Below are 126,867 nucleotides of genomic sequence, written 5' to 3' on the forward strand. Positions count from 1 at the left end.
TCAACTCTTATCTTGTTATAAAATATTTAGATGGTTTCTAAATGTATGGAAATCCACAAAACCAAAATATAATTATATGAAACTGCAACCTAAATTGTGTTTATTAAAAGCACCAAGAAGGTGTTCACTTTTTACACAGAAATATCCAGTGGAAGAATCAATTATGCCATAGTTCTTTTGTCTAATTTTTAAAATTTGCTTCTTCCATGTTCAAATATCAGTTGTCTGAGTCTAGCAGTCTCCATTTTGTCTTTTCTATATATTTTTATTTTATGGGTGATCAAGAACATTTATGAAACATACAAAATGCTTTCTATGGTATATTATTAGCTTCTAATGATATTATAGATTTTTGAATGACTTGGAAAGAGGAAAGAATGGAGTCAGAGATACCAGTTAGCAACTGCCACAATCCAGGCAAGATGGTATGAAAGTAGTTAAAATCGTATCTCTGATGGAAGAAATCAGTCTCTACAAATAAGACCAATATCCTCTCCTGCAAAAGGAAGGCTCTTGAACTTGCAAAGAATTGTTTCAATTATTTTGGCTTTTTTATCTTTTACTTTCTTCTTGTCCACATTACAGAGGATTCTATTAATGAATAAGCATCTCTTTTAAAGAGTGAAAATAGAAATGCACAGAAATTTTTTTAAAAAATGAAATGTACCTCTATAGTACATAAAAACTACTTCTGTAATTGATCCGCAAATTTTCCTTTCAAGTAATTTTTGTTCCCACTCTCTCTAGCAAGAACATGTCCAAGAACATTTATTGACATTAGGGAATTTCTACCTCAATAAGCTTTGATGCATAATAGAATTTCGTTTGTCCCATCTTACAGAGAAAGTTGGAATTGAGAGAAATAGTGGTGATCTTCCATTTTGTCCCTTGCATTATAGAAAGAGATTATATAAAAGGTTGACTCATCTGTTCTTGATTTTAACCACTAGTGCCTTTATTACAGATATCAAATTTCAGATAGTTAAATAAGGAGAAAGTGACTTATATGTATGCATTCCAAATATGTGCTATACAAAATACAAACCATGTAAAAATTTAATGTATGTGTTTATATATATGCTCGATTGTGTGAAGTCTTGAATGTCACACTTTAGGAAATTGAACTTTTCATTTTGAACATCTACAATGCCTGCTTACATGTCATTTCTAAAATGTGCCTGAGTGAGTGGTCCTACTACATTTCTAAATAGGCTTAAAAATTGCTATCTTACAGGGCAGAATGAAGTGAGATAATTCAGACAAAGTGTTTGATTTTGCACCTCGCACTTAATAAGCATTCAGTAAATTTTAAATATGCATATACTGTTTAAATATAGTTTGCATTATCACAAATTGATCATATACTTTATTATAAGCATGCATGTTGGTAATACAAGTTTTTGGATACATATAAATACATACATATGCACATATATATACTTTTAGCTTTTTTCTCTTAACAATGACAGCTTCACTAGGCAGATAGTCCTAGAGCCACCTTTGATGAAATTAGCTTGGGTTTGCATTTTGTTTTGGTTATTTCTACTCTCAGAAGCTACTGTAAATCAGAAATTAGATGCCAGCCATGAAGTTCTGACTTCACCTGAGTTGAGATTCAAGCTTGGTTTCTATATCTTGCTTTTCCTCCTTTACTTACTCATGTCCCTACACATCATTTAATAATGATTTACTGGATCTCAGTTTTGTGCCAGCCATTATCACCTGCTTTCATGAATCTTGCAGTCTGTAGAGGAACACACATAGAAGCAAACAATTGCAATAAAACAGTGTAAACGTGGGCAACACATGGGCCTTTTACAGTGAGGAGGTATCTACTCTTTCAGATGGACACCTGGTTTATTATTGTGGACATGTTTGCCTATAGTTAAGGTAAATAGAGAAGAATAGAAGCTAAAAAGAACAAACATCAAGGAGCATTCCATTCTACATTTTATCTATCTCCTTGTCTTCATCTACCACCTACGTGCTGCTAAAGACGTTCAAATGATTATCAGTAATTGCTAACACCTTTTCTTATCCCAGAATCCTATTTCCATCTGATATTTGGCAATCTGTAGGTAGATGCTTCATTGGTATCTAAAATTCTTTCTGCTTATGATGAATTTATTGTGTCCTTCCATATAACAAAAAGTGTTTTTCTTCCATATGTTCAATGCCTATTCAATATATGAGCTCCTGAAAAATTCCTCCAACTGGAGTCTAGGAATCTCGTTCAATGTTTAGTGCCTGCACCATGTGGATGACTGGTCATCAAATCTTCCTTATCCTCTGCCAATTTTCTTTTTCATTCTCCTGGGTAAACACATGCAAACACACCCCTTGTGCCCCAAATTAGTAGGATAAGAAAGCAATTTTCAAGTTGCTAGGCAGCGGCAGATGAAGAGAAAGCTCAGAAAATTAAGTCAGTGACTTGGTTGTCAAGTACCATCACTCTGTTGTCTCTTTTTCTGTGCTTGTAAATGTTTTTCTATTTAACATGGAATTAGAGTTTTAAATTCTATTGATCTGTAAACCTTAAAAACAGCCCCATACACATCTCTGCATCAATATTCTTATCTGCATTTGTTTTTCTCTTACATCACTAGTATCTTATTCTTCCAAGGGGAGTTCCAACTATGAATTGGCATCATTTTCAAAGATCCAACTGCTTAGGCTAGGGAAGGGACATTAATTAGTACTGCAGCTCAGACTTAGGGAGAAATACACTGCTTGTTGATGTTATCATTGAAAAGAAATGATTCACATCCCAGCCAACATAACAATGAAATATATCACAAATTTGGCCCTGGTCATAATTTGTTTCTGAGTATTCTGGAAATTTCTTTTTCATCCATACTCTTTAAAGAATCATTTGTTTATTCATAAATATAAATGCAAAAACGATCTGGAGCATAGTAGTAGTGTTACAGTAATTAGCACATCCTATTTCCTCTCAATCTGTAGATACAGATATAGCAGTAAATGCTTAAACCCCTAAACCTGGGGAAATGTTCCTAAGTCCCTAAATTAAATATATTGGAAAGAGAAATATGAAAATTTCTTTTTTTCCTTCTTTTTTATTTTATGTTTTCAAATAGTTTAATCTCCTGACAAATATGTGGGTGAGGGTGATAGTAACATTAATATTATAAGCTAAAAAGAGCAGTTCAAATACATCTTTACAATGTGGGTTTTAAATGGTATAGAGCCATAGCTACAGAGGAAAAGGCTGCAAGGAGGGGGAGGAATTTAAAAAAAAAGAAGACAGTTGTTCCTTGAATAGGTAGTAAAAAGAAAAAGTTAAATTTGTCTTGAAGATGTCTTAAGTAAGAGGGTTATTAGTTTCTGAGTTCCCAAGTGACTATTTTTTTTTCCCTTCTCTTTTGGCATGTATTAAAATGTCTGATGTACCTTAATATTTCACATCTTTTTCTGCCTGCATATCCTGATCTGGCGTGGTAACCTAGCATTGTTAGCAAGCAGTGGGTCATTGCAACATGCACATTTATTGGTCCTCAGGTAAAATTAGATTTTCTGAGCAAAAAGATTTTGTGCAGCTGTTACAGGACTGGGGCCTTCTGGGAAACTGAGGACACGCAAAAACTCCATCTTCAAACCCCAATTCTTACAATCAAGTCAGAAAGATTTCAGACATGTCACACAGAGGGCATGAGTTTACTGAAGTGTTAAGGGAAAGCAGACACTCTCTAAAAACAAAGCAAGGAACCGGGAGATGGGCAAGCGAGAAATGTAAGATGGAGATCAGGCAGAGATACATGGGAGAGCTTATTTGTCAGAGGTGACCAATAAAGGAACATCTCTCCAGAGACAGAGAGAGGCAAAAGGGACTTGGGGTAAGGGACTTTTATGGACAATCTCAGAGATAAGAGCTGGGTGGGTCCTAATTCCTGTGGTTAAAGGAGGAGTTGGTATGAGGAAGTGGTGGTATGCCCTTGGGCCAGAAAGTGAATTTTTTCTTAAAATGGCAGCTATCACTTAAGATGGCCATCCAGATGCTAAGCAAGGACCTGACATTCTCACGGGAGAGAATGGGTGGTCTGAGAGAGCAGGGGGACAAGGTGCATTTCCTGCACTCAGTTTTATTGGGGATCCCAGAGAAGTTTCCAGAGAGTGTCACCCCGGTCCACCTTTTGACTTTTGACTGACAGCAGCATGACATCAGACTTTCAAGTCCCCAGTGCCTTGACAACTCTAGGTCACCTTGACCCATGGAATCAGTTCTGATTGGGTTCATAAGCATAAATTCTTACAGATTTTATGGTTAGGAGGAATTATCCTTTTCTCCCTGAGTTTTGAGATCTGGTCTAGGAAAAGGGTCACAAAAGTCTCCCCTTTCAGGATAACTAGGTTGTTCCTCTTGTTATTTTGGGTCTGCATTTCTCCTGCAGATAAGGAATAGTTTCTGAAGAATGTGACATATCCTCTCTACTTAAGCCAGGCAGAGCTACAGGTAAATTGCTTATTGGAAGAGAAAGCATGTGAAAGGGTCAGCATAGTCGGCCCATTTTATAAAATTATTCCCTTAACTTCATGTTCCCACTATTCACATCTGTCTGTCCCCTACCACAGCCACCCCCCAAAAAATCATTTCTCAGAGTTTCAAGGGAAAATACTGACAAAGGGCCTTACTACATCCCTTTTCAATATATTATCATATCTTTTAAATGAGAACAGGCAAAAATTGCACCAAGGGAAAGTCTCCTTATTCACATTCACTTGTTGATGTGAGCAGGAATCATCTGTTTGAAAGGATGCCTGTGCACATCCTCACAACAAGCGGAGGATCATTGTTTGCAGCAGCTTATAACTTACAGTGAGGTGTTTTAGATAAATATGAATGCTAGTCATTATGTGGCATTTAGTCTGCTTTCTGTAAACCAGATGAACGAGGGATTATTTGGATAGCATAATAGTTTTTAACATGGATGTAGAAGGACAGTTTATTATCTGTTCTCTCCTTCTTCCTAAGAGGTATGTGTTTCACTTTGAAGTATACTCTCATAAAAAGCTTGCAAGTCACAGTGCACCTTGTAGTTTCCTTGAAATGAAGTCCAAACTGTAGTCTGTTCCTCTTTGCCAATTTATCTGGAATCTACAGAAACATGGGCATACATGGGATCCTAAATTCCAATAGGTTCGGCCCCACTGGAAGAATGCAATGCTTTAAATGTGAAATTTATGTAGTAGATGTCCTAGCCTTTCTGATAATGCTTGGTTGAGAGTGGCTAAGAGGACTGCATTTAGAAGAGACCATTGAGGGAGACAAGAAAAAAATGAACAATGAGAGAGACAAGAGTTAATGGAAAGAGAAAGTGCTTCTGGCTGGAGGAGGAAGACTCTGGAGTCAGTCCTGGATTTGAATCCTCCCACTTATTAGCCACTGCTTTTCTCTGCAATCAAAACATGCAGATTGGAGCTGGGGGTGTAGTTCAGTGGCAGAGTGCTTGCCTAGCAGGTGTGAGGAGCTGGGTTCAACCCTCAGCACCACATATAAATAAACAAAGGTATTGTGTTCATCTACAACTAAAAATATTTTTTTAAAAATAAAAATAAACATTACAGATTGCTACCTGGATGACTCTGCTTAACATATGACTCATCTTGCTCCTTCCTTACTTGGCAGGCAGCGGATCTGCCTTCAATGGTGGACCTTTCCCCCTTCCTAACAAATCGTTTAAATTTTTCAACAAAATAAAAATCCACCGTCTATTGTTGTATTTCAGGTTTCTTATTTTTTCAAATAACCTTATTTAGAAATCTGTGATATACTCTGGTGCTCCCCACCCCCACCCCCACCCTTTTCCCAGTGTTCTTGTTCTCTTTCCTTCTCTTTTTAGTACCCATTGTCTCTAAAGTTTACATAACCACAACCCCAGCTCTCAACAAGGAATAATTGACTCAAGAACGCAGGGGAGTGATCCTGCATTTAAATGAGAAGACTTTGCTGCCCTTCTTTCCTCCTCCTCTCTCCTCTCCTTCCAGAAAACAAACAAAACTGTGCTTCAGCTCTATGACCTTTTGAAATAATATTTTGGGGGGAAGAGTGTCGGTGGTAAACTGACTGACCTATTTCTAACTTCGGGAAGAAGCTGTGTTTAAAGGAGAGAGAACAGAGAGGCAGGTAGGCTGAGGACTGCCGCCGTCGTAATCATCGCCTTCGAGGGAACATCATCTACTTATGTAGAATGGGAAGTATAAATATAGGATGACTTTAACACACCCCTGATCACCCAGGGGGAGCAGGGGAGGCAGGTAAAGATTATTTAATTAATTTGAAAACGGATTCCCACCATAACTTTTATGCACCATGCCTGCTGATTGTAGCTTCCAGGTTCCGTTCATTTGCGTGGTATCCTCCACCTAGCCTTGTTTTCAGAAGGATCACTCTTCTTAAGAGTGGACTACTTTATCAGTGCTCTATGTTCCAAAATTTATATTATGTGATGGTGCCCTATGCATAATGACAGAGAATAACAGCCTTTAGGTCTCACCTTTCAGGACAGGGAGACTGGAATTTAATTAATGAATTCTGTAAGATCCATTAGCACCCTGAGATAAAAGACTATAACCTTGGAGAACTGTCATTTCCCTAGTTCTTAAATCAATTCCTGTAGAGCCAACAGGCATTTCAATAACTATTGAAATGCAAAATGTGCAGCATGTGTACATACATATGTACATATATGAAATAAACAGCATTTTAATCCTGAAAGTTCCATTTCAGGGTAAAAATGCTGTTTATTTCATGTATGAAAGTTACCCCTACATGTTACCTATTTTAAATCGGAGGCTCAGAAGGAATTTCACAAGATCACAGTGCATATTAGGACCACAATCTAGAAGAAACCTGGTATCTGTTAGCCTCTGTGCTTTGCATGATATAGAAGATAATCTTGGTGTAGATATTCTATATATAAGTGCAATCTGACCAAGCCCTGAAAGAGAGATGGTTTGTGATTGGCCTCAACCCACTTTTAAATATAAACAGGGTTATTACTGCTGTATAAAATGTCATGAATAACTTTTCATACCATTGGATATAGGAGATGATATGGATTTGAAGCCAGCTCTATGTTAGGGAAATATTACTGGCAACAACCCATGTCATTTGCCCAGGCAGCAACCACCTGTAATTGAATGTAATATTGTGGTGGTGTTGAAAAGGCGTTGTTGAAAATTGCTTGTAGGAAGTACATGGAGGCCAGAAGATTGAATTTATTGGCTTGAAACTGATCTAGTCTGAAATTGTTACTATTAGGATAGGTTAGTAGTCTGAGTCATAATAGAATGAGCTCTAGATTTTGAATGCGATAACTTGGGATAGAATATCCAAACCAGCATTCTCTTTATTAACTGCATGGCTTCGGGCAAATAACAGAACTTCTCTGTGTCTATATGTGTGCTTTTGTAAAACTAAACTAGATTTTTCAGATCATGTACATTTAGTGAGAATTAAAATGAGACAATTTAGGGTAAGTTGAATTGAATAGTGCTTATGACATGACTCTAGTAAATTGTTAATTTTCTGGGTCTTTCAGTCTTCATCTAAATCTAAAGAAAGTGTCAGTAAGGATTAGGAAGTATGTTTGTGGTTTGTTACATAGACACAATCCTCCAGAAGGGTTTTATGCTACCAATTAGGATGTCTATATCCTCTAGTAATCATGGAACTTCTCTAAGATTTTATGATCTTACTGCTAGATGTTTCCATCCATTACCTCCTCACGTTTGATTGGCTAAATAAAACCTTTTAAACACATGAGACAGGAAGGGAACAATAGACCTCATTGTGTTAAAACTTCATTTTTATGGTAAAATCCTTCTTCCTAAGCTTACTTTGTTGTAGTAAAGTATAAAATTTTACTTTGGCACTAGAATCAGCTTAATCAATTAATTCCAAAGTTTCCAAGAAGTCATACTAAACACTATTCTTTTCCCTCCCAGTGGAGACCACACGCACTCATGACAGGGTTTTAACTATTCAAATAGCTCCTGTTTGCTTCTCTAGAAATAATGAATTTAGGCCCTTGATTCAGGTAACCCAGCTGTCTGGATAATTCATGCTTTTATGCAGGCAGCTTGTAGGGATTCTTTTCCACAATAGTTTTATTAGTCTCTCCACATTTTACAATTACTTGTTCTGAGTCAATAATAGTGGCCTATATAGCAGGTTCTTATAGTTGTTGTATTGACTGTATGATTTTAAGAGCACAGTTTTGACCTCCATCTGTCTAATATTGTCTTGGTGGGATTCTGCCTAAGAGCACAGTGGAGATAATAAACAAATTGACATTTGGGAACATTCCAACTTTTTAAAGCTATAAGAGTAATATCAGTAGATGAATGAATATCAGAAGTCATATTAAGTTATTGATGATTTCCATTCATAATAATTCCTTAATTTTTTTAGTGCTAACATTTTGGTACTAAATGATAAAGAGGCACAAAATGAATTAATGATAGAGACAAAAAAATAAATTAAAACAGACTCTCTCTTTCTATGAAACAGCTTTAAGTATTTGGGGGGGCACAGAACCTGGAGAGGTAATTGTGTTATAATGTGGTGGGTATAATGCAAATCATGGTAGAACTAATTGCTTTGCTAAATTCTCTTAACTGAACTTGGGGAGGAATTGTGTGTTTAAATGTTTCCCCAAGGAGCTGATGCTCAAGGTAAGACTTAAAGGAACAGGAATTAGCCAGGAAAGAAAGATTCAAGGAATATGAGTTGTTAACTTATGTTCCATAGAGTTTTTGTCTTTTATTCCAGCATTGGAAGGCCATAAAACATTACACTTTCTGGTGGCCTTTTAAATAACAACTGAGAGAGGGCAACAGAAAACAAAGCAGGTTATAGCATTAGAATCAGGAACTCAGACACTGAGGGCTACCTGCCAATATAGAAGGAAAAAAAGTATTTTGGAGTGAAAATAATTGCAATATAGCTATCCTTTATGAAATCCATACTCTGTGCAAGCTAGGAATTTTACATATTATTTGCATATGAAGCACCTCTCCCAAAACTTGTGTGTTGAAATCAAGGTCCCTAGTGCAGCAAGGTTCAAAGGTAGGACATTAGGGAAATGATTGGTGAGAGTTGTAACCTTACCAATGAATTAATCAATTTGATGGACTGATAATTTGAGAGGACTACTGGGTGGTAATTGTAGTCTGGTGGGGAGTGTTGGGCCATATCTGTGTACCTCCCCCCACCCCCACACCCCTTCCTGATGTCTTAAACAGAATAGCTTTCCTCTCTCATGCTCTTCCACTGTGGTATCTGGTCTCACCTCAGAAATGGAGTCAGCTGACCATGTACTGAGACTTCTAAAACATGAGCCCAAAATAAACTTTTCTTTTCAAAGTTTGTCAGGTACTTTGGTCATAGTCACACAAAGCTAACACATATAGCATTTCTTATTTAACCCCTGCAACAAAATTATGAGTTCAGAATTATGCCAGTTTTAGAAATGAATCAATCAATAAAAGCTTACAGGAAATTGCATATACACAGTTTTGAGTTGAGGGGTTGAGACTAAGAATCTGGTTTATTTTAGTCGAAATATCATCATCTTTGGGCTATATTGTCCTTTTTTATGTTCAGTTGCATTTGTCATCATGCATTTATTATGGGCACCATAAGTTATTTAAGGCATAAATTAAAGAAAGCTGGAAAAGTAGACAAATAATGAAAGAATTGGACTTTGGGACATATACAGACAGAGTAAAGTTTATTGAATAAAGTCCACCTTGTAGAGATGTATTTAAACATACATGGCAAAAGACATGAATGCTAAATGTAACTTAAATTATAAATAACCAGATCATTATGTAATAAGGATTTTAATGATTTTAAAGGTTTGACAGCCTCTATAGAATAAAAAGCTATTGCATTTTCAAAGCTATCTTGTGGGAAATACTCAAAACTTAATCACTTGAGGATGTAAAGTTAAATTAGATAGAACATGTCTCTGATATCTGAAATGGTTTCTCTGCCTAAATTGTATGCACAAACACACGTATCATTCAAAGGCTTAATTTTTACAAAATACATATTTCAATGCATTTAAATAATGATTTTTAATCTAAGAAGGAAAGCACTTAGAAGAGGATATCTTTTAGAAATTAATTTTCAGGTAGAAGCTAAACTATTATAAAATATGTTTTAGAAACTGAAGACTCCTTAGAGTGAATTGGGAAACATGTAATCATTTTAAAATAATTAGTTTTCTAAAGGAAAACATGAATGGATGGTCTTGGAAAGGAGGCAAAGAATTAATTTCCCAGAAGGCCCTGTAGGTAAAATTATGGTTGGCACATCTTGTTCTGCAGATACATCCCTTATTGGTATCTTGACTGTTCTCTTGGGTGACATTTTGAATTAGCATGTGCTAATGATTGTCCAATATCACAATCAAGAAAATCACCTTTATGGGCTGAGTTTGTGGCTCAAGTGCTAGAGTGCTCACCAAGCATGTGTGGGACACTGGGTTAGCTCCTCAGCACGACATAAGGACAAAATAAAGATATTGTGTCCATGTAAAACTAAAATAATATTTTTTTAAACAAAAGGTTGATAATTAGTTAAAAAAAAAAAAAAAAAGTAAGTCATCTTTCAGATATTTCACTCTGGATGAGCCCAGTCTTGATTTCCCTTCTCGACTAAGTCTGAAAGGAAATAGCCAAAGTAGTTACCCGAACTTGGTAGGTAGAAGTTTCAGGTTTCACAATATAAGTATATCCTGCCCAATCCCCCTGGATGCTTCTTATTCAGCAGTGAAAAGAAAATCATGTTATAGAAAGGGAACATCCAGCTTGCCTGACATTTTTGGGTACTTTGCTCTGGATCCCTGGGTTATACTAATATTCATTTTCTCCTGCCTAATGCATATTTAAGTCTGGCATCTTTTCTCCTTTTGGTTTTTAATGGTTTCTTTCCATTTCCTATTCCTTCTCCTCAACTAGCCCAGGCCTCATACCTTCTCTGATAACATGAAAAAACATGATACTGTTTTTGCCATGTGAACAGATACCCACAGATTCACCCATACTGAGGGTTGGACTTATTATCCTTTCATTCAGTCTTTTTTTTTTTCCCTTGGGTGGTAGTGGGGTTCATGGATTGAACTCAGGAGCACTCAGCCACTGAGCCACATCCCAAAGCCCTATTTTGTATTTTATTTAGAGACAGCATCTCACTGAGTTGCTAAGTGCTTTGCTCAGTTGCTGAGTTGCTGAAGTTGGCTTTGAATTCAGGATCCTCCTGCCTCAGCCTCCCAAGCAGCTGGGATTACAAGACTGTGCCACCACCATGCCCAGCCCATTGTGTCTTTACAGTGGAAAGACAGTCTGTGTTTCTAACTTTTTCTTGTATTTGTTTTTAACTTTTTTCCAGTACTATGGATCAAACTCCAGTCCTCTTACAGACCAAACAAATGCTTTACCAGCCCTTTCCATCTTATTTTGAGACAGCGAGACACCGTCTCACTAAGTTGCCCAGACTGACCTCAAATTTGTGATCCTCCTGCTTCAGTCTCCCAAGTAGCTAGAATTTACAGGCACACATATCTGTGGCCTGGAGATTTTCCGTTATATCCTAAATATGCCTTTCCTCCAGTCAGACTGGTAACTATTCATTGTCCCTAAACACCAGCTTATGCTCCATTATTTTTCAGCTGTCACTCAAATGGTTTTCTCTGGTCTGTTCACATTTATCAATGTATTGAAACTCCACCACCACTTTCTAACAACAGACCTTGATCTTTCGTACTAAGTGAACCCTTTCCCTGCTTTAAGCCTGCATGTCATTTACCTTGTTTTCTTCCCTATGGACACATCCTAATTCACTGTGAGCAATCACTGGGTTACCTCTAATTTCCAGCACAAATTTCAGCATAGGAGGTGATGGATGAATGTGTATTGAATGTACAGGAATTATTTCTTTGAAACACATAGCTTTATTCAAGTGAAAATTGAATTCTGAAGCAATCAAAATGTCCACAGGTAGTAGAAAGGGATAAATGTGTTATATACATCCATATATATATATATATATATATATATATATATATATTTTTTTTTTTTTTTTTGCTTTAGTCATTAAAATTAAGTTTACAAAAAAAATTTAATGCCCTGGGAACATGATTAAAGTACATTCTTGATATACCCAAGAAATTCTTTCTGTTTCCTTCAGAGGTCCCAGAATTTTTAATAATGGTATGATAATAATTGTTGAATCTTACTTGGTGGATATTTATAATGTGCCAGGGTATCTTCAGTTATTTTGCACCTTATTTAATATAGAAAAAATAAATGGAGGCTCAAAACAGCTAAATGGTTTTCCCCAAGATCAAGTACTTTAAGTGAAATAATGAAATATTATGATTATGGACACTGAAATTGGAACACCTGAAATCAAATCATTGTTCCATCCCTCATTTTATTACTTTTCCTCAATTTATGATTTATTATTATGTAAGGGAAATAATATAGTTGTGAACATCCAATAAGTAACATCAGAATGTAGAAAGCTCAAGTTAAAATCAGCTATTTGTAAATCCATAAGCTAGTATCATACTTGGTTAAGTAAACATCTGTGGACTAAGTGAGAAATGGAAGTAGTATTGGAACCCAAATCTGGATGGTGTTCTTCACTGGGCTTTCCCATCCTCTTCTTATTGACATCCCTACTATTCTGGTGAGTTACTACATACACAGCAAAGACTATAGAACAAGAATCTGAAACTGCTGTCCAAATTAAGGTCAATCTAATAGATTTGTTCATCAGCTTAAACTATGTTCATCCTGCATGATTCAGATTTGTCTCTTAGAAAAATACAAATTGTTATATGTCAGGCACATTTAGAAAAAAGTATAAGCAGTTTAATATGTGAATTCTAAGGACTACTATAGTGCTAAGGGGAGAAAGCTGCAAGTATATTGTATACACAGGATTCTAAGTGTGTGCTTGAAGAACAGTTGTGTTGATCTCACAGCCTAGAGTAGAGCAATGGTCACCAGAGGCTAGCAGGGGTAGCATGGATAGAAAGGTGGGATGATGTGCACCAAAATGCAGTTAGGAGGAGTTGTAGTGATGGATTTATTATATATATTCCAAAATAGATAGAAAAGAAAAATCTAGAGGTTTCCTCACACATTGAAATGATACATGTTTGGGGAGCTAAAATGGTAATTATACTGATTTGATCATCATTGTATTGTTCATGTATACAATGTATACACATATAGAATTACCATACTGTGCTACATAACTATGTACAGCTAGTATGTGTCAATGAAAAATAAAAATATTTTAAAATTCAAAAATAGAGAAAGGTTGACTGAAAAGAACTAGGAAATATACCAAAGTGTTAAGAGAGATTGTATTTTGATAATAAAATTATGTATAATCTCCTTTTGAAACATTTTAAGTATTTCTGTGCACTTTTAATTATTCTAATTTCTGTTATCTTTATATTAAGAAAAATATGATTAAAAATGTCAGGTCTTTAAACCTAAAGAACTGAATTCATTAGCTGTGGATCTAGAACTTCTAAAGCTAAGATTCATCTTGAAAGCTGTTGCTTTGAATCTTTAATACATATCAAATTATCTTCTACAGTATTAACAGTGATGAATTCCTACCCCAGGAGCACTTTGTGTTCCTTGCAAGGTCATCCAAGAAAGGTAGCGATCACACACAGTAGCCATGCATTCATTCTAATTAATACAATTAGGAACAAAATGATCTTCACAAGATAAATGCATATCTGAGTTTGGAAGATCAAATAGACTGAGTGATGCCCTCTCTCCAGCAGTAATCTTTTAGGTATCTACAATAGCATGGATACAAAAAGCCTGTTGAATTCTAAAACTTTTGTGAGGGTTACAATTTTTGGCAGGCTCCGGGACTGCAGGCTTTCTACCATAAAACTCAACACATTTCAGCGATTCTCACTCCAGCTCAGAAGATAAATGATTATAGGAAGCCATAGTCTTAAAAGATTCACCATTCAGAGGTATTTGGACAATTAAAAGCAACAGACCAGTGGCTCTGGTGAATGCAGCTGAGGGTAATTTGGCATGTTGAAATTCCCTGGATGGAAGAGTGATGCAACTGTTCTTTCCTCTCTCTTTCTTTCTTTCTCCCTTACTTCAGTTCTTTTTTTCTTTTTAAAGGAATAACGAATGGTTCTGTTTTAGTCCGTTTGCTAATTTGATGGATATTTAACTGAGTATTTCCTGTGGGCCACGGAGTCTTATAAATACTAGGGACACAGCAAGAATCGACATAGACAAAACTCCCTTTTCAGAGTTTATAATGTAGAGTGAACCTGGATGGATTAGTGGGAAAAATATATGAAAGAAAACAATTATACAAAGTAGATATGTGTCAAGAGCAGCAGTATCCCATAAAAGTTCCATCACTGACAAAGGTTGTATATCTGTGCTCTACAATAGGGTAGCCCTTGGCTCCAGAGGTCTACTGAATATTTGCAATAAGTTAACTTTGACTAAATAACAAAGTTTTAAACTTTCATGTTAACTCATTTAAATAACCACATGGGTCTAGTGCCTACCTTATTGGAGAATATACTTCTGTATAAATACGTAGATACATAGTTGAGAATATAGACATGTATTTGAGGGGATGGATTATATAATTACATATATAATATATTTATAGCTACATATTTATATAGATATATGTTTATGCAGATCTATATAAATATGTAGATAAAAGAAAAGACATGTATTTGGAGCTATTTGAGAGGAGAGATTATAGTTAAGGACTGGTCAAAAAGGGATCTTGAGGAGATATAAATATGAAAAATAGGTTAAAAAAAGGTCTGAGAATGTAACTCAGTGGTTGAACGATTGCTTAGCCTATCGTATGTTAGGACCTAGGTTCAATTTCCAGTACTGGAGATGGCAGGTGGGAGACAGACAAAAGAACAAGCACTATAGATACCTAGAAGAAAACTGTCCTGGACAAAAAGACTGTAGTATAGAGAACATGAAGGGTGCCACACGGCTTGAAAGAGGTGATGTGGAGACCCGTATGGATGCAGTGGAGTGAGTGGGTACTTGGGCACAAGAAAGGATGAGACGAGAAGGACCATGCCCGTGATGAAGGAGCGGGATGCTACCCTAGGTTTGTTGGTTATGTGTATTCTCAATCTCAAACTTTATAATTCAGAATTTACAAGAAACTCTTAGTTCCTCTAAAGCTCTTTCCTGATGTGGATGGTACTATAATATTTTATCATATAATATTTTAACTTCCAATTATGAAGTTTATAGTTTTAAATGTTCTCTAATACTCTAAGCACCTCCTGGGCTTGCAGTCTTCCACCCTAGTGTGTGACATTACAGATCCATCCCTCTCTAGGCCTCTGCTTGCCTCTCACATTTGTTCTTTTCCTTTCTTGAGTTTGAGCTCACTTTCAACATTAAATGTAGAGTAAATGTGATATGGAAGAAAACATGCCAATTTCCATAGGCAGATAATTATGTAAAAGGAATGAGAATTACAAGTCATAGTGCAGAAGAAGTTCTGAAAGCAAAACATGTTAGAATAAAAACTAATAGTCGTATAAAACTGCACAGAATATTAAGGAAATTTCAATTATTCATGTTTCTCTTGAATTTTAATCTCACTGAAATATGCTTGACACATTTTAAAACTTCTTAGCTCATATTTCTATTTAGTCTCCATAAAATAGATTTTTTTTTTTTGTCTTTGATTTTGGCTTTATCTATGACCTCATTTTTAAAAGAATCTGATGGCTTTGTAAGCATAATTACAATGCCCTCTTTCCAAAGTTTATTTTTAATCAAGAAAATGTTTAAACAGGGCCCTATTCTTCTTGAGTTAAACTCCAATATTTTGGAATTGCTATCTTTTTAATTTACTTTCTTCATGTTATTTATTTAGTTAGCAAGTTAGGTCACTTGTGAATATATAAAGAGAAATAGGAAAAAAGAAGAAAAGCACTAACATTTAAGGGCCCACACGTACAAAAGTCTGTAAAAAAAGTAATTTTTGTCTGCATTTTTTTTTAGTGAAAAAAGTAGTTAAGAATGACTATTACTATTACTTTATATGTATATAGCAAGCATCATAAGCATTACCTCTTCATTTATGAACCAGACTTACAAGGTAACAAGTGATACTTTTTATTTTCAAGAGGAAGGAAATTAACAAGATGCAGAAATTTGCCAAAACACCCACATATAACTAGTACATAATACAATCAGAATTTAATCAAAAGTCTTTTTAACTTTAAAAATCAATGTTTTTTCCTGTTACATTTTCTTTCTTAATCATAATTTACTAATATCTGAAAAATAATATATTTACCTCCTGGCTTTGCCATTTGTTAGCTGTGTTTATTATTTCTAACTAAAGTAATGATCTTGCTGAACCTTTGTTTCCATTTCCAAAGTATGGTATTATTAATTATGTTATACTATTTTAAAATATTATCTAGAAAATGGAGGCAAATATCATGATGCTATAAATTAATTGTCTGATGTGAGATAATTCTTGTAAAAACATACAGATAATGCTTTAAATGATTAGTATTTAATAAATGTTAGATGTTATTAACCAAGTTTCTGCATATGTACATACAATAATGAAATAAATTTGTTAATTCCATGTGGCTTAATGGCCCAGATCTTTTAAACCTCATGCTTCTTCAGTCTTTGCAACCACACACTACTTAATTTTGATCTTCCATAATTTACAGATTATGTGCAACCAGATACCGTTATTAATGAGCTTAAAGGAAAATTGATTAACATCCTAATGACTTCCTTTCCCAGGACTGAAAATGATCCTGGATTTCCTCGGATGCTCTGTGTTTGCTGCTCTCTGTCTGTAATCAGTGTTTTCAGAAAGATTGACTTTGGCATTTTGTTCTCTACTCCTGCACTGACCATACCCTGCAGAATTTGATGACTTTCCATTGCTCTTGTGACTTGTTAGCAAACCCTGTTCCATTGTGGTACAGAGTATTGACAGGCATGTTCATGATACTCTTGGTGTTCCCTTTCACTTTTTGTTTACTAACTGGCAACATTCACAGAAAGGTTTTATGCTTGTTCTTCCTATTTCTGGGATTCCCCTGGCTACTTCTCTTGGAATGCTGTGTTCTGTCTGGACCATTTGTCCTCCCCTTTTGGTCTCATGAAAACCTTATTTTTCTCCTAGAAGAAGTTGTCCAATGGGACAAAATTTAAACTCTAGAAGGTATCACCTTGTGATACCACCAGTAATCAGTGATGAGTTCTGCTTCCTCACATGTTGAAGAAAAACGTTAGAGAGCATGCCAAGGTAAGCATATAACACAGAGTTTATTTAGAAAGGGTTAATATAGACTTCTCCTGGAAAGAAGTTGGCCATAGCTGATATCCTGGTATCCTAAGAAGTGATGGTGTTCTGCCTCTTTTATACATTCTAGATTTTTTTTGTTCTCCTGCTCTCTTCCCTCTTATCTCTCTTCTTGCTGCCTAAGTGACTAGGCCCAGGAGATGCTCAGGTTGAATGGCAAAAAGTTGAGAAGCAGATAGGCTGGAGGGGCCAACTGGAGGTGGAGTGATCTGGGCAGGAAGGGGGCCCAGGGTGCATTAATTAACAACTTTTACAACTCCTTGAATGGAGGGACAATCCCTGGGACAGGTTACCTTAGCAACAAGTTGGAGCAGGCGCAGATTATCTTGATAAGGGTGGAGGAAGGGCTCTGAAGACACTAACATTTCAGTTCCTCAGGGTGGTCTCCAGCTTCCAAATAGGCCCCATTTCTTCCATCTGAAAGGATTGCCTATTTACACTGACTGCCTGTCTTTAACTCTGGCCTCACTTGTGCCACCTCCTAGGTCAAAGCCTCTTTCACAACATTCAGCAACAATCAAGAAGAAGCTAACTTGGGTGCATTTTTGCTTGAGTCCATGGGGGATTTTTACAAGAATAACCTGACTCTTTTTCCATTCCCCATCACAAGTGATAAAATAATAAGATTAGTTTTGAGTATGCAACTATTAGCAGCAACTAGGAATGTCACAGTACAGCTGAAGTTCTAAACATAGCAGAATCCTACAGCTTTAACAATTACATATTCTTCAAATAAACAAATAGGACTGGGGATGTAGCTCCCAGGTAGTGCGCTTGCCTATCATGCATGAGGCCCTGGGTTTGATCACCAACAGAAAAAAAAAAAAAAACAAGCAAGAAAAGACATGCAGGATAAAAGGAAAGCAAATCAGGACTATGTTTGTTAAAGCTTTGCCAAAAATAGTAGATAATGAGAATGGCACCCAAGATAGTGTACACAAAGAATTTCCCTTCTTATTTTTCTTATTTGTTCCACTTGTTCCCAAGAAAACCAGATTAATGTCATTACCAGCTCTGAATGAAGAAGGCTATGTTTCTCAACTTGCAGACCTTTTCTCTCTCAGTTTTCTTGAATACTTTGCAAATTTCCCTCTGGGCTCTTTGGCCTTTGGGCCTGCCAAAGGGGTGCCTGTTCTGTGAGCTCTTTTTAGACTTTTTGCCTTCCTAGCAATTCTTAATCTTGCCTTTGTTTCTTCTTTGAGCCAGTACTGAGCTTGAGCCTTTCCCAGACTGTCTTTGTGTTTGCACTCCTTGGGGAAATTTCCATGGGCCCATTATTATTTATGCAGTCAAGGCCAGGGGCATGTCTTTTATTTATTTCTTGGACCCAGCAGGGGCTTCCTGCCTGTTTTTGTATGTCACTTTCTGAGTTAATTGGACTAATCAATCTAATGAATTTTTCTGAAGTGGTTCAACTATTGTAGCTCCAAGAGCTATCAGGACAACAGTCATTGAAGCTAATTGGTGGCACCCCCAAGGGTTGAATTTAGTTTGCTTAGGCATGTCTTGAGAGGCCATTTCATGTACTAGGAAGAATTCCTACTAATCTGAAACTCATTAGATTTTGGGGCACATATTTTTTTTTTAAAAATGATAAAATACTGGACGTGAAAGTGCTTAGTTTAGATAGATGGATGCACAAGCAAATTTTGAAGGTGTGGGGTGGAGTGCATTAAATAGCTTCCAGAGACCTTGTTGTGTGCCTTACCTTTGCCACTTACTATCTCAGCACTGCTCAGCAGCTCTGAACTCCACCTTTCTCATCTGTAATGTGCAGATAATACTTTTGTTGCAGACAGAGTGAAGAATTTTAATTAGAGATGGATTGTGAAAGTGTGATTTTTAAAAATAGTTACTCAGATTTGGGGTACTACTAGTAGAATTGGACTAGAAGAGCAGAAAAAAAATAGTACTAGCATCAAATACTAGTTTTAGGGGGTAGCAATTTAAATATTTGGTACTCAGTGGCCCATCTATGCTATTGGTTAATATTAATTATGCAGATGATAGCAAGAACCACAAATTATCTCTATTGCAAGCTGTACCAGCATAACTCCAGGGGGTACCAGTAGCAACTTAAAGATGAAATGTAAGCTCACTAAGCCTCAATTATTTTTTCATTCAATTTTTAGGCATATTTGAATTGCAATGACTAGGCATGTCTTAGAAATAAGAGAACAAAGGAAACCTTGGAGTGTATTAGTCTGCCTGGGCTGCCAAAACAAAATACCACAGACCAGGTGGAACAATGAATATACCATCAGTAGGAAGGAAACCTAATCTCTTAATGGTTCAACTTCACTCTTGCTTGACATAAGATATACTTATGCTCATAGCTTTCTGAGAAGAGAAATTATCTGATTATTTAATGGTTTTATGAAATGAAGAAGATCTTGGTGATCAGGGTGTGCCCCTTTGTTTTGCCTACTAGGAAAGGGAAGCCACCATAGTTTGAGGGAACCTACATAAGATAATTCATCTACTAAACAGCAGAACCAAGATTCTTGGCCTTCTGACATCAGTATGAAATTCTTTAGACTACAGACTACATCAATATTTCTCAAATACTCATCTACCCTAACAAACAAAACTAATGATTTCCATGGGTGCCAGCAATGCCTAGTGCTATTACCAAAAATAGCCAAAATGTTATTCTGCTTGCTCTTACTCAATAAAGAAGATCAAAATGCAAGTGACTCTCACAAATTATAAGAGATATGTTTTAGAACTTGCTCTCACTATAAGTGCATTGTTTCCTAACTTTGTTATTCTAGTTATTGTTATAACAAATTACTTGAGACTTTCCTCAATATATCAATCCACTATCATTTAGTGATATGGGTACAAAATCGTTGTGCTAAGCTGTGTTTAGCCTTTGAGTTTTGTCATACCTACAACCTTTCTCCCAGCACAGGACAAGAAAGCACTTCCGAGTGAAGCTAGCCTCATGGTTCCAAGATGCTTGACCTATACTTTGAGATTTAAATCCCAAGCTTTCTAGCCTGGGCATTGTTCTCTAGTTAGCTGCAGCATCTCCAAGTCAGCCATTTCAAAAGGACTTTGTAGTGATTTCTCCCCAAATTATTGTTTCTTCACTGTCATCTTGCAGTGGTCACAATGCATGATGGATGGTTAGCACTTGGAGTCTAGAGCATTCCCTGCTTGGAGTCTAGTCCTGGCTCCACTGTGTACTAGACATGGTACCTGGAGTAAGTTACTTAGCATTTCTTCACTTTTGTTTCTGCATCAGAAAAATGAAGAAAATAGTATCCTCCTCATACAATGGCTATGACAGTGATTTTATGTGATTCAATATAAGTAAAGGTCTTTGTAGAATGCCATGTGAAGTGACCACCTGTTACAGGTGTTGGCTATGTACCATTCTCTTTTCCCTGGGAGCAAAGCTCAAATATGGTTGTTTGTATAAACTGGAAGAGATACCAATTCATGTATTATTCCCAAATATTCAGCTTACTGTAGATTCACAGATTTTTTTTTTAAACTTTCTTACACGTCTCTTATTTTCCTTGTGTTTGCCTTTGTCTTTGAATAAGTTGTGTGTTTTTACAAACTACTAAAAGTTTCTAATCTGAGCATGTAATTACCCTGAGTGCTTTGCTTTTAAATCCACAACAGTGAGCATTTAGTTTGTTTTCAGAGCTATCGTGCTTAATTAATATTTATGCAAGACTTAGGGGAATCATGAAAATTAGCAGATGTCCTTACCTAAAGCAGGTGGTGCATATATCAACAATGGCAATAAAGGCAACAAAGCCACAGTAGTACTTCTTTAGATCTCAGACTTACTCCTGAGTCTGATAAACATGGTTTTCACTTTACTCCCCAATGTGAAAAACACCTTTTCAGACAAACAGACATGACTATAAGAATATTTTAAGATATTCACATGCAATATGAATTTTATTTTGATGCAAAATATAGAAAACTGAACAGTGTCATCAGCACACAAGGGTTATGCTGTCCCACAGGAAAGTCTGGAAATAGTACAGAGCAGACATGATGGTCACACAAAATTACCAGGCTTCTTTTATGATGTTTCTTCTCCAACATTCTAGCATAAAGCTTTCAGCCTCAAAATCAAACAGGATCCACGGTGGCTGCTGAAGTTCCAGCTATCATGGACACATTCCAGGAAACAAAGGAAACCTAGAGAAAAGACATTATGAACTCTTCTCTAATCTATGTTTTACTTTTTGGAAGCTTCATTCTTGGAATTCCCCCAAGACACTTTGGCTTATGTCTCATGCAGTCATAGCAGTCATAAAACAACACCCAGGTATAAAAGATTCTTGGAAATATAGTATTTAATTTGGGGCTCATTCTAGGCCCCAAACTAAATTAAACTTTTTAATTAAGAAAGGGAAAATGGCCATTGGGTGGACAACCATCAAATTTAAAATCGACTTTTTAAAAATGTGGAATTTCATTCATATTCCTTAATAATTAAATTTTTATTTATACTTCCTATGAAGTACTTTTTTTCATATCCTGTTTATAATTAGTGATTTTTGTTAGTTTGCATCTTATTCAGGTTTATTGATACATTGATATATAGCATTGGCATTTAAAAATATTGGAGAAATCTTCCCATAAAAGCACATGTCAAAGAGAGCAGTTTATTCTTCCATTCATCTAACAAAAATTTACTATGGACCTTCTCTGTGGCTGGGTACCAATTCTTGTGCTGAGAATAAGAATGAACAACACAAAGGATATATTAGTATAGGGCTTACCTATTTGATAGGAAGATAAAATCATCTGTAAGTGAGGATGTGGTAAATAAATCATAATGAGGGGCTAGAGAATATAGGTTGACAGGAACACTATTTTTATCAAGGTGATCAAGGTAGGCTTTTCAGTAGGGAATGGCCATGCAAATGTCCTCAGGGGAATGTCCTGGAAGGGGCTGGTTCTTGCATTGCTTGGGAAGAGCCAGGTGGTCCAGGAAGCTGAAGTTCAAGGGTGGAAAGTGAGAGTTGCAGGACATGAATTCAACCAGCCTAGGAATCTGAGCCAAGTAGACAACAGTAGAGATGATTTCAGCCCTTTGAAAAATACAACTCAGATACTACAAACACTAAAGAGAAATATAAAGTGAAGATGGCCATTTTGATGTTTTACTGTTTCTTTTTCTCTTCTTCACTACACCAATGGTTTAATGATAGACTGCTTTGCACGTGATACTTCATTAGGTCCAGAAGAGAAAACATGAATAAGGAATGTTCTCTGAGATCCACATTTTTACTCTCTAGAGACTTTAGATCAACACAGAAAGCTAATGCCCTAAACTTTATATATGCAGGTGACTTCAATTTAGGTTTTCTCTTCTGCTTAATAGAATCTTTATATAAAAAGTAAAACCTAGAAAACTATAGCTTGACTCTTAAATTCATTCATCTAATATCCCTCCTGTATTCCTGAGTCTGTTAACACAGCCTCCTATAGAGTGTGAGTGTATATAACTTCGAACATTGCTGCCTCTGACTACCATGCCCTTCCTCCCTTCTTAGGCAAACTCCTGTTATTCCTTCATGGTATTTTCTTTAAAATGATTTCCCCTAGCTCTTTCTCACAGAGTTAATTACTTCTGTCTGTGTTCAGCTCAGTACTTCTGTTATATCAGGCATCATAGAGTGTAATATGATGATTTTATGCATACATTTTTTTTTATTTCCCACAAGAATCAAAGTTCCTTAGTAGTAGAATGCAAAGCTTATCTGCTATTGAAACTCCGATACCTAGCAAAGGGCCTAGCACATAGTCAATGCTTGAAAATATTTTCTGTGAGATGAAAAAATGCTCCATTAAAGATGAGGCTAATGTTCACAGCATGGAGTAAATAGAAAATTCACAAATTGTGTTTTGATTATGTAATCTCTTCTTTCCAAAGATCATTATTTGAAGGGAAGCTTTTAGCCTTTATCACAAGTTATTACTGAGTAAAATGTATGTGCTTTCATATTTCAACAAAGTCTTCTACATGGTTTACTATTTATGTTCTTTAAAGCATCTCATGGAAAACCTCATACTCCTGCATATTTCTTTAATTGAAATCAATTAAATTTAATTCATTTTATGATGGATAGTGGGCATAGCTGTCATGAAGCAGCTATTTTGGGGGAAGCATAAAACCTAGGACAACCTTATGTTTGTCAATATGTAAATTTATTATTAAACCCCAGCCTCTTCACTAATTGTGAATTCCTTAGAGAATATAACTTGTCATCTTCACATCTCCTGTGCAGATTGCTGGGGTACAGATTCACAATCCCTCATCTAAAACCCTCAGGGTAGTGTTTTGCAGACAAATGTGTAACAACTGTCTCTCAGAAACATACACACCCACACAAAAAAGCCCTGATTCTACTGTTTGACTATCTCTTTCCTTAGCCAGTGCTAAGATGCCAAATTGGAGTCACTTCACTGAAGTTGGGAAGAGAAATGTAAAATTGGCAAATACATAGGCTGACCCTGATACACCATGCATAGGAATCTCAATGAATTTTAGACCTCAAAAGAATTCTGATTTTAAGAAGCTAGCATGTCCATGAAGTATGCATTATGTAACCTTCAGAGGTATCTGGGGCAATGCTTGCAATAAAATGCATTAATATTTCTGAAGCAAAATGAATGAATGTTTACACTAGGAAGAATACATAAGCAACAATCAGGAAAATACAGCTTTTAGTTTTCAGGGCTTTTTCTTCTTTTGTTGCAATTTAGAATTGGATATAAAGTATTAGGATTCTACTTCAACATTAAAAAAAAAATTAAAACTTCAGTGGAAAAAACATATTCATGATCTATAGCACACCCAACCAGCCTATTGATTCTAGGCCTGTTTATTGTCTTTGAGCTATTTCACAAGTCTGTAAACTGAAGATAACTGATGGGTATGCAAATTAAGTCTTGTTCAGTAGAATTTCAGATGACTTTTCTCTTCCTGCCTTCAATTGCGGTTTAGCTCAGCATTTCTTTATTCCATGCAATTTTATTGCATTTGACTTTTCCATTGAACTTATAAAAATCTTATAAAATTATATTCATTCCCTAATATAAGAAGAGTGAAATAAATTCTTAAACACTTGTTAATTTTTCTATGTTCATTGGCTCAGGACAGAGTTCAGGTATGTTCTGGTTAGTTTCTGAGGGTAGAACATAGATGAATATAGAACTATAAAAGCTTAGATTTTCCTGAGTCCGTCTACGAGTGTTGTTAAATTTGGAGAACCAGCTGCTAGTGGTATGAAAATTGAATCCCTTCAACTGGAAGTATTCATGGAGGCTCAGAGTTTCTGATTGCTATTTGTAGAGGATGTTATCTAACTGAATGAAATGCTTTTAAAGTTTAACTTAAGCTGGGCACAATGGTACATGCCCATAATGCCAGCAGTTTGGGAAGCTGAGGCAGGAGGTTCTCAAGTTCAAAGCCAGCCTCAGCAACTTAGTGGGGCCCAAAAGGCTGTGGATGTGGCTCATGATTAAGTAATCTTGGGTTTAATTCCTAGTACCAATAAATAAATAAAGGCCAAATTTAATCCTTTTTTTTTTTTTTTTGGTTTTAACTTTCCATTTGAGTGTCAATCCACTGTCATTGAAACATTTAATGAATCATTAATAACCTAGGATGACCAGGAGCTTGGTTGAATCTATGGCTACACAATTAGCCGATAAAGTCAGACCTTATTTATATCCAGTGTGACTAATAGATTCTTATAATTCTTTAATTTTTTTTTTCTCTTAGGAGACTAGTAAGGATGTTTTAATTATTAGAATGTAACTCTCACAAATATCTTGAGTCTCTTATCTTTTGAAAACATAGTATCTGGCTTTATGCATGATGGTGCCACATTCACAATTTCCCACAACCTGGTAATCAGCTCTAGCTGTGTTCCTTCATCCAAACACCTCATTTCTGTCATCAAATAAATTCTCATTTCAAGAATATCAAGGGAGAAGAAAAGAAGCCATTTTCACTACACTGCCAATTTTGTACAATATTTTAAGATTGATCAGGGCTTGGAGAATGAGTTCATGCACATTGGCTTTTTTTTTTTTTTTTTTTTTTTTTTTTGAGATGAAAAGATTTAGGGTCTTAGAGACTGAATTTTTTAGTGTATGGAGTACTACCATGTTACTTTCAAGCAAGGATTCTGACTAGGGTTTTGTCTATTTATTTGCTTGTAAGTGAGTATGAGCAGTGTCCCCTTTACTTCAGATTTATGTCTCTTTTCCAAACCTACAAGGAAGAACTGACTCTTCCCACAGCCAAATGGAGTGCACACATAGGTTTAATTAGTTCTGAAATGAATGAGAACTAGTGAAATACTAATTTGACTCCCATTCCCAGATACACATATACATATTGTGCAGGCACATACTAAGGTTTAACAGTAGCATGTTTGAGGCTTCTTCTAGTCTGTACCTCCAAATAACTAGAATTGAAACGTGGCCCAATAAATTGGAACTATGGGACTTCAGGCCTAATCATATACCCAGAGTCATCCTAATCAGATTTGCTGTCAATATTTAGAAGAGATGACCTCTTAGCTTGAGCACTGAGAAATCACTTAAACTTTTTGAAAAGTGGCAAAAATTTTTAATACCATTCTCTGTCTTATATAACTATTAGGATAATCTACCTAATTTATCTTCTCAATTATTATACCTTAAATATATTTATTGATATATACTATGGTTTATTAAAATAATAGCCAAGTACTATATTGGTAATTATAGGATAAGAAGATAAATAATTTTGTGTATGTACAGCTCTAAGCCTAAAATAGAAGGTACTATCACTACATAATACAATAAAATTATTTGGAAACATATCCTAAAGGATGCTAATAAACTTCTATGTGATTGTGGAAATGAAACATATAATTTTCAATATAAGGTTATATAGGAAGGAGAAGTAGAGAATATGGATGTATAAACTTTAGAGAGGAAAAGGCCCTTGATGATATTGGGATTTTCTCCTTCCTTCAGGAATATACCAAGTGTGTGCCTCAGAGTCAACTCCTAACATCCTTGTATCTTATATTATTTTCTAGGGTGAAAAACCAACTTAATCAAATGAAGGAGTTTGGTTAACTGCTTGACTCACTAGGTACTCCTTAATTTTAAACCATGCCCAGATAGAATAGGACACTGGGTAGGTAAGTTTTAATAGGGGGTGAAGATGTAGAGGAATACCCAGAATAGGGAAACAGCTATCCCCTAAAATGAGGAAGCTGGACCTAGTGAAGGAGGAACTGTAAATATAATGACTATGTGTCTCAACAGAATAACACAAGGACAAACTTCATGAACTTCATAGGTATTTCAAAGTCTTGATTGTAGTCCGGCCATTATTCTTCTCGTCCCCCAGATGAATGTATGACATTTTTTCTTGATGGGCCTTAGGAGATGAAGTTACCAAAGAGTCTTGGTATCCTTCCCTTGGGTGCTCAAACCTCAAATACTTGCTTTTATTTGAGGGGTTAAGAAAATAGCACAGAAAGATGAATACATTTATGATTTATTCGATGACTCTTGAACTGTGTGTGGTAATTTGATTTATTATATCATACCATTTTGATTTTTTTGAGGTAGAAGAAAACACTTTCATTGTCTCTGCTAGACCTGGAGAAGTACATATCCAGGCATTCCCCTAGGAGGTCCTTTCAGGGAGACAATCCAGGCCCTGGGAGGGCTTATCCTGAAGAGAAACTTTCTTTATGTATTTAAAGGAAATGTAAAATTGACTTATTCTACTTTTTTTTTTTTTTTTTTTGGTACTGTAGGTGAAACCCAGAGCCACAAGCATGCTAGGACCTGAGCCACATCCCCAGCCCTATGTGTATTATACATAATAGACCCCTAGGGCAATACCAGGGTTGCTGGGTAGAATTCCCAGCAAAATGTATTTTGGCCCCATTAAAAGGACAATTAATTGTCTAGGGTCAGAGATGATTAAGGAAGAAATGGAAATTCAAGGAGGTGTTGGGATGCTTGTTCATCATCAGAAAGTTCTGAGCATTGGTAAGATCAATATATCAGAGCAAGGCAGCTTTAGGCAAAGTTATTTCAATAGTAGACTGACTACAATAGCTACAACTAAATCTAAACTCCACTTTTCTGAAGAACAGAAGAAAGGGGTTTTCTAAGGGCTGTGGTGAGCTCATGAAAAATTTTAAGAGGTAGTCATAGGCCATCTATCTTTGTTAGTTGTCTTTATCCAAAGGAAAAAAAAAAAAAAAAAAAAACTTCTCCTATCTTTAAGACATGTAGCTCTGTAACTTAGAGAAGGACACCCATAGGAATTTTATCCCCCACCCTCTCACAGACACTGGGCAAGAGTGTTGTTATTTTTTTTGTGATTATATTTCAAATAAATGGTTCCTAGATTCCTAAGAAAGCCTATAAAACTGGCAAGAGGCTTTTAAAAAGTTTTATACATCGAAATGTTACCAGTGATTGTATTACATTCTCCACTCTTACATTCTCACAAGAGAAGATTTCAAGCAAGACATGAGATATAGTAAAAGTGTAGCAAAATTTATTAGAGGAGAAAGAAGGGTTGGGGAAAACACTCTCAAGGAAGACAGGGTGTTGTCTTGGAGAGGAGATCAACTACTCACTTCTTTGTGTACTTAATTTTATAGGGTAGGGGGGAATGTTTCTAGATCCTTCCACCCAGATACTACTTCTGAACTTTTGACTGACAGTAGGATTGCCTCAAAGTCCTAAATCCTTAATGTCCATGTTTTTACCCTTAAGTATCTAAGTGAAATCTGCAGAGGGCAGAAAATTTGTAATTACAATGAAATCATTTTAAGGACCCACAGAGAACTTTTGATCATCCTGATCTGCAACTGCCAATTTTATCAGGAATTGTTTTTATAGACCTTGATACTGTTGAGCGCTCCAACCTTTGGTCAGGGCAATCTGTCCTCCTGTTATTGAAAGAGGAATCTTGGGCAAATAATTCTTACTCCTGAAAATAATATGCTGTTCGTTACAGGCTGTTATCTTAAGCCAGAGCAAGACCAGAAGGACTTTGTGTAAGTTGATTTAAAAAAATATATATATATCAATGGCACATAGACCAGTCTGCAGAATCAATTCCTCAATTTCCGTGTTTCCACCACTCATATGGACTTATTCCGTATCCAAAGGAGAAGATGAGGGATTTGTAATTACACATTTTATAAAGCAAATTATCTAAGGAAAGCAAAATTAGAGACCTAGACTCAGGAATCCTGCCTAAAGTTTAGTCAAGTTGAAGGAAAGGGTAAGACTGGCATAATCAAACACATAATAGGAGTGTTGTTGCTGGAAGTCAATGTAGAATGAGTAATTAGAATTAATTATACTAGTATCTGGTCAAATCTGAGATTTCCTTGGCCCTCACATTAGCTAAAAAAAGATAACAAAGGATTTTAAATTTAAAAAATCAGGATGGGAGGGCTGATTCACCAGGAATTCCATTTATTTAGTTGACATTCAATCTGTACTTCCATATGAAATTTAGGGAAACATCTACATTTTTAGTGAGGGAGGTAGGTTTTATTGGTCTAAATCTAGCACCAGAATAGAGCCCTCTCTCCAAGTGAGATGCTGTTTTACAATAATTCATTTCCCTTCCTTATGGCTTCTAAATGACTTTTCTTTTTCTTTTTTTTTTTTAAGAGAGAGAGAAAGAAGAGAGAGAGAATTTTTTTTTATTTATTTTTCAGTTTTCAGTGGACACAACATCTTTATTTTATTTTTATGTGGTGCTGAAGATAGAACCCAGCGCCCTGCGCATGCCAGGCGAGCACGTTACCACTTGAGCCACATCCCCAGCCCTAAATGAATTTTCTTTAAGAACCCAGTCATTTTTTTTTCTGTTTGAGGATTTCAGGGAATGAAAATTTCATCTCTTTGCACTTCTATTCATTAATATTACATAGAAATATTTGGTGGTGTCTCTGATGAAAAAATTACTACATTCTACATTTTGTGGCAAATTATGTCACTCACTGAAACCCAGGCATTATGGAGAGCTAATTCAATTCAGTAAACTTGCCCTCTTTTTTGTTTTCTTTTGCATTTGAATGGAAAAAAGAAAGTGGAAAGAAAAATAATATACTATCATTTAAGGGTCTTGGATGGAACTGGACAATATCATGTCAAGTGAAACAACCCTGACTCAGAAAGTCATGTGCCAAAAGTCTTTTCTCATATGTGGTAGCTGTAGAGAAGTTAGGACACCCCTCCCCCCAAAAAACGAAGAGGATCCTTTGAAAGTAGAAGGGAAAAACAGTAACATGGAGAAGGGGATTGTGGGGGAAGGAGGAAGGATGGGAAAATGAAGGAGATACAGGATGAAAATGACTAAATTATGCAGTGGGCATATATGAATATGTCACAATGAATTCCATTTTTATGTATATTTATAATGCACCAATTTAAATAAAACCCAATAATGTAATAGAAGGAAGTACAATAAAGTAGTGAAAGAAGTTTGGGGGAAGGAAAGGGGGAAGGGAAAGAGGAAGTATTAGGAATTGAAATGGAGCAAATCATATTATACACATATATGAATATGCCAAAATGAACTCTGCTATTATGTCTAACTGTAATGCATTAACTAAAACAGTTTATCAAGGCTGGATGATAAGTGGTGTTGAACATATCAATAGAGCATTCTGCTTTTACAAGGCTTTTCAGATTTTATTTGGAACTTTTGTTTTTATTTTACAGTGTGGTTCTTCGTTGCATATTAATATCAATGGAGTTGCCAGCCCTAAACCTGAAGCATTTTTATATCATTTTTGACTGAAACTGAAGAATGGGTAAACTCCAGACCTTTAAGGGAGTCACAAATAACAATACTCAGTGGCAGAGTGACGATTCGAATTTGCCAATAGAGTCTGTATAAGGCTTGCTAATTTAGAGGGGCAATTTCAAATCTTATAGTAGTTGGGATTTCCCTGGGGAGTTCACTTTAGCACAGCAAGAAAATCAGTAGTTAAATGATATTATTAATTTTAGAACAATTTGCAAGGAAAGATGAAAAAGTAAATAGATGATTTCATAACCACTACTCAGTGCAAATCATTCTGGACCCATTTGTCGTTGTAGAAGAGGCTACTGGACCATCTTCTCTGTTTTGTCCTGTAAGCTGCTAGGCCCTGGGAAATGTCCCTGAAGAAAGACACTGCATTTGCCTAATAGTTTCCTCAATAAATGGTCAGGCTTTAATTACTAGTCTTAGTAATTCCCTCTCTCCGTAAAGCCTTCAGGAACAGATTCTTGCATGCTGGTTTCAGATTGCTCCTCTACTGGTCTCATAATTAAAACTGATAACTCATCATCACATGGTAACTGGGGACATTTGTAAAATCCGGTCATCCTTACAGAGTTAGAAATGGTCCCTTCCCTGTTGAAGAAATTAGGGCCGTGAAGAGATTTAGAATTTGGGGCCTCTCATTTCTTTCTAGCCCAACTAGTCCTCTCCCTGCCTGGCTTTGCCCTGGACCAATACCATTTCTTTGTGATTGAGTGATTTTCTCAAGGTTAGGGGATAAGTCACTGATGTGTGAGCGGGAACACACATGTTAATCAGCGATTCTTTACGAAATACTGCCTTCTTAGGAGAGCCTCCCTCTGGCCAGTCTACTGCCCCTTTTATTATTATCAAACAAATATCCTCAGAGAAAGGCTGTTCAGGTACTCTTCTGAATAATTCTTCCCTTTGCATTGTTCTCCTTAATGCTTCCAACCACTCTGATTATCACATAAGATACACGGGAGAAAGAAAGGGCCAGGGGTATTCAACACCAGGCCCCAACTGCACACCTCATAAGTGTAGGAACTGAGATTTGAATACAGATCTTTGTGATTCTTACATTTGCCTCTTTAGCCAAAATCATGCGAACTTGGCCTCATTCTTATTCTCATCTGAACAGCTGACCTAACTAAAGGCAAGGGATGATTCAGACTGGTATGCTTTTCGCGCCATGTAAGGCTTCCTTTGCTGCCTGGTAATTCTCCCTCTTTTCTACCCCACACCAGAATGGATTTGTCTCTATTTCTCATTATTAGTCCTTAAAGCAATTATTGATCAGAATGGACATCTCAGTGCTCTTGGGAGGTCTTTGGGTCATTTTCATATCTGCATGCCACTTCCATGGGATCTGGCCTTCACTGCCCCTTGACAAGAAAGTTCATGGTGCATAGGTGAAGTTGATGAATTAAAGGGGTTCACTCCCACTACTGAGGGGAAAATCAGAAATATTTCTTTGCTTGGGAAGATAAAAGTTGAAAGTCTTCATTTATTCAAAGTAGGTGGAAATATTTGTTTATGATATCCAGTAACAACCATGCAGATCCTTCTCTCTCTTTCTCTCACTCTCTCTCTTTTTTAATATAAAAAGTTGCTTTTTGGGGGCTGGGGATGTGGCTCAAGAGGTAGCGTGCTCACCTGGCATGCGCAGGGTGCTGGGTTCGATTCTCAGCACCACATAAAAATAAAATAAAGATGATGTGTCCACCGAAAACTAAAAAATAAATATTAAAAAATTCTCTCTCTCTCTCTCTCTCTCTCTCTCTCTCAAAAAAAAAAAAAAAGTTGCCTTTCTCTGATAACAAATCGGAGAAAGAATGAGAGGGAACTAGGAAAGAAGTGGAAGTTTCATAGGTTGTTTTGATACATTGTATTTTCAAACTGGATTCTGAAGAAGGTGAGGCTGGTCCTATTATGCATTTCTCTCTGCCAAGTTTGAGGTCTGTTTGGCAAGTGCAGGCTAGTTTGTGCCTTCTGCCTTGTGAACCAGTGGGATACATACATTTGTCAGACTGGAACCAAGATGATACTTCTTTCTCTTTGTCTCTCTGTATATACGATCTCAGTCTGTCTCTTAGTCTTTCTGCCTCTGTCTCTATCACTCTGCCTCTTTTTCTCCTTCTTCTTCCTTGCACATGTGCACATAAGTAGACATCACATGAATACATACACACCACTATACTCCTATCCAACTCATTGCATTAAAGATTTGAGTTGGTTACTTTGCAGTAGGCATATATTTTCAAGAGTGGCCTGAGATAGAAACTTGGTTGAAGAACCATAGAAAAATATCAGACCCTCAAGGTCCATGTATCTAGTAATTCATCTTCATCTGGCCAAGCAAGGATCCTGTGATTCATACTTATCAAAATTGCCTAAGACTGCTTTCAAAACTAGAAATTTTATTTTTAAGTTGCAACACTATAACAAAAGGCAGATTAACAAGAGAAAGGCATGATACGTATTTTTTTAAGCAAAGTTTTATGTAACCTAAGAACCTTCTTAAATTATGGCCAAACAATCCAGGGGGGTGGGGGGAAAACTGTGTATTTTGATGCTTAGTTTCCATGACAAATGGACAGTGGGATAAAATATTAGACAAAAAAGGTTTGACCTAATGGTGGTAAATTATGGAAAACTTAGCAAAACCCATTTTTTCAGATTCTTGACATTTCTGTGTAGCATTTCTTTTCTCCAGGTATTGGGAAGGATACCTGTCACATGAGGCTTTTATGACGTACTGTCAGGAAGATGGGTCAGATAATTCCTTTATAACCACCTCTCACACAGAACGTAGCAAAAGGTCAGAGAATGACATTAATGCTTTTGTTGCTGTCTAAATTTTTAAGATGCCATATCTTGGGGTAGTGTGTTCTGAGCTTGGACAACAATTATGCCAAAAGTTTTTGCTAGGCTTGATGGCACATGCCTGTAATCCCAGCAGCTCAGGAGGCTGAGGCAGGAGGATTGCAAGTTTAAGGACAGCCTCAGCAATTTATTGAGGCCCTAAGGAACCTAGTGAGACCCTGTCTCAAAAGAAAATAAATACATAAAAAGGACTGGGGATGAAGCTCAATGGTTAAGTACCCCTGAGTTCAATCCCTGATACAAAAAAAAAAAAAAAAAAGAAAGAAAAGAAAAGAAAAGAAAAGAATTATTAACATAGAGGGAATCTTGTACCATCATAGAATGACCAACACCCTCTGAGGCAGTCAGAACTAGCTGCATGGACCTGAGCCAATTACTCTCACCAAGTTTTCTTTCTCATCTATATAGCACCATTTTGCAGGGTTCTTGTGAGGGTTAAGCAAAAGAACATTCTTGGAGTCATTCAGCAGAATATCTGAGAATCTGACAATCATGTTCTGTAGATCCTTTCACTCTCTTCGAGAAAATTTCTCAGGATGGAAACAATTTGGGGAGAGAAAATTAATAACACATTAGAAAATAATCAGATATATTTCAGTATTCTTAAAGGAATATTGCATATTTAAACTCTAGAAGCCTAATATCTTTGTATTCATTAGAGTTCAATAATCGTTTCTATTTCATTAGGTAAAGTATTCTCTTCCTTGTTGTTTCTTAAGCATTCTAATCATGCCCATTAAATGAAGGAGGAAAAAAAAAAGAAACCTTTAAAAATAAAAGTCTGTGGAATCACTTCTCAGCTCAAACCCCACTGGCTCATTTTTTCAACCAAGGTAAAAATTCTTGTTCTTGATAATGTTGGCAAGTTCCTATGCAGTAGGATTCCCCTGCCCCAACAACAACAAAAAGAATCCCTTGCCCTCAACTTCTCTGTATTTCCATTTCTGTCTTCCAACATGCCAGGCATGTTTCTGCCTCAGGATCTTTGTATATACCTTCTGTTGCCTAGAACAATGATCTTCCACATATCAGCCAAGTGCATTTCCTCACCTTCTTCTGCGGGGGATTTCTTCAGAAGGCATTCCAGTCTACAGTTTATATTTTATATTTTTAATCTGTGGCAGCTACTATCTGACCTTGTGCCCTGATTCTGAGGCCCCCTAAAAGTTCCACATTGACTCTGTTCATTACCATAGCACAAATCAGCATCCGTTTAGAAAGTCTGATAAATAAGCAGGCTTCAAGAACGTAAATACAAGCAGAATTATTCCATTTTGAAGACCCATAAAGGGGCTTGGGTTGAAGTTCAGTGGTAGAACACTTGCCTAGCACATGAGAGGCACTGGGTTTAATCCTCAGAACCACATAAAAATTTAAATAAATGAAATTATTGTGTCCATCTACAACTAATAATAAAAAAAAGACCCAGAAATCCCAGAAAGGTCTTTTGACATGGATGGATGCCTGTGCTAAATAGAACTAGCAAAAATCTTAACCTATTGGGAAGGATACCTGTCACATGAGGCTTTTAAACTCTATAAAACTGGACTTTACTTGAGCTTCAAAATGGACATTAAGTCTCTTAGAAGAAAAAATAAATAAGTATAAAAACTGATTAAATGGTATGGTGAATCTTAAAATGCATATTGTAGACATTAGACATTGCTGTTATAAGAAAGAGTATTTGTGGAGTTTATCTGTATATCTCAATTGTTAACTAGATCATACTTTACTTTTCTGCTGAAAGTTTGTAGGTACATAATTGTGGTAAGTGTGTGTGTGTGTGTGTGTGTGTGTGTGTGTGTGTGTGAGTGTCTTTGTCTATATCTCTATTTGTCCAAATGAAATAAAAATTCAGGGACAGGTCACTCTCTCTCTCTCCTCTCTCTGTCTCTTCTCTTTCTGCTTTATTTATTCACTCAAGGCATAAATGAAACCTGTTCTAAAAGTCCTTCCTGACTCTCCTGCCATCTCTTCTGCTACCATGTCCTCCTTTAGCACATATACTCTTTGTTGAAAGTGCTGATATAGTAATAGTCTCATTCTTATCAGATGTAAGTTCTGGTTATGTTTAGTTTATTCATAATTTCTTTTGAAGTAATAACAGTACTTGGCATAATAAGTGCTTAAGAATACTGGCTTAATGAACAGGTGAATTAATCCAGTGTCAGCTAGATATAAAGGACTTTCCTAAACTCTAAAAGATGTTTATTATTAGAAATGGTTTTTGCCCTCACAGAGCTTGCAATGTTGTTGGGGAAATAAAACACACTTTCCTAGCATAATGTAATGCCATAGTTTATTAGAAACAAAATGCTTGCAATAATCAGTATTGCTGGAGATCAGATATTAGCCTGATCCTTTGGCTGCACTATAGGGAAAGATAGTTTCCCAAATTTGGGTGGAAAGAAAAGGAAAATGTGGTGGAACAGCAGGAGCCTTGCATGGCTCAGAGTCATCATCATGGTGGGTTCATGTAAATAATTAGTGGTGGGATTCAAATATAGATTCATCCTGTGGAAAATTCTCAGTGTGAGCTGAGCTGTGGAGCTATTAACTCAGTGGCTATAAAGAAGCTGTGGTCCATTCTGAGCAAAGAAAGGACGTGATGGAATCATCCTTTTAATAAGGTTAATATGTGGTGACTGAGTGCAGCATGGATTATCTGTTGGCAAATAAAGGACATGTTTGTGTGAACCTGTGTACTGATATAATAGGCGAGTGCCTGTCTGATTAATTATAAACTCCCATGGGACAGATAAGCAGGTGAATGAAGGGCATGAATTCATCGAGGCTCAAACTCAAACCTTACATGTGAGAGGATTATTGGGGCAGGAAGCTGTAGCATACACAGCTTTAAATTTACAAGCAGAATTAAACTTCTCCACCAATCCTGTAGCTTGTGTTTCTAGGTGAGGCTAATAAATATAAAAGAGTAACTAAATCTGGATTTGGTTAGTTATGTTGCTGTTTTATTATTTTTGTTTTATATTTTGGGCATAAGGGGGGTATGGTTTTCATTCCTTCAATGTCTCAGTAATGTTTAGGGACCTGATGGAAATATGATTTAATTCACTAGAATATAATGCAGGCAGCAGAGCCCAACTGTCCTGGATTTCAATTACAGTTGTTTTCACTAGTGATATTGGGGCAGTCACAACTTGAGCCTATTTTGCTACAATTAATATGTCGTAGGCTCATTAAAAATGTAATCAAATTCACAGAAATATATGTAAATACATACATATATATACAAATACCCCTTTTAATATGATAGTTAATAAATTATTTTATGTGGAGCACTGTATTTAACAGTCATATTTATTATCTACATTGAGATTCAGTAAAATCTTAATTTGGTCCTCCTTCCCCAAAGAGAATTGTGCCCCACAGTGAAAACCAAATGTTCTGTATTTTGTGTGCCATTATTCCATTGTACATCTATGTATGTGAATGTGTATATCTATACACATGTGTGGAGGGGGAATAAAAGGTGAATAAAGCCACAGGTTACGGTGACAACCCACTAGGTCACTTTGAAAGAATCGAGACTTTGACAGCCTTCCACGATACAATGAGTTTTGCTGTTGATTTTTCATTGATCTCCTTGCCTAGCCCAGAATGGTACTGGCTGATTTCCTTTTTCTGTCCACCTGGTTTGGGGCAGGAAACATAATGTTGTAGAATATGTATATCTGTTTCCTAAGGGTGTTTTTTTAATGTCTTAGGTTTTCATTGTATTTTGTTCATCCCCCTCCTCATAGTTTCTGTGCTAAATCTTTCCTAAGATTTCACTATTAAAGCCTTAGTTTGTTTGCCTATTTAATCCTTATCCACAAAAAGCAAAAACAAAACAAACAAACAAACAAAAAACAAAACAAAAACAAACTCCTACTGGACACATTTTAGTGTGCAATGCATTCCAAACTTCCTGAGTTGAAAGACAAACTGCTTTCTGAGAAGCTTTGGGATTCCTCAAATTTTAGGATATCCATATTTCAGATAAAGTGTCTTTGGCAACCAGAACATAAACTCACTTTTACTTCAGACACTGTATAGATTTTTATTAAAGTACATTGGAATTTTATTAGTAGTGATTTTTGATAAACCGCCCAGCCTTATAAATGCTTCAGGTTTTCATATTTTAGTCCTATTCTTTGCCTTTCAGAAAAGTTCTAAACACACACACACACACACACACACACACACACACACATTTGGAATGACTAATCAAAGGCTTTTTTGTCCTCTGGGAGTCAAGGAATTCTTACAACTATTTCATTATCCCTAGAATATGACATGGCCACATGAATTATCCCTAGAATATGACATGGCCACATGAGCTATTAAGTGCCCATACAGTGTTACCATAACCTGTGAATATAAACTGATTCACAGATTTATACAGCTCAATGAAATTTTGGTAAAAAGTATTAATAACTTTGGGGAATATGCAAACTCTAAATGGCCAGTAGGTTTCACCCTGAATGCCAACTCTGATTGATAAAATGTAATTATCTAAGTTGCTTTGAGGAGGATTCTTGGCTCTATCTACTTTACCAGGAATGAATGCCACAATTAAGTAGTGATGTCTTTGATGTGACAGGATTGGGAAGTTTAGCAATCATGTGTGGGATTTTCACATAGCTTATTAAATAAACAAATATGAAAGCAAAAGAGCTGAGGTACAGAGAATTTATATAGTTTGCAAGTTTAGAGTGTGTCATTAATGTGCATTTGGAGTTTGAACTGAAGAAACTCAAAGATCTATTTCAAAAGTTGAATATTATTGATAATATGGAGAGAAACAGGAATGTAATTTCTTGGTGAAGTCATTTAAACTTGGGTCTCTTAAAGTTGTAAGGTTCTGCTCATGAGAGGTGGTCAGCCTCTGGCTTTGAAGTTACATTAACCTAAGTTCAGATTCTAGACCCCACCAATTTAGGCCAATTTCTTCAGCTCCTGTTTCCTCATTTACAAAATTAGGTTGTTGTGAGGTATATGAGATGCTTCATATAATGCTAAATGCCCAACCAATTCATTCAATTGTAGTAGCTATTGTTTGCCATACTAGACTACTAAGGTAAATGAACTTACTTAGACTCTGTCAGCTTTTGTCTTTGTTACTAAAATAGCTAACAAGAACACTGTAGAGGAGGAAATATTTTTTTGGTTCACGGATTTAGAAGTCTCATTCCAATTCAGTTGACTGCATTGCAGAAACATCATGGTGGAAGGGCATGGATGAGAAAATCTGCTCAGTTCATGGTAGCAAGGAAGCAGAGAGAGATTATGGAGCCAGGAAAAACATAAATTTTTTCAGGGCATGCCCCAAATGTCCTCTTCCAACAATGAGGTCCTGCCTTCCAGTAGTCCATTCAGCTAGCAATGGATAAATCCTTTGGATGGAGATACGATGTTCTCTTTGTCTCACCACAGTATTAGAGATCTATACATTTTTTTTTTTTTTTGAGGTCAGAACACTTATGATGCTGTCATTACTTAAAAGCCTTACCTTTGAATCTTGGTGCATTGTAGACCACACTTTGAATACATGAGTTTATGAGGAGATATTTCAGATTCAAGTCATAACATCACTGAAACGAAAGATCTCTTGGATCAGCAAACACTGTGAGCTTGCTCTCTGGTGTAAGGCTTCTCCATATGGAAATTGAAGGTGGAGGACGGGAGATATCTTTTGAAAATGCTTTGGGGGAAAATAAGAAAAAAAATGCAATGTGTTTTTTTTTCTATTAGTACCATCCTTTTTTTTTTTTTTTTCCTTTGTTCTAATTTACCCAGATTCTCTGATTAAAACTAGAGGTATAAGGCTCCCTATTTGCTTTTTCAAGGAATCCTTCTAGATTGTATTCTAAGGTAAAAACTTTTTATATTTTAATGACTTCATTAGAATTCTTCCCTCCTTGCCCCTTTCTTCAGGAATTGTCATTTATATTAAAATTCATGTTCAAAGCATATCTAAGCAAGAAGGTGGCTTTTTGGGTTCATGTTCTAATTGATGACACAAACTACTAATTAAATGCATCTGTGTCTAATCAAAACATATCTAGAATTCAGCTGTGCAGCTGTGCACCAGGGGAGCTGCTTGGCAGATTTGATTGGTGATGGCATAAGTGCATAATTTGTCCCTCGGTCAGTGGTTTCAAAATGTGGCAAAAATCTCAGACCAGGAGCTATGAAAAAATCACTGCAGTGCTGTCTTTGCCCCACCCCTAATTTTGGCACCCTAAGATTTGTTTTTAAATCTCCCAATGAAATTATTGATCATCAACCAGAAATGAAAATTATGTATAGTACTTTGTATTTTGATGAAATCAAAATAGTGCCTTATTTGATCCAGAGTTCTTAATTTCATTTGTCTTTTCTTTACAATCCTAATTTAGTCCTTTTGGTTTTCTTATTGCCCCTTGCTTGACATCACAGTGGTAATTTTTAAGTTGTTGAAAACTGCAGCTGTGTTTTACACAGCTTTTTTTACACAGAAGAGGCAGGCGAGTCTGGCTTTATTTCAATGTTGGTATATGCAAAGGTCCTGTTTATAATAGTCTACTCTTTGGAAATGTCACTTATTGTAGTTCTTGCATGATCCTAAGAAGTTTATAGTGGTTAACTGTGGGTAGCTCCCACATAGAACAATGATTATTCCTGACAAATGATAATGATAATGCTAACAACGTGGTTCATTTTAAATTTTAAAATTATTAACTTGAATTGCTTGGTTTTTATCATCACAGTTGTATTTGTTCATAAAAATATTCCCACCATTTTCATGCTTCTAGTACGAAAGATAAATCTGCCCTCAAGTTGACATATGTATTCAAATTATCACAGAGAGGCCTTGGGTAAATAAAATAAAATTTAAATCCTATGTTCTTCATCTCTTGTTTCTCTCACCAGTCTTTCTCAGGTTATGGTTTGATCTTTTTTGCTTCTAGTTTTTAATTTAAACCTCCTCATGTCAAGTAGCTACTTACTATGTGATGGGTTGAGTTGATTGCTAATTATGTTTGCACATTCCTTCACTGCTTCTTACAGACTGGTATGAAAGAGGTCAGCGAAACTGAGGCCCACTGTGATAAGCAGTGTGTCGAATTGAATAGGAGTTTGAACCTAGATCTCTCTAACCGTAAAAATTATGCTTAATTGTTGTAGTTTTTATATATTTTTTTCTCCCAGGCAATCTATGTGAGGCAAAAAACACAACACAATACTTTAGCCTAAGTAGGTAAAGAAACAGAGATTTTAGAATCAGATGAATTGTAAAAAAGTGACCAAATAAATAGCTTTAAAAAAATAAACAGACTCTATTAAAAGGAAAAGTGAAAGAAGAGAAACAAAGATATCACGTCTTTTTATTTTGTGAGGCCACAGCAGAAATGAAAAGAGATAACCAGGGAGGTCAAGGTGTACTTTCAGGTGGAGGATCTAAACCTTTAGATCCCAAACACATGAATACTTCTCACGTGTGTGGTTCTGGGAAGGTGAACCCAGGGCCTTGTGCATGCTAGACAAGCACTGTACCACTGAGCTTCAACCCAGCTCTCAAGCACAAGAATAGATGCCTGACCCAGATCCAAAAGAGGAGCAGGAGCCAGATTGGTTTTTGTTGATAAATAGTCTTATATGCCCATTATGCAATAAATATTCCCTGCTGCATGAATATTTAAGAAATTGAAAGAAAGCTTATGTGACTGCCTTACTTAATTTAATGCCAAAACTTAATCTTTACAGAAGCTATCAATCGTTAAAATATCAAAGATGTGCACAGGTGTGCACAAAGAAAGCTTCCTTGACAACAACTATGCATCCATTTCATTTCATGTTATTAAGGTCCACTTTGAATTTTCGTTCCAGGAATCAGGACCAAAATTTATATTTGGCACTGGAAATAGACATATTTTCTCCTATAAAGAGTTTGTAGCTCTCTGGTTTATAGAGCATGAGAAAGAAATCTTACTGCGTTTTGCACCAATTTTAAAGAGCAAATCCTTCTCTGATTTAAATGTTTTTTTGTTCAAATCTTTTGATATCATAAAGATGGTAACAATGAAAGTCTACATGAAAAGAGATAAGCAAGGTAGAAAAATGATGCAAACTCAATTCAACAAGATATCTGTAAACCCAGAACTAAAAACCAGTTTGTATTTCTTTTTATATTCTTGATAATAGGAGTTCTGTGAACAAATATCCATCCTGAATTTTACTAAAAATTCCATTACTTGATGCCAAATATATTATGTTTGCCTGGGTCCTTTCTAGTCAAATATATAAAGAAAGTTATTGAAATGTGGAAAGAGCTGTAGAATAAATCTTTTGCAAGCACAATTTAGGGCTGTGGGGCCAAAAGGAAGTCAGAATTTCAATTTTCTCTTTATAACCAAGGGTTTTGCATTTAGAAAATAATTCAAGGTTCAGTTTAAGAAATGATGCCATTTGATTTCTGCTAGTCATTCATCTTCTCTATTCAGATCCTGATAAATTCGGCTTCTAAGTGCTTTGGTCTATATTTTTTCTATATCTTTGTTCAGTATTCTGTTTGAAAAGAGTCATCTAATTACTTAGTTAACAGTGGGCTGTGCACAGTAGATCCTTGAAACTAAGCGCTCCAAGGTGAGATAACCTAAATATTATTCTCTTTTTTCTTTGCCTCTTCCACTTCCTTTGTGACTTACTTGAAAATGATCTCTCCCCCAACTCACCTGTCTCCCTTTCTTCCCCAGCATCTTCCCCGCCCCCTCCACCCCAGGGCTAATTTCTAGAGTTTTAGAGAGTTGCATCTGTTCTTTCCAGGGTAATGAGTATAAAAGCCCCTCATCCATGAAAGTCATTTGGAATCCTCTACTCAACCTAGTGCTGAAGGAATGGATTTTACACTTCAGGAGGTGACAGCATGCTGAAGGGAGGGCAAATGATCAAAACATCCAACTTACCCAATCCCCTTTACTTCTCTTTTGCTTCACTTTCCTCATGCGCATACCACAGACTGCTGGGCTGGTTAGTCTCTAGGATCCTTCTCAGTGGTACTGATATCCTGTGGTGCTGGGAACTGGTTGCTCCTTTTGAGACAGCTTTGTGGGCAGAGGATAGGAGGTGAGCTGGCATGGCTGTTGCTCCTGTTTGATAGTCGGAACTGGCCTTAGGAGGGCTGTCAATCCAACCACACAGAGAAGATCCAATGGAAATGTGGGATCTACAGCTCGTATCTAATATTGAATCAGCACTCAGAACAAAATGAAATTAAAAAAAACAAAACAAAAATCCTCCTGAAAGGCATTTCACCTTGAAGGATTCTCATCGTCAGCCGAGTGTGCCTCTGCTACTCGGGAGCGCTGCTAAGAGTTCACATGTAATTTTACATTTGGCACAAAGCCAATTGTCAAAGCCAAGAGAGAAGTCAGGGTTCAGGCTTCCTTAGGCTTCCCCCTACCACCCCCACTGCTGAGTGGCTCGAATTTATGATTTTTCCCAGACAGGGAGAGATGATCCGATTTGAGCCCCAGGCAGTCACTGCGGCTCCTTTGTTGGTACCCCTGCCTGGCAGAGAGAGGTCTGCTATGGCCTGACTGAAATGTGTCAGTGGCAGCAGTTGCTGCCATCCCTCTGGCACAGCCCTGCCACTCTCAAGCCACTGGGGGCATCCTGTACAAAATGCTTCCTGACAGCGGGGCCCCAGCCACATGGAGAGATCAAGTGGCAAGGTGCAGAGGTGAGAGGATTTGCTTAAAGGGGGAAACTAAATCCGTCCATCATCATCTTTTCTTTATGAACCGGTGACTGCAGAAATGTCAGAGAGAGCCAGGCTTTTAGGCAACCTACCTTCCCCTAGCAGTGATGCAGACTTGAAGCAATCTAGTATAAACTTACCCGGCTCCCAACAGCCCAGTGTTGTCAAACTGTTGGCAGAGCAATGATGGTGTAGCCTGTGCCTTCGGAAGAGGAAAACATAAAGGTGATGGTGACTCATAGATTTGGTCATCATAGCATTTGTGTGACCATGCAAAAGGGGCCTTCCAGTTTCTAAAGCCTCCAGCTGCAGAGACTGTAAGAAAAAGCTTTGTGCTTTGTTTTTCATAGCCCCAACAATATTCAATTCAGGGAGATTTGGTCTGGGAAGGAGATGGGAGGAGGAATGGAGAACATCTTAGTCATGTCCTGTTTACACTCTTCCAGTGTATCTGTCTCACTCTTCTCCCTGACATCTTTGCTGGATAAAAGAGAGGGAAACGAGCTTATATTTGGAAGACAGGAGTGTTAGGAGAAATTACCAAGCACTCAGAGAAATAACATCAACAAAAATGAAAATTGTGAAATAGTGTCTTTCCAATGATATCTTAGACTCTGTTTTGTGTCCTTGATTGTTATTTTATTCAATCATGTATTTATTAAAACACCCATTAATTCACTCAATAAATTACTGCTGGGCATCCCCTATGGTCAAGACGCTGAGGTTAGTCCTGAGTCTATAACAGTGACCAGGAAACAACCAGGCCATTGCCTTCCTAGCCATTTTTATAAACAAATTCACAAACTACAAAATGAAGATTGTAGGAAGTGCCAAATGAAAAATAAATAGGCTGAGAGGGTGTCTTGGGCAGTACAGGAAGTGAAAGATGGAGAAGACTTCTGTGAGGTTCATTGAGGATTGAAACATGACAGTGAGCTACCACAGGAAGGAGAAAGGAAGAACATTCTAGGCTTCCCGTGTGGCCGTATTCTCAGTTGCTCAGGGACCTTGTGCGTCTGCTGTTTCTTCTTCCATCTTCATTCTCAGGTATCATTACTTTCTAATAATGTTACCTTGGGCAAGTTTCATCTCTTTCATGTTCTTTCCTTGTCTGAAAAAATGAGGATAATAGAAAAGGTTGAGTGGGATTTCAACATAAAGTGAAAACCACCATGGTACCTGGTACCTCGTAGTAGCAACAAATCTTAGCTCCCTTTTCACACTTCCCAAACTTTTCACTTAAGTTCTGTCATAACACTTCCTTTCGAATTCCTAAGTAGAACAGAAGTGACAGCCCTTCCTAGAGATAGTGATATTTTAATGGTGCCATGTTGGTCCTCTCTGTCTGGGCAAGGTGGTGGTTGGGGGTAGCACGACATGGAAGAATGTCTCAGGCTCTTGAAATCAAATGATGTTGACAGCTGTCTACAATTTTTGTTAAGCTCTGCAGGCTGGAAAGCATGATTTTCAGCTCTGTCTTTGAGGACGTAAGATCAAAGTGGCTGGTTCTTGCTTGGAAAAATGGTTATGTGGGAGGTAAGCCTGTTCCTTTGTGCAGCTTCCCAGGCTCTTTCTTCATCTCTACACATCACTCAACCCCTCCTGGAAGTGCCCGCACTATGTCCCCTTGCTGTCCTCAGCTGGATATCAACCAAGGTGTTAGCCAGTAACAGATTCTTCCTGATGGTTTCCCCTGTATGGTTTTACACCTGTCATGAAACTTGTTTAAAACTCATTTTGCACACCATATTTAAATTTTATTGTGTGAAAAATTTTTCTCCTGGGATGAATTGGAATCTATAAGAGGAAGTGCTACAGAAAAGAAGCCTTTGAGCACAAACTGTCCTAACAGGAGGACAGTGGAGATAATTGACTCTTTCTTGACATAAAGGTAGAAAATCTCTTTGTTCTGATTTGAGATCTTGCCCATGAGATTGATTTCCTTTCCTTTACACATGCATAGAAATGCTTATCTGCCATTCTTACCTTTCTTTTCCTTTGGAGATAGGGAAGAAAGAAAGTGGTGTGAGTTTGTAAATGGAACTCTGACTTGTTCTGAGATCAACTGTCCTTAAAATCTACATTGTCTTTCATGGACTCCTCCTCTGTAAATACTGTTGGAAGTCATATGACCTTCCCAAGACTACCACAGGTTTCTGTGGAATTTACATTCCTGTGAGACTCCTGGCTCTTTGTTTCCAATGTGTTGATATTTTCTTATTCTCTATTATTTTGTGATTTTTTTCTTGTTTCTTCATAGTATCCATCTGCATATTGACTGAAACACTCTCTTGATTCTACTTTTCTCCTTTGGATCCCATTCAGAAGACAGACCCAATATAGAGGATTTTTTTACTCACTGTATAATGAGATACATTTGAAATATCAATGTTAGCATTACTCTTCCTGAGGAGCACCTCTATCACTCCCATGAACTTGGACTCCAGCTTTCCTCTTGATTCTATGAGCCAACTTGAATCCCCTGAGCTCACTTGGCAGTGATTCCTACTGTGTCCCCATAGTTTCTCTCCCAATGTAAGACACTTTGGAGTGATAGTTGTTACAAACCAGAGCTGTTCCAGGGAAATGGGTGCATTATCACACAAATAGCACCAATATAGCCAGCAGGTAGACTAACATTGAACTTTTGTGGCTCTCTTTACCTGCTTCTGATTACTCTAGCTGTGATGCAGTTTCTGTCTTATTCTTGACTTGAAGCACTGTCTGCTTATACTATTGTCCTTTTCAGAACTCTCTGACACTCATATTTTTACCCCTTCATGAACTTTGGCTTGAACTGATGATATAAAAAACTAGGCTACTGGAAGGGCGATACATACTCTCAAAGCCTTATCACATGAACTGATATCTAACTCCAGAACAGGTGCAAGAGGGATGAGGATGAGGTTTCGGGAGGGATACAGAGTCAAGTTGGTCTTTGCTGAGGTTCACGTTTTCAAAATGCAAATGCTTGAAACAGCATTGTCTTTTTTCCTCTCATTATCTCAACCTTCTGATGAACAACATCAAGAACAAAAAGATCTGCACCGAGTTTCCAATTGGTTTTATAATGAGATCATTATCCTAGCTTGATCATGTCTTGGAAGACACTTTCCAGGCCATAAACTGCAGTGGAACAGAAGGTCCTGAAAGAATCCACATGAATAGTGGTAGGACCATAAACAGTTGACTTGACTCTCCTGTTCCCTTTGGTGGCAGTTTGTGTGAGGTGACTGTTTAAAAACAAAACAAAAACAACAACAACAACAACAACAAAAAAAACCCCACATTGAAATCTGCAAGCTCAGCTCTTTGGTACATTTCTGGAGATGTAAGAAAAATGAAAAGAATTTTGGATATTTTTTTCCCAAACAGGAACTTCATGGTAATCTCATTATTGATAATTGCAAAGGAAAAAGCACTCAAATGCAAAAATTAATGTCCAATTTGCCTTTTAATGGACTGAAGCAAATCTAATGGCTAGTGCAATCCAATGAAATAAGGAGTTTAAAAATTAAAAAAAAATCTAAAAAAAACTTGATTAAATTTGTTCTGTCCTCATTCAAACCTGTATCCTTGATATGCCTTGGTTGTTAACAAATTTGCAAAATCATATTAAAATTACAGACTGCTTAATTTTTTTCCCCCTAATTATAAAGCTGACATTCTTAGTACCATGTGGCAGTTAAGAAGTCAGGTACTGAACCCAGCCACCTGAAAGCCCAGACCGGGGTGCCATTTACAAGCTTAACAAACCTCCTGACCTCTCTGTTTCACATTTGTAAAGTGGCAGTAATAACAATACCTACCTTCTACCAAAAATTAAATTGGTTAATATATGGAAAGTTCTTAGAATAGTGCATCATATGTGTTCAGTAAATGTCAAAAATAAAAATTATAGAATAGTAAAGCTGCAAAGAGATCATGACAAAAAGAACAAACCAAACTCAAGAACAAACAAATCACCTACAACCCAGAATCAAATACACTTAAATCTGGGATGCTTTCTTTTTAAGTAATGTATTTGTGTGTGTTTACAAATACACATATATAAATACACATATAAATATTCATGTATATATTCTATTTCAGACTGTATTAGTATCATGCATTATCATAGCTATATCACACTGTAAAAATGGCTGTGAATTTTTCAAAAATATTTTTTATATCTATGGACCTTTATTTTTATTCATTTATTTATATGTGGTGCTAAGAATTGAACTCAGTGCCTCATACATGCTAGGCAAGCGCTCTACCACTGAGCCTCAGCCTCAGCCCAGACTTTTTTTAACTGTACATTTTATTCAGTAAATGTTTTGCTTTCAGATAGAATTATTTTTATTTTTTGGGGGGACTGACTAAATTAAATTATTTAATTTATTTATTTAGAGAAATTATTATGTGGCACTTTGTTTGTGCAATATTTAAGTGAGGCATCATGCCTTGAGTTGAGAGGATTAAGAGAAGCACAAATTTAAGGGTTACACTTTTGTTAGTGTCTCCTAAAGAACTAATACTCTTTTGCTCCCTCTAGTTTATCTGTTTCCTCTGGCACTGAGGGCAAGGGTGGTATGTGAAATATATATTTTGGGGTTTTCATCAGCATGGTCTGTTCGGTGGGGGAGAGAGAGGGAGAGTTTTAGAAGATGATCAGAATAACATCCATCTCATATTAGTGTTATGAGAATTAAATTAAATAAAACCAGCATATAATGTGCTTAGCATATTGTTAATAAAATGTAATTAGCATTATTAATATTAATAAATTTTCCTTGTTCCCTTAAAGACTATACTTTAAGTGCTTCCAAATTAATAGGGAGAAATAAATCTAAATATTTGGATCTACCTCAGTCTGATTCAGACCTTTAATGGAAGGGGGGATTACGGAATGAAATTTCCTGAGAATTACATTTCCTTGCATTAGTGAACATTTCCATCACTTTTATTTCTTCTCTACCACTTGAGGATATGAGAGGAGAAGAGGTTGGCCACAGGAGGCCATTTCAAGTTTCTGAGTCCAGGTTAGGCTTGCTTGAGTGACCAGCTCTGGGTACTTCTGGCCCGGATGGGCAAAGCTTCATTCCCACCCCTCTTGATTTCCCCATTGTTCATTTAAGTGCCACCCCAGCTTTCTCGTCGGATTCCCTGTTGAGCTTCCTCCTCATGGTTGGGTAAGAATGGACCAGAAATGGATTTGCTCACTCTTCAGTTACCCGCATTATTATTTGCTTGGTTGATATCAAATGAAGCTGAACCAGCCTAGCTGTCTTGTGCAGCAAGATCACAAAGTCCTGTTTTGCCTAGCTCTGCATGACACCCAAGATTGCCATCTATATAAAAAGTCCAGCAGAAAGCACGTCGCCTATGTGAAACACAAGTCTGAGACTTGCCTTATTCTCCCATGTTTCTAGCTTGTCTGAATAATAGAGGCAGATCCAAGGAAAGTGGTATCAAGGAATTATTTGCAAAATACCTTATCTTCAAATAAAGTGTAGTCAGTGTCAAATTTCATCCTCAAATTCCCTGGAGACAGAGGAGGAAAAATTCACGGTAACTTTTCACCTTACTCTCTTTGTCTCCTCCCACCGCTTCTTTCTCTCACCACATGTTGTATATAGTATCATGTCTATCACTCTCACATAGAAGGAAGAGAAAAAGGAAAGGAGGGATGAGGGAGGGATAGAGTGGGGGAGGAAAAGATTGAGGAAGAAATAAGGACCTGATTTTGATTTTGTCATGGAGAGAAAAAGTCATGGTGTAGTAATAATAAACCATTTAAATTTGTTGCAAAGATGATTTTTTTAGGTTGACCATTAAAATAGAAAAAAAAATTAATATTAGTGTGTATTGTTTTTTTTATATTGATAGAGTCAGTACTACTGTTTCAGGATTGTAGAGATTAAAAACTATTTGGTCAAATATGGCTTCCTGGTCTGGTACATATAAATCCGCTTTGTGACCATGTTAGTAGAAGCACACTAATGGCTCTGAGGAACAGATAAGAGGAAGAAATGGACTTAACTTCCTTTGTCTACAGAGGCAAAGCTTATTTGCCATGGACTCTTCCTTCCCAGTCTCTTCTGTCTCCTTCCCTTCTTCCTTACCCCTCCCGATGCCCCTCCCTTTGTTCCTTCCTTCCTAATAGCAAACTTATTTCTCAGTTGTATGAATTAGAAAATTTGGGCACTTTGCTGTAGGCCTCCTTGCTAGTCCCACAGTCAGCCAACCTCTGGCCCCAGCAGTCCATTGCTTTGCTTCTAAACTGGAATTGCTGATGTACATATGCATTTCCTTCCTGAAGATTGCCTACTAGGCCCATCAAGGAGGACAGGGACATGATTCAGATACGGATATGTCATCAAGGAGCATGGAATTTAAGGGGACAAGATAAGACATGTACACAATTCTGAAAATTCCCAAGTAGAAATTGATAAATCTCATTTGAGAATTACAGATAAAGGGCTATGCATATTCAGAACGAGGAAATGTTTCTTCTTGCCTGTTTGCTCTCAGTGACTAGCAAGAAATGACTGAGAGAAATGATATAATTATATCATTCAGGTGTGGGCACAGCTGGAATTATTAAAAGACACACGTTGTGTTCAGAATACACAAAGCATTGTGTGAAGCCACCCATAGGCTACCTGGAGGTTCCTTTAATGGTACCCCCATTGAATAGCCGGAAGCTCTACCTCCCACCCCTTTTCTACTCCCCTAGTCCCTTTGTTTATCCTTAGCCTCTTCCCAGATTTGGCTATTCTGATGGATCATTGTTTTGTTGTTTTTTTTCCCTCCTTTTCTTTTTCATTCTATTCTCTTACATACTATGTCCTCAGCATACCAAACATATCATATTCCCCCCAATAATACTATGAGCTAACTAATTATATGACATATGTTTTTTTTTAAAGGGATTGTTTGAGAGAGAACGAGTGATTTTTCCAAGTCCACCCAGAGGTTAATGTCAGAAAGAGATCTCAAACCCAAGTCCATGTTCACCTCATGTAAGTTCCTGCTAGGGTACAAAACTATACATCATATATCTAGTAGGGTCGTTGATGGATTTTCTGTGCTGCTTGTGGACACATTCAGAGACAAAATGCTGCCTGTCTTTAATCCAACCCAGTTCTTTGGTTATTGAAGTTACAGAATGAAAATGTGCAGGGACTTTATAAAAAGTGCAAATAAAAATGATAGGATGTAAATTATACTACAAAATACACACCCATATGTACTTTAGTTCTGCCGCAAACTCGCAGATACATGCACTCACTCTCACAGGCAGGCAAACACCAGTTTGCAGTCAGAAAATTCAACAAAGGAACCATCACTGACGATGGCACACCTGTTGGTCAGCAGAGGTGCAGACACAAAAGGGAGAGCTGCTCTAGGTAAGAATAAAGAGGAAACCAACGGGGAGATGAGATAAAATTGGGGGCTGGCTGTAGTCCAACAGGAAATCATCCCCAGAAACATGCTGTTACGTAGTCCACCAGTTCTATTGAATTGGTTCCTGACATGCAGAACAGACTGCTGGTTGTTATGCCAGAATCCCTCCCACTCAACAAATGCCCCCTTTTTACTACAGACCAGTGGATCTCCAGAGGGAGAGTTTTTCATAATATGCATGTCTGCATCTAAATGGAAATGGAAATTGCTGAGGTCACCATCAGCTATCTTATTTTCAACTTGAAAGAAAAATCTGTCTTTTAATTTTCTCATATGTGCAAATGTGAATAGGTTTGTGCTTTAATGCATGATGTTTAAGCAGTTAAAATTTCTTTAGAAATAATGCCTTAACAGATTTGGTAATTATGTTATTTGGACCATAAATAAAAAGTCGGATTTTCACTATTAGATTTTAAAAATTATATGCACTTTTCTTTTAGTCTAATCACCCCTTTAATAGTTGTGTTCCCCAGTATTAGTCAACTGATAATGGATTGGTGGAACCCTCTATTCAGTTACTGTTCATTTCCAGGTTATCATTCTTAAGAAAATTGTGTCAAGTAACTAGAGTAGGACCCCCTCTGTCTTTCTCCATCCATGTGTCTACCTATCTATCCGTACATCCATCTACCTATTACTATGTTTGTACATACACACACACACACACACACACACGAAGATTCTCAAACATGTTACTAACCAAAAATGACTAGAAAGATCAAAGTTGCCTTTACTCTTCAGCCCTATAACTAATTCTAACATCTTCATCTTCAAATTATAAATTCTCGTGCTGTTGCTGACCTGGGCATGCTTGTTCTGGAGGCCTGTATTTGCTGCCACATTCCCTCAGTGATCATTTAACTGACATTTGCAGGTTTTCTGCTGGTTGCACAAGTCTTGATCTTTGAGCCTGTAACCCTGGCCTTGTGGAGCACTCAGTCCTTGGAGAGGAAAACAAATAAGAAGTTTAGAGTGCTCTGTGATACGTTGCAAGCAAAGCAGGCAAAAAAAAAAAAAAACTCTGATAATTTGAATTTTTCCCAGGACAGCTACTATGCTATGCTGAGTATTTTATAAAGATTTTGCTGTTTACAGGTCACTATGACCCTGGGTGGTGGATATTATTTTTTTACTGATATAAATTAAAAAAAATTTGTTTTAGTAAGACCTTAATGATTGGCACTTTCAAATTAGAATAATCAAAATGAAGTTCAATAAAGGATTTTTTTTTTTTAAAGTGTGGGTGGTTTGGTGAACTACAGAGGAGACAGTAACTACCCTGCAGCTAGGAAGGGAAGGGTGATCACTACTCATAGGCCTGAGAGACAGAGAGAAGGGTAGGATGCCAGGAGTCAGAAGGAAGGAATCAGGCAGAAGTCACCTTAAAAGCAAAGGTGCTTAATTGAAAGTCACAGAGTCCAGCAGATCCCACATGGAGGGAACCGGGGGAATAATTGACTTGCCTTTATCTTGCTCCCTACCTCCAGTCTCTTCCTGGGATGAAGAAGATCTCGAACTAGAGGGCAAAGGAGGCCATTTATTTTGTACTACAATCCCTTGTTCTACCAGGGTGGAGAAGTTGGAGAGTAGAAGGGGTGGGGAGGAGGGCAAACATAAATCACATGGTACATTTTGATATTTGTAGAAGGCCATATAAGCAGTTGTAGAATGGAATAAGTAATCCCAGATGCAACTTTCCAAATGCACCTGTGTATGTCATGTGCATCGGTTGGCAGCAGCTGCAGTTTTACACACTGACATTGGGTGCCATTGTATCTTCCTGCATCCACATTTCTGATTCTTCTTATTTATATCTAGCTTAGGTGAGCAGAATGGCCGCAACTTATCCATCTGTCTATCTGTGTTTACCAAGCAAATGGATTTGCGTTTTCAGAACCTGACTTTACTCTCCTGTTTTCTTCCCTGTCCTTGGGGAGTACAACATCCAGATGGCAAAAAGATGAACTGGTGGCCTATTTGACTCATGCTCTTTGTGATGTCAGTAATAAATAACCTTATAAGCATATTCAATCTTATACTCTTGTGAGGATTTTTCACTTTTATTATTCATTTCCGAGAATCACTTTGTAAACTAGGTCAGTCACATGCACCCGTTCTGCTTTATATTTATCAAAACTTAAATCTTTATTCAAATAGTTCAACATTCAGTGCAATTCAGCAACCATCTATAAAGCACCTAATATGTGCTGGGCTAATTTGAGACATAAACATTTGGGCATATCAATGGACAACAATAATGTGTTCTTGTTAAGTGAGGAAAAATGGAAAATAAACACAAATAAAGGTAAATTATAGAGAATGGCTAAATGACAAGAAAAAGCAGAGTTGGGTAAGGGAGAATGGAAACAGTAAGAAATTTTCAGTAAGTTGTTTAGGGGAGTCATTATGAGAAAGTGACATTTGAACATAAAACAGAAAGAGGTGAGTCTGTGGATATGGTAGAGAGGATAAAGAGGAGGTTAGGGAGGAGTGTGCCTGGATTATGCATTGAGTATCAGGGTTCCTGTGTGTCTGGAAGGGAAAGGGGGAGGGAGGGCAATCAGGGAAGAAAATAAAGAAAATTGGGGATAGAAATGCTGCAAAGCACTTTGGGACACTGGAGGAACTTCAGATTTTTATCTAAGTGAGATGGGAAGCCAATGGTGGGTTTTGACTGGAAGAGGTTCTGATGTAACTTGTATGTTAGGTAAGTCTTTTTATTGTTGAGAAAAAATTATGGCAGGAGAAGAGTAGAAACTGGAAGGCTTATATTAAGTAATAAATTTATATTATCAAAAACTACTTGTACTGGGGCACACACTTACAATTTATATTATCAAAAACTACTTTTACAGCAGGGGCACATACCTATAATCCTAGCTAATTGGGATGGTGAAGTAGGAGGATCACAAGTTCAAAGCTAGCCTCAGCAACTTAATGATACCCTGTCTCAAAAAAAAAAAAAAAAAATGCTGGGTATGTAGCTCAGTTTAATTAACAAAACCCTTGGGTTTAATTCCTAGTACCAGAAAAAGAGAGACAAAAAGAATCCTCATAAAAATGAAAGGAAGTAATCACAGAAGGATGCAAGTTGTCTTTTAAAAGACCAATCTAATCATGCTGTTCTCCCTGCTTGAGTATCATGCATGGAAGTATTTGTCTCTCAGTTCTCCACTTATTTATTCATACAGTTATTTTTTAAAGTTTATTATATATCTACCAAGTGCCAGGAGACATTCTGGATGCTGATGACAAAACACATTGGTTCTGCACTCAGTGAACTTACATTATAGCAAAGATGACAATCTAAGTTATTTAAGTTCCTTAACTATGCAATGTCACTCTGTTTTCTATTTTCATCATCAAGGTCTGGTCTTATTACACCACTTGACATTCTCAAATATGTCAGTCTACACTTTGAATGTGAATAAATTTGGTCATTTCTTATGTTCCAGAGGGTTTAAGAGAGTCTATGTTTCTTTGAGATTGCTTTGTTTCTGTGAGTTTATCTAGGACAAGCCAGCTTTGTAGTTAATAATATTTGTGGCCACCTTAAAGGTTCAGAATATTGTGCCCAGATGGCAAAAAACTGCCGTCACTCTGTAGAGGACAGTATGGTTTCAAGTCTGAAGCTAGTAAAATGAGATGAGAACCCTCTGAATAATGGGGTTCTAATGTTTCTCTCTGTGGCCTGTTAGCCTGGGTGTTTCATCAGGATAGAAGAATTCAGCTGTGAATGGCTAAGTGGAGAATTTCCCAGAGATGAGCCAATTTGACTTTCCTCATTCAGTGGGCAGCCTGGATGTTGAGTAAGACAGCAAACCAACTATTTGTCTACAAAGTGTAAAGACACTTGGATTAGCTAGACAATGCTGTGAATTTTCATTTAATGGTAAATTTTCCAGGGACATTAAATTTCTTGTTTCATCAGATAAGCATCAGATAAGTTTAGCACAATCAAATATTATGCAACCTCTGGTATATGATATTGGTACTCAAGATGGAAAAGATGGAGTGTTTTGAAAACAGATTCATAGAAATTATTTTACATGTAAATGGTAGAGTGGATGCATTAATGCAGTTTCTCTTTCTAACTATATCCTAGGTAATTAATCTGTCCATCTAGCTTTTACCTAATTATTATAGCAAGGTATAATGTAAAGGATATTTGAAGTTGAAAATGACAGATTTAGTACCACCTGTATCAAAGAGTAGTTCTGTGACTTTAATTAAGACATCTGATCTCAGTTCCTTCTACTTTGAAATGGAAATATTACTTACAATTATTTGAACTGTCCTCTGGGAGGATCAAGTGAGATAATGAGTGGGAAAATATTTTATAAGCTATAATGCAATAAAAAATCCATTGGTTATTGTTATTGCTCTTGTACTTTTTCCTTTGTGTAAATATTAAGCTGCTGTTATGGATATAGGGTAGGAAGAAAATTCACACACACACACACACACACACACACACCTCTTCCTATGGCTACTTCAGGGAAAAAAAAATTGTTCCATGCAGGGCAACATACACACATGCAAACACACACACACACATACAGGCACATGTGTATTCACACAGATTGAAGTCCAGTCTCCTTAAATCATCATGAATTGTAGATGATCATCACCTTCTCACAGACTTGAGTAATAACTTTGAGAGGGAGTCTCTTAGATAAATCAGTTATATTGGGATAAAATAACTATGAATGTGGCTTCTACTTGCTAAAGTGACTCCTGATTTTCAGTTTCATTTAAATCAATGAATATTGTTTCAATGATTCAGGACAACCAAATAAAATAGGTTTACATTATACTTCTGCAAAATAATCTTTTGTGAGTGAAATAATCGATTTATAATTTGTATTCTGCACATGCTTCAAGTTGCCAATCATTCCAGTGGAACCTCTGGTCAGTGGGTTCTTAAGGTTGACAGCATCTAACATTTACTTCACATCAACTCTATGCCGGGAATCGTGCTAACTCCATGCATGCATCTTCTATTAATCTTTCCATCAACACTTTAGGATAGATGTCAGTGTTCCTTGTTTGTTGGGGGGGATTGGGCTATTAATTTAAAGGACCCTGAACTTTAGGGTTCTCCACCTCCAGGACCTGGGCTTTTAATTATAATATTTCCATGCCTCCCAATTTAAGAGAGGTCTTAAAAGAGACAAGAAAAGGGGAAGAGTATGAACCTCTACACTATTACCCTCTTATAAAGCACTATTTGTAATTACTTCCCCAAAGTCCCCATCCCCTTAATACCACTTAATACCTTATAACATTACAACAGGGATTAAGTTTTGACATAAAGTTTGGAGGGGACACATTAAAACCCATGTAGATGGTAAGACATATTTTTTATTAATTAATTTATTTGATGTATTTAGTATCACTTGGCTGGTTAGTAGGAGGAGAAATGTCTGGATTGTGGGGAAATAGATGTCCAGGCCAACATTTTGGTACATGATGGTATAGAAAAATAATTGGGTAAGTCTGTGGACCTGCTGGTGATGTCAGCTGAATTAGACCATCCAAATACTGAGCTACCTCTGGTCATTAGACTAGAATAGGGAATGGATTGATTAGATTAAATTAGTTCAAGAACAAACTCATTCTGTCCTCTGTACTTGAGGATCACTCTGTCGGAAATCATCACTTGGTTTTGTCTTCTTTCTTCTAGAGGTTTCTTTCATGCTCATAAATATCTCATTTTTTCTGTTGTATATAAAATAACAATGTCAACAGCATGTGAAAATAGCTACTACCATTGGATGCTTATCATGTGTCAAGCACAGTGGAGATGACTTTAATATATTGCCTAATGTAAATAGTAAGTCTAGCAAACACCATCAGTTCCCTACCCCCATCAGTCTCGATCCACATGGGTTCCAGTTATTGCTGGTGTTTTTATTTACAAATTCTCACCTGACGCTCAAAGATCTAATATCTTAATTTTTTTAAAGCCAAGTTAATGCTGAATTCTTGCATGATTTTATTTGGTGTATTAGTAAATAATACCAACATGCAGAAAGGCCAAACTTAAAGGTAGTAAGAAGCAGTTTCTAATCAATTTGTTTGTTAAAATTATTAATCTCTACCCACAATACAAAAATCCATTCCTAAAGTAATTCTTAAATAAATTTCTCACAAGTTTATTAGTAATGACTTTTAAAAACATTCTGCTCTATTAAATATAAAATATTGTTAGATATCTTATCTAAAATGTCTGAATCACCTCTGGAAAGGAAACAAGGGAAACTACCCCATTTACATTAGCCTCAAAAAAAAATAAAATAAAATACTTGGAAATCAACCTAACGAAAGAGGTGAAAGACCTCTACAACAAAAACTACAGAACACTAAAGAGAGAAATTAAAGAAGACCTTAGAAGATGGAAAAATCTCCCTTGTTCTTGGATAGGCAGAATTAATATTGTCAAAATGACCATACTACGTAAAGCACTATACAGATTTGATGCAATTCCAATCAAAATTCCAATGGCATTCCTCATAGAAATGGAAAAAGCAGTCATGAAATTCTTCTGGAAAAACAAGAGACCCAGAATACCTAAAGCAATCCTTAGCAAGAAGAGCAAAGCAGGTGGCATCACTATACCAGACCTTAAACTAAACTACAGAGCAATAGTAACAAAAACAGGATGGTATTGTCACCAAAACAGACTGACAGACTGGTAGACCAATGATACAGAATAGAGGATACAGAGACTAACTCACATAATTACAATTATCTCATATTAGACAAAGGCACCAAAAACATACATTGGAGAAAAAATAGCCTCTTCAACAAATGGTGCTTGAAAATTGGAAACCCTATCTCTGACCATGCACAAAAGTCAACTCAAAGTGGATCAAGTGCCCTCTCTCACCACTTCTGTTCAACATAGTTCTCGAAACACTGGCCAGAGCAATTAGACAGACGAAAGAAATTAAAGGCATCAAAATAGGAGAAGAAGAACTTAAATTATCACTATTTGCAGATGACATGATTCTATACCTAGCAGACCCAAAAGGGTCTACAAAGAAACTATTAGAGCTAATAAATTAATTCAGCAAAGTGGCAGGATATAAAATCAACACGCATAAATCAAAGGCATTCCTGTATATCAGCGACAAATCCTCTGAAATGGAAATGAGGACAACCACTCCATTCACAATATCTTCAAAAAAAATAATAAAATACTTGGGAATCAACCTAACAAAAGAGGTGAAAGACTTATACAATGAAAACTACAGAACCCTAAAGAGAGAAATAGAAGAAGATCTTAGAAGATGGAAAAATATACCCTGTTCATGGATAGGCAGAACTAACATCATCAAAATGGCGATATTACCAAAAGTTCTCTATAGGTTTAATGCAATGCCAATCAAAATCCCAACGGCATTTCTTGTAGAAATAGAGAAAGCAATCATGAAATTCATATGGAAAAATAAAAGACCCAGAATAGCAAAAACAATGCTAAGCAGGAAGTGTGAATCAGGCGGTATAGCGATACCAGACTTCAAACTATACTACAGAGCAATAGTAACAAAAACAGCATGGTACTGCTACCAAAACAGGCGGGTGGACCAATGGTACAGAATAGAGGACACAGAAACCAATCCACAAAACTACAACTACCTTATATTTGATAAAGGGGCTAAAAGCATGCAATGGAGGAAGGATAGCATCTTCAACAAATGGTGCTGGGAAAACTGGAAATCCATATGCAACAAAATGAAACTGAATCCCTTTCTCTCACCATGCACAAAAGTGAATTCAAAATGGATCAAGGAGCTTGATATCAAATCAGAGACACGCCGTCTGATGGAAGAAAAAGTTGGCTACGATCTACATACTGTGGGGTCGGGCTCCAAATTCCTCAATAGGACACCCATAGCACAAAAGTTAATAACTAGAATCAACAAATGGGACTTACTCAAATTAAAAGTTTTTTCTCAGCAAAAGATATAATAAGAGAGGTAAATAGAGAGCCTACATCCTGGGAACAAATCTTTACTCCTCACACTTCAGATAGAGCCCTAATATCCAGAGTATACAAAGAACTCAAAAAATTAGACAATAAGAGAACAAACAACCCAATCAACAAATGGGCCAAGGACCTGAACAGACACTTCTCAGAGGAGGACATACAATCAATCAACAAGTACATGAAAAAATGCTCACCATCTCTAGCAGTCAGAGAAATGCAAATCAAAACCACCCTAAGATACCATCTCACTCCAGTTAGATTGGCAGCCATTATGAAGTCAAACAACAACAAGTGCTGGCGAGGATGTGGGGAAAAGGGTACACTTGTACATTGCTGGTGGGACTGCAAATTGGTGCAGCCAATTTGGAAAGCAGTATGGAGATTTCTTGGAAAGCTGGGAATGGAGCCACCATTTGACCCAGCTATTCCCCTTCTCGGTCTATTCCCTAAAGACCTAAAAAGAGCATGCTACAGGGACACTGCTACATCGATGTTCATAGCAGCACAATTCACAATAGCTAGACTGTGGAACCAACCTAGATGCCCTTCAATGGATGAATGGATAAAAAAAATGTGGCATTTATACACAATGGAGTATTACTCTGCATTAAAAAATGACAAAATCATAGAATTTACAGGGAAATGGATGGCATTAGAGCAGATTATGCTAAGTGAAGCTAGCCAATCCCTAAAAAAACAAATGCCAAATGTCTTCTTTGATATAAGGAGAGTAACTAAGAACAGAGTAGGGTCGAAGAGCATGAGAAGAAGATTAACATTAAACAGGGATGAGAGGTGGGAGGGAAAGGGAGAGAGAAGGGAAAATGCATGGAAATGGAAGGAGACCCTCAGAGTTATACAAAAGTACATACAAGAGGAAGTGAGGGGAAGGGGAAAAATAATACAAGGGGGACAAACGAATGTCAGTAGAGGGGGCAGAGAGAGAAGAGGGGAGGGGAGGGGAGGGGAGGGGGGATAGTAGAGGATAGGAAAGGCAGCAGAATACAACAGACACTAGTATGGCAATATGTAAATCAATGGATGTGCAACTGATGTGATTCTGCAATCTGTATATGGGGTAAAAATGGGAGCTCATAACCCACTTGAATCAAATTGTGAAATATGATATATCAAGAACTATGTAATGTTTTGAACAGCCAACAATAAAAAATTAAAAAAAAAAAAAAAAAAGTGGATCAAGGACCTAGGAATTAAACCAGAGACCCAGGGCCTATTAGAAGAGAAAGTAGGCTCAAATCTCCATCATGTCGGATTAGGCCCCAACTTCCTTAATAATAATTCTTTAGCACAAGAATTAAAATCAAGAATCAATAAATGGGATGGATTCAAACTAAAAAGCTTTTTCTCAGTAAAAGAAACAATCAGTGAGGTGAATAGAGAGCCGACATCTTGGGAACAAATTTTTACCACTTGTGCATCAGGTAGAGCACTAATCTCTAGAGTATATAAAGAGTTCAAAAAGCTAAACACACACACAAAAAACTAAATAGCCCAATCAATAAATGGTCCAAGTACCTGAACAGACACCTCTCAGAAGATAATGTACAATCAAGCAACAAATATATGAAAAAATGTTCAACATCTCTAGAAATTAGAGAAATGCAAATCAAAACTACTCTAAGATTTTATCTCAACTCCAGTCAGAATGGCAGGTATTAAGAACATAGACAACAATAATTGTTGGTGAGGATGCAGGGGAAAAGGCACATTTATACATAAATGCTGGTCGGATTGCAAATTGGTGCGACCAATATGGAAAGCAGCAGGAGGTTCCTTGAAAAGCTGGGAATGGAACCACTATTTGACCCAGCTATCCCACTCTCATTCTATAACCAAAGGACTTAAAAACAGCATGCTACAGGGACTCAGCCACATCAATATTTATAACAGCACAATTCACAATAGCTAAACTGTGGAACCAACCTATATGCCCTTCAGTAGATGAATGGATGAAAAAAATGTGTATATACACACAATGGAATATTACTCAGCAATAAAAGAGAATAAAATCATGGCATTTACAGGTAAATGGATGGAGTTGGAGAATATAATGCTAAGTGAAGTTAGCCAATCCCACAAAACCAAAGGCTGCATGTTTTCTCTGATATAAGGAGGCTGTTTCATAATGGGGTTGGGAGGGAGAGCATGGGATGATTAGAGGAACTCTAGATAGGGCAAAGGTGTGGGACAGGAGGGGACATGAGGGTAAAAAATGATGGTGGAATGACATAGGTATCATTACCCTAAGTACATGTATGAAGACACAAATGGTGTGACTCTACTTTGTGTTCAACCAGAGATATGAAAAATTGTGCTCTATATGTTTAATATGAATTGTAATGAATTCTGCCGTCATATATAACAAATTAAAATAAAAAACAGGCAGAGGAGGATATAGAAATTGACAGACCGCAGTTAAATTTAAAATTTCTTGACCTCATATTCAATATGTTTGAAATTTTTGTTTTAAGATTTCTTAAGTTATGATTTTACCTGATACATAAAAACTGAAAGAAAAAAAAAGTCTGATTCAGTCTTTTCCAGAATCAGTTTTAGGGGGCATGATTTCTCTCAGTGTATTTGCTCTGGTTAAAGAAAGCCTTGATCTACTTTCCCACTACATATAATATGCCTCCCTCACATTGGAAATGGTGATGTTCATTAGCATGTGAAAAGCTCTGAGAAGTCCTGCAGGAACAGTCTGCTTTGGTTTATAGACACCCCCCTCCCCTGACCCAAAGTTTGCAATCTTGACTTTGGACTGTATCTCTCACATCCCAAAGAGAAATGCTCTCACTTTGTTACTTGTGTGTTGGGAAGATAAGGTGAGCCTGAAATTTCTGGAGGAAGAAATATAAAATCCCAGGGAAACTCCCACTTGGTGGACAGTTCTTCTCTCTCCTTATAGGTTGGATTTCTAATTTCTTTACAACAGCAACAACAAAAAGTTTACAACATAGCTTGGATTTCTCATAGCAGCTATCTAACTTTGGAGATGGTAGCATTTGCTTTCCTTGGACTCCAGAGATAGGTGTGGAATGTCTTGCATTCTTTATCACCTTTCCTTTCATCCCTTTGTCCTTTCTTTTCTGGTTATTTCTGTCTTTTGTGTTTTGTTTATTTTTTTTTCCTCTTCCCCTCTGAATGTAACTTCACTGTGAAACTTTAGTTTACTGCAAGGAGTAGCGTACTCTTCCTGAAGATGTAATTTGGAGGCCCTGATTTAAAATAGTCTCTGCAGATGTTTTCACTGAGTGAGCCCTTTAAAGCATCTCCTTGGGTGCACAAGGTCCTTTGCCTTTGTGTTTACCAAAGGGGCATAGTTAGCCTCCAAATTAATGTGCAGCTATGATTACACTGGAACAAAGCAGGGGTTGTGTGATGACTCATTGGCTAAACTGTTTTTACATTCTTTTAATGGTTTATATTTGTGTGTTGGGTTTACAAGAGGAAGTACACAAATATCCATAAGCAGAAGTGCAGTCACGTGGAGAGACCTTTATGTAGCATTCTGGCACTATTACTACCCACTGCCAAAATGGGACTCTGTAATAATTCTGCAAATTCAGACTTCATCTGGGATAACTCTCTGTGTTATATTATTGTAAAGCCTTGCTAGTATCACCATGGTTTCCTTTACACAAAAGAAATTAAATACATCTCATAACTAAGTCTAATATTAGCTCACATCTGCAAAAGGGAAGAACAAGGAGAAAGGTTTCAAATTAATATTTTGAGTAATGCAGCTCACCAATGCTGGTCAGGGGTTGGTTGAAAACATAATTGGTGCCCATAAGAAGATGGTGTGAAATGGAGATTTTATAAGTGATACTGCATTTTATATCCTCTTTTTAAAAATGGGACAGCAGAGTTGGCCAAGAGTCTTAGAGTAAGATCAGATCCATAATAGTTATCAAATCATAGATCTTCACAAACAGAAACATAAATAGAATCTGAACTGACAAACATATGCATTGTTTATTCCAACTAAAAAATAACATATTGAGCAGCCTTTATCAATTCAAAATATTATACCAATAATATGTGAAAATACAGGTGAATTCTATATACCCCGTGTTTATATGTCTACTAAACCAAACCTGTGTGGTGAAACTGGGGAAGTAAGTAAATAAATGTGTCTCAGGTCATCTCTATACTTTAAATTTGATTTTCCTCCCCACCCTACAAATATTTTCACATCAAAAATTTAATATACAATAAGAATTCATCCTGGAGGCAGAATTTTTTTCTTTCCAGTACTGGAAATTGAGCCCAGGGGCACTTAACCACTGAACTACATCCCAACTGCTATACCATCCCCCTTTTTTTCCTATTTTTTAATGTTTGACTGGCCTCAAACTACTGATCCTCCTGCCTTAACCTTTGAAGTATGTAGGATTATAGGTGAATGCCACTGCACCTGGCTAGGAAGAATTTTATATAGTCTTTTTTTTCCCCCACCTCTATATTTTGAGCCACATCCTTGATGAGGTTAACCCCCACTCACATTTATTTAGCCTCCTACTATAAATGTACCACATTACTTTTTTACTTATATCTTTTAAGTCATAAGGAAGTAAGAAATACAAGTAAAAGAATAGTTTAGTTAATATCCCATAGAGTACCCATTAATATACTATATACACTAATATAATTCCATATTTGAAAATTTAGGATTTCAATAAAGCCAGAATAACTTTATGAGTTTCATCTTTTTCCTTCCTCAGGGTTCATTAATGTTTGATTCATGTTTTCTTGATTAACACATGATCTCATGATGAGTTAATCTGTGCCACTATCCATGTATGAATGCTTTGCACTTCTGCCTGGGCCAGAATTTCATCCACATAGAATAATACTGACTTTATTTTCTGTGGATTGTTCACATTTTTACTGGAAAATGAGCCAGTTAACAGTATCTATGAACTCTTTCAGAATACTGTCATCCTATTCATAGCTCATCCTATTCCAAAAAAAAGTCTAAATATTGCATATATTTTAGATGCTAATACATACCTGTGCATGTCTATGAATAGATATATGTGTATTTGTGTTTGTGTGTGTGTGTGTGTCTATGCGCGCATGTGCGCGATTCAGAAGAGTGCATTCTCCTTTGTTTCTGTAGCTATTATGAATTAAAATGCTGCACTGCAAAGTTATTTCATTAAAGTCAAGGGTGAGAACTGCTCAGGCAACAATTAAAAGGGAAAAGCTCAAGTAAAGACGGAGGCTCCGGGTAACTCCAGTCTCTACCCTTACTAGAGGTAATCTGAAGGTGGTGGCTGTTAATTAAAATGGAACTGCTGTGTCGGGCAGCAGCGCTGATTTGATTTGGCCCTATCTCCCCTACTCAGAAATTATAGACTTAAAAGATGTAATTAACAGAAAATTAAAGATTCTCCTTCATTCTTGGTTACGTAAAGGATTCCCTGTGCCTCTCCTTTCCCAGTCAGATTTCTCCCTGATGTGGAGCCTTTGAAGCTGTGTTTGCAGTCACCACATGAGACAGTGGCCTTAATTAGGGCGATGATCGTTATCTCTGATATGAAGTTTCTCTTTTCCACCTGACCCTTCCCAGGACAGGAGCACTTGGCAATTGAAGAGTTGAAGGCAGGGAACTTCTGTCCTGTGTGCTCCCAGCTTTCACCAGCCCAAGGGAAGGCCCCCAGCTCACGGGGAAGATTTTCAGGATCTCTACCTACACAGAGGCCAAGGGAGCTCACTGACCTGAGGCGTCAGGACTGGAGCAAATCTGAATGTGCCTCTCTTTAGTCAGTTCCAACCACCTGTGTAACTTTGGTCAGTGGATATTCCTACCTGGAACGCCATTTCTTTGTATTTTGGGCCAGATCAGTCCATAAATGGCTTCTCAAAAATTTAAGTTATTTTTCATTCGTTTGTCATAGGATGCCACAAATGATTACATAGCTTAGCTTTTGTGTATACTGTGTAAGAATCATGAACATGTGGATATCTATTTCATATAGTTTTACTTTCCTTTAAATAAATACCCAGGAGTGAAGTAGCTGAATCATATGGTAGTTAAATTTTTAGTTTTTGAGAGACCCCCTTACTCTTTTCCACAATGGCCGTATTAATTTACATTCCCACCAACCATACATAAGTTCTTCCTCTGTACCATGGAATATTATTCAGCCATAAAAAGAATGAAATTCTGTCATATTCAGTATCATGGATAGATCTGGAAGACATTGTGTTAAATGAAATAAGTCAGGCACAGAAAAAGAAATACTGCACGTTCTCACTCACATGTGGACTCTAAAAGGAGTTGATTTCACAGAAGCAGAGAGTGGAATAGTGATTGCTAGAGCTTAGGAAGTATAAAGAAAATAGAACATGGTTGAGTAACAGGTACTAAAATGCCATTAGACAGGAATAATAAGCTCCAGTGTTCTATAGCACAGTACAGTGACTGTAGTCTACAATAACTTATTATATATTTTATAAAAAGCTGGAAAAGAGGAATTTGAAGCTTCTTAGCACAAGAAATAATAAATGTTTAAGGAGACAGAAATGCTGATCCCATCAATTATACATGCATCAATTTATCACACTGTATCTCATAACTATGCCCAATGAAAAAAAATTAAATTAGACTTTTAATAAAATTGCACATTTGTCCCTCTGAACAGCCCTTCTCCACCATTTGATTCCCATTTGGTTTTGAAAAAACAGAGTGTTGGAGTAATCTCTGTCTCTAAATAAGGCAGGTTTCATCTCTAATCCTATTTCCTCACTGGTATTCTTATTTCAAATTTCCTTTCCTTGGGAAAGATGTTAAGGTGTGTAGGTCTGCTGTGAAATGACCCCACCTCAAACGCCTGCTTTTCTAAAGCTGCAATCATCTGAATTTGGAACAGGCTCCAACATTAACCTCATCCTACCCTTTACTCACTCTTAATTTTGTGTGTACTGTTCTCCCCACCACTTCTCCAGAACCCTTACTGTCATAAAACAGTGCTAGTGATTTCTGTGGGTGAAATCTGTCCCGAAGTAGAAAACCAAGAGCTATCTAGTCCCCCGGCTTTTGTGGGTGGCCTTTTAATTTTTGCTCAGTGTCTGTATTCGTGACTAATTTTCTCGTTGACACATTTACCCAAACATAAAATCACATGTTTACAATCATCTTAGCTGGAATTAATTAAATCAAGGGGTATAAATATAGCTATTAATTATTATCTTCATCCCATTATTTTGAGAATATGCAAATGAACAATATTTTCCATTCCACATCTTCACCCAAGCACAGTGCTACCACTTGCTGCATCTGCTCTAGTGTTCCTGAGGAAATTGGTTGAGACGAAGTCTGTGCACTTTGAAGAACTTCACTTGGAAGACCATAGCTCTCCTGACTATGGAAAGAATCCATAGCCTGCAGGCCCCACACTGTATGCACAGCCCCAGGTCTTCTGGCAAATGGCCAGGAGTGACCAGTGGCTGCTCTTACTTATGAATATAAGCTTGTAATGATTTAATTGTACTTTACAGTTCCCCTGTTGAAATGCTTCTTCATGTCACTAGGTGAAATCAAACCTGCTCACTGCTTCAGTGAGTCATTCTGCAGGGACAGGCTGTGTGAATGCATATCAGGGACCCTACATGGCAGTAACATTTATGCTTTTTAACAGAGATGCTTAATACAATGTATATTTTACATATCAAACCATGTAACACATATATGTATGTCTTTATCACAAAATGATCTTTGTATGTAATGCATGTTCTCTCTCTCTTCCCCCCTGTCTCTCTCTCTCCCTCTCTCTCTCTCTCTCTCTCTCTCTCTCTCTCTCTCTCTCAGTTCTGGGGATCAAACAAAGAACTTTGTGCATGCTAAGCAAGCACTTAAGTATTTTACTACTGAGCTACACCCTCAGATCCACTGTGATATTTTCTGTTCTGTTCTCTTTCACTTACTTAATATACGTCAGAATCCATAAGTTGATTTTATGACTGACTAGTGGTCATTGTTCACAGTTTGAAAAAAGTTTTCTCATAGAACTGCCGTGCTGAACTTTGTAGAGTCATGGTCATGTATACCATCCTAACTAGATCATCATAGTTGTTTGACACTATGCTTTTAGAATGTATCAATGTCCAATATTCTTTTTTTTTTTTTAATTTTTTATTGTGGGTTGTTCAAAACATTACAAATTTCTTGACATATCATATTCCACACTTTGATTCAAGTGGGTTATGAACTCCCACCTTCACCCCATACCCAGATTGCAGAATCACATCAGTTACACATCCATTGATTTACAAATTGCCATACTAGTGTCTGTTGTGCTCCACTGCCTTTCCCATCCTCCACCCTCCCCCCTCCCCACCTCTCCCCTCCCCTCCCCCCCTCTATCTCTACCTCCTCCACTGTATAACCCTGAGGGTCTCCTTCCATTACCATGCAATTTTCCTTCTCTCTCCCTTTCCCTCCCACCTCTCATCCCTGTTAAATGTTAATCTTCTTCTCCTGTTCTTCGTCCCTACACTGTTCTTAGTTACTCTCCTTATATCAAAGAAGACATTTGGCATTTGTTTTTTAGGGATTGGCTAGCTTCACTTAGAATAATCTGCTCTAATGCCATCCATTTCCCAGTAAATTCTATGATTTTGTCATTTTTTAATGCAGAGTAATACTCCATTGTGTATAAATGCCACATTTTTTTTATCCATTCGTCTATTGAAGGGCATCTAGGTTGGTTCCACAGTCTTGCTATTGTGAACTGTGCTGCTATGAACATCGATGTAGCAGTGTCCCTGTAGCATGCTCTTTTTAGGTCTTTAGGGAATAGACCAAGAAGGGGAATAGCTGGGTCAAATGGTGGCTCCATTCCCAGCTTTCCAAGAAATCTCCATACTGCTTTCCAAATTGGCTGCACCAATCTGCAGTCCCACCAGCAATGTACAAGTGTACCCTTTTCCCCACATCCTCGCCAGCACTTGTTGTTGTTTGACTTCCTAATGGCTGCCAATCTTACTGGAGTGAGATGGTATCTTAGGGTGGTTTTGATTTGCATTTCTCTGACAGCTAGAGATGTTGAGCATTTTTTCATGTACTTGTTGATTGACTGTATGTCCTCCTCTGAGAAGTGTCTGTTCAGGTCCTTGGCCCATTTGTTGATTGGGTTGTTTGTTTTCTTATTGTCTAATATTTTGAGTTCTTTGTATACTCTGGATATTAGGGCTCTATCTGAAGTGTGAGGAGTAAAGATTTGTTCCCAGGGTGTAGGCTCCCTATTTACCTCTCGTATTGTTTCTTTTGCTGAGAAAAAACTTTTTAGTTTGAGTAAGTCCCATTTGTTGATTCTAGTTATTAACTTTTGTGCTATGGGTGTCCTATTGAGGAATTTGGAGCCCGACCCCACCGACTGTAGATGGTAGCCAACTTTTTCTTCTATCAGATGGCGCGTCTCTGATTTGATATCAAGCTCCTTGATCCATTTTGAATTCACTTTTGTGCATGGCGAGAGAAAGGGATTCAGTTTCATTTTGTTGCATATGGATTTCCAGTTTTCCCAGCACCATTTGTTGAAGATGCTATCCTTCCTCCATTGCATGCTTTTAGCCGCTTTATCAAATATAAGATAGTTGTAGTTTTGTGGATTGGTTTCTGTGTCCTCTATTCTGTACCATTGGTCCACCCGCCTGTTTTGGTACCAGTACCATGCTGTTTTTGTTACTATTGCTCTGTAGTATAGTTTGAAGTCTGGTATCACTATACCGCCTGATTCACACTTCCTGCTTAGCATTGTTTTTGCTATTCTGGGTCTTTTATTTTTCCATATGAATTTCATGATTGCTTTCTCTATTTCTACAAGAAATGCCGTTGGGATTTTGATTGGCATTGCATTAAACCTATAGAGAACTTTTGGTAATATCGCCATTTTGATGATGTTAGTTCTGCCTATCCATGAACAGGGTATATTTTTCCATCTTCTAAGATCTTCTTCAATTTCTCTCTTTAGGGTTCTGTAGTTTTCATTGTATATGTCTTTCACCTCTTTTGTTAGGTTGATTCCCAAGTATTTTATTTTTTTTGAAGATATTTTGAATGGAGTGGTTGTCCTCATTTCCATTTCAGAGGATTTGTCGCTGATATACAGGAATGCCTTTGATTTATGCGTGTTGATTTTATATCCTGCCACTTTGCTGAATTCATTTATTAGCTCTAATAGTTTCTTTGTAGAGCCTTTTGGGTCTGCTAGGTATAGAATCATGTGATCTGCAAATAGTGATAATTTAAGTTCTTCTTTTCCTATTTTGATGCCTTTAATTTCTTTCGTCTGTCTAATTGCTCTGGCCAGTGTTTCGAGAACTATGTTGAACAGAAGTGGAGAGAGAGGGCATCCCTGTCTAGTTCCAGATTTTAGAGGGAATGCCTTCAGTTTTTCTCCATTCAGAATGATGCTAGCCTGAGCCTTAGCATAGATTGCTTTTACAATATTGAGGTATGTTCCTGTTATCCCTAGTTTTTCTAGAGTTTTGAACATAAAGGGATGCTGTACTTTGTCAAATGCTTTTTCCGCATCTATCGAGATGATCATATGGTTCTTATTTTTAAGTCTATTGATGTGGTGAATAACATTTATTGATTTCCGTATATTGAACCAGCCTTGCATCCCTGGGATGAATCCTACTTGATCATGGTGTACAATTTTTTTGATATGTTTTTGTATCCGATTCGCCAGAATTTTATTGAGGATTTTTGCATCTAGGTTCATTAGAGATATTGGTCTGTAGTTTTCTTTCTTTGAAGTGTCTTTGTCTGGTTTAGGTATCAGGGTGATGTTGGCCTCATAGAATGAATTTGGAAGTTCTCCCTCCTTTTCTATTTCCTGAAGTAGCTTGAAAAGTATTGGTATTAGTTCTTCTTTAAAGGTTTTGTAAAATTCTGCTGTATACCCTTCCGGACCTGGGCTTTTCTTAGTTGGTAGTCTTTTTATGGTTTCTTCTATTTCCTCAATTGATATTGGTCTGTTTAGGTTTTCTATATCCTCCTGACTCAATCTGGGCAGATCATATGACTTAAGAAATTTATCTATGCCTTCACTATCTTCTAATTTGTTGGAGTATAAGGATTCAAAATAGTTTTTGATTATCTTCTGTATTTCTGAAGTGTCTGTTGTGATATTGCCTTTTTCATCCCGTATGCTAGTAATTTGAGTTCTCTCTCTTCTTCTCTTTGCTAGCATGGCTAAGGGTCTGTCAATTTTGTTTATTTTTTCAAAGAACCAACTTTTAGTTTTGTCAATTTTTTCAATTGTTTCTTTTGTTTCGATTTCATTAATTTCAGCTCTGATTTTAATTATTTCTTGCCTTCTACTTCTTTTGCTGTTGTTTTGCTCTTCTTCTTCAAGGATTTTGAGATGAAGTATGAGATAATTTATTTGTTGGTTTTTTTCTTTTTTTAAGGAATGAACTCCAAGCAATGAATTTTCCTCTTAGAACTGCTTTCAATGTGTCCCATAGATTCCGATATGTTGTGTCTGTGTTTTCATTTATCTCTAAGAATTTTTTAATTTCCTTCTTGATGTCTTCTATAACCCATTGATCATTCAGTAACCTATTGTTCATTCTCCAAGTGATGTATCCTTTTTCCTTCCTTCTTTTATCATTGATTTTCAGTTTCATTCCATTATGATCAGATAAGATGCATGGTATTATCTCTACTCCTTTATATTGTCTAAGAGTTGCCCTGTGACATAATATATGATCTATTTTTGAGAAGGATCCATGTGCTGCTGAGAAAAAAGTGTAACTGCTTGATGTTGGGTGGTATATTCTATATATGTCAATTAGGTCTAGGTTATTAATAGTGTTATTGAGTTCTATAGTTTCCTTATTCAACTTTTGTTTGGAAGATCTGTCCAGTGGCGAGAGAGGTGTGTTGAAGTCTCCCATGATTATGGTATGGTGATCTATTAGACTCTTGAACTTGAGAAGAGTTTGTTTGATGAACATAGCTGCACCATTGTTTGGGGCATAAATATTTATGATTGTTATGTCTTGTTGGTGTATGGTTCCCTTAAGCAGTATGAAGTGTCCCTCTTTATCTCTTTTGATTAACTTTGGCTTGAAATCTATTTTATTTGATATGAGTATGGACACTCCTGCTTGTTTCCGAAGTCCATATGAGTGATATGATTTTTCCCAACCTTTCACCTTCAGCCTATGTATGTCTTTTCCTATCAAATGCGTCTCCTGTAGGCAGCATATTGTTGGGTCTTGTTTTGTGATCCATTCTACTAGCCTGTGTCTCTTAATTGGTGATTTTAAGCCATTAACATTTAGGGTTATTATTGAGATATGGGTTGTTCTTCCAGCCATATTTGTTTATTTCTGTTACTAAACATGGTTTGTTTTCCTCTTTGATTATTCCCCCCCCTTTACTGTCCTACCTCCCACTGTTGGTTTTCATTGTTATTTTCCATTTCCTCTTCCTGTAATGCTTTGGCGAGGATGTTTTGAAGAGATGGTTTTCTAGCTGCGAATTCTTTAAACTTTTGTTTATCGTGGAAGGTTTTAATTTCATCCTCCATCCTGAAGCTTAATTTCACTGGAAACACAATTCTTGGTTGGAACCCATTTTCTTTCAGTGTTTGAAATATGTTATTCCAGGATCTTCTAGCTTTCAGAGTCTGTGTTGAAAGATCAGCTGTTATCCTGATTGGCTTACCCCTAAATGTAATCTGCTTCCTTTCTCTTGTAGCTTTTAAAATTCTCTCCTTATTCTGTATGTTGGGCATCTTCATTATAATGTGTCTAGGTGTGGATCTCTTATGATTTTGCACATTCGGCGTCCTGTAGGCTTCTAGGATTTGGGGTTCTGTCTCATTCTTCAAGTCTGGGAAGTTTTCTTGTATTATTTCATTGAATAGACTTCTCATTCCTTTGGTTTGGAGCTCTGTACCTTCCTGTATCCCAATGACTCTTAAGTTTGGTCTCTTAATGTTATCCCATATTTCTTGTATGTTCTGCTCATGGTTTCTTAACAGTCTTGCTGAGCTGTCTATGTTCTTTTCCAGTTGAAATACTTTGTCTTCATTGTCTGATGTTCTATCTTCTAAGTGTTCTACTCTGCTGGTAGTATTCTCCATTGAGTTTTTAAGTTGGTTTATTGCTTCCTGCATTTCTAGGATTTCTGTTTGTTTGTTTTTTATAACCTCTATCTCCCTGTATAGTTGATCCTTTGCTTCCTGGATTTGTTTGCGTAATTCGTTGTCAAAGTGATCTTTCATTGTCTGATTTTGCTGTTTAATGTCTTCCTTGATACTCCAGATCATCTGAAGCATGTATATCCTGAATTCTTTATCTGACATTCCATCTGCTGCAGCTGTTACCTCTTCTAAAGTTGCGTTGACCTGCATTGCTTGTGGTCCTTTCTTTCCTTGTCTTTTCATACTGCTTGCGTATCTTTCCTGCAGGTGCGGGCGGCGGCTCTGCTCTCTCCTTATTCCAATTGGGGTGTCGTGGCTACCACGCCGGCAGGTCACTGGGCCTGTTCTGGGAGCTGGCGGCGGCTCTGTTCTGCCCCTACTCCAATTGGGGTGACGAGTGTACCACGCCGGCAGGCCACCGGGCCTGATCCGCCGGTCGGTTGCAGGTTTGCCTACCCTGCAGGCACGGGCGGCAGCTCTACTCTGCCCCTACTGCAAATGGGGTGACGTGTCTGTCGTACCGGCAGGCCACTGGGCCTGTCCCGCTGGTCAGTCGCAGATCTGCCCACCTTTCGGGCACGGGTGGAGGCTCTGCTCTGCCCCTACTCCAATTAGGGTGTCGTGGCTACCCCGCCTGCAGGACGCTGGGCCTGTTCCTGGCACGGGCGGCGACTCTGCTCTGCCACTACTCCAATTAGGGTGGTGTTTGTACCACGCCGGCAGGCTCCTGGGCCTGATCCGCCGGTCTGTTGTAGGTCTGCCTACCTTGGAGGCGCAGGCGGCGGATCTGCCCTGCCCCTCCTACCACGCCTGCGGACCCCTTGGCCTGATCTGCAGGTTGATCACTGGTCTGCTCACCCTGCGGGCACGGGTGGTGGTTCCGCTCCGCCCCCACTCCAATTGGGGTCACGTGACCACCACACCGGCAGGGCCTGATCCGGGCGTGGGAGAAGGATCTGCTCTGCCCCTACTCCAGTTGGGGTGACGTGTGTACTACACTGGCAGGCCACTGGGCCTGACCCGCCAGGCTGACACAGGTCTGTTTACCTTGCAAGCGCGAACCGCGGCTCTGCCCTGCCCCTCCTACCACGCCCATGTACCACTGGGTCGCGGGTCTGCCCACCTTGCGGTTGCGGGTGGCGGCTCCGCTCCGCCCCCTCTCCAATTGGGGTCACGCGGTCACCACGCTGGCGAGCCGCTGGGCCTGCTCCGGGCGTTGGCGGCGGCCTGGCTCCTTCCCTCTGGCTCGACGACAAATTGAGGAGACTCGGGTGACTGTGCCTCACCCCCCCTACCAGGAGACCAAGTGCTTATGTCACCACTGGTATTGATGAAGTTCCCTCCTCCGCCGCTTTCTGCAGACGTCAGATCTCTGCCATGTTGGTATCCTATGCGAATGGCAGCATTTCATTCCACTTGCCGGGCAACCAAAGCACCGGGTGAGTCCTGACTGGCCCTCAGCAGGACCCGGTCCGAGAAGCAGTTTCCGCGGGCTCCTAGCCCCGGGCCAGGGAAGTTCCGGGAGCCGGAACTCGGCCACTCCGTGCTCGGTGTAAGCTCCTATAAATGTAAGCTCCAAGAAGCAGTCCCCGCGGGCTCAGTTCCAGGAGCCGGAACTCGGCCGCCCCGCGCTCGGTATTCACTCTGATAAGATCAGGTTCTAAGAAGCACCCAGGCGCTGAGCCCTAGCAATCTGTCTGCAAGCCGCAGGCGAATTGCAGCCTGAAATTACCTGTTCTATGGCTGAATGAGCTGCGGTCAGTCAAAAACAGGGGTGGTGACGTCAGTTTACCAACATGGTGGCTGCTGGCCTCCTCTGTGGTCTGACCGGTGTGGAGAACCGAGATGGACCGCTTCCTTCCCCCGTCTCGAACCCAGAATTCAGCCCTGAGTATGGTGCTTGCGCGGCTGGCAGAAACTGCAGCGCTGTAACCCTGCGTCTCTATCCCAGCGCACGCTGCAGATTCTAGCCGCGGGGCGATTTGCTGAATAAGCAGTGTTACCCTCCGTGCGACAAACCTCTCGCGTTTGAGTCCCCGTAGCTGATCCTCGTGGGATGGAAATCCTTCCTCCAGGTTCCGGAGCACCCCACTATTGCTGGAAATTCCTAACAAGATATCCTTTAGCTGTCCTGACTTGTCATACTCCCACACAGTGAAGCAGCACACGGGGGCAATGCACTCCCCTCGCCGCCATCTTCAGGAACCCAATGTCCAATATTCTAACAGGAGAAGTACACATATAAAAAGTGTGCAACTCCATGAGATTATATAAATTGATCACACAGGTAACCAGGACTCAGAATGAGAAATCTGATGACACCTCTCACATCACATGAACCCTCCACAGGGCTTTCTTGTCAAGAATAACACAATCCTGGGTTCTAAGAGTGTAGATTCAGATTTCTTAGGTTTCCTTATTTATGTACTTTATATAACTCATATGTACCTGGCTTCTTTTGTTCACATTACATTTGTGAGATTCTCCTGTATTTTTGTAAGCAACAGATTGCTTCTGTATAATACTCTATTAAATATGTATACCACAGATTATTTGTTTATTTGTTGTTGATAGACATTAGGGTAGTTCAAGTTTTGGCCTAGTGCTGCCATAATAGTCTAATGCATGCCTTTCGTTAATATTTGAACACTTTGGAATTGGTTATAGATACCTACGAAAGGAATTGCTGGGTCACAGGGCATGAGTATATCCAGTTTTATTACAGAGAGCCAAACAGTTTTCTAAACTATCCTGCCAGTGGGCTAGTTAAAGTTCTTAGGATGTGATTCTTATTTTATTATGAGAAACCCAAAGTTCAGGACTGAAGCAGGTTACCAAAGTCATTGAACTAATATATCACAGAGTTAAAACTAAAACTAGACTCCAGAGTCCAAAATTGATGCTTTTTATTGTTTGTTTGTTTTTTTTTTTTCTCTCTGTTCCTTGTTACACTTGCAAAGGCCTTTGAAGGGCTTCATTGGTTTTTTTTCTCCATCTTCTCCAAGTTTCTCACACAGGCAGACACACCAACACAGACATTTACACACATAAACAAACACACATAGAGACACACACACACACATGCTGTCACTGACGAGATACATACTTACACTTTCACAACACATATTCACAGATACAAACACACAAAAAGGTATTAACACAGTCAGATGCACATAGACATACATAGACCCAGATACACATAGGTACAACACACAGATGTGTATACACATGCACACATATACACATAGCTATGGACAGAGAAACTTGCAGACACACCTGGAGACACATAAACACATGCACAAACACGTGTCAAGATGAGCACAAAGAACTATAATCAGACTATAACCAAGCTACTTGGTTAATGTCATATTTTTTAACTTTCAACAAGAGAATGACCTCCTTGATGGTACATTTGTGTGACTCATGATTTCTTACTAAATACTTGTCTGTATACTTAATATGAAAATTATTTCACTTTTATAACTTTTAAATATCTGAAGAAAAATACTTATGCTCCACTTTGACAAAATGTCCTGGACATGCTTGTGTCCACTTAATTCAGGAAAAAAACAACGTGTTTCATGGGTCTTCCTCCCACTGAAGATTCTTTTTCATTAAGGTTCTGCTCCATTATTGAGAAAATATGCTTTTGCAAAAAATTGAAATGCAGACCCTATGATTTCAGGGAAAAAAAAATCTTTTAAGTTTTATTTTTCTATGCTGGATAACAAATTATCATAAATCTATCAGACACAGCTTAGCTAGGTCTTCTCAGGTTTCACAGGGTGTGATCTAAGTGACCACCAAGTTTTAGGTGGAGCTTAGGCCCTTTTGTAAGTTTAATTTTTTTTTTTTTTGGAATAATTCAGTTTCTGGTAGTTTAAGACTCATCCGAGCTTTCTTGCTGGCTCTCTGTTTGGCCACCTACTCATTTCCCGCAGGTCACTCCCAGCTCCTGTCATATTACCTCCTGGCAGCCATGTGAAAACTTTTCAAAGCCAATAGGAAAGTCAATCTCTTCCTTTCTCTCTTTTATTGGTTCTATTTAGTTAAACATAACAATAGTAATCATTTGACTAATTATCAAAGCATGGGATATTCTTTGTTCTAATTCAGTCCCCAGCCCTCTGCATCCCTTCCTCTTCTCCCTCCCCCTTTCTCTTCCCTCTACTCTGCTTGCTTTGGTATGACAAGTCAGATCTTGTATAAAATCATGACATCACAGCTATGACCTCTTATCACCTTTGGCACATGGTGTAGATTTCTCAAGTGAGGAATTATTCCACCACTTTTGTTATTTTCACTGGTTAGAAGCAAGTTCTAGCTCCTACTGATACTCAAAGTGTGAGATCAAGGATTCTATGAGAGTGTGTTGGGGTCATCTTAGAATTCTCTTTACCAAAATTGGCTTTGGAATTTTCTTCTTTGTGGTATTTATATTGAGGTATTATAATTGCTGTTATGTATTTTACTAAATTGCTACTCATAGGATAAATGACTCTAGAAGCGGCATAAAGTACAACTCACAGATAACATATCAAACTTAAAAATACACACATACTCACTTATTAGCGTATTATTTTTGTTTCACATCTTGGCATTGGACTGGAGTCAACCATGGTTCACCCTATTCACTTGATACCTTGACACCAAATGTCTTTATAGTGTGGATATTTTACAACCTAGAGATTCCTTCCTAAGAGATTTTATATCACCTTACTCTCACCTCCAATAGAAATAAGAAAAGACTCCAAAGATCAAAGGTGGTGGTGACGTCTTTTGAAAAGCAGCACACATTTTTCAAAACCCTCTGAAAGATAGCCGATCCTTTCTAAGATCAAACCTTCAAGATAATATGAAATGTAGTTCTTTCTGGACTGTTATAAAATTTGGTTGGAAATTCATCTGAAACTATTAATGGGTATAAATGTCCTTCCTTATCCATGCTATGGTGGGCAGAGCATGGATAGGATGCACTGTGCTTTCTGGGAAATGTGCCAAGCTGTGGCTTAAGGGGGCCACTAGGAGGACTTTTCTTGCTTGGCTCCTTGACAAATGGCATGCCTGCTTAACCGAGACTAGGTGCAATATGGTTGGTGCCCTTTAACAAAATCATAACTAAAGACAAAAGACAAAAGGGATAGGTAGTGGACGTGCTTAGTGGGATAATGGAGCTTGTAGATGAGGTGAGATGGCAAATTAGCACATTTCATCCAGAAAAGCTGAGCGGTAGTTAAGAGTTAATACCAAGTCATGAAAATGATTGCAGCAAAAACTATCCAAATCTTTCTTCCTGAAACTAGGTTCTTAGAAGTTCAATATAAAGTGCTTTACTTTTGGATATGGATAGCTTGAGCAAGAAACCTTGCTTTGTTACCTACCAACTATTCTGATTTTGACTGAGTTACTTAACCTTATAAGTCACTGCTTCCTTATCATTGAAGAGGATTAAATGGCACACTTAAAGAGTTTACTACAGTATTTGGCCCTGATAAAGACAATACTGGGACATAAGCAGATGAACCTCAAGCTACAAAGATGACAAACTTGTGGATTTCTTCAAGTATCTCAGTCTTAATGGGGTGAGGGGAGCCCCACACAAGCAAAAGAGGAATGACAGAGCATTCTGCCAAGTTCTGGAAGCATGACAAGGAATTTCAGCCTTTGGGAGAGGTCAGAAATAATCAAATAGGTGCTTGTTTGCTCTCTATCTCTCTCGTACCCTGTGTCCGTGGAAGGAATTTCTTTATTTGATCTGTGTCTTTTTAATTCTGCATCAAATATTATTAAAATCCATTTTTGCTTTAACCTTTCTACCCATGAAAAAATGTCCACATGGAAGCAAAGGTGGTGAGGGTTTGCTACTGTGATGCTCATGAGCTAATGAAGGTCAAGCTGACTAAGTCCCTGAGAGGAGACAGCAAAGCTGGGACCGGAAATGATGTCTGGCATAATGTAATGGTCAGTTTTTCTTTCTTTCTTTCTTTCTTTTTCCTGGAATCAATTTTTCAAGACAATGAAAAGATGATGATAATGAGTAAGAAGTTAAATCATTGGACTATGAATGCAATCCACTGCCTGCCTTCATTCATTCATGAATATTTATAGTACTGAGTTCTTGGCCAAACCAGAAATTTTCACAGTCTCAGGGGACAAATGTTAGGGGAAAAAAATACTACCTTGTTTTTGCTTCTGCTTTTCATTTCTGTTACTCACCGTCAAGAATAGTTTCGAGGATTTCAATGTGATAGGAGGATAGGGAGATTGATTCTATCTTTTCTGTACATCTGAGCAGAGCATTGCTATAGGTACGTATGAGATGGCACAAAAGACCTTTTTTCAGGTTTATCTATAAAGCTTAAGCAATTAATAATTATTTTATATTAATTACTAATGCTTCTAAGTAGCATTTTCTTAGCCTGCGAGCTTTTAAAGGCCTCCCAAGACATACAATTCCTGTTAGAAACATTAAGTTGGAATAGGCAGGTGAACTGGGTTTTGTTTTGACATTTTATCTTGTCAGATAAGTTGACTACACTGTCTTACATGGAACTGGCACTTTAAATATGCCTATAAAAACAGTGAAGAAAGGGAAGATTATGGACACACAGGAAAAATCAACAACAAAACGTAAAGGCCAAAATAGCTGTGTGGTCCCTGTGAATGGTAAAATCATGGCATAATTTTTTTTTCATTTAATATTTTATAAAAGACATGAGAACTCAGAAAGACCTATTGAGGATAACTGGTAGTACTCTACTAAAATGAGAGAAATTCCTTTAAAGGCCTATGTTCCACCAATAATATTTTACTATTTCTGTTGTCCTAACCTCATGTCTTATTGTGTATTCCCTCTGCTGCTGTGGTTTGAATGCATGGTTTCTGCACTTTCAAACTAAGATTCAATATAGTCAAGGAAAGGGACAGGGCCACAGGAGGATGGGGCGAGGGGCAGAGAGAACGGAAGAGAAAGGACAAACACTGGGGAATGATATTGGCCAGATTATATTGTTGCATTTTTTGCATGTACAAATATATAACCACAAATCCCACCATTATGTAAATCTTTAATGCTCAAATAAAAATATGGGGAAATTAGCAAAAAAAAATTTATATCTTGGAACCCAAGATCAATGTGATAGTACTGTTTGTCTTTTATGAGATGATTAATTCATGAAAGCAGGGTCTTATGAATGGATTTGAAAAATTATGGGCTGGTGGGAACCCTCTAGGTCATTTTTCTACCCTTCCACTTTTGCCATGTGAGTGTGCAGCAATAAGGTGCCATCTTGCAAAGAGAGACTGGGCCTTCACTGGATACCACATCTGCTCGTACCTTGATCTTGGACTTTTCCTAGCTTTCATAACCATGAGAAATAAATGCCTATAATTCAAAAATTACTTAGTCTCCGGTACTTTTTACATAGGCACTCAAAAGGACTAAGACCTCTCTCTTCTCAAATTTACACTCACACATACAAAACCATTATTTTTTTTTTATTCCCTAGCATCTGTAAATTGTTCAATCTGCATTACATTCTAGACTCCCTTGAGAGACCCTTAAGTGGGTTCATACCACTCTGAAGGATTCACTGTGAACTTCGCCATGGCCTACATTGCCAAGTCTTTCTATGACCTTAGTACCATCAGCCTGGATGGCGAGAAGGTAGATTTTAACACCTTCTAAGGCATGGCAGTGCTCATTGAAAATGTGGCCTTGCTCTCAGGCACTACCACCCAGGACTTCACCCAACTCAGTGAGAGCTGCAGTGCCACCTTCCCAGGCACCTGGTGGTTCTTGGCTTCCCTTGCAACCAATTTGGACATCAGGAGAACTGTCAAAATGAGGAGATTGGGAACAGTCCTAAGTATGTCCAGCTCAGGAGTGGACACCAGCCCACGTTTACTCCTGTCCAAAGTGTGAGGTAGATAGGAAGAATGAGCATCCTGTCTTTGCCTACCTGAAGGACACACTCCCCTACCCTTTTGATGACCTGTTTTCCCTCATGACCAATCCCGAGACCATCATGTGGAGTCCAGTGCTCTGCTCAGATGTGTCCTGGAACTTCTAGAAGTTCCTCACAGGGTTGGAGGGAAGCTCTTCCAAGGCTACAGCGTACGTTTCCTACCATCAACATCAAGCGCCTCCTCAGAGTTATCGTGTTACATGAGCTGCTGAGCACATGGATCTCCTGCTCCGTTCATTCCCAAGTATTCTTCCACAGGATGCAGTGTGCCCTCAGGAGCCCTTGCTGGACAGAAGCTTTCCCTCCACACCACCCCTTCATTGAAGAACCCTGCCTCTCCTGTCTGCTTCTTTCCTTCCTCTCTGAGCCCTCTGAAGACCATCTTGGAGCTCTAAGACTGGGCAGCAGGCTGTGGGCCCTCACAGAATAATGGTACTTTCATAAACCCTTATGGGTGGTGGCTGAAAAGTGTGAAGGGCCCAGAGCCAGCCTGCCAGATGAGGCCAATAAAGGTCAGATGTAGAGATGGCAAAAAAAAAAAAGCAGAATTATATTCTCTCTTAGAATATAATTTATTGATGCTAATTTATTCACTCTCATTTTCTAACTTCCAAATGTGCCTTTCTTTTCATGAACTCTCCAGAAAATAGATACCTTAAAAATATTAAAATACAGGGGAATATTCATTGCCAGTTTAAAAAGCAACTTGGATGTATCAATTTGAGAGTCTGATTATCAAGTTAATGTTTTATTTAACTGTTACTATGCTCACTATAAATCATTAACAAAATATAAAGCATAGTCAGAGAGAAATAAGGCTAGTATTTGAGGAGGAGATTCTTACCTGAAATTTCAAAGCATGGAACCCATGATTTTGGAAGTCAGTAAAATTATTTTGATTATTATATTGAATTAATATAATGTGTTGTAAATAATCGTAGGACAATTTAATTCTCGTCTCCTACTTGAAGTTAATATCTTTTGTTCTTAGATTAAAAAAAAATCTTTCTGAAAATAGGTAATATGAGACCATATAGTAATCAAAGTGTTCAGAATATGTAATATTCAAAATGTTCAACTTATTTTAATATTAAAATTTCAGCCTTTCCCAACTGAGGCTGAATGCTGGTGGAGAGCCTGAAGTTATAGACTGGGACATGGACATGGCTGGATTCTCAAACAGACAGTACTCTATATCTCCCCCAGTTCCATGGGCCTACTGCTGTCTCTGACTCTTCTTTGATGGATCATAGTTAGGGAAAGTAGGAGAGAGTTGAGCAGAATAGCTTTTACTTGACTGTCAATCTGTTGGATTGACACCACTATCTTTCAGTCTAGTGGACATTGGACATTAACTCTTTTTTAAAATTTGTTGTTTTTAGATATATATAACAATAGGGTGTATTTTGACCAATTTTATAAACATGAGGTGCAACCCATTACAATGTTGATACCATTCTTGTGGGTTGTACAGGATATGGAGTTGTGCTGGTAGTGTATTCACATAAGACCATAGGGAAGTTATGTCCAATTCATTCTACTACCTCTTCTAGTTGCATCCCCCTCCCTTCCTTTTATTCCCTTTTGTCCTATCCAGTGAATTTCTATACTTCCTCTCCCTATTCTTTCTTGTTACAGGTTAGCATTCACATATCAGAGAGAACATTAAACTTTTGGTTTGGGGGAATGGGCTTATTTCACTTAGTATGATATTCTCCAGTTTACATCCATTTACTACCAAATGCCATGATTTCATTTTTCTTTAAGGCTGAGTAATATTCCATTGTGTATATATGCCACATTTTCTTTATCCATTCATCTGATGTTGAATGACACCTAGGTTGGTTCCATAGCTTGGCTGTTGTAAATTAAGCTGCTATAAACATTGATATGGTTGAGTCACTGCAGTATGCTGATTTTTTAAGGCCTTTGGGTATAAACTGAGGAGAGGGATAACTGGGTCAAATGGTGGTTCCATTCCAAGTTTTCTAAGGAATCTCCATACTGCTTTCCAGATTGGTGGCACCAATTTACAATCCCACCAGCAATGTACAAGTGAACTTTTCCCTCTACATCCTTGACAACATTTACTGTTAACTTGTGTTCTTGATAATTGCCATTCTGACTGGAGTGACATAGAATCTCAGTGTAATTTCAGTTTGCATTTGTTCAGTTGCTAGAGACGTTGAACATTTTTTCATATATTGTTTTGACCATGTGTATTTCTTCTGTGAAGTTTCTGTTCAGTAGTTTTGCTCATTTATTGATTGGGTTATTTGTTTGTTTGTTTGTTTTGGTGTTATGGTTTTTGAGTCCTTTGTATGTCCTGGAGATTAATGCTTTATCTGAGGTGCAAGTGGTAAAGATTTTCTCCCATTCTGTAGGCGATCTGTTCAGGTTCTTGATTATTTCCTTTGCTGTGAAGAAACTTTTTAGTTTGATGCCATCCCATTTACTGATTCTTGATTTGACATTAACTCTTGTGGTGGCTTTTATGAGTCCTTTGCTGACTCACCCATGCCTTCTCACTATTCCCTAACTTTGCCTTAATGAGAGTGGTAGTCTTCTCTCCCACACAATTACTCCTTCCTCAGCCCCTTATGCATCTGGAAATACATCTAGAATTTCATATTCCCTCTGTAAGCTGTGTACTCCTACTGTCAGCTCTCCTGTACAAGGATCCAAAATATCTCCCAGGATTTCTCATTAATTCCTTCTCTCAAGTAAGATCAAGATTTGCTCTGGAGATTTTTCAGATGAGATTTAGACACCATCCTCCTGGGTCTACTCTAGTCTCCCATCTCAACACTACCTTTGCTCACTATAAATCATTTACAAAATATAAAGCATAGCCAGGTATATATATATATATATATATATATATATATATATATATATATATATATATATATAGCAGGATTGATATAAGGGACAGGATTTTCTTACCTCTGGGGGTGGAGGCAGTAAGTCATAATCCCCAGAGGGTTCTCACAAAAATCCTCATCCAATAATCTTTCTGAAGTCTCTCTTTTTAAAAATATCTTTATTTTATTTATTTTTATGTGGTGCTGAGGATCATACCCAGGGCCTCACCCATGCTAGTCAAGCACTGTACCACTGAGCCACAACCCTGGCCCCTGAAATCTCTCTTTTAAGCCTAGGATCAGCCTAGGACATCATCCATCACTTGCCTTAAGAGTTGGACTCATAACTCTGTCCAAAACAATTCTCAGGATCCTCCTCTAATCCATTTGTGTCTGTCACATGTAAAAATCATGGGCAACCACTTATGATCAGTCCAATTGCCAATTTACAACATTTTAGAATGCATAATTCACGGCGTCTTTATTCCTTAACCAAAATTTCCATTTCAAAATTCTGATATTCATATAATATCATGTGAGGTATAGTTTAGGTGGTGATTTTTATAAACACATATCAAGCATTCTTCCTTTTTTCCTTCAATAAACGTTTGAGTAATAAAGCTATATAACCTCATAATGTCTGAAATGTGCATTTCTATGAAAGTAGGGATCCGATACTGAAAAGAGGACACACAGACAAATAGTGTTATTTCAGAGAAAAGAGATTGGTGACTATGTGCAAGTGAATAGGGTGTCTTTTAAGGGAAGTTTGTGAGGATCTGTGGGAAAAGGGGCATTTATAGAAGTCATTCAGAACAACTGAGTGATCTAATCTATATTGTGGTATAAAACACACAAGAAAATATATGTAATCACATCTGGAAAATTACATGAAATGTGCCGTGGAAGTTTCTTGTACGTTTATCGTTCTTCTTCCCTTGAGAGATGGGAAGAAATTTCTCGATCTGGTCCAATGAGGTTTCCTCATCTTCATCTTCGGTGGGTTCCACTCAGCTGGACTGCACTAGCATATGTGTGACCTTGTATCAGGGCTCTTATTACATTTGTAGACTATTCTTAGTCTCTGCTAATGAGATCGCTTGGAGTTCGCTTGAGTATCACATCTTAATCACTTGATTTCTGCAGACGTTTCCTTTCTCCAAATAAACTCTTCAAAATGCCTGCTGCTCTGTGCTCATTAACCTGGGGATGGCTTCCCTAACTCCAATTTGAAAATTCTCTCCAACATCTGATACTTCTGTTCTGAATGGGATTCTCCAAGCAGTAATAAGAGGAGGAGGATGTGAGACATTTTCCAGTGTGGAAAAAATGTCACTAAATTTCCAAATGCAAGGGGATTTTTCCCCTTTATGTAGAAGTACAGATTTCACTCTCTTAATGTGTAGCCTAATTATGATCCATCCCCAACCCCACCATCTGCTCAATTCCCGCTTCTTTGTTTCATGTTCAAAAAAGATGTAAGTGACTTAAATATTTTAAATATTTGCTAATAAATAAATGAGCCAGTGAATGAGGAGATGAATATTTATCAGCTAGGATATCTTATTTTTTGTTTTGTTTTGGTTTTCTTATGATATTTTTTTCTACTGTTAGTTCACAATTGATTTGATATGGTGATGAAGATAGCAGTTCTCATTTAAACAAACCCAACATAAGATTAGAAATGAATGGCAGCTTAAAATTCTACAAAACTTTTCCATCTGCTGTTGGTCATTTGATAGATGACCTATATTTCTAAAAGGTGCCACTTTGATAGATTGCAGTGACCATTTTCTGAATGCACAAATGTTGTAATCCAGGCCCAGAGAGTATCAGCCCTTCTTTCCACCTTTGCTAAATCTCACATGCCAAGAAAGGTATTTTCTTTATAAGTATGCTTTAAGCTCTAATAGTGCTATTTTTAAATACTGTAGGGTTTTGAATAATAAATCCTAATTTTTTTTTTATTCACATGGAACAAAAAAGTACGTAATTCCAAAATTGATAAACTAAAAATACAGGCACAAATAACTGAAACTTTTGATGTTGAAATTATCCTGAAAAATTTTGAGCATATTTAAAAATGAGCTTAATAGTCATTTGCTAGAAGAACTTCGCAGATTCTCAGGAATGTCTTATATGACCAACTCAAAAGGGGAGAGCCTAATGTCAGAGAATGATGACAAAGATCTCATGTTTCCCTGTTGCCCCTCAAAATCCCAGAGTATTTTACAGGCTGCCAATGTGTTCTGTTATGATGGCTCATTATTAAATTGTGGCCTTCATCAAGGGACCTCACTTCATGAAGTGTGATGCACTGCCATGTCCTATCTTTAGCTTCAGTGAACTTCAGTAAATTCTTGCCCCTGAGGTGCTGATGGATATAAAATTGGAATTTGAACCATTGTTAGCTCTGTTGCCGGAAAGATTTTAGTCACTTTCAACAATGGAATATGCTGAAATCCCCAACATTTCAGTGTCTACTACGTGGGTTCTGGTTTGGATACTTCAGAGAATTGTATTGCAGTAGGAAAGAACTGGAACAGCTTTGGATAGAAAGGAGGAAAAGGCAAAAGATAAATAAAGGAAAGGAAGGAAAGGGTAAGGAAAGGAAGGATAGGAAAAGAAAGAGAATGAAAGGGATGGGAAGGAGATATGTCACCAGGTAGGGCAAACTTGGGGAAAAGTTAGAGAAGGTACAATTCACCATAAGGATTAGGAAGAGAAACAAACTAGCAGAGAGGGTAATATTTTCAAAAGGCTATGAAAAGCTGGGGGAGTGGAGGTGATCCCGTGACTTAAATACTCTGGCAGGCATATGGAGCTTGGTGGTGGGAAGCTCAAGAGCAGATAATATTGAGACAGCTGCATTGGTAGATGGCAGATGGCAATTTTTTGGTTTCTTTCACCACCAACACCACCACCACCCCCATTTATAATCCCTAAGTAAACCTTTTTGACTCTACTTCCAAAACTAATTCTAAATTTTTGCTTCTTTCTATTCCAAATGTCAAGACATTTCTCATCTGTGCTGTTAACCAACTGTTGCTCCCCTCATCAGTTCTTACATCTGACAAGAATGAGTTTTTAGAAGTCTAAACCAGACCTTATTATTTTCCAGTGAAAAGTTCTTCATGATATTCTTATGGCATATAGAATGGAGAAATTGATTTTTCCTGGCCAACAAGGTGTATCTCTAAAGAGGGTTGAATAGTTGCCCTATGAAAGTCCACATTCTAACCCCTGGAACCTGGAATATGGCTTTCTTTGGGAAAAGTGACTTTTCATACAAAATTAAGTTGGATATCTGGAGAGGTGATCATTTGGATTATCTATGTTGGCCCTAAATAGATTATTAAGTATCCCCTTGTAAGAGACACACAAGGGAGATAGGAGAAGAGAAGAGGGCCATTTGAAGTTGGATGCCAGTATTTGAGTCAAGCCATGGAACACCGTAAGGCTTCAGATTTGGAAAAGTCTAAGGGAGAATTCTTTCCTAGATCCTTTAATGGGAGTACAGCCCTGCCAGTATCTGAACTTCAGTCCTATGGCTTTCAACCTTGTAAAAAAATTCTTTCTTTTTTTTTGGTATACCATGTTATGTAATTTGTTATGGCAGCCACAGGAACTAATACCTCTTCTAGCTATATTTACCTTTTTGCTTGAGTACTTCATTTCTAACAGACTATCTTTTTTTCTTTCTTTTTTTTTTTTTTTGATACTGGGAGTTGAACTTGTGCACTCAACCACAATCCCTAGGCTATTTTATATTTTATTTAGAGACAGGGTTTCACTGAGTTGTACCTTCTCTAACAGCTTAGTGCCTTGCTTTTGCTGAGGCTGGCTTTGAACTTGCTATCCTCCTGCCTCAGCCTCCCAAGCCATTGGGATTACAGGTATGTGCCACTGTCCCCAGAAGGCTCCCCTATTTTTAACCTTTTTTATTATTTAAGTTCAACATACTGTTTCAAATTGGAGTCTTTAAATGATTCTGTCTTCCCAGATCATTTATTTTTTCTCCTTTTGGTACAAGGGATTAAACCCAGGGGCACTTAACCACTGAGCCACATCCCCAATCCTTTTACATTTTATTTAGAAATAGGGTCTTGCTTAGTTGCTTAGGACCTCACTAAGTTACTGAGGCTGGCTTTGAACTTGTGATTCTCCTACCTCAGACTCTATGTTTCTGGAATTATGCCTGGTTTCCAGATCATTTTTTAAAAAACATTTTATTTTTATGTGGTGCTAAGGATGGAACCCAGTGCCTCAGGCATGCCAGGCGAGCGTGCTACCACTTGAGCCACATCTCCAGCACCCCCAGATCATTTTTCTTCCAGATAATTTTATTTCTGAGTTCCTTATTATCATTCTTCAAGTTATATGCACCTTTTACTGAAGGATCTATTCAGACCCATCAAATTAAAGTTTTCTCTTAGTGATTCCCTTTCTCTTCACTCTTTTTTTCATCTCAATACTTACATCTATTTGGTCTTTCCTTGTTTACTATTTTTCCTCCCAAAATTAGGCTTCATGCAGTAGGAGAATCTGTAGTCATTAGAACAATCTCTGATATTTAGTAACCATTAATTTAATGTTGAATGAGATGCATATGAGGAACTCTGGAGATAGTATAAAATGTTAAAGATCTAGAAATTTGAGGGAAAACCCAGGTCTTTAGTTGTGGAGGAAACACAAAAAAACCCTGTGGTTTCAGTTTTATTATTGTAAGAAGACCTAGATCATGGAAAAGAAATGAATCCCATAATAGATCTATAATAAATACGAAAGTATGGTCTTGGAACCAAATTGGTCCCATTTTCCAAAGTAATGTAGATGTAAAATATTAGCTTTTGGAGCATATGATCAGAACTAAAGCTGAATCAATGATGGAATGAGATGAGAGTGAGAGTCAGGTTAGATAAAATGGCCAGGCTTTGTTCTGCCAGCAGGACAAAGCCAGAGGTCAGTGTTAACTGAAGAGAGGGACTACAGAAGATGGTGGGAAAGTCACAGACAACGTGAAAGACTATATAACTCTCAACTGCTTTGGCAAAGAGGAGCCTTGACTTTTGGATAGGATCTAGACAAAACCATTTTCTGTTTACTTCCATTTAGGAGAATAGATCCTTCCTAAAAAGACCAGCTGTTGCTTAGGTTCAAGTTGGAATGCAATGATATCATTTAACCCTGTGAGCTCTCAATAGTGCAATCTATGTCCAAATGGTAGGCAGGCACAGAGCTATGAGGAATATGCAGGGTCATCATCCTGGACGATGGCTTTATTTAAATTTTGTATTTTGCCCACCTTATCAGAAATCTAAGGAGCTTTATGGCAATGTACTCTTCCAACTCAAAAAAGAGGAAATGTATACCATCTGAGGCTAATGAATATCATCAGAGAATAAATAAGTCAGGAAGACTATATACGTAATGGGACTGGGAGTTCTTATAAACTATTTTGTTGGAAGTAACATCTTGGTGAATTTTCCATAGGTTGGGGAGCATTCTAGTGCTGCATCCTTGGGGACCTTTTGTGACTCTCTTATTGCATCAGCGTAATGATAACAGCCAGAGACACATGGCAGTCGCATTCTGAGGTTCCCAGAGTCAGGGTCTGTTGAATCACCTCTCACAGGGTACAGTTTGACTCCTAGAAATGGGTTTAGCGTTTTTATTCCCTCCAACTTTCCCCTGGCTTCCCTGTTGTTGTTGTTGGGTGTTTTGAAAATGAAAAACAATGTGGTTGGAGGAAAGGTCTACAGTGTGTTTGTGTCCATGAGAATAAACATGGAATCACTAGATATAATGCATGGTGACTCATGCTTTGTGTCATTTATCTTCACTTGTGAGGAGAGGTGGGATAAGTCACTCATGACTGTGCCAGTCCTGATCCATCCTTTATCACTATACTCATGAAGACAAATGCCACATTCAAAGGTTCTCAGCTATCATGTCCTTTCAGACCAGAGATTCTGATCAGAGAGAGCAGAAGGTTGACCTGGTGCTGTTACTTAAAAATCAAGAACACTTTGAACATACCATCTTTTACCCCACAAACCTTGACCTTCAATCTCAAATTAACACATGACTAGCAGCTATAGAGACGAGACCACTGGATAGCACTTATAATTTCATCTATGTCTATAGATGCTCACTTTATTTTAAATTTAAAATATCTAGTTCCTAATAAATGCCAAGCATAAAGATCTTCAGTGGCAATGTACTGATTAATAGGAGAGTGTTCCAGTCATCACAGTGATAAGTGGTATAATGAAGACAATTCTGTGGGAAAAGTAATAAGTGGTTAATTTTTTCTGTGAGCAAGTCAGATGTGATATGAAAGGAGAAAGTCCGAATAGAACTGTTGAACAATGATATTATTTGAGCTGATATATTAGAGAAAACAGTATGGACACCTTAGCTTTCTACAATAAATAGATGGTGGTACTATTGGATTTTTAAAACAATGGAAGAGCAAATGAGATGCTTTCTCTTTTCTGAGCTTCTGGACCTTGCTACAGGTAATTAAAAGATAATTTTTTTTTTAATAATTTAGAAACTGAATGCATTTATTCTGGTTTTGCTTTCAATTATCTTTCTATGAATTGAAACACTTTAGAAATTAAACTATCCATTGAAATCAAAGTATTTCCTTTTCTCTTGGTTGCTATATAAAAGTTCACATAAGCAGAAGTAATCTGGAATGTTTCTGCAAGTTTGAGAAAGTTGATTGACAAACTAGGCATTTCTAAAGATATTTCTGTCTTTGAAAATTTAGTTTGAACCATAACAAACATATGTGTGTGTGTATTTATTTTTTACTTCAAAAATGTAATTTTATAAGTTTCTCTCTAATCAGCAATGTGGTTTGAATGATTTGTGTATTTCAAATTCAGGGTGTTTTTCAGTTTTGCCCCCTTCTCTGTAAACATATTTCATCAAATAAGCTATTTAATTTACTATTCAAGAAACATTTGTTGAACACATACTACATTGCAGTCTCTGGGAACATCAAACAGAATATATTGCATATCCTGATGGGACATATTGCCTAATGAGGAAGAAACACACATGAGCAGGCAAGAGCAGTAGATGAATGCTCAATAATTATTCTTTCTCTTCTTCCCATGGAAGAACCATGGGTTGTGTTAAGGAACACAAAGGTGTAAACTCCTACAAATTTAGAGAATCTTGGAAGGATTCATGGCATAAGTACCTCCTTCCCTCTTTTAACATGTTCATGTTGAAAGATGATGTAAAGGACAATAAAGGGTTGCAGAATGAAGAGCGACAGGGGTGGTTTTATCTTATGTACAATAGCTACATAAGGACTCTCCGAGAAGGTGTAATTTAGGAGAGTCTTAGATGAAGTGAAGAAGGAAAGTACACAGGTTATTTGGATGAAAGATAGCACTATTGTCATGAAGCCTATACATAGCTATAGGCCCATCTGGGTGAAGAATATTCCAGGCAGAAACATCCATCTAGTGTAAGGTGCCTGAGGAAGGTTGGTGTGTTGGAGAAACATCAAGGGGCAGTATGACCAAAATGGAGTAAAAGCAATATGTTCAGAGAATGATATCAGAGGAGTGGTTGGAGGAAGAACAAAAATATGCATGGTCTCATAGGCCACTAAAAGTTCTATGGATTACTTTTAGTGATATGAGTAGCCTTGGAACATTGAGCAGAAGAAAAATATAATCTGACTCGTTTTGAAAGGATCCCACCACAGTTTGGAGAAAAGATTGAAGAGAAGCAAGGATAGAAGCAAGGAGAAAGATGCTGGACCAGGCTATGATATAGTCCAATTATCCAAAGAAAAAATTCAGGAAGTAGTAATGGAGCTATATAGATATGACCAGAATTTTTATATTTGGAATTTCCATTGTGCATCTGTTAAGTATAAAGTTGATAAGGTGTAGAGATGATAGGATGTAAAGGTGAGACAAATGAGATTGGAAAAAAGTTACAAGGGTGATTTTGACCTGTGTTCTTAGGAGAATGGTCCCCCAAATAGTGTTTAGCACATGATAGGAGATTAAAATGTGTCTGTTGAAGTGCTCAGGAATGAATTGGCCAAACTATATTATTATATTGTGTGCACGTATGAATATATGACAACGAATCTCATCATTATGTACAGCTATAATGCACCAATAAAATATGTGAGAATCATTCTCTTGTACAAGTGAATAAATGGAATTGTAGAAAATGTCTTTGTCAGCAAGCATGTAATTGAGTTGGAATTGAGAGTTTTTGTTTGTTTGTTTTTTTGTGGAGAGGTTAATTTTCAATTCTTCCAAGTACAGGTCTTCCATAAACAGTTATGTACCTGTCTACAAGCCTGCTGGACTTTGAGTCTGTCAGTACTCAATTTATAGATGGTCATCATAGACCTCCCTAGAGAATAAGTATAGATGAAGAAGAGGTAGAACCAGCAATAGAGGTTGAGCAGAGCAGACACTCTATAAACGTATTTCATCAAATAAGCTATTTCATTTAGAGTAGTTCCCAGGAACCAAGTGGAAGGCGCTTTTCAGAAAGTTCAGAATGCTACTGTGTCAGATGCTCCTAAGTTTTGCCTAAAATGAGAATTGAGAATTAGTTGTTTGATTTAGCCATGAACATAATTCTTTCACTGTCACCTCTATGCATACTGTTACCTATGGCCTTCCCGGATAGTCTTTTGAATCCCAGGCTCATCAAATTGTAACTCATATTTCACATGTGGCACTGAAAGGTAGTTAAATTTTTTTGAGACTATGAGATATGAAGAACATTTTTATAGGTTTGAGTTAGATTTTAAGCTATTGACAGAAAATCAATAGATACTCTCTAAAATATATTTTAATTATAGTTTTACTTGATTAATAATATTCACCCATAATGCATTGAAGTTTGAAAAGCACTTCATCATATTTTATATCCCAGTAGAACCACCTACGTTGCTAAAATACCAAACTTTGACGCTTGTACCCTTAGACTGTCCCTGTTTCCAGTACCTTCTTCCTGCAACCAACTACAGATCCACACTTACCCTTCCTCATTCTTTAAAGATTTTTAACACCTACTTCTTGTTTTCTCCAGTCCTACTCCTGCTGGAATTCTTGGTGATTTCAGTATCCACTTCCATCTTTGGTGATTTCAGTATCCACTTCCATCTCTTGATCCTGATTACAGATTGTGTGGGATCGTTCCATCTGCTGTTGCTCAGGATTTCCCCTATGTAACGTCTGCAACAACAGTATTTTTAAGCTCGGGGATATAAAATTCTGTAACCGTGGGAAGTAAAGAATATTTCTTCTTTTATTTCATTAAGCTTTGCAAAATCCAGATTCTGTCTTCTTGTGTCCCTTTGCTCAAAAGTTCTAGGTGGCCCTCAATCTTAGATTCTAATTTTTTATCCTGCTAGTGATCCCAGAGTGGGGGGAGGGGAGGAAAAAAGGAAAGATTATATATTAAATATCTCTCTTCCTTTTGTATGTGGGGAAAAAAAATCCCAAATGGAGTTTCCAGCAGATGCCTATGTCAAACTCAGAACAGCTCATCTGACTTTAATAATTGAGTATTCTGTTTAATTATTTCCTATTCCTGTTTATAAAACAGTGTTTGATTTGATCTTACGAGGTAGTTCTGATTAGGACACGGGATCAGAAATAAAACGTACTTTCATAAGGTCATGAATCTAATAAGTAAGAACCAAGTGTAGACTCCAGATCTTTTGACTTCAAATGCATTTTTTTTTTTATTGGCATTAAAAAAAATGCATTGTTCAAAATGGCCAGTGGTTAAAATAGCTGTCTTGGCTTCCTTCCCAGAACAGTGTTAAAATACAGTGGTGATTCAATAAATATTGTCACCAGTGGTGTCTGTGGTGGTGGTGGTGGTGGTGGTGGTGGTGGTGGCAGATCAAGAAGTGTGCTGAATTATTCTAATGGACACTTTTTTTTTTTTTTTTTTAGATTGGCAAAGACATTGCCTATTTGCAGCACAGAGACCCCAATGGAGAGCTAGGTGGGTGATGATTAATGCTAAATCGTTCCCACAATATGCTGAACACTACAACAGCAGCTAATGTGAAGTGGCTCATTATACACTGTCAAATCCGATAACAACAACGACTGGCTTTGCAAGCATGAGCAATTTGTGGGAAGTCCAGCCACTGCAAACCACTACTGCACTTCAAAAGATAAGCTGTAATGTAGCAAGAAAAACATATCCACTGAGTCATATTTGCAAATTTCTTGTGTGTCTCTCTTTGCCAATTTAGAAATTGCTTTCATGTTCCCAGCTTGACTCCAGAAATGACTCTTCTTGGGATTTACTTCTCTTGTGCCTCTTCCTTCAGTCATTTCTATGGGCCAAAGATTCTATAAGGCTACTGGAGCACATGGACACAACTGGAAATGTCATTATTTTATGGGACTATTCCTGAAGCTCCCTTCTTTGCCTACCCTCTACCAACCAGCAGATGCCATACACATATACCCATTTACCTTGGGCTGTAGCACAGCATCCTTGGTGGTAATATTACCTACAGGAAAATAAGATCAGTAGGCGGCAGGCAAGAATGACTCTTTGCCTGATGATTTATGACTATGTGTCTTTTTGTATCCATTAAATGGTAATCTCTTTGAAGGTTCTGCGTTTCCATATTTACATTTACCTATTTAGTGCCTATGAGCCATAGTTGGCCCTCCCTATTAATGCGTTTCCTTCCTGAAAGTCCACCCTTAGGGGTGGAACTGGATTAATTTTCTTGCCTTTCCTGTCCCTAGCACAGTGCCTGACACATAGTAGGTGGAAAACGACATGTCTGTTCAGTGAACTAATGAAGATATGAATGACTATCAATCCGATGGTTCTCCAGGCTAAATTAAAGGCTAAGTGAATGATTTCCCGACCATCAGAGACAGAAAAGTGATGGCTTCAAATCGTTTTTCTTCAGGCCAAAAGGAATAATGCCCTAAAAAAGTGGCTGTTTATTTTGGAAGGCAAGAACTAATCTGAAGCTATTTTCTTTATTTTTATATTCAAATGCCTATAAAACAGAAAAGCACCGGAGACCTATTCATTGCTCACAAATGATCTATGGGGTAATAATGTGCTTGCTTTTCCAGCTGTGCTGCACTTTGGTGCTATCTTGGGTTTAATTGAAAATATGCTGTGACCTTGGTTTTGTTCACTGGGCATAGGGGGTTATAATTGGCATGAAAACTCTAAAGAACTCCCTTTTAAACGAATGTCATTTTGCTAATTTGGGGTTCGCCTGAGGGAAGTAATTTGTGAAGTCCTGTAAAAACAAGATGCATTTTAATCGCATGTCATTCGCAAGAAGTTAATGCTTTAAAAAAAAATCAGCCTTTTAGTTTTCAATACCTATTTGTTGAATCCTAAATGCTATCAGTATGATAATAGTATTGTCCCTAACAGTCTCATGTTTCATCATAATTAAATAAACAGCTTGTGAATTGCAGTCCAAAAAATGTCTGTGTTCCCCTCTTAACTTAAGGGGTTTCCATAGAAACCGTAGGCAGCAAGTTTAACTGACATTTATTGGACTTGAGTCTATATGCAGCATTGATATCTCTCTGTTTTTCTCTCTGTCACTTTGTATATGTGTCTTCTTTTCTTCCTTTAACCTTCCCAAACCTCATCCCCCTCAGCAAATCCTCTGCCTCCTCCTCTATTTCCTCCTCCTCCTTTTTCTCTTATTAGCATTGAGGAAGTAATTTGGACTCAGTTAGATTTAACAAATGCAATAATACTAAAATGGGGCCTGATACTTAAGTGTAATTGTGTTATTAGCTGGAAATGTTTTTCCTCAAAAATAAAAGAATTGGGAGTGAAGTATACCAAGGTAGCACATGTTGGTAAGAAGGAACCTTTCACTGCCAGTTAAAAGTTTGCCATCTACATATTAGGGCCACCTTCGTCCCCAGGTATGGCTTTTCCTTGATTTATTCAGCACAGAATGATATTCCTCCTCAGCCCTAGTGTTCAGACTTGAGCATAACATCCCCATTCTGGTCATGTTCCAGGAGTATGAAGAAACCGATTTAGGAAAGACAAAATATACTATGTAGATAGTACCTACTGTGTACCAGGTTTTTTTGCTGGGTAAATTCACTTAGATTGCCTTAATCCTTCACACTTCACAGCCAGGTATTATATACAGGAAAATCAATCTGAAGCTGCTGGTCTACCCCAGGCTGGCTCTGAATCTTGGAGAAGATCTTAAATGTTCTTCCTTGGTTTCTCCAAGGCAAAGTGAATGTGAGTACTTCTAAGCAATAGGTTTTGTTAAGATTGAAGATGGTACTGCAGCTAGTACATCATAGTAGTAGTATTTCTCTTGGTGCCTTTAGAAATGAGTTGCTGAAAGAATAAGTCATTGATCCGAAGCATACAGAGCTAGTAGAAAGCAATCTATATAGCACCATGGTTAAAGCTGGGGAAAGGAGGCAGCAGGGAGGGTTAGACAGACCCAGGCTCATTTACTATCTGAGTGATTTGAGATAAGTGACAAACTCAGCATCTGGTTTCTCATCTGTATACCAGAATAATGGCTTTTACTCCAAGAGTTTATGAGGAATAAATAAACTTGTATATGCAAGTCACTCAGAGTCTCTACCACATAGAAAGCACACTGTTTTTTTTTTCCCCCCTCTGTGTCTCCCGCTCCCCCACATTTCTGATTTTCTATTACTATGGATTCAATGTAAAATAAAATCAGTCTTCCAACTCTATCTAATACCTATAGTTGAAAATTATCTGAAAATTCATAAACCCTCTCAAGTTTTCCTGAGAGCAAAATATCAAAAAGAATCCAGGAGTAAGTCAGAGATGTTGTTGGATATCTAGTGAATCAGAAAAGAAAGGATGGAGTTTAGCTAGGACAAGACTCTGAGAGGCCATAATTGCTGGTAAGAGTGATTTTTCCACATATATGCACACTCTTCACTGGTGCATGTGTGCACACGCGCACACACAATATGGCTCCACTTTTTTCTGTCCAGGGGTCTATTCTTTCCTTATTAGGGCATTTATTCTCTATTTTTTTTTTTTGAAAAAATATTTTAATCCACTTTATCTGCTTTGTGTTAGTTTAGTTAAAGCTAAATAATATAATGCATAGAGTCACCCTAACCAACCATACACACATAGCAGTATGTCATAACATGTAGTAAGCATGTGAGTAAGCATGAACACCACAGGAAGCCATTCTTTTGCCCAGGATTCCTCACATATGTTATGTGACACATGGCGTCACTTCCACACAAGCAAAGCTTACTTCCTTTATTATTTCTTAGATGATGGTTAATTATAAGTAGATATCCCAATATTTTTCTTCCATTCCCTAACAGATCATCTTTCTTGGCAACCTTGAGGTTGAAAGGAGTAGATCAGAAAAAGATGTTCTTGTGCTGAAGGAAAAGTTCAAATTTGTTTCATCGAGTGACTGTTAGTAAACATTTCAGGCTATGTAAGTCCTATTATCCATGAGAATTACTCTGAACTTCAGTGTGAAAGCACCCCATAGACAATACATACACAAGCTCTCATAGGATCATCTAATAAAACTTTGTTTACAAAAAGAAATGTTGAGCTAGATTTTGCCTGTAGACCAGAGTTTCCCAAACACTGATCCCAGAGTTTTGTTTACATCCCCATCCCACGTCTAGTTTCTGTTGGCATGGTACTTACAGTTTGAAAAGCAGGAATGGAAAGTGTAGGAGTGACAGCCTTACCATAATTTACCCTTGTTTTGTAGAGTTTACTTTTTTCCCAAGTGTTTTCAACATTAACCTTTATCTCTCTCCTATGCCTTTGGCATACAAAGGACACATATTCTGTCTTCACTTGACAGAATGGTGTAGTACATTTAAGTGACTTACATTATTGTCACCCTGCAACTGTAATTAATATCCCTATTGGAATCAGGCTGTCAGTCTTGTGCTTTTACAGTTGAATTGTTCTTTATAAAATGTATCCTTTAGAGAAAAAAGACAGATGGTGGGAGAATAAACCAAAAAGGAATCTTCATCATTCAAACCAAGGAAAAAGTAGGTTAAGTACTAATGGCCTAAATAGGGGCATATTCAGGTTTCCCTGATTCTCATCACTTTAACATACCTTGGGGGACCAAGTTCCCTATTGCTTTTCATATATATGTTTCATTTTCCCCCCATGGAATATTTTTGCAAATTGTACCTTGTAGGCAAAATGAATACAGGAAAATACAGGGAGTTTTTACTTTGCATAGTACTATGTTAACTGGTTTGTTAATATTGGAACAGCAGTCATCATTTTGCAAGGTTCCATGGTAACTAGAGCAAATACAGAGACTGCAGAAAGATGACTTTTTCCAATATACATGACTTATGGTTAACATGGAACCAAGCAAAATGAGGACTGCCTTATGTAAATAAATAAGAATCCAATTTCCAAATGTCTGCATTTGCTGAATAATTCCGTCTTTTGTAGTCATTAGGGGGAAACAAAGAAATCTCTGATTCCAGTCATTTCCATTATCTGACATGTCATCACCAAGGCTTCCTCATTATGCAATGTGAATAGTGTTGAGGTTACTTGAAACCAGTTTCCAGTTTCAATTAGGAGGCCATCCCTGCTATCTGCATTCTGATTAAATGACGTTGACTGGAAATCACAGAAAGAGTCTACTCTGTTTCCTCCCCTTGCTCAGATCTCATAAACACAGACTCAATTAAAGAGAGTTTCCTTATCAGGTTTTTGTGGGTCATTTTGGTGAATTTATTAAACTCTTAAGTCATGCTGAAAACTGGAAGGCGGTGGGTCTGAGATAGTCAGCAGGAGCCAGGGTTAGATATGCAGTACTTGCTCCTGTGCTTTAGGAACTGTAAAATAAACAGAAGTCAGGGCAGCCAATGAGTTTCACAGAGTGAAAATTCTGTAGTAGAGCTATAAAAAACATGATGCATATCTGCCTATGTTTTAGGCTAAATCAGAGCCTTATCTATACATTCATTATTTTAGAACTTATTTATTGAGATGTTTTATTTGTTCATTTGTTCCTATCCATATTGTACACATCAACAGCCTTCTTTTTCTTGAATATGTTCTTCAATGTCCTTTTCCCTTTCAACAAAAAGAAAAATCAAGTCCCCACAATTAATCATCTGCCTTAACATAGGATCCAACTCTTTTGTTTGTTTTTTTCTCAATGTGATATTATTTTACTTTCCCAGCAGCCTATCCCACTACATTTAAGCATAGGTTCCTGGTAGAAGTCAGCTTGCACCTCCTTCTATCTCCTACTGATGTTCACTTCTGTGGTCCCCAGCTCCCGCCTATTTTCAAACAGTCTTTTCTCTTTGTTACTGTGTGCTCTTTTTTCCGTGCTCCTGTGAACCCTCTGTGTCATCTTCTCTAGTGCTTTTCACTCTATTATCATTTTTGCTTACTAATTTATGAATTATATAGTACACTGTGGGATCCTTAACAGGAGACACTTGGTCCCATGTGTGAAGAAGTAAATGCTTCGCATGATTCTTGGAAGGCAACCAACAAATACTATTGAAGGAAATGCCTATGTTATTTTCTCTCTTGGAATGCTAGCCCTTGTGCTTACCTAGATCTTCATATCCTACCAGATCACAGGTTGGCCAGCCTTCCTGTCAAATCTCACTGATTCTCTCTGAACATCCTGACTATTTACAATGATCCTCAGAATCAAATGGTCTTGGCTTTGATTTTATGTTGCTTGTGCTAGGCTTATTTCAGTACCCTGCCTCAAATGATCAATGATGGGAAATTACTAAGTTGAAGAAGTTTCCTCCTAGGTAAAGTGTTGGCAAGCAGACTTATCATAATATGTTATTATGGTTCAAATGGCATTGGAGGGTCCCAGCACCCTGCTATAAAATGATTCCTAGATACCTTTAGTGTTTGGCATATATATATATATATATATATATATATATATATATATATATATATCACACACCACACGTTTTTGGTTATAGTCTAGGAAATTTAGACTTTATACTGTTTAATAATGAACAAGAAAGTACTTGGTAAAACATTGGAAGGTGGTTTTAAAGTCTAAATGACTCTCTATAAATGATATTTATTCTCTTCATATTGCCTTGCATGATAATTTAAATTGAATTTCTCATTACAAAAATCCATATGCCTTTTGGGTACTATTGTTTATTTGTTTTCAACATATAAAGGGAATGATGACCCTGGAACAGGGCATTTCCTAAGGATTAATGAGCAGTTGGGGGTTAATGACTACCAATTCTTCCCATCCCAGTCATCAATCCAAAGGAAACATGGGAAGCCAGGCCTTTGACTGCATTACCAACTTTTTGAAATCAAATCCTTCTCTGCTTACCTTGCTGAGAACTTATGTTCCAGATGAGCTTGTTATATTTTTCCGAAGCTTCTTTAATTACTTTCCCTGTTAGTAACCTGGTCAGAGAAAATACACACACACACACACACACACACACACACACACATGCAAATATACATATATATATATATATATATATATATATATATATATATATATATTTCACTTATTAAGAACCTTATTTAATTATTATTCACTTTTCCATGAAATTGTATAGTACAATTCATGAATTCCTAAGACATTTATTAAATAAGGTTATATATATATATATATATATATATATATATATATATATATATATATATTCATAAGAAAAAATGGAAAAACAACTCTTAGTTTATGGGCTGAGAGGAAAATGTTATGAAGAGAACAATAATATTTTGTAATTTTGATTAAACATAATTTGAGATGTCCAACCTCTTTTATTAGCTTTTCTTGCCTCCACTTTTCAGTCTGAGAGTCTAGAGAAAATGATCCTATTATAAATCCTGAGAGGTTAAAATATATGTCCATTTTCTGCAATTTAACTTCTCTTAAACAGTAGATTTGAGATTATTTTTTCTTTTTTATTTCCTGCTTTTTTAAATACAAATGTAATGGAGTTTTTAATGGAATGTTATCTTTTCTCATTTATTCCTGTTCTACAATTACATTAATATGCATGATATTTTCTCCTTTGGTATCAATCATGATCATCCAGAATGCATTTAAAGAGATAAACATTAATGCATTATATAATGCAGTAGTGCATTCTCCCCTGAGGGAGTTGTAGAGTAGAAAAGTCCCATTTCTTCTCTGCTGAAGAAGTTCAGGACCCAATATTATCTTTCTGTATATGATTCTTCCTTTACCACAAATTCCTTAAAGATATGACAAAGTGACAAACCGTTACCTGAATATAAGGTGTTTGGCAAAGATCTATGGCACCAGAGTAGACTGAATCCCAAACCTTTCACAATGGGAATTTGTCTTAAATAATTTGTTCACAATCTTTGTTTAGTGTAATTCTCCATGAGGATGTGATGATAAAATTGATGACTAAACTTTATTTAAAATATACAATCACAAGTGAACAGAAAATTGTATGTAATGTCAAAGGTTCACAAATGGGGTGAAACCCATAGTAAATGTTGTAGGAATTTATGGATTGTGCTATACAATTTCATGGAAAAGCTAATAATAATTAAATAATGTTTTTGATAAGAAATTAAGCTAAGAGAACTTAATCGTATGATTCATATTGATTTAACATTAGATAATAGTCAAGCTATGGATCATTCTTCATATAAGGACTTCATTGTAACAAGAACTAAATATTGAACTAAACAAGAACAAAAATGTATACAATACTGATTATGTACTAAACATCATTCTAAATCCTTCTCTCTATATCAACTCATGTATCCACATAATAATACAGTACAAAAATTAAGGTATGCCAACCCTAGGCAGTTTGACAGGCCAGAGTTACACAAAATTATATATCTGAGGTTTAAAAACTCTATATACAATATACATCAGCTTAGCTGTGTAAGTAGCTGGTAATCTACAACAATCAACCCTTTCATGAAGTCAGTTATAAATTCTTTCATTTAATACACATATGTTGAGTTTACATGATATACTGGGCTCTCTGGATAGTGTAGTTAGAATATTGTTTACTGTTGGTAAAGATAACTTTTTACCCTAAACCATTGTTTTCAATCACCTTGAGAAGCTTTTTTGTTTGTCTGTTGTTTGTCTGTTGAGAGTGGTGGTAAGGAGTGATTATTGAGCCTCCCTTTACAATTTATAACAAGATGTATACCACTTACATCTTTTTGGCTTACATAAGTCTCATCAGTAGACCTTCATAGTCTCTCTATTATTATAAAATTACCCTATCAACTTGCTCCTGACTACGAATTGAAATATGGGGATGCATTCGGTAATTCAATTCAGCAAATGTTTACTGAATATCTAGGCATCATCCAGTTTCAGTCTTCAAAAGCTTATGAACAAGATTAGTTTGATCATCTTCTCATCTACATTCACCAATTTACCAATGGATTTGGTAAGTGCTGTAATCTTGGCCTTATAGACAATTAGGGGGAAGATGGATTGATAAAAAGGATGAAAGTCTAATAGAGATAGTCATTATCAAATTGACTCTGGTTGGGTTTAATTTTGGTGGAAAAATCAGAGTGTGGTATTCCAGGCCAAAGAAAGGAGGAAGTCCCTGATGAGGGAAAGATGCAGGGCCAGGGGGAGGGGACATATTTTTAGAGTGAGGAAATATTTTTAGACTGTTAGGGATAGTCATAGGAGATGAGAATGGGAACAGTCAGGTACAGGATCCTGAAGTGCCTTTCATTTCACACTAAAGCACTGGTTTTTCAGGGTACAGTTTTGCACACACTCACCCCGCCCCCAACCCCAGACATTTGGCAATATTCAGAGGCACTATGGCTTTGCACAACCGGGGAAGCTGCTGGCATCTAGTGGGTAGAGGCAGTAAGAGACTTGAGCTTTGTCCTAGTGGCACTGGTGAATTACTTTTTTGGAACTGTGATGGTCTAGGTGCCTGTGTGTTGCTATACCAATCCTGTAAAGTGTTGCTTTGAAAATATTACATGGGAAAAGTATATTTTAAAATAAAGACCAATTTTACAGATAAGGAATGGCATGCATTAATTATCTGGTGACACCTGAACCTGAGGGAGGGGGGGAATAAAGAATGGGAAAATAAGTTTTTATGCATTGTTTAGGCTCAGACATAGGATATTAGTAAAGCGGTGAAGGCAGGCATTGTTCCAGTGAGGCACATTTCTGATAATCGGAGCATTCTGATTTTGTAATCTAAAGAGTGAAATATCAAGGAATATTTTGAGCTGGAGGTTTCAAGGTTCTTTTCTTTGGTTATGCATTTTGCTCAAGCAAATAGCTGTCATAAAAATACAAACATTCTCCTGAACACCACAAATCCCACCATATAATTTGAGATACAAGTTAGTCATCTATATTTCATATTTTCATAAATAATCAACTTCAAAAAGTGAAGATGATCAAAAGGACTCATAAACAGCCAGAAACCTCATGCCATGTACATTTATCTCTCCTGCATCATGAGAAGGTAAACAAGCAAGGAAAAAAAAATTAATTTTATTTTTAGACCTGCCAAGTGTTAACTGCATTTCTCGGTCTGATTTTTTAGCATGAAGTAGATTTGACTTTTTGGTGCTAAAACAAGATTGGAGCTGCCACCGTGTCCTTTGCCAGTTCCATCTTTGTGCTTTGAATATTGATAGTAGTATTAGGAGATCTTTTTAACCCATGGATTTTTAATTAAATGTTTCAAATTTGTCCCTGGGGCAGACATGTGAAGACCAAGAAGGTCTTCCATTTTAAAGGGGATATACGGAAGATTTGACTTGTTTTCTACAGGGATGCTTGTTCTCTGCTGGAAGAGCGGTCAGATCTAATGTAGTGGAAGTTCATTTCCTCAGTTCTGAAATCCAGGGAGGTATCATGTGAATAAACAAATCAAGAAAACAACTATGCATCCTCTATGAGGGAACTTTCAAGGCAATCATGTTATTTTAGGCACATGCAGCAGGGGGCATTGTTTGGTCAAACATAAAACAGGGTTGCTCCTGATAATAATAGACATAGACATAAAGGAAAAAAACAGGGAAACCTCCTCTACCTCCCGCAAAACACGTGCAAAAAGAGCAAAGAGATGGTGAAATGCTCTGTAAATTTCTTTGTTCTTTCCGGCTTTTCATGGTGGGAAATACTTCTATGCAACTAACTACAAACCAGGCAGATATCATTACAGAAATTGATGAAATTCTTACTTTTTGAATGAGGCTCCACTTTGTAATTGATCTGTACAGCCTTAAGTGTGTGCAACCTGCTTCCATCTGCTTGAAAACTCATTCATTCATGCATTCCCAGTGACCATATATTTCATGAGTACTTTTTTTCAAGAAAATACCACAGACTATAAAGTAGATAAATCTCTACTGCATGGAAATTAACGTTCCACTGAGATGTGACAGGCAGTAGGAAAATAAATACCTGAACATATGAGAGAAATAGCAAATAGAGTAAATACTGTGATGAAAATGAAATATGGTAATTTATTAAATATGAGAGAAGAACTGCTTCAGTCCCAGAGGATCAGAAAGAACTTTCTAGGAGGGTAAAATTTAAAGGGAATTCTAAGTAATAAAGAAAACCACCCACACAAAAAGTCAAAGGATACCTACAGAGGCAGAGGGAATGCTACTACCAAGGTCTAATGGGATACAATCTTGGAGCATTTGAAGAAGGAAGGAAGGTCAATAGTGTTGAAGAAAAGTTGGAGAAGTTAAGAGAAAAGGTTGGAGAGTTGAACAGGGGTCAGATCACGTATTGGAGACCAATGCAGTTGGCATTGTGTTATAAAAAGTTGTGGAGCTAATATGGGTTTCAACTGAAGAAAGAGATGGGAAATATAGATATATATACATATATGTATATGTTATATATATATATACATATATGTATATGTTATATATATATATATATATATGCGTGTGTGTGTATACACACACACACACACACACACACACACATATATATATATATATATATATATATATATATATATATATATATGAGTCTGTGTATGTGTATATAGGATAGTGCTGAGCTGTTTAGCAGATCTGGAACGTGCAATCCTCATGCGTCAGCATCCCGAGTAGCTGAAATTACAGGAATGTGCTACCACATCTGGCGACATATTTATATTTTAAAATTCTTGCTAAATATTTTATGAATAATTAATTATGCCAAGGCAATTGTGAAAGTAGACGATACAATAACGAAGATATTTCAGTGGTCCAAGTAAGAAAAAAAGGTGACTTGACTATGAAAAGAACAATGAGGAAAAATTGAAGGGTCTGTCTTATATCTTACAAATAAAGTCAAAGAATAGTTAATACTGGATGCGAATTCAGCACAAGAAAAGTCAGTAAAGAGTTTACATTTTTGCCTTCTCTTACTGGGTGTGTGGAGATGCCGGAGCAGGTTAGGGGACTCGATTTTGGTATAAACTATGCCATTTGATTCGTACAGTCTTCACAGTGTCTGTTTATGAAGTGTTAACATCACTCCCAATTGAGAAGATGTGGCTCAGAGAAGGACAAGGATTGAATAGTTAGGAATACTAAGCCAATCCTCTAAAAGTCATTTTACTCTAAATCTGGTTTTTATTTCCTTTAATGTGACAGATATAGATTGAACATTCTATCTATGCTTCAGTATTACTCCAAGTTAGAAAACCAGAACCTGATGCATGTTTATGTTTCCTTCATGTATGTGCCATCTATATCATAGACAGATATGAGAAACACTATAGGTCAGACATACCTCTTTCCCAGTTTGAGGATCAGTTTCCAAAATGATACTAGACTCCCTTTGCTCATGTTAATACTCTTTGAACATGACCATACACAGAAGCAAATTTTGCCTTTGTTTGTGTTTTATGCTCTACAGGATTTTAATTGAGATGGATTAACTTGAACCTGTACATGTGTCAGCAGTCAGATAATCACCCTGAAGATCAGTTCCCTTCAGTTTTAAAAATATCACTGGTGATGTTGATTTTTGAAATCACCTACTTTTTCAACAACCTTTCTTCTTTTTCCAATTTCTTTCATGTGCAAAGGTAGAAACTTTACAACAAAGCTCTTATAATTCCATTCCCTACTTAAGGACCTCAAGTTTCTTCCTAAGTGTCTTTATTGAAGCAAATCCCAGCTCTTCTGCCAGGCATGCTGTGGCCCTCAGTTGGGCCAATTGAACTATTTAAATCCTGCAGTGTGTAAGTCCTTTACTTTCATTAAGTCAGTTTTCTTATTTTGTGCTCCTCCTCTGCTTTTATGAGTAATTTCTTACCTCCTCCACCACCACCCTGCTTCAGTGCAATTCTGTGCTCCCTTAAAACCCACATAAAATCCCAAATCCTCTTTTGACAACTTTAAGATGAGGTATGCCTTCATTGATTTATGACAATGAGTTATGTCACTTAAATATTGCTCACACAGAATTGCATTAAAGCCTAGATGCATGTATATACATTATTTTATTTTATACATGGATCTCTAGTTTGCATTACAGCTTTAACAAGATTAGAAAGTTCCAGAAGGCATGGCCAATTTAGCTCCTTTATGATTCTTATTATACTCTCCAGAGGATAGCACCATATTGTGTGAAATCACATGGATTCTTTTTTCTTTGTCTTCATTTTTTTAAATGCATAGTTCTCTCTAGCTATTGTTTCTTCTCATTTAATGACATTTAATGTAGTCATTTCTACACACTAAACATTTATTCATCTATTATTAGATAAATCTTCTAAAAAAACTCAAAGGCAAAGCCAAATTTTGTTCTTCAAATGTCAACTCCTAAAATCCAAACTATTTTAGGGCCATTGCAAAGTCTGTGTGTTTGGCCTGCTGCAGCCTATTGACCTGACATGGGAGACCTTGTGTTACAGCTAGCCATTTGAATGTGGTTGCCTTTTCATTACATTGGCCTAGAGGGGTCAGTTCTGAGCATTATACAATTTTTTTCCCTGGAAAACTGCAGAACAACTTACCCTTGCATGAGAGGGGTAGAGAATTCTCAATAGATTTGCAAGAGTAGACTTAAAATGTGAAACAATGAAAAAAGTTGATTTGACAAAGTGAATTACCTTTGGTAATGCTGTTATTTAATTTATTCTTTATTTCTTTTTTGTCATTCTATAAAAGCCAAGGGGGTATTGAAGGAAATAATTGTGCAGTAGAATGAATTCCTTATTATTTTGTAGTTAAATATGATGGGACCCAGAGATTCACACAATATGCAGGTGCTCTGCTACTGATCTAAATCCCCAGCCCTAGAATGCCTTCTTAGCATTATGGAAATAAGCCTCAGCAACTTTCTTCTAAGAAAATCATGTTGCCTTAACTTATTTGCTTTCTTTGAAAGATCTAAGACTTAAAATGGTATAAGAAATCAGAATTGTTTTCCACTTTCTTATTTGTCCTTTTTTAATTTTATATATTCCACTAAGGAATGGAGAGAGAGAGAAGGATGGGGGGGTAAGAATGTGAATGTATGAATATATCCAAATAAATCCAGCTATACATGAAGAAGAAAAAATAAACCTTTTTATACTGAAGAACTTGATAATTTTACATAATAAGAAAATCTAGAGCAAGAACAGTTACAAGATTCATTAATTAAACTGCATATGACAAATTTGAAGGATATAAATTCTTTCCATTTTTCTATTTTTCCTTCTTTGGCACATCAGCTTTATCTTCAGGCTGGTTTCCCTCTTGGTCACAAGATGGCTGCAGCAACTCTAGATGTCTAAGACTGTCAGCAGTACCCAGAAACAGAATAAAGAAGTACTTCCCCCCCATTTCATATTTAGGAGAAAGCAAAAAAAAAAAAAAATTATCAGAATTCCCTCTGTTGAGTTTTTATGTTTCATTGGCCAAACTGTGTCACATGTCCAGAATTAAGTAGTCTCTGACAACATGAGTGGTACTAACAATGTTTGCTTTGACAAGAGCCCAGGAAAATGACAGTCTGCAAGTTGGCCTGTCACCTGTTTTTATATGCCCTACAAGCTGGTTGGGGGAAAAAGGAGAATAATATTTTGAAAGATGTGACATGAAATTCAAATTTCTGTGCCCATGAATAGCTTAACTGGAGCACAGCTATGCCTATTTATAAATATTTTGTGTATGGTTGCTACCATAGCATAATCGGTGCTGGGTCGCAACAAGGGACCTCAAGTCTGCATAGCCTAAAGTACTTTTTAGGGACTTGAGATTTCCTGAATAATTTTTTTTTCCAAAAAAAGGAAAAGGGTTAGGATGTTACACAGGCAACAGATGCAGCGGGTATTTTGTTTGACGTTCAAACCATTTTAATGAATTGTGAAAAACTGATTTCTACAATATCACCTATACAACCAATGTTAAAGACTGATGAGTTTATTGCTTACTCTGATGAGAGAAGACAGTGCCTCGCCAGTGTAGGGCAGTGTCTGTGAGGGCAGTGGGGAAGGTGTGGTGATAATTTATTTGAAAAAGAAATTTGATTTTTGGAAGAGTTTTCACTGTAGGAACTTGATTAGGACCACCTAAGATGAAGATGCAACAATCTAGTATTGGTGAAAACAGAAAGGTGAGGTGAGAGATTCCATGAAACCCATAGCACAGAACCTGGTGGAACCTTTCTAAGAAAGTCTTGATGGATCTCTGGGTTAATTCCCCTAAGGATCAATGCAATCCTTTGCTTAGGCCTGAGAGCCCCAGAGTAGGAAAGAGATGCTTAATCGAGTTGGTGGAATAGCAAAGCCATGTTGAATGTGGATGGCCAGGGCCAGGTGTGGGTTGAAGCTTCAGAGTCAAGACTGAGTTTGCGGCCAGTAGTTCTGGCGCTCCATTTTCAGGGAGGACTGGGAATGGGGGTGAGTGGTTTTGCTGTTCTAGGTTTAGGGAGGAGCGCTAAGGCTCTGTGGGAGTGTGGGGAAGGAGGTGGTTGGGATTAGCTGAATTTGTTTGATCTCACCTCTCTTTGAAACTAATTCTAATGTCTATACACAGCCTATGCCAAGTCAGCAACAATCCTGAGCTAAATAAAGCATCTCCATTAGCTAACTTCCTCATGCAGTTCTCTCCACGCCTCTCGCTAGGCTATCAGTGCACTGAAGCATGGACAGGGAAGGAAGAAAGGTCTATTGACAGAGTCAAGATCTCCTCTGGGACAGGGCTAAAAGTATCATGGTTTAATTCAAAACCCACACAAATCTATTTGTAAGTAAATGCTGTTAGATGGCATCATAATGGATAGTGCATACCTTTAAATTGATTTCCTTTTGATGTGATAAAAACATCTTATGAAAGAGAGGTTGAAGCATGGCTTTTGATGTAAAGTAACATAATTTAGATTTTAAAGTAGAAAACCTTTTGTTGATAGTAGTTTATTTGATTCAGTGCAATGTACCAAGTGTTAGTTGCTGTAAGTTATAAATTGGCTTTGAACCGGCTGTAATTCATAAATCATTACTTATGACTGATTTATAGGAAATCTCATTAATTGCAATGGCACAGAGACCTTGAAACAGGCAGGAAGCAGAAAATAAAACTAAGTCCTGGGAAAAAGGAGTAATAATAATGTCACATTTGCCTGTGTTTTAATGACAGCGTATTCCTGATCACAGCAGTTATTCCTTAATACAATGTTGAATAAGAGATGATGCTATTGCTTCTATTTTACAGAAGAAGAGGGATCTGAGGACCCTATCACCTTATTTTTAACATGTAATAAATATTTATAGCATGTTGCTTATTACAAAGCAATAACTTTCTTAATGAAAGGCTTTTGAGTGGATTCAGTTATGGCCCTTTCATGACGGGAAGAGTGAAGTATAGAGACTTAAAATAACTTTCCCAATTCCATCTCAGTGAGGTTCATACAGATCTAGGAACACAGAAAGTCTCATATCACAGCCTTCTCTCTTGTCCATCAGACCTGGCTGTCTTTATTGTAACAAAGGAAAAGGTAGCAAGAGCCAAGTAAGGAATTAGCATCTTCCCTCCTGTGCTATTTCCATTCAACCAGTTATTTCCACTTGTATTGTCAGAAACTAGGATTCTGAGGAAGATCATGACATGGGGGCTGATTGAAAAAAAAAAGGGAGGAGAAAAAACTTAAGACTTCAACTCAAAAATATTAATTGGTTTTTGTATCAGGGACCTTACATGGGAAAAAAAATCATTCCCAGTAACCCCAAGAGGTGTGTGTTGGGGGCGAGGGTTGGGGGTGACATATGCAAAACTATACTAAATCTCACAAGTGAGAACTTGCCTAGGACCATCCTCACTGGAAATGTAGACAGTTTTCGACTGGAAATGGAAGCCCAAAATGATTTTTTTAAGGTCATGTTTTAATTTCCAATAAAAGAAAACTCAAATTTAATTCAAGACATAGAGCCTACCAACCACATTGTTGGCACAACATAAAGGGGTAGAACTATACAATGGAGTAGAACTATAAAACCCATTGACTGGGTTAATATGGTGCCTTGGCCCTGTTATTTCATGGTTGTTTGAAATGGATGTTTTTTGATATTCACATATGGAGAGGCTAGCAGGTCAGGAGATGAGTGCTGATGAGAAGAGAGCTCTTGCTTATAATTTTCAAGAAGAGAGAGCACACCATAGCATGCAGAGGCCATGCTGGAAACCACCAAGGTCCATCAGGAGGTAGAAGAAATGAGGGGAAAATGTGGACAAGAATCTTCAATGTGGTTTTTAAGGCAAGACAGGATAAGCAGATTATGATTGGGTAGGTTGGGTAATTTTGAAAGCCTCTGGGACAGAGGGGCTGCCCCTGTTTCCTGGTAGCTGGTCCTGAGGTGATTAAGACAGTGAGATACTGGTCAAATACAAGGGTTCTTTGAAAACCCAATAAAGGAGGGGACCAGGATTTTGGCTCTGGGTTGGTTGGTTTGCATAGGAAAGTCATGCTTATAGACAAGTCCTTTCTTATTTCTAGAAATTGGGTAGGGATGATACAGCCCATTGTTCCATGCTCAGCAAAGTTCCAGATATCTAAACATTAGCAAGTGCAGAAAATTAAAAGACACGATTACTATATTAGAACATATCACTATATGTACAGAAAGAGCTGCAATACGATATTAACCATTCTACACATTTGTAACCTCATTTTATTTAGAGCCAGACACAGTGTTGGCAGTAGACTAAGAGGAAACCATCAGATGTGGCCTGTCTTTACGTGGTTCACATAATCACAGCATAAGATAGTGTGAAAAGTCAATCTAGAAATGCAGCAGCCCTGAAAAAGGAAGCAAAGTGGGTGGTCAGTTATAAAAGGCCAGGGAAAGAAAGAGGAACTCAGAACCTATTAGTCAAGTTTCTTTGCTGCAATAGGGAAGGAGACCAAAATAAGCATTTAAAGCCAGAAAACAATGTTGAACTTTAAATATCACCTTCTATGATCAAGGTCCCAGTTGGGTGTGGTAGTACATGTCTGCAACCTCAGCTGCTCAAGAAGGTAAGGCAGAAGGATCCCAAGTTTGAGATCAGCCTCAGCAACTTAGTGAGGCCCTAAGCAACTTAGAAAGACGCTGTCTTAAAATCAAAAATAGAAGTATAAAGGGCTAGGGATGTGGCTCAATGGTAAAGCACTTCTGGGTTTAATCCCCAGTACCAAAAAAAGCAACACAAACAAAACAAAATTAAAAAAAAATAAACAACAAAACAAACAAAAAAATAAATAAAAGAAAACAAAACAGAAACCAAAGTCCCTTTGAGGAGTTTTCTGAATATATGCTTAAGGATTGCTAACGACAGCTGCTTTTCCTGTGGAGGACATCTCCTATTATTGGAAAGAGCCACTTCTGCATCTTGTGTAAGTTATGGAAATGTAGCTATTCACAACTGTTCATTTACATTGTGAATCTCACCAGAAGAGAAAGATTAGGTCCTAAAGAGGAGATAGCCCTTTTTTCTAAAGCCCTTCATGTCCAGGGGAGGACATGGAAGTGATGACCATGGATCAGGACCTTTTTCTGTCCTTGGCTTCTTTCCAAGGCTTACTTTAAACAACTGGGAGATCTTCCTAGTAATTCTTGCTGGTAGTTCCTTCCAAAGAGTTACTCTCTCCCATATTAATCCAACATTATTATTCTTCAGAACAAAGCTGAGAGCTGCCTTCTTTTCTAGAAACAAATGCCTGCAGGATGAAATGGGGACTCTTAAGTTTGAAGGGACCAGCTCTCAACATCTAGACCCAATCTCATCTCCATTTCCTTTATCACTCTCTTTTCCAATCCTTCTGTTCTATTGAGGAGGACATGTTTCCTATTCCCTGGATATACTAGCATTTGTTATGTGTCTCTGTCTTGACTCAGGTTGATTTTTCTGATTAAAATACCCATCTTTACTTTCTTCCCAGCCTCCGAAAAACCAAGAGTAGCTGAATTTCCTCTTTAAAACACACTGATTTCTCAGTTTGGGTTAATTTACTCTGACATTAGTGCCCTTGTGCCAATGTGGCTTGTTGCATAGAAAGAAACACATAATACTGTATATTATATGTTTGCCCGTCTGCCTCACCCTTTGAACTAAAAGCCCTTTGGGGGTTAGGGTTATATTCTTTATCTTTACATGACCCGTCCTTAGCAAACTATTTGATATGATAAATATGATGATGATGATAACAACAACTAACATTTATTGAGTTCCGACAATGTGGGAGGTGTTACTCTAAGTTCCTTATGTGCATCAACTCATTTTATTATTCTCATACACTTAAGGGCTGTATAATTGTCATTCTATTTTTGCAAATTAGAAGAGGAGATTGAAGAAGAGAAAGGACTAGTAACTTGCCCAAGGTGATACAAAGTAGGTTCTAAATTATTGCATTTTTGCTAGAATGTGGTGAGCTCTCCCTCTCTTTTTTCTTTCTAAAAGATTTATAGAAGAAACAATGCATATTGAGATGAGAAATTAGGGGGGAAACAAACTACCCAGTCCATGATAATCTAGTTGGGTGAGGACTATACTAGAAAACACATATTGTTTTAGAAGTCTTCCTTTTGCTAGCAAAAAGAAATAAAGTGAGTTGCTGTATCTACAAATCAGTAAGAGTAGAGACATAAGGCACAATAGTCCTGTTATACAAAATTTTTCCTGAAAATAAAAATTATACCGCTTTAGAAATGATTTAATATGTGATTTGTTTGCCTAGAGGTAGTAGTTACCTATATAATAATGAGTTATGGATGTGAAAATCTCACGAAATTTATGTACATGTATACACGTCACTATTTCAGTACATCTTCAAAGGTACCTTAAATTAAGATGCCAGTACCTACAACTGATATTATCCCCCAATACAAGGTAACCCATGTTTAGAAGGGCCTATTTGGGTTAATGGTCTGCTATCACTGATTCTAAATTCTTTATAAGTTTTAAACAACACACCCACATTCTAATTTTACACTGGGGCCCATGAATTATGTAGCCACTACTGGATAAAGTTATTTTTTAATTCTATAGCCCATGGTGCCTGGCATATACAATGACTTCCCATGAAAAATCAGTCTTTACTAATTTTTGGCAGGGTATAACCCCCAAATCCTATTTTTTTCCAATCTGTCATGGACACTGAAACTAACTGTAAAATTCAACACATCTTTTTTTATGAGCTTAGGTCACACTCAGTTGATGAGCACTGTATTAGGGCTCTTCCCATCATTGGTCCATTTCTCTGTGATTGTACTTCTGATAGAATGCCGGCTATGGACGGTTGTTAATTTGGAAGGCAGAGATATTTCCCGTGAATAATGGGCCACAAAGCTCAATAAGGGACATTAGATTTGTTGTCTCTTTCAATATGGCAAATAATGGTATCAGCTGATATACTGTATCACTAACATTCTCCAGAAACTCACCTACTGAAGCTCTAATACCCCTTTTTTCCTTCTTTTTCAGATTGTTTGAACTCCAGACGGACCAACACCAGATAAATTATGAATGTTGAACAAGATGACCTTACATCCACAGCAGATAATGATAGGTCCTAGGTTTAACAGGGCCCTATTTGACCCCCTGCTTGTGGTGCTGCTGGCTCTTCAACTTCTTGTGGTGGCTGGTCTGGTGCGGGCTCAAACCTGCCCTTCCGTGTGCTCCTGCAGCAACCAGTTCAGCAAGGTGATTTGTGTTCGTAAAAACCTGCGTGAGGTTCCAGATGGCATCTCCACCAACACGCGGCTGCTGAACCTTCATGAGAACCAAATCCAGATCATCAAAGTGAACAGCTTCAAGCACTTGAGGCACTTGGAAATCCTCCAATTGAGTAGGAACCATATTAGAACCATTGAAATTGGGGCCTTCAATGGTCTGGCGAACCTCAACACTCTGGAACTCTTTGACAATCGTCTTACTACCATCCCGAATGGAGCTTTTGTATATTTGTCTAAACTGAAGGAGCTCTGGTTGCGAAACAACCCCATTGAAAGCATCCCTTCTTATGCTTTTAACAGAATCCCTTCCTTGCGGCGACTAGACTTAGGGGAATTGAAAAGGCTTTCATATATCTCAGAAGGTGCCTTTGAAGGTCTGTCCAACTTGAGGTATTTGAACCTGGCCATGTGCAACCTCCGGGAAATCCCTAACCTCACACCGCTCATAAAACTGGATGAGCTAGATCTTTCTGGGAATCACTTGTCCGCAATCAGGCCTGGCTCTTTCCAGGGATTGATGCACCTTCAAAAACTGTGGATGATACAGTCCCAGATTCAAGTGATTGAACGGAATGCCTTTGATAACCTTCAGTCCCTAGTGGAGATCAACCTGGCCCACAACAATCTCACATTACTGCCTCATGACCTCTTTACACCCTTGCATCATCTAGAGAGGATACACTTACATCACAACCCTTGGAACTGTAACTGTGACATACTGTGGCTCAGCTGGTGGATAAAAGACATGGCCCCCTCCAACACAGCTTGCTGCGCCCGGTGTAATACTCCTCCCAATCTGAAAGGGAGGTACATTGGGGAGCTCGACCAGAATTATTTCACATGCTATGCTCCTGTGATTGTGGAGCCCCCTGCAGACCTCAATGTCACTGAAGGCATGGCAGCTGAGCTAAAGTGTCGGGCCTCCACGTCCCTGACGTCCGTGTCTTGGATTACTCCAAATGGAACAGTCATGACACACGGGGCGTACAAAGTACGGATAGCTGTGCTCAGTGACGGTACATTAAATTTCACGAATGTAACCGTTCAAGATACAGGCATGTATACGTGTATGGTGAGTAATTCTGTTGGGAACACTACTGCTTCAGCCACCCTGAATGTTACTGCAGCAACCACTACTCCCTTCTCTTACTTTTCAACTGTCACAGTAGAGACAATGGAACCTTCTCAGGATGAGGCACGGACCACAGACAACAATGTGGGCCCCACTCCAGTGATTGATTGGGAGACCACTAATGTGACCACCTCTCTCATGCCACAGAGCACAAGGTCAACAGAAAAAACATTCACCATCCCAGTGACTGATATCAACAGTGGGATCCCAGGAATCGATGAGGTCATGAAGACTACCAAAATCATCATTGGGTGTTTCGTGGCCATCACACTCATGGCGGCAGTGATGCTGGTCATCTTCTACAAGATGAGAAAGCAGCACCATAGGCAAAACCATCATGCTCCGACAAGGACTGTTGAAATCATTAATGTGGATGATGAGATCACAGGGGACACACCCATGGAAAGCCACCTGCCCATGCCTGCTATCGAGCATGAGCACCTAAACCACTATAATTCTTACAAATCTCCCTTCAACCACACAACAACAGTGAACACAATAAATTCAATACACAGTTCAGTGCATGAACCGTTATTGATCCGAATGAACTCTAAAGACAATGTACAAGAGACTCAAATCTAAAACATTTACAGAGTTACAGAAAACAAACAATCAAAAAAAAAAAAGAGACAGTTTATTAAAAATGACACAAATGACTGGGCTAAATCTACTGTTTCAAAAAAGTGTCTTTACAAAAAAAAAACAAAAAAGAAATTTATTTATTAAAAATTCTATTGTGATCTAAAGCAGACAAAATGATGTGTATTCCTCAGAACCTGTTTTTGCTGCAGTTATTTACTATTTTCCCACATCTCGTCCCTCCCTTCCCCGATTGCCATATTTTTCATAGATCTCAATTCCCTAAAGAACTGGTCTAGGAAATTTTGTAAGAATTCTGTTACACTTTGAGATTTTTATGGTGAATTCTAGTGGTGAGATCCAGTCTATTTTGTCTCTCTCGCTCACTCTCTTTTATTTTCTTTTTTTCTTTTTCCCTCATACCCTTATGAAGTAGTCCAATGGGGAATGCAATATTAGAAATAGATTTTTAAAAAAGAACAAGAAAGAAATGCAAGATCTTATATTTTTCATGTAATAATCTGTTCTGTATTTATGAGGAGGACCATTCTATGGAAAAGAAAAGTAAAACAAAGTAAACAAACAACAGATTAATTTACATATGAGCATCTATAAAACCCATGACTTTTAAACAACTCTAGAACCAGAATTTGTAGTTCAAAAGCTTAAAATAAGATTATAAATAAAATATTGTTGGTTTTTCTGTAACCTGGACACAACTCATTTGTAGTATGGCTCAAATGTGAGAAACATGAAGGTTAACTAGATTTCCTACTTTCTAAGAAAGAAAATACTGGAGTATTGTTTAGTCCCAGTGTCAATCTCTACAGGATCCTGCTTCAGTAGTTAACTTGAACTTCAGATCAATATCCAAGGATGTTGTGGTATTTTTTTCCTTCTGATTAGAATTACCCTTTATAGAATGCTCAGATTTCAAAAACTGATTTTGTGATATAAATTCAATTCCTCTTGGAAGGAAGTATCACTATAATTTATTTATTGTCTCCTAAATAAAATTCCACTGACCAGAGGAAATATGATCATAAAAAGGTAGAAGTATTCTACCTTATCTGCTGTTGAAAGCAAATTGTTTGATTCTGAGTGTTAGCAAATTCAGTTCAATTTGACAATAATTATTAAAGACCTACTATGTGCTAAATAATAATTTGGGTATTGTGGGTACACAAATGATAAGACTTGGTTCCTGTCCTTGACTCATTCCCAATCTATATAGAAAGACAAGAAAAAAAAATCTCAGTTTATTGCTGGGTGTCAGCTCTAATTTCTGCTAGGTAGAAAGCTATATATTAGGACTCTGAAAATTCAGAAAATCAGGTTATGCTATTACAGAAACACCCTCATGTGGTTCATTCCATCCTTTTGAAAGGGTTGAATTTCTTCTTCCATAAGCTGATTGCTTAGCTTCAATGAAGTATGAATATAGATTTGCTCTGAAGGACAAATACATACTAGTAGATAGCAATACTAATACAAATATAATTTATTAAGGGTGCTTTTTAAGGAACTAGGGAAATTTGTGATAAGAAAACATATACAAACTTCCAAGTAAGAAAGGGAAATTGCTGGTTGTACACCTCAGTCCCCTCCTGATATTTTAATATATTATGTGTGTGATTCTGTCTCATCTATGTGAAACAAAATTACTATATAAAAAAATCTCATCACTGGCCTTGAAATTAGCCACCCTGATGGTGAAACAAGGATCGACAAAGCTGAAGAAAGCTTCAGCTCCTAATGGATGAAGAGCTTGGATACTCACACTTAATTCTGCAGGCGGGATCTCACGCCAGGGTTTTGTGGTCTCCAGGTGTGAAAAACCAATCATTACCAGCAAAGTAGGTCAGAGAAATGGAGGAAGGGATAGCAAATGAATGGGAGCGTACAAATGTCGTGATTCTATTTTTCGATCACTCATTCTCTGACATTTTTTTTTATCTCCTCCCTCCCTTTGTCAGAAATGTAATTCAGATTTGCTTTAACTGTGGAGAAGATCCAAGAAAAGAAAGAAAGAAAAAAAGAAAAACACGTTGGCTGTCATTTATTGGTTTATTTAGTATTGAAAATTCTTAATACAGTATTTCTAAGCTGCAGAAATCACACACACATGCACGCACGCACACACAGAAGATATCTACAATGGTATCAAGGGCAAGTATAGAAAAGAGAGATGTAAGTTAACAGGTAAAGGGATCTCGTTTGGTTTTGCCTGCCTTTTTCTGTTTACTGACTCACCTGTTTAATTATTAGTAGTTTTTTTTTTTTAGTTCATAATTCGTATGTGAGTTTAATCCCAGTAAGTGATTACCCTTGGCTGAGAGGGGCAACTTTGCAGCTACACAAATTCTGTTAAACAAAATAAAAGGAGAATTTGCACTAAAAATATAGGTTATAATCTATAGCATCTGATTCAGGCCACCAGCAGATTATCATAGTCTGAACAAACACATTTTGGAGAATAATAATATCTTGATGTAAGATTTAAATGAGGCAAATTTGACTTTTACAGTAAATTTAGAAACTCTCTGACAAAGGTCCTCATTGCAGGTTTTGGGACTGGAGGATGGAGTGCTATGTAAATATGATTAGGAGAAAACTGAAGTGAATTCTAGATCTTTTCTGACTAACCACGTGTCTGTATTTGCTCCTCGGTATGGTAGCTCCTGACTAAATATCTTAGAAATACACTGTGGACTTACTTGGATCCCAGAACATGCTGCTTTACATATGTGAGATATTCATGTAGGAAAGCACAATCCCATGTCCATTGTCCACTGCTCTATTTTATTCTTTGTAAGGACAGCTATGTGGCAGTATTCTGAAATATGTGCACCAGAAATATGCCATTTGCAATTAACCAAATGAAGGTAACACAAATGTGTGTGTGTGTGTGTGTGTGTGTGTATGAGAGAGAGAGAGAGAGAGAGAGAGAGAGAGAGAGAGAGAGAGAGAGAGAGAGTCCTATTAATGGTATGCATATTGCTTAGGGAAACATCAGAGATGGTTTAAAAAGAAGATTCTTCACATCTTTTTCTGTTGGAAAATATTACCCTTTACACCTGACTATGAGTGGGGTCTCTTAAACTTTTCTGAACATGTCCATGTACATTTGCATTGGCCAAGTGATGGAAGGATTTGGTACAGCTTACACAGACGGGCACCAATATAGTTTCGCAAATTTCCCTCAGATTCCAAATATTCTAGAGTTGAATATCATCTTTTAAAAGATTAAAATAGATCATTTTAATGTGAAACAGTGTTCAAATTTTTTAAGGAAGAAAATATTGCTAGTTTTGATGATTACATTTTAGGCATTATAAACAGAGAATTTAAAATTAGAGTATTCTTTTGGAATGGTGTACCATGAAATTATCAATATAGATGTACTAGAAAATAACTTCAACAATGGAAGGTTTGTTTCTCTTGAAAAAAAAAAACACAAATAAAACACTGTGTTTAAAATAGGACTTACTGAAACATTAAAAAAAAAATTAAGTGGTAGCACCAGAGTACCCAACATTTCCAAGGTAAATATTTACCAAGGTAGAAAAAAAAAATCCTATCTTTCATTCTTTTGGAATAATTGTCAATACATTTAGGTAACTAAATGATTTAGATAAGTACATAAAACTACAGTACTCTGTAGGAATATACATTTTAAATAATGTGTTCAATTGCTCATTTGGTGCTTCACTTACTAGTTTGAATAATGTAATTATTAAATATCACCAACAAGGGTTGGGATGTAGTTTGGTGGTATAGCACTTGCGCGGAGTACACAGGCCATGGGTTCAATCCCCAGAATCGACAAAAAGAAAAACACCAATGACACAATGTATGAGTGCCTGTGTTATATGTCATACTCTTCTAGGAAGCCATTTATATTTTTTAAATAAGATATGATTGCACAGAGACAAATCTCTTTAAGATATGTGTTCACAAAACTATATATGCATCATTGTATTTGATTAGAATTTTATTTCTGTACAACAGCTTCTTCTGATAAGAGTAAGTCTAAAAACACACCTTCCAAAAATCCAGGTACCTGATAGTCTTTATTTTCTTCCACTAAGAAGCATGAATTCCTGAAAACTCTGTCTGCGGTAGGAAACAGCTGTGACACTATTATCTTCCTATGCTCTATCAGGATACAGAGCAAGATGCATCAGGTTTTATGAAAAAAAAAAAAAAAACTTCTAAAATTAATATAGCATACTGTCAATTACGATCCAAATTTAGATTCTGAATGAAGCAGTCTCACAACATATGTCATGTTGTATCTTGACATACGGCTGACAGAACATCTAAGATTCCAACTTCAGCATCATTTAAGAAATATATTCAAATAATATATAAAATTATATGGCTGCATTTTATAACTAGTGTTTAGCAGTAGTAAGTATAGCTACTGTTTATTTTGCTTTTCCAAAGGATAAATAAAGAGACACAAAATCTTTCTGAAAGACAATAAATGAAGCTATTTTAATCAGACACCTGTCAATGGAAAAAAAATTTTGTTTTGTGAATTTTGTGCTGTGCAGTAAGTGAGAATATCCATATATCCTCTGCACAAAAGCAGAAAGCAAGAACCTAAAAACCTGCAGACCATGAAGCCTTATCTTTCAATATTCCATCTAATAATTCAATTTTCACATTTATTAATGCTTCACTTGATTATATATTTGACACTGAGTTACTGACGGTGACTTGTTCAAATAACATCAATTCTACCTTTATCTGGTTACCAGAAATAGTGAGCATAAGTTTTATATCCTGATGAATGGGAAGATACAATAATATTTAGAGGTGCTCATCTCTGTGGTAACACATTCTGATTTAAGACCTGCAACCTTGAAAACTTGCTGACACATTCACCTAGTTCAGTCCTAGTATTTATTATGGAGAAAACTCAATATGGGTACCCCTAACATTTATTGTGTCAATATGTCAATAAGATTTCAGAGTGACAATCAGTGAATCTTCTTACTTCAGTCCTTAGTTCTACATTAAAAGAGATAAAAGCAAAATGGAATTTAGCAATTGCTATTTAAGCACAATTGCTAGTTTTATAAAATATACAGTTCTTGAAGAGAAATACATAAAACCCCAATCTTACTAAATATATAAAAATATACACAGAATAATTATATTTTATGGTATTACTTTTTATGTTAGCTACTATAAAATTTTTAAGTCTAATAGTTTGTAATACTAGGAAAATCTTGGTTTTTTTTTAAACTAATGGAATCATTATGAAAACTTAATAAAATTTGTAAAATGCCTCCAAGTTAAATGTTGAAGTGGACTTGCAAGTCTCATGGCTAGTTCTATTTAAAAAAAAATAAAGTTTTACAAAATGAAGGAGAGAAGTAATAAAGTTTCTCTTTCCAGTAGCCCTCAAGCAGGCTAACTCATGCTGAACGATGTTTCTCAGCATAAACGGAGAGCTAGAGAATGAACTTCAGGTAATTCTGACCTTAAAAATACTATTGTAGCTACGTATTCACACCTGAAACATTGCCAGAGAATCTTGCATACAAGTCATTCTACAAATAGTTAACGGCAAAGTGTCTGTGCTCAATCGGGGTTTTCTTTGTCAGTCAGTACCTGTCCTTCTGTACTTCCATATGTAGGAGGACATTTTATCCGTGGTGTTAATTTCTCAGCATGTTTTCATGTTTTCCAAGGCAACTGTAAAATCAGAATCTGTTACTACTGCTCAACATTTAATTATGCAACTTGAAATTCAACTCTAAACAAAACTGGGGCAACTCTCGTAGGCAAGTAAATTTTTCCTGGCCATTGTAGGAATGCTGCCTCTCTTCTATTCTAATTTTATTCCCACTTGAAAGATCTGATATTTTTATTCAGATTAATACAACTTCTACCTCAAAGAAAAAAAGAAAGAATTTCATAATATTGAAAAATGCTTAGAAAGCTAAAGATTACATATGTGAAAAAAATATATTGATAGACTGTTATGAAAGACAAGTGTACATGTACATATGAAAAGTATATGCTGAGATAAAATATTATTTATTGAAAAATATTACTTTGGTTTTTGACATTGTGATTAAACCCCTACGCAACTCAATTTATAATAAATCCTGAGACTTATCTGCAATTATTTGAAAGCCATTTTAATAATCATAGCAAGCATTCATGTTAAGAAGTAAAAGAAAAAGCAATCCAGAATTCTATTAACGTCAGAAATAAACTCTGGTCTCCCAAAATTAGTGGGATTCCATCAGGCATTCAAGAGAAATGCAAAAGTAAAATGAGTATCATTTATGGCTTAGAAAGTGCTTTCATCTGTTTTCTCATTTGTCGAGTCTTCAAAGAATGGTAGGTGTGTTTTAAATTCAAGTATCAAATATTTCCTGCATAGTGTATTTTTCAGTATGTAGGATTATTAATGCTTTGAAGTTATAAGCAAAATATATAGAAAGAAATGCCTTGCCTATAGTGTGCCTATAGTTTTAGCTATTTAGCCAACTGAGGCAGGAGGGAGGACCTTGAGTTCAAGGGAACCCAGGGAAGTATAGTGAGACCCTGTTTCTTACTTAAAAACATATATGTATATATATGTTTTTATATGTGTACCTTCACATATATAATACACATACATACATACATACACATGTGTACATATGTTTTGGTGAACGTACACATATGCATGCATGTGTATATGTGTGTCTGCATATATACATATATGTATGTGTATATAGAGAGATATATGCATATAGATTGTAGATGTAGATCTATAGCTGTAGTTTTCCTGTATAAACCCCACAGCAACCTCCCACCCCCACCCTGCAAAACAAGGAAAGAATACTAGAGAACAGAAAGAAAGAAATAGAAAAACAAAGAAATGACTAGATTATTTTTATACTAGCATGGATTCAGTTAAAGAGTGAATATGAAATGAGCAACCTAAATATTGCCAAGCACTGTTTGAGGCTTTGAATACACAGAGGTGAACAAAATCAAGTTATGTTCCAAGAGTTAGCATGGTTATTTTGATGACATTGGCCTGGATCTTCCTGATGTTAGCACTGAAAATCCTGCTCCCTGAAACTTCTTATTGAAATGGCTCTTCAGTCTCTTCTGAACCTTACTTTCTGATCATTGTCACCCTGATTCCCTGTGTCACATTAATGTGCTTACCTCATTGTTAATGGCGATGCCAGATATTATTGACCACAGGTAACCAGTGGCTAGAACACCAATTTCTAAATCGGGCAAGGTTATAATGAGTTCAAATGCTAGTGATATCAAATGTCCTGGAATGCTTTCTAGATAACGCTGTGCAATCTGACAGTAGAGAAGGCACAGCTCACCCTCAAGAGGAGTTCAAAGGTGGGGATGTCACAATTACAGTATCATCTCCACCATTTGGAAGAAAACTACATGCATTCCTGCCAGTGCTCACAATGCCCCATAAGGTAGGCCACATTATTTCCATTTTAGGGATGAATAAATTGAAAGAGTTATCTCCACTACACACACACACACAAAAAAAAAAAAAAAGAGAGAAAGAAATCCAAGGGCAAAAGAATTGTAGAATCCAGATGGCTACAGCAAGCCTTGTTTTAGCAATGGCATTTATTGTTCAGAACAGAAAATTGTTAACACTCTCCTCAGAATATTTCATCTCTTGTGTTCTATTAGATCCTATTCTCCTAGGAAACAGCCTTTTCTCTGGGGATACATTTTAATAATTGATGTTAGTTTATTCTTGTCCGTTCAGGTTGACTAATGAAATTGGAAGGTTGACACCTCTGAAGCAGTGGCTTGGTTAATGTGGCAATGTTTAAAATATTTTTGTATTGACTTTTATGGAATTTCACAGAAGGACTTCCGATAGAAGACATTATGGATCAGCTAGCATTCAAAGACGAAAATAAATCAATCAAATCTATTTTTATCACAATTATTCAGTTTTAGGCGTTTTATTTTTAGAGCTGCATTATGACTCAGTTTTTTTTTATGATTCACTTTAATATTCTAATCAAATATCACTGATGGATATCTCTAACACAGTAGCAAAAGGATCATATTTTAATCCATTTTCATTAAAAATTCCTCTTTACTAACCTCAATATTTTCTTACCAATATTATGTAAACTGTTTTCCTAAAGTCAATAAAATTTTTGAATTCATCCTTTTCAGAATAAAACATGCTATTTAAAGCTATATAAAGTATTTAAGAAGCCACCGTTAAACTAACATTTTGTTGTTGTTGTTACTTGATAAGTAGCTCGAAGTGTAGAGGGAAAGAACAAACATAACTCTAAAAGACAAAGGATTTACTTCTAAAAATCAAGGGTTCTAACAAATAATGCTCATTAAATTTTAAAAAATTTTCCCTGCCAACATCTCTTGACAAATTTGATCATCTATACTTCAATATTTGTTAGTTTTTATTCTTCGTAAAGCATTACGTTTGATAAATAATAATTCCAAAATGAAGATACCATAAAATTAATGAAGAAATGAGAGAATTATTTGATTAATATGAACTAGCATTAAAACTGGATAGAAATCTTTCTTTCCATACAACGCATAATTCACAGTTTTAAGAAAGTGACACTAGCTGTAAGCCTTTTAACATGGAATGAGTGGTTCGTTTTAAATCAGACCAAATGCAATATGTTTTTAATTCATGAATACATTTATTTGGGGAAACACCCAATGAGTGTTTGTTCCTTGCCAACAATTATAAAATTGTTGAGAATACAAAGAGTAAGGATGCAGTCTTTTCTTTCAAGAAGCTTGAAATATTAAAATACTGTATGATAAAATTGGAACAGGCAGCACATTGCATGTTGCAGAGAGAAGATCAACAAACAAGGACTGTGTGATTGGGGAAGGAGAGTCAGGTTTGCTTACTATATGAAACGATTCCTGGGTGGAGACCTAATGGATGAATTGAACTTAGCCAGGTGATGGGAGAGGAGATACCAGCTTTGTCAGCACAATGTACAGCAAAGTTAAGGAACAAGCAACATCATGTGCCCTAACTATAACTGTGTTGGTGTTTCTAGAGCAAAACATGCAACTTCAAGATTGGTAAAGACAAAGCTATGATAATGATCGGATACCTTCCCATGGTTACTCCATTGGATTTAGCTTATTGATGATGATGAAGTGTAAATATTTTAAGTACTTGAGTGACATTATAAGAATTGAGCTTTGGATAAGACACTTGCATGACAGTAGAAGAAACCTCTAAGGCTAATAAAACTGAGGCCAAGTGGGAGGGTGTCTCTACTTCAGGAGCAAGTAGAAAATAATCAGGATGTGTTGAAACCTCAAGTAAAAAGCCCTGTTACTTGACTGTCTCATTGAAGGAGAAGAGGAGAGGAAATCAAGATTTTCTATATTCGTCAATGAATAAAACTTTGAGGGAAGAGAGGAAGGAAGATGTTTTTATTAGTAGTTGAAGTAAATAAACTGTTCTCCGAGTGGGGATTTGGGGAGGAAAGTGATATCTTCACTATGTTTTACATATATGGAGTTGGAATACCTATGGGAAATCCTTGTAGAGCTGTCCAACAGGCTGCTTTTCTGAGCTAGCAATATTACTTATGTAATCAACAAAATAAAATTTGTAGTGAAAAGTGAGAATGGGGGGAAATGCCCAGTACTCAATACAAGAATCAAGTTTGTAAAGAATATGTGTATGAGAAATAACAGCATTTGATAGGGATGAAGAAGAAGAGAAAACCTAATTTGAAATCCATTAAGGAAAGTTGAGTCTTTCCTATGTGCGACACACTAGACTAGATTTTGGAGTTATCACTTTATTTCTTCTTATTAATATTGTTTTTGATTGACAAAGCATGATTATATGAGATCATCAGTTTACAAATGAGTCTCAAGCTAAACACAAAGTCAAATGACACATATAATTATTTTAATTATTGCTGTGATAACTGCTATAGAGTAAAATTTCACTGTAATAAATTGAGAGAGCAAAATAAGGAAAACTGTTCTAATCTAGAAGGCTTTTTTTTTAACATAGTGGAGGTAGAAAGATTAGTGATGATTTATGCTCATTAGAAAGAGAAAGCAGGAAAAGGTACATTGCTAGTCTAAAGATTAAGACTATATTGTACAGGCAATAAGGTAGTTATGGAAAAGAAAAATGTGTATGAATCAAACTTGTATCTGGAAGAATTGATTTCCAAAGATTGAAAGGAAAACAGCAAAAATATAGCTAGACTGGACGAAATGACAGAAAATGCCTATGAGATTCTTTGTTTAAAAACCAACTCTGTGTTTTCTGATGTATATCACATATGTGGCCCACTGTTAGAGGGAGATAAAGAGAATTTTCTGAAAAACCAGAGACGCATGCTCTCCACACTCAGATAAGTTTATACTTTACAATGGATTGAAAGAATAGGAAACAAATTCTTTTGATAAGTTTCCTGAATAGGTAATTAATTCCTTTTAGGAGGTTCTCTCATCCCTTGATATACAATGAAGTAAGAAAATTTGCATTTAATGGAAGAACAAAGAAACATGAAATTCAAAATACTATTGAGTCCATTAGGGGAATGAAATTAGGTTATCATCTATTAAATAATGTATTAATTGATGTCGTAATAGCTTAGAGCTAAAGAGTGCTGTTGCAATTTGTCAATGCAGTCAGATAAGAACCTTGATGAATGGGGAAAAATGCAGACTTTGAAACTTGTGATTAGAATTTAGAAGAAAATATCAAGGAGAATCCTATATGCCCTAATCCTGAATGAAGAAAACCACCAGAGATGGAATTATAAGTAGACACCTTGTGAGCACCATGGCCTAGACAAGAAGTGGGGAAATCCATCCCTTCCATCATTGGAACCACTCACTCCATATTCACTTATATCACATGCATTATTATTATTTTTTATTTTTAGTTGTTGATGGATACAATACGCTTATTTTATTTATTTTTATGGGATGCTGAGGATTGAACCCAGTGCCTCACATGTGCTAGGCAAGTACTCTACCACTGAGCTATAACCCCAGCTCATCACTGTATTATTAATGGAAGAATGCAATAGCTATTTTAAATGTCTCAATCCTTGCTCAAAGAGAAATAGTATTAAATTGGCAAATAAAAGACAATGATTTCTAATTAATTTTTTCATAGAATCTCATTTACATACTTTCTGCTCATGATGGTATGGGAAAACATAGCATTATATTTATCATATGATAATAAATTTACTATTTTATTAGTAAGCATTTTTTTCTCTTTTGTGGCACTGGGAATGGAAACCAGGGTCTTTTGCACCTAAAGCACTCTAATTCTAAGCTGCATATGCAGCACAGTAAGTAACATTTTTTAAAATTAAAAAAATAGTGCATAGTAGTTATACATAATATTGGGGTTCATTTTGACATAATTATACAAAGAATGGAATATAATTTTCTTCAATTCAGTCCCTAGTGCTTACCCTCTCCCTTTTTTCCTCGCTACTCCTGTTAATTTTCCACTATTCTTGTGGTCTTTCTTCTATTTATTTACAATTTTTTAAATCAGTGCTTTATAGATATACATAAAGATGAAAAATCATTGTGGCATATTCATATTTGTACATAAGATACCCTTCCTCTATTTTCTGATTTTTTCTTCCCTTCACTGTAATCCGCTTTCTCTTCTCCACTGATTACTCTTCAATTTCCACTGTATCCTCCCAACATTTTTTATTCCTATTTTGGTCTAGTTTCCATTTATGAGATGAAACATTTGACCCCTGACTTTCTTGGTCTGACTTTACTGAGTCTGGCTTATTTCACTTAGTATGATGTTTTTTAATCTTTCCATTTGCTGGCAAATACCATGAATTCATTCTTCTTTATGACTGAGTAACACTCCATTTTAACATGTGTATGTATGTATGTGCTTATGTGAATGTATTGTATATATATACACACACACACTTATATAATACACATATATATGTTTATGTGTGCATATATATGCACATGCACACCACGTTTTCTTTATCCATTCTTCTGTTGATGGGTATCTGGAATAGTTCCAAACCTTAGCCATTGTGAGTTACAGTGCTATAAACATTGATATTCTGTATCCCTGTAGTATGCTGATTTTAGATCTTTTGGATAATTACTGAGGAGTGGAATAGCTGCTGTGTCATATGGTTGTTTCATGCTTAGTTATTTGAGAAACTTCATACTGTTTTCCCTAGTGGTTGTACTAATTTGCAGGCCCGCCAACAACGTATGAGTGTACCCTTTTCCCTACATTCTCACTAACATTTATTATTGTTTCTATTCTTGATTACTACTATTTGGATTCAAGTAGGATGAAATCTCAATATAGTTTTAATTTGCATTTCCCTGATTGTTAATATATAATAATGAACCTTTCTGCATCTATTTGTTGGACATTTGTATTTCTCTTTTTGGGAAGTATCTGTTTAATTCTCTTGGCCACTTGTTAATTAGATTATTTGTGATTTTGGTGTTAATTTTTTCGAGTTCTTTATATATTCCAGATATTAATCTCATGTCTGAGGAGCAGCTGCCAAAAATCTCACATTCTGTAGGCTTTCTCTTCATGT

At 37.1% G+C, this 126,867-nt stretch overlaps 1 protein-coding gene and 1 pseudogene across 1 annotated transcript; both read left to right on the top strand.

Annotated features, from left to right (window-relative positions):
- Positions 1-50,210: 50,210 nt before the first annotated feature.
- On the top strand, positions 50,211-114,378 carry Lrrc4c (leucine rich repeat containing 4C). Its single transcript, XM_071617103.1, has 3 exons — positions 50,211-50,264; positions 92,308-92,359; positions 112,301-114,378. Exon 3 carries the CDS (start codon positions 112,343-112,345, stop codon positions 114,263-114,265), a length of 1,923 nt encoding a protein of 640 aa, XP_071473204.1. The 5' UTR covers positions 50,211-50,264; positions 92,308-92,359; positions 112,301-112,342; the 3' UTR covers positions 114,266-114,378.
- Positions 79,121-79,911, top strand: LOC114093526 (glutathione peroxidase 2-like; annotated as a pseudogene).
- Positions 114,379-126,867: the final 12,489 nt, after the last annotated feature.

The sequence above is a fragment of the Marmota flaviventris genome, chromosome 9, assembly GCF_047511675.1.
Source record: "Marmota flaviventris isolate mMarFla1 chromosome 9, mMarFla1.hap1, whole genome shotgun sequence".
Lineage (NCBI taxonomy): Eukaryota > Metazoa > Chordata > Mammalia > Rodentia > Sciuridae > Marmota > Marmota flaviventris.

Bases quoted from the DNA above. Each gene is read 5' to 3' on its own strand.
- Lrrc4c (XM_071617103.1), top strand. From the start codon at position 112,343: ATGTTGAACAAGATGACCTTACATCCACAGCAGATAATGATAGGTCCT.